At 42.8% G+C, this 144,179-nt stretch overlaps 3 protein-coding genes across 3 annotated transcripts; all 3 read left to right on the forward strand.

The window, feature by feature from the left end:
• Positions 1–30,435: 30,435 nt before the first annotated feature.
• ARMC3 (armadillo repeat containing 3) lies at positions 30,436–78,682 on the forward strand (the record flags this gene model as incomplete). The annotated part of the gene is given in 17 exon segments (XM_080611195.1): positions 30,436–30,483; positions 36,039–36,156; positions 38,120–38,245; positions 40,031–40,099; positions 40,423–40,598; positions 41,915–42,109; positions 42,910–43,093; positions 48,330–48,482; positions 48,607–48,712; positions 61,720–61,969; positions 63,161–63,297; positions 66,709–66,877; positions 67,763–67,891; positions 68,948–69,030; positions 74,114–74,311; positions 76,804–76,966; positions 78,473–78,682. Coding segments are annotated over 17 exon segments (2,514 nt in total).
• A 12,973-nt stretch (positions 78,683–91,655) lies between these two features.
• MSRB2 (methionine sulfoxide reductase B2) lies at positions 91,656–100,922 on the forward strand (the record flags this gene model as incomplete). Its single annotated transcript, XM_080610487.1, has 5 exons — positions 91,656–91,755; positions 92,879–92,991; positions 93,942–94,018; positions 98,278–98,425; positions 99,952–100,922. The coding sequence occupies 5 exons, from the start codon at positions 91,656–91,658 to the stop codon at positions 100,057–100,059; spliced, it is 546 nt and encodes a 181-aa protein (XP_080466613.1). The 3' UTR covers positions 100,060–100,922.
• Positions 100,923–123,261: 22,339 nt separating this feature from the next.
• Positions 123,262–124,210, forward strand: PTF1A (pancreas associated transcription factor 1a; the record flags this gene model as incomplete). The annotated part of the gene is made up of 2 exons (XM_080611471.1): positions 123,262–123,886; positions 124,008–124,210. 2 exons carry the CDS (start codon positions 123,262–123,264, stop codon positions 124,208–124,210), a joined length of 828 nt encoding a protein of 275 aa, XP_080467597.1.
• Between the last annotated feature and the right edge of the window lie 19,969 nt (positions 124,211–144,179).

Here is a 144,179-nt window from a genome sequence, read left to right on the forward strand (position 1 = left end):
AATAAAAACTACAAATAATGACATCCCCTTTTGTACTGCCTCTGTCCATTTTGAACTGACAATCAGCTGTCTAAAACCTGAGATTCGGTTTATCTTATCCCAAATAAGAAAGCAATTTAGGATCGCTACATAAACAGGAAAAAAATCCTCATTTTCAAAGTGGTCTGACAAACGGTAGCTCCAATAAGGGAAGATTAGCAATATAGCTAATAAATTAGCTTTGTACTGCACTCTCTGCATAATGAGGAGTTAGAAAGATTTGTGAATGGGCCTCAAACTCCACAGTCAACAGAACACAAAGCCATTGACTGAAACTGAGATGTGGATTTGATTCTCATTTCAAAGGAAGTGAGCACTGATCACTTCCTATATCTTCTGTCACTTTTTTTTTGTGCTTGAAACACTTTACTGGAAGGAGGTGAGGAATATGAATACAAACTTAGTGCATGGGAAAAAAAATGAATGTATTGTTGATGAAACTTATATAAAGCCTTGTCCACCAGATGACTATGAGTTAATAACACTGTCTATATCAGTCAAAACATTTGTGTACTGAACTCACCAGAATACCCTCAAATGCATCCACATGATCATTATTCAGCACAATATATTAATTACAGGTTGAACTTGACAGCTATGACCAGCTTCTTAAAAGCACTCTGACATAAAGTTTAACCTGTGATTGCACTTACTGTAAAGGATTCTTTCCTGCTTTTAGATGACTTATTATAACAGTCTATCAGGTGTTTGGTGGGGTTTTTTTTTTGGCTATTATTACTATTTTCTGTCTTCCCTTAGTAGAGAATTTGAAAATATACAATGGTGTTCAGGTAATTTTCTTGCTGTATGTTGCTTCTGTCATAGTAAGCACAATGTGTTTATAGCCTTCTATCTCTTCCATCCAAAAGATGTGAGTGATTGTGCAAGATGCTAGTCTGTGGCAATCACATCCCCTGTGTCATTGAATTTAGACTTCAGACCTGCCAAACATTTCACACTGCTTGCAGGGTTCATGCAGTTGGCTCCTGCCTGGAATTTGCTTGCAGCTGGGGATCCAACACACGCATTTATTCATCATGTACACAGATCCTTTGATTTGGTGCATGAGATCATGAAGCAGGAATGAAGCTGTTGCAAGTTCATGCCATCCTAATGGAGCTGCCTGCACACAGAGGTCCTGCTAGGAGATATGCTCTCTGGATGCGGCCCAGTTCCCCAGCTTCATGTTAGCCCATCACTCAGTGTGTCCTCTGGCCTAGCACAACATTCTCACAGGTACTGAAATAAATGGAACCTGAGAGCACTGATATCTGATACCATACAATGCACAGAACTTGCAGTTTATTATAAAGCAGGCAGTGCAATAAATCCTTCTATATTATATTTAGTAATGGTATCAGTTGTGTCATTCAGGAAACTGATCTTGATAGTTTTGTAAAACCTCACAGCTTTGAATATATCACTTCCATAGGGGAGAAATACTGATGAGGCAGTCCTACAATGAGAAAATTATTAGGCTGGGAAGATGACAGGTTCAGATCACGAAAAACAATAAGCCATAGAGAAGTCGGAAAGAACAACATGTACAAAAGACCAAAGGGCAATTGTCACTGTCCCTGAGTAATGACCATAACAACAGGTGCTAAAACATACAATACAACTGTATAGTTCCAGCCAATTTCTAAACAAGCAGAAAGCTCAATAGCCAAGTGAAACCCTTTATAAGCAAGAGAGTCTCATTAGCACAATGAAAGAGACAAATAAAAATGGGTAGGTTTTGTTTACAATAGCCATTACAGTCTCCTGCAATGTGAAAGAGCTTACTGTTTTCTGTTTCCATTTGATCTCTCTTTGCCACAGCTAATATAATGGTTGCCAAGTGAAAAATAAGTAGAATCTTTGCTTAAAACTGTCTGTGGTCTTGAAACTGTTAGAGTGTCTTTCTTTGTTGTTTTTTCCATCAAAATCCCTGTCTTACCAACTACAATATATAATTATTCCAATTTTTCCTCATGAAGATGTTTATCCTTTCTTATCTAGCCTGCCTGTCATATCTTGTTATAACTTACAGAAATCTGAAATATGCTGTTCTGATAAACCTGCCAGAATCATAACAGAAATACATAGTTAATCTTTGTGATAGGCCTTCCACATTATTCTGAGAAAGATAGAAGTGAATATTATGAATAACACTCTAAATGTAATTTATATGAATATATAAATCCTTACCAGTGGTTTCTATTCTCTAATAATCTTGAAATCTTATCAGATATTAATTGCTAATAAGCATGATTCATTATGACTTACTGTGCACAGATTTACTGATCATGTCAGTGAAGTAAGCAAACAGACACTGGCAAGGAATATTCTTGAAAATGCATAGAAAGAGTTTTAGTTATCAATATGCCTGTCAAGTATGAAATAATACTTGTTATAAAGAATGTCAGTATGCCTGTGTTGGTGTTCAGTATTCGTGTTACTCTGAGCCCTTTTTTTTAGTATATATTTACAGAATAGAGCAACTCTATTGTAACACTGCAGCAGAGCTGAGTTAGCTAGAGATAAGAAGTATCAAGCTGTCATTTGGGGAAATGTTGCATCCAGGTTCTTTAGGTCCACTCAGGAAGACCTGAAGGGAGATTTATCTTCTCCTACGTAATTGCTAGTGACTTCAATGTTGAATTCAGGAGTTCTGAGAACAGAAAACATAAACCCCAGGGAATGACTTTTTGTTTGAAAGGCACATTAGCTTTAATCCTAAGTGTATGTCCCTGCCTCCCGCACAAACATAGGAAAATCCAACAGAATAAGCAATACCATCCTTTGATTTATTTCTCTGGCTGCCCATGATTCAGCTTTGTCATCAAGCAATCCATTTCAGGCTCCCCCCTGCACCTCGCATCTCAGGCACAGGCCTTTGAAAATTATACAGCTAATTTTTTTTAATTTGTTTTTGTCTAGTTGATGGCTTGCAGCACCAAACCAAATAGAATCATTAAATGGTTCAGTGGACTAAGATCAAAGACAGACACCTGTGAGCAGAATCCTCCATTATCCTTTCACTGTCAAAAGTAATTGTTGCTAATTGAACAAGTTTGTTTAATTCTAATATAGCTCAAGAGACCATATCCTGAGCTGCTGAAAATAGACTTGGTTCTGCTGAAGTCAGCTCTGCTAATCTATAGCAACAGAGAAACTGTCACAAGGAGAGAAGGAAGTTAACCCATTGCTTAACTGCATAGGCTGCATGACTAGCTATTGCAACTGAAATACATGTCTCAAAACTTGAGCTGAGCCAGAAGAAAAATGACCACAGTTATCTTTGCCTAATTTTACGAGAAGCTATTAAATACACACTTTGATATTAGTAGACTAGAAGATATCCAAGAGAAATTGATGAAGGTAGAAATTAAAATATGCTGGAAGTTCTGCAAGGTTTAACACACAACTGCAATCAACCAGCAAGCAAGAAAAAGCAGAGCAAATGTATGGATTTAAATGTTTAGAAAGTAAATAACCACAAATCCATCACATCTTCAATCAGGCATCTTTATAAAAAGAGCTCAGAGTAAAGTGTAGGTCTATCTGCCACATCTTCATTCCTGGCACAGTAAATGCTAAAAAAAAAAACCCCAAACCCAAGCAATTACCCTATTTACTTCCTGTGAGAGCAAATTAGGTAGAGCTGTAAGATACGTGTCTGTTACACACATCACACCAACCTGATTATCAATAGTAAAACCATATGCAAGCAAAGTTTTCTGAGATAGCTGTGCACATTAAAAATGAAGGAATGTAATTTAGAGAAAGATCTAAAGTAATTGCAATCATAAACACAATACGTATTTCAGAATTGGTGCTGGCTCCTTCACTCAGCTAAGTTAGACGAACCTACAAGTAACTACTGTAAAACCCCAACTTATCCTGTTTCTCTGTCTGGTGCTTCATGTGCTCCTGTTTTACTAGGGCTTGCAGCAGTTCACAGCTACAATGGAATGCCAGTGCAACACAGAACTGCTGTGCAGATCATCAAGCAAATCCCAGTATTTAGGACTCCATATTATCAAGACTGATGCAGGTACAGTCTGTAGAGAGACAGATTGGTGCGACTAAACGTGTATCACAAGCAGCACAGCATGCTGCATCATGGATGCTAAGGGTAGGCAAATTCCACTTAGTCCCCTTGCTAACTCCAGTGCTATTTACTCACTATGCTTATTTTAGTACTATTGTTTTTTATTGTTGTTGCTTATCACTTACTTTCTACCCTTTTGCTTGAGCTACTCAAAAGTCCCCAAGCGTTACCTTTAGCTCTTAGTATCTTGCAGTTACATTGTTAAAAAAGTAGCCTATATATCACTAAAGAAGCTGACACATAAGGAGAGCTTGTTAAAACTCAGTCATGCATGGGCATAACAGATGCCATAAATTCAGCACACATGCAATAAGTCACCAACTCCCTTTTTTTGAGCAAGAGACTCTCCAAAACCAAGAAACGTTAAGAGTTACCAAAATTTAGGGAACAGCTAGATCTTACAACAACTGAGCTACATGCCTACCAGGCTCTGGGACGTAGATGTAGGTGCCAATACTAGGAATTGTCATACTAAGGATATGGATTGAGGATCCAAAGCAGGCACACAAAGTAGCAGATAAAACAACATGTCAAATAGTAAATAGTAATATAAATAGTAAATAGTAATGTAGCCCAGGGATGAAAGGTTTTTGGGAGAGAGCTGTCTGGGTGGAGGCTTGGAACTACCAGCAAAGAAACTTCTGCTGTTGTTGAAAGAGGAAATGTCTTGAAACACAGGAGATTTTAGAAGTATGTGTCTGCATACAGAACCTGAATGTTAACCAATTGCATATGTCACAGGGAAGACAATATAGAAAATATATAAACAATATACAGACCAAGGGTATTTAGACATTGGCTAGTAATTCTACATTGGCTAGATGTAGATGTGATGGCACCTCTTACTTCAGGTAACCACAGGGGAAAAGGAGACCAGTGGCCTAAAAATAGCTTTTCAGTACAGAACTGTTCATTTGCTGGTGACTTCCTGGACTGGCTAATGAAGACGTGAGGTGCATACTATGGAAATATAAAATTGCTGCATTTATCTTTTTAGTTCATATCAGACGACTTGCAAGACTTTAAAGGTTGAGATTCTATGCTGTGATATTGTGTGGTGTCCCACAACACATTTTCTGCAAAAACTGATCTATTAGAGGACCATAGGAAAAGCAGAAGGCAAAGAAAGGCTGTGTTGCATAACATGTTAGTTAGCATCTTATTTAGCATCCTAAGCTAAACACAGCTCTGTGCAGATGCCCCACCAATCACTCCTGAATGCACTCTGCCAAACACCCAAAGTGGCTAGGCTGATGACCAGTTTCTTAATATCCAGAAATAGGTATCAGTTTGGTAGGCTGACAATATGCCAAGGTAATTTTCAACACAAATAATGCCAAACAAGAACTGGATAATGATCAAGCTAGGAAACATGTGAAATTCAAAATAATTTCAAGATAAAACAAGAGCCCCATTTATTGCCATGGGATTTCAAGGTCACTGACCTAAAGCACAGCTCATCTCACGTTTTGTGCTCCTCTTTCCTAGCTTTTATAGGAACAAAAATATAAGAAGAGCTTGTCTGATAGATCTACATCTATATCTAGGTCTAATTCAAGCTGTGAATTACACCATTCTAACAGTAAGGCCTAGCACCACAAACAGGTTTCAGAGACACCAGCACTGGCATCTTTTAAGTTACCCACAGGCTCATTAAGTGGTTGGCCAGCAAGATGATGGATTCTCATATCTAGCCTGAGTCTGGCAAAAGCACCCCAAAACAAGTGTTTCCTTAAAAATTAGTAGGGTATGGGAAAAAACAGGTGCTCTGAGTTTTACAAAAATTCCCCTGACTATGAGGGGAAAGAGAAGAAAACAGTTTGAAGATACTTAGGTATCCCTAAATACACATATCTTACTTCAAAGTATTCCAGTAATAATGTACTGTTTACATACTCTCACAGCTTAACAAAGCACAAGACAGAGGTAGCCCAATTAAGTTAAGGAATGTGATAAATAGTATTTAAAAGCAATATATAGACTGGTAGTTTGAATAGATTTTAAATACAATTTATAATCTCTGAACTTATTTTCTAGACATAAAAGGGTGTTTTCAGTTAAAAAGAAATCACAGCAAAAAAGGGACTTTCATCCAAACAGTATGATTCTCAGGGAAATTTATTTGCATGCCTTAAGTGCATAACTTCAAGCTTTATAATGTTTCAATTTTTTCTAATTCCCAAACTAAAAATGTAAAAAATATCTCTACATGGAGGATTTCTTCTTTCTCTCTCAGCTGCAGACCTATTTTGCCTCAAGTTTTTAATAGTTACACAGTAAGCAAAAGGAAAATGAAACTGTAATTCTGTACTCTGTATTGTTTTCTGAGTTGAGAGAGTTGTGTAAATTACAAAGTAAATGAATGAGGAGGAACTGAAGAAAAGTGAAAAAATTGCTCAGTTTCCCCTCCAAACCAGAAAGAAGCAGAAAGAGGAAAAGAAAGGGACTGAAACTTCAGATTCTGAGAAATCTGAATCTATCATTAAAGAGCAAAAACTTTGACTGAGAAAAAATTCCATTTTGAATACTACAATACTGAAGCAACTTAAAAATATTCATTAAACTACCTTCTATATTTTGTGACATTAGCCTTGAAATCCAAGATGAGCACAGTGTTGTCATTCCTTGCTGAAATACAGCCTTTGGCAAGGCTTTGGAAGGTTGGTTATAGGAATGGAAACACTATAGCACAATTTGTCCTGATGACACGCAACAGAATGTTTCAGCTTTGAAGACAGAAGTTGTAAATTGAAATTTGGGCAAGAAAAATCTTGGGGTTTTGAAACACAATCTAGGTATTCCTTCACCAGCACCAGAGATTATGGCCTCTGAGAACAGCCAATACCAAACTTAGCATTTCTGGGATGCAACTTAAAGGTATCCCAGAGAATTAATTCTGTTTAACCTTGAAAAGGATCTATGTCTTGGGAAAACAAGTGATGTTTTAAAATACATTTGGTAAGAAACTGGGAAGATATTTAGGCAGAATTATGTGATCTGTGTTAGCTGCAAGGTCAAAAAGGTGATTCCTTAGTTATCCCTTCCTTACAGACATCCCATAGTGTCCCTACATCTACAATTTTCAAATACCACTTCAGATAACAACCACGCTTGTACATGTTTGTTTATGAAATGATAGTCATGGTGACTTAAAACACAGTCTCATTTTCTTGGGATACATATGCCCTAAGAAACAAGTGTGCCACCTATTGATTTACCAGCTACCACTTAAGCACACCCTTCCTCCTTTTGTTATGTTTACATGTTCCAGCAACAACATTTGAGGGCCTTAATGAATTTCAGCTCAAAACACTGTGTCTGATGACTTCAGAAGTTTCATAGGGAAAAATTCAAGTAGATAAATACTAAGGTATTTGGTCATTCCAGTTAAACAATCAGATTGGTTTCATTTCATGCAGTTTATTCGGGATTATACAGGAAGTCTATGGTCTCAAGTACTGGCTTAAAACTTTCACTGCTGAACCACCTGTCCTCTTCTGAGTGTTTTTGAAGAAATTAAGTATATATTCACACCTGCACTGATGTTTTATACCACTACCAGCAGTCAGAGATCTAGGCTGTAGATCTAGGTATAAGCTGTGGCTGCAAGTCATCAGTTTCTAAATGATAGTGCTATACGATTCGCCATTTGCAATGTATAATTAATGCATTTGCTAAAAATAATCACATATTAATTTAATGTTGTCTAGAAGAAAAACTGACTAGAGAATACAACTACACTGGGAGGGCATACTCCCACACTGTACACTTGGTGCAGGCAGGGTGCCTGTGAAAAATAAAGACTTGCAAATCTCACTCACAAGCCGAAAGAATGAAAGGCTTGTTCTTTGTTGATTCCCATTTTACTGGGTTCTTTGGTTTGGCTTTTTTTTTTTTTTTTTTCCTAGAGAAAGAGGTCCATTTACATTGATATTGAGGACCTTAATGTGTGAAATAATGTAGCAAACTGAAATGCCAAGATGATACGTTGTAAATTCATCCCTCCCTAAGCCAGCTGCTTCTTGTCAGAAAAGGAAAGTTCCTTTCAAGTGTCTTTTGAGACTGATATAAAACAAGTTATATGATGTCGTGGTTTAACCCCAGGCCGTAAATCGGAACCACGAAGTCCACTTCCCCCCCCCCCACCTTTCTTCCCTCCGCTCCTGGAGGGACGGGGAGGAGAATCAAAAGAATGCAGCTCCCACGGGTTGAGATAAGAACAGTTTAATAACTAAGATATAACACAAATCACCCCTGCCGCCACCAACAATAACAACGACAAGAAAAATAACAAGGGAAGAGAATACGATACCGCCCGCCGGAAAAGACAGCCCGCCCGACCAGGGGACGTGCCCTTCCGGGTAGCTCCCAGTTCCATCCCCTGGCATGACGTGCTGTGGTATGGAACACCTCCTTGGCCAGTCTGGGTCAGGTGTCCTGTCCCCGCTTCCTCCCGGCCCCTCCTCCTCCCTGGCAGAGCATGAGACTCACAAAATCCTTGGTCAGTCTAAACATTGGTGTTATCAGTTTTTTTTGTTCCCAAGCCAAAAGTCAAAAACACAGTACTGCAACAGCTACTAAGAAGGAAAAAAAAAAAACAAAAAACTGACTGCCACTGCTGAACCCAGGACAGTATCCACCCCTTGTTCCATACCATTCACGTCATGCTCAGATCCCACATTTTCCATATACCCTCACTCTCATCTCGGTGCACTGTTATCTTAGTGCACGGACCAATTCCTATAAAGCTACTGAGTCCATTCGGTTCATGATGTTGGGCTCCATCTCTTGGAACAGTCTTTCAGGGCAGAAGAAGCTGTATGCAGTGTTGGATCGTTGCCTGCTGATGCTGATCATTCCTTTACTGTAGAACTCATCCGGTTCTATCAAAGTTCATTCTCTGTTGGGATGATGGTCGGAGGGAAGTCAGAGCCAGTCGCTGGTGCCCTGCAGACTTCTAGTTGATGGACTATAGCAGGCAATAGCGTACAATTGAGTTCATTGTCTGTTTTCCCCTAAAATCAAATCCCCTTGAGGTACGCATCGGACTTCCCCATCTTCCCGCATTACCCACCAAGTATATCCAGGTCCCTGAGCAAAAACAATCCCACGAGTGGGTTTGCCTTTACCTGAAGCAGGAATAACCCAGACTGTCTTCCCCAGCAAATTCTTCATGTGCACCACAGGAACTTTGTCCCCCTCTACAATATGTAAAAGTTCTGACTGTGCTGGGCCAGCCCTGTTGGCAGATCCTCTGGTGTTGACCAACCAGGTGGCCTTTGGTAAGTGTGTATCCCAATGCTTGAAAGTTCCCCCACCCATTGCTCTCAGTGTAGTTTTTAACAGCCCATTATACCGTTCGATTTTCCCAGAGGCTGGTGCATGGTAGGGGATGTGATATACCCACTCAATGCCATGCTCTTTGGCCCAAGTGTCTATAAGGTTATTCCGGAAATGAGTCCCATTGTCTGATTCAATTCTTTCTGGGGTGCCATGTCGCCACAAAATCTGGTTCTCAAGGCCCAGGATAGTGTTCCGGGCAGTGGCGTGGGGCACAGCGTATGTTTCCAGCCATCCGGTGGTTGCTTCCACCATGGTAAGCACATGGCGCTTGCCTTGGCGGGTTGGTGGGAGTGTGATATAATCAATTTGCCAGGCCTCCCCATATTTATACTTCAGCCATCGTCCTCCATACCAAAGAGGCTTTAACCGTTTGGCTTGTTTAATTGCAGCACATGTTTCACACTCGTGAATAACCCGGGCAATAGTGTCCATTGTTAAGTCCACCCCTCGATCACGGGCCCATCTGTATGTTGCATCTCTGCCCTGATGACCTGAAGTGTCATGGGCCCACCGGGCCAAAAATAATTCACCTTTATGTTGCCAATCTAAGTCCATCTGAGCCACTTCAATCTTAGCAGCTTTGTCCACTTGTTGGTTGTTCTGGTGTTCCTCAGTGGCCCGACTCTTGGGTACATGGGCGTCTACATGACGTACCTTCACCACCAGGTTCTGCACCCGGGCAGCGATATCTTGCCACAGTGCAGCAGCCCAGATGGGTTTACCTCTGCGTTGCCAGTTGCTCTGCTTCCATTGCTGCAACCACCCCCACAGGGCATTTGCCACCATCCATGAGTCAGTATAGAGATAAAGTACTGGCCACTTTTCTCGTTCAGCAATGTCCAGGGCCAGCTGGATGGCTTTCACCTCGGCAAACTGACTCGATTCACCCTCTCCTTCAGCAGTTTCTGCAACTTGTCGTTGAGGATTCCATACAGCTGCCTTCCATCTCCGATGTTTTCCCACAATACGGCAGGACCCATCAGTAAACAAGGCATACTGCTTTTCACTTTCTGATAGTTTATTATATGGTGGGGCCTCTTCAGCACGCATCACCTCCTCCTCTGGTGACATTCCAAAATCTTTGCCCTCTGGCCAGTCCATGATGACTTCTAGAATGCCTGGACGACTGGGATTTCCTATTCGAGCTCGTTGTGTAATTAGTGCAGCCCATTTACTCCATGTCGCATCGGTTGCATGATGTGTAGAGGAGACCCTGCCTTTGAACATCCAGCCCAGAACGGGCAACCTGGGTGCCAGGAGGAGCTGTGCTTCAGTGCCAATCACCTCCAAAGCAGCTCGAACCCCTTCATAGGCTGCCAGTATCTCTTTCTCAGTTGGGGTATAGCTGGCCTCAGATCCTTTGTATCCCCGACTCCAAAAGCCGAGGGGTCGACCTCGAGTCTCCCCTGGAGCTTTCTGCCAGAGGCTCCAGGTAGGACCATTCTCCCCAGCTGCGGTGTACAGTACATTTTTTACATCTGGCCCATTCCGGACTGGTCCAAGGGCTACTGCATGAACTATCTCACGTTTAATTTGCTCAAAGGCTTGTTGTTGCTCAGGGCCCCATTTAAAATCGTTCTTCTTCCGGGTTACATGATAGAGAGGGCTTACAATCGAACTGTAATTCGGGATGTGCATTCTCCAGAACCCCACAGCACCCAAGAAAGCTTGTGTTTCTTTCTTATTAGTTGGTGGAGACATTGCTATTATTTTGTTGATCACATCTGTAGGGATCTGGCGACGTCCATCTTGCCATTTTATTCCCAAAAATTGAATCTCCTGTGCAGGTCCCTTGACCTTACTCCGTTTTATGGCAAAACCAGCTTTCAGCAGGATTTGGATTATTTTCCTCCCTTTCTCAAAGACTTCTTCCGCTGTATCACCCCACACAATAATGTCATCAATGTACTGCAGGTGTTCTGGAGCTTGCCCCTGTTCCAGTGCATTCTGGATCAGTCCATGGCAGATGGTAGGGCTGTGTTTCCACCCCTGGGGCAGTCGGTTCCAAGTGTACTGGACGCCCCTCCAAGTAAAAGCAAACTGTGGCCTGCATTCTGCTGCCAAAGGAATTGAGAAGAATGCATTGGCAATATCAATCGTGGCATACCACTTGGCTGCCTTTGACTCCAGTTCATACTGAAGTTCTAGCATGTCCGGTACAGCAGCACTCAATGGTGGTGTGACTTCATTCAGGCCACGATAGTCTACTGTTAGTCTCCACTCTCCATTAGACTTTCGCACTGGCCATATGGGGCTATTAAAGGGTGAGCGGGTCCTGCTGATCACTCCCTGACTCTCCAGACTACGGATCAGTTTATGGATGGGAATCAGGGAGTCTCGGTTGGTGCGATACTGCCGCCGGTGCACTGTTGTGGTTGCGATTGGCACTTGTTGTTCTTCGACCTTCAGCAACCCCACAACAGAGGGATCCTCTGAGAGACCAGGCAAGGTGGACAGCTGCTCATTTTCCTCAGTCTCCAAAGCAGCAATACCAAAAGCCCATCGGTACCCTTTTGGGTCTTTGAAGTACCCTCTCCTGAGGTAATCTATGCCGAGGATGCATGGAGCCTCTGGACCAGTCACAATGGGGTGCTTTTGCCATTTCCTTCCAGTCAGGCTGATCTCAGCCTCCAGTACAGTCAACTCTTGGGATCCTCCTGTCACTCCAGAGATATAGATGGGTTCCACCCCTTGACAGCTTGACGGCATCAGGGTACACTGTGCACCGGTATCTACGAGAGCTTTATACTTCTGCGGGACTGATGTGCCAGGCCATCTGACCCACACAGTCCAGTAAATCCGATTATCCCCTACCTCCACCTGGCTGGAGGCAGGGTCCCTCTAACAGTCATCACAACGTTGGACACCTAAGTCGTGTTGAAAGGGATTATTCTTCGTTATCACAGGAGCTGGAGTAAAATCAGCTCTTCCGCTCCATCTGGGAACCTGCTCACCAGAGACTGAAGCCACAGCTCTCATGGGATGATTAGTCTTGACCCTTGTTCCTATTTTCAATTCATGCACCCGTTCCTCCAAAGCTGAAGTAGGTTTTCCATCCCACTTCGTCATGTCTTCTCCATGATCCCGCAGGTAAAACCATAGGGTGGCCCGTGGTGTTTGCCTTCTATATCTTCTGTCTTGAACAATAGGACGTCTTTTGTTAACAGCTGAGACGTATGTTGGTACACGTGAGGAGCTGGATAAATCAGATAGATCGTCCCTCAATTGTTTGACATCCTGGGACAGTTTTTCCACAGCTGAGATGATGGAAGGGGTGAGATTGTCTTCGAACTCTCGGAGTTTGTGAATCATTTCATCCACTGTTGGTGTTACTATGTCACCCCAGGTTACCGTTGCCAATGAATGGGCATATGATGACGGTGCATTCCGTGTAAGTTTTCGCCACATGGGTCGTGTACATTCGACTTCATCTGGGTCTATGGGTATATCTCCGTTATTCGGTTTGGTGTGATAGATCATCTCTACGATGGCTGATTCCCTCAGAGACTGGATGCCTTTGTCTAAAGTAGTCCACTTGGCCGAACGACTCGTAACATCATCCTTGTATGGAAACCTTTCTTTCACAGCTGCCAAGAGCCGCCTCCAAAGACTGAGGGACTTTTTCTCTCTTGCAATTGCTTTGTCAATTCCCCCTTCTCTAGCAAGTGATCCCAGCTGCTTGGCTTCCGTACCTCCTAGTTTGTGACCATCGGCCCCATTGTCCCATCATCGGAGCAACCAGGTGATGATGTGCTCCCCTGGTTGACGGGTAAAATCTTTTCGCATATTCCGTAGCTCGGTTGAGGTCCGAGGTCGAGAAGTCACCTCTTCTTCTTCTTCTTCATCATGGGATGATGACTCCTGATCAGGTGGTGGCCTGGGTGGTGAATACATTGTTTCTTCATCTTGCTTCACCCTTCTTGCCTCTTTTCTGCTTTTTCTCTTGCTTATGGGGGCAATCGATATTGGTACGAATTGGTCCTCTGGTTTAGCTGCAGTCATTATCACTGTGCTTTGAGTAGCAACAGTACTTGTCGCGGGGGGTGGTGTAGCTGCTGTGGTTGGGGCTGGGGTAGCTTCGCTATCTGTTGCAGTTGAAGTTTGAGTAGTGGCTGTACTTGTCGCTGGGAGTGGTGTAGCTGCTGTGGTTGGAGCTGGGGTAGCTTCGCTGTCTGTTGCAGTTGAAGTTTGAGTAGTGGCTGTACTTGTCGCTGGGGTAGCTGCACTGTCTGTTGCAGTCGAAGTTTGAGTAGTGGCTGTACTTGTCGCTAGGGGTGGTGTAGCTGCTGTGCTCGGAGCTGGAGTAGCTGCGCTGTCTGTTGCTTCGCCCTCAGATCCAAGGACATTTCCTTCCTTTTGAAGGTGCTGGATAGTGTTGAACAAGGCCCGGTAAGCATAGGCCAAGCCCCAGCACGTTGACATGATTTGTCCCTCTCTGGTATGACCAGGATGACAGCACACCTCATTTAAGTGTTTTACTAATTCTTCTGGATTTTGCACTTGTTCGGTGGTGAAGTTCCAAAACACTGGAGGGGCCCACTGACCTAGATACTTGCCCATACTATCCCACACACCCTGCCACTCATGGCTGTCCAGCCTCGGGGAAAATCTCTCGGTCCCCCTATTTTGTCGTCTAACCCCAGACAAGGCCCAAACCCGACTCTGCTTAACTCTTGAGATCAGACGTAATGGTTGTGGACAAAACACACTCTGTATGCATGCCAACATGGTGACCCCCATCACAATCAGCAAACAGGTCTCAACAATATTAAAAGGCCACTCAAAAACTTCAAAACTCTCAAACGATGCTGTAAACGGTCTGGAAGGGGCACTGGGAGGGTAAAAGAATGTCTCCTTCATAGGTTGACCACCCAGGAAGGAGAAAAAAGATGTATAGTTGCTAAGCATTTGTATTATATACCTCCCAAAGTATAAAGGTGGTGACCACACTGGGAACATAAGCCAGATCAGTTTCATGATCAATTTTTCTATTGTATTACAAGTCATTACCATAAAATATAATGAGACAATAACCTTAGCCCAAGCCCCACACTTGAAAAACACTAACACAGCAAATACCGGCTCTAAGTAACCTACGGCATATTGAGACTGTGAGATCAAAAACAACAACTTTGAGAGCCAATAAATCAGCATTGTGACAAGTGACTATCAATCCAAAACACTGAATGCTTATCACAAATACGATTAGACACACTCCGGTCAGATCTGTCGTTATCTCAACCCTTCGTGCCCCACGTTGGGCACCAAAAAGAACTGTCGTGGTTTAACCCCAGGCCGTAAATCGGAACCACGAAGTCCACTTCCCCCCGCCCCCACCTTTCTTCCCTCCGCTCCTGGAGGGACGGGGAGGAGAATCAAAAGAATGCAGCTCCCACGGGTTGAGATAAGAACAGTTTAATAACTAAGATATAACACAAATCACCCCTGCCGCCACCAACAATAACAACGACAAGAGAAATAACAAGGGAAGAGAATACGATACCGCCCGCCGGAAAAGACAGCCCGCTCGACCAGGGGACGTGCCCTTCCGAGTAGCTCCCAGTTCCATCCCCTGGCATGACGTGCTGTGGTATGGAACACCTCCTTGGCCAGTCTGGGTCAGGTGTCCTGTCCCCGCTTCCTCCCGGCCCCTCCTCCTCCCTGGCAGAGCATGAGACTCACAAAATCCTTGGTCAGTCTAAACATCGGTGTTATCAGTTTTTTTTGTTCCCAAGCCAAAAGTCAAAAACACAGTACTGCAACAGCTACTAAGAAGGAAAAAAAAAACAAAAAAACTGACTGCCACTGCTGAACCCAGGACATATGACAAGACTGTTTGTACTGTATGTCATCAGGTATTTCATAAAGCATAAATTATGACTGATTTTCTGGTTTTTTTTAATGGAAAAAAGAATTATTTCAGACAAGCAATCCAGCAAATAGTAATTCCACTTCTGATGTTTCAGGAAATGAGATATGACTCCCCCAGTGGTGCTTTCAGAATCACTAGAAAGATAATTTCAAACACCTCAACATGCAAATTTCCAACACTTAAATTCAACAAGTACTTTGATTTAGCAGTAGCATATGCATTTAAATCCCTTTTGAAATTAAATATTTAAAATGTTGTTTCGCAATATTCTTACAAATATGTTTTTAATCCATGTTTGATTTATTTTTGAAAAAGCCTTAATTTAATCAAATTGATGGGATATTTGGCCTTGTTCCTTCATAGGAAAATACACAAATTCTGTAGTGGCTTCATCAAAAGCTAAGTAATGAAATTTCATTAAAATTTGTAGTTAATAAAGTTCTTATTCACTTTATTAGGTATTTAGTCTCTAGAAAGCTCTTTAATTTCATAATCTTCTATCTTTAATACAATTTGCATTATGCTGTATTTTTACTGTTAGAACAAATTATATTTCAATAAAATATTTCTGTCATTTGTGACTATTTGTCAGTTGCGAATTCTCATGACATTTTGTAACTGTACTCCTCATTGCTCCTCTTCCTTTGCTTCCTTATTAGTATTTTGTTGCTTAATGACACCCTCAGAGTTTTTTCACAAAATTAATTTTTTTTCTTGATATATTTGCATGATTGTGCCAAAACATAACAAAAATACTGCAATTATATGGCTGTCACACAGTGCTTGATCGCCTCTACTCATGGCAAACACAGATAAATGAAGACAGAAAGGATAATCTCTGCAGAATGCATTTCCACAGAATGGTAAGACCACATTTATTTAGACTATGGACGAGGCAGGTGCCCACGGTGTGCTCATAGTCCTTAACTCTCAAGACACATGACTGAACAGAAGATAATACTGAACTAAGGAACAAAGAGATGTGCTCAAATCCCACCTGTCGTGGAGTCAAAATGCCACAAAAGTACACACCTGGAGGTGCTTCTGGGTCCCGAAGGTTAGAGATGAAAACATGGCACTAGTAACAGTGCTGGGAAGGGAAGAGTATGCTCATCTTTCTCGTGGTCATCTGCTGTTGTCCTTCCCTTCTGTCTGTCTGCCTGCTTCACAATACAGATGCATACTCATCACAGAATTTGTGAGAAGGTACTGGTTGTGAATTTGAGACTACCCTCTAATTTTCCATCTGTGCAAGGCACGTTAGCCTTCAAGGATAACTGAGCCCCTTTCTCCAGGAGTGTATTGAAACACGGTGATCATGCATCTAGTTACCATGTCCCTCTTCTTTCATATAGATTCTGCATTTTCATAGGTCTTTCATGTGACAATTCATATGAAATAAATCATAGAACCATAGAATAGTTAGGATTGGAAAGGACCTTTAAGATCATCTGGGTCGGAAAGGATCTTAAGATCATAGAATCATAGAATCATAGATCATCTAGTTCCAACCCCCCTGCCATGGGCAGAGATGCCTCACAGTACACCATGTCACCCAAGTCTCTTCAACCTTGAACAGTGCCAGGGATGGAGCATTTACCACCTCTCTGGGCATCCTGTTCCAGTGCCTCACTACCCTCACAGTAAAGAACTTCTTCCTTATATCTAATCTAAACTTCCCCTGTTTAAGTTTGAACCTATTACCCCTTGACCTATCACTATTGTCCCTGATGAAGAGTCCCTCTCCAGCACCCTTGCAGGACCCCTTCAGATATCGGAAGCCTACTATGAGGTCACCACACAGCCTCCTCCAGCTGAACAGCCCCAACTTTCTCAGCCTTTCTAAGAAAGACATAACCAATGAAATTTTGCCAGAATTATGTTTGAAATAGCCATAAGAACTACCATTATTGAAAAGAAGAAAAAGAAAAGCTTTCCCAGATATGGAAATCATTGGGTTTGGGGTGAGCAGATCCCAACTAGCAACTAATCACCTGTCAGCTGCTCGCTCACTCACTCACTACCCCCAGTCTCCCACAGGATGGGGGAAAGAACTAAAAAAGCAAAAGTGAGAAAAAAATGTGGGTCAAGATAAAGACTGTTTAACAAATGAAGGAAGAAAAAGTTATAAAAACCTCAACCGACAAAGGCAGTCACTCACCGCCTCCCACAAGAAGACCAATACCTAGCCAGTCTCTAGGCAACAGCTACCTTGGGAAGATCATCCCCCAGCTTTATTGCTGAGCCTGATGTTATATGGCATAAAACAGCTCTTTGATCAGCTGGGGTTAGACCCTTGCCCACCCCCAGGCTACTCCCTGGCACAGTAGGGTGAGAAACAGAGAAGTCTTGACACTGTGCAAATCACACTTAACAACAGCTAAAACATTGCCGTGTTATCAACACTGTTTTGATAACATCTACAACACAGCAACGCATAAGCTGCTACAAAGAAAAGTTACTCCATCCAAATCAGACCGAGCACAGAGTTAAAACCAAATCTTTGCCTTCACTATTTAAATTTATTTCTTACATTTCTATCACCTGCCCACCATTGCAGTTTAGAGAAATAAAGATCTGTGAAGTTGTTTGTGAAGCAGGTGACTCGCCTCTACCAACCTACTGCAAAATTTTTACCTTTCTTCCCTGCCAATGTTAGTAGTCACCTCTACTAACCATTGTAATCCTGACAGATCTATCGGCCAGACTTCATGAAATGTCAGTCAGTCATAAACTGGCCTTCAAAGTTCAGTGCGATTTCTCTGTCTGCTGATATACTGGTCAGTATAAATTGTTCTTGACTTGTCATCGCAGTTGCTTTCCAGTGGCAGTGGGCCTTGAACTGGAAGATCTTTAAGGCCCCTTCCAAGGTGATTAGAAATCTATAAATTTTCTGTGGAGGGGTGATGTTAAAAATGAAATGAGACAGCTTCTTGGGGCTTGCTTACACCTAAAAATGACCCACCAAGTCTTCTGTTACAACAGTACACATTTGTCGTACTGTAAGGCCAGTATCTGTTTGTGCTATGATCTCAGCAGATTGATATGGCTTATAAAAATAGAATGAAATTTATACTTGCTGTGCAGCATTATAAGAAATCTGGGGAGAAAGCAATGAGATTTGTGACTAAAAGGAATCACAGGAGAGAGCTCAGAGCAGCTGTAATTTCTTTACCTATAATTACCTGACTTTGAGGCCACAAAATTATTATATTTGTCTGTTTCCTGTTACTTCTGCAGTTGTTGATAGCAATTAAGCCGCATTTCAAGATAGAAAATGTTATTTAATTTCAGAGTTTGGTTTAGTATTTCTTCCAAAATAGCCCTGGCTGGCAAAAAAGAATACTACAATGAATTATAACTCTGAAAATAGCACAATTATCTGTACAGCATGGCTTTCTCCATCAACCCAGAGCTGATAACAGAAAGGAGACAAGTCTTTTGGCCTTCTGACAAAGCTCTGTGCTGGTGTCTTACAGCAGGGCCACAGCCGGTGATGCTCTGACAGATTTGCCTGCACCTTGCTCTAAGTCATGTAACTGTTTTATCCATTTCTTCCAAGAACAGATGGCTTTTTCAACGTTTCTTTTTCTTTTTTTTCTTTTTTTTTGCCAATGAATGCACCAAAGATAGAGAGTGAAACAGGAATGAGAGGAAAAAAAAAAAAGAAAACACCAAAAAACAAAAAAGGAAGGCGTGAACGTGGCAACTTTTAGACAGACATCCAGACTAGTCAAGGCCAGGTGGGACGGAGCTTTGAGCAACCTGTTCTAGTGAAAGGTGACCCTGCTTGTAGCAGGGGGCCTTGAACTAGAAGATCTTTAAGGTCCCTTCCAACCCAAACCGTTCTATGATTCTATGTTTATTAGTTCTGGTCTACAAGAAACTGAAGCTGGCAGTGTGCTCTCACAGCCCAGAGAGCCAGCCGTATCCTGGGCTGCATCAAAAGCAGCGTGACCAGCAGGTCGAAGGAGGTGGTCCTGCCCCTCTACTCTGCTCTCATGAGACCTCACTTGGAGTATTGTGTGCAGTTCTGCTGTCCTCAACATAAAAAGGACATGGAACTGTTGGAACAAGTGCAGAGGAGGGCCACGAGGATGATCAGGGGACTGGAGCACCTCCTGTATGGAGAGAGGCTGAGAAAGTTGGGGCTGTTCAGCCTGGAGAAGAGAAGGCTGCGTGGACACCTCATAGCAGCCTTCCAGTATCTGAAGGGGGCCTACAAGGAAGCCAGAGAGGGGCTCTTCATCAGGGACTGTAGCAATAGGACAAGAGGTAATGAGTGCAAACAGGGGAAGTTCAGGTTAGATATAAGGAAGCAATTCTTTACTGTGAGGGTGGTGAGGCACTGGAATGGGTTGCCCAGGGAGGTTGTGAATGCTCCATCCTTGGCGGTGTTCAAGGCCAGGCTGGACAGAGCCTTGGGTGACACAGTTTAGCAGGAGGTGTTCCTGCCCATGGCACAGTGGTTGGAACTGGATGATCTTAAGGTCCTTTACAATCTGAACCAGTCTATGATTCTATGATTCTATGTTTATTAGTTTTCAGACATAGCTTTCTTTGGGTGAGAAAGTAGCCTTTTCCTTTAGCTTTGAGAAATAACTGCCTTATTTTTTCATCACTACCCCTGCCCGTCGGGTATTGATGACTTAATGCTTCCCTCGAAGATTCATTACCAGCACTCTGGAGTTGGGACAAATTGTGAAGAAACGGAGTAATGCAGGTATGGTGAAATCACTCTCAGAAGGACTGTGGAAATCCATGTCAAACGAACTCGCTTGAAGCCGCTGCCCTGGGACAAACGGGAAAGCGGGAAGCAGGAAAGAGCGCCAGCGGCGAGATCAAGCTCCCCCATGGCTCCCCTCAGGCGGGCGCGGCGCTCCCCGCGCATGCGCCACAGGCGTCTCCTAGCAACCGGCGAAACAACGGCGCTGGCCGCTGCTGCGTGTCGCCCCCGGGTGGTACGTCGTGTCCGGCCCGTCCGCGGTGGGTGAGCGGGGGCTGCTCCCGATTCTGCTGCCCGGGTTCGGACGCTTGCGGACAGCCCCGGCGCGGGCGAGAAGAAGGCGGCGGTGGGTCAGGAGGAATCTCCGCGGCAAGCTTGTGGCGGAGAGCAGCAGCGGCGCCCAAAGGGGGCAAGTGCCGCGTGGGATTGGTCGCTGTCAGCTCCAAGTAAGCAGAAATAATCTGTTTGGTGTCGCCGGTTAGAACCCTAACGTACAAACGCGGTGGCGGGGTGCCGGCAGTGCCGGTGCGGCGTTAAGCAGGGGGTCAGCGCTTCGTGTCTCGCCTCCGGCGGGTTTGGCTCCTTAGCGCTCAGAGAACTGGGATCCCCGTGCCTGTAGAAGTTCAAAATTCATGACCCAAAGTTAAAGCAGAATCATTGCTTTTTATAATTCATATTTAAAAAGTGCACGTTGAAGTTTCCTCCAACCACAACCAGAAAAACCTAAAAACTTATTGTCCTTTTGGCAGTGGCATCTAGACCTTTTGAACAGCAGTGACAATTCCAAGATTTATAATAAAATTGTAAGATTTAATAACAGCTGAAGTATATCAGAATGATGATAAATGGAATTTTAAACCAGGCAGAGCAAATCCTGCACTTAGGAGATCCCGACAATATTCCCTATGAGAAACTGGGAGCCTGGGAGCTGGTGTCAGCGAAGGTAGGGAAAGGCATGGGGTGGGCTAGTTCAGCAGAGTATAACTGTGACTAGTGGTTTTCGATGTGAGCTGGGAAGCAAGAAACTTCAGTGGAAGTGCCTTAAGGAAATTTATATAGTAGAGAAAAAGAATTTTATTAAAAAATTTAGATAGGGAATATGAATAAAGAAAGAACAGTGCACTACAGATAAGATATGTAGAATTTTTGTGTGACTGTAACATGAAAAATATGAAACCTAACATTGTATGGATAATAGATAAAAAGAAGGAAAAAAAAAGAGAAAAATAATAACATTTTAAAAACAGAAGTTTTATCCTAAAGAACACTAACAGGGGATTAGGCTATTAGGGAGGAATCTCACCTGATTTATTGATATTTCAAAGGTTTTGGGGCATCTGCAGACAGGAATTTCAAAACAAAGTATGGATTTGCTGGGAGAGGAGCATAATCTGTAGAACAGAACCTTTTATAATCTTACTGGTAATCTCAAATTATCATCTATATTTAAGATAGTCCAATATTGTATTATCTTAACTTATACATAATTAATAGTATAAATATTTAGTATAAATAATATATTTTGATAACATGCAAGCAAAGAAAGTAATTGACAAATGTTTGAATATGACACAAATATAGTCATGAATAACGACAGAAAAACTGGTCATGAATAAATGTAGAATAAAAATTGAAAAAGGTCCCTGGCTGCTGAGCAATTGGCCAGTGGAACAGCTTTTTAAAGAGAGAAGTGGGAGCAAAATACCTAGTGGTTTTCAAGATACATCAGAATAGGTATTTGGTGGGATTAATGTGATGCAGTGGCTGTGACAGCGGAGGGGAATGAATTTGATCATTCGCAATGTCCCTTTCACCTGGTGTCCGTATAAAACTGACAGAAGGAGCATCCCTTTTAAGATGTAGATTGGCACAGCTGGCTAAAATTTAGGAGTGTCTTTAATTTTTACTAATCTTTAAAGCACCTTTTTTTCCTAAGGCAGACCATCTTTGACTTCTGTATTAAAAGTGTTCTCTATTATTGCTCAGGCAGTGGTTGTGTAATTGCTCTCTCTCATTTGTTTTAGATTAAGTAAATTTTTCTTTAGTCTCTTTCTCATGGGATGAGGGATTCCATTGTGCTTCTTAGTGAGTCATTTAAAATCACACACATAATTTCTAAAAACCTCCTTCTTTCAGGCTGTCTCAGCTTAGATTCTCCAAGGATAGCACCTAGGTCTAATGCTATTTATTATGTTCATTATAATTTGGAAATGAGCAATAACACAGAGAAATCAAAATTTTCTGGTGAGATAAAATAACTTACATTATGACTAAAGAAGACTGCTAGAAACTTCTGAGAGTTCTTCTGCAGTTAGGTGAACTGGTAACACTAAGACAGATAAAATTCATTGTTGATGAAAGCAATGTAATTTACACTTTGGAACAATATACTCTTCAGTAGTGAACCTAAATTAATTGTGATCAACTGGGAAAATGACCTATTTACCACATACATATATAGCTTAGTGAAAATCTTCACTGAGGAAATTGAGTAAAAATTAATACTCAGAAAGTTATAACATTACTGGAATAAATCAGTAGTGTTCAAGAATTGATTATGGTATTTCAGGTTAGGTTCATCATATCTGAGAAAGATTTAATGGTCACAGAGGGACTCTGAAACAAGAAACATATATGTCTGGAAAAGCTATATGGAAAAAATAATTAAGGCAGCTTAGAAAAGTGATAAATCAGAATGTACTGGGAGTTATAAAAGAAAGTAGAAAAGATCAAGTCGGCATCTTTTAACTGAAGTTGTAACACAAGAACGAGGGAATGTTGTGTTGAATTAAATAACACATTTAAACTGTTTACACATTTTTTAAATCTAAGGAGTAGTTCCTTATACAGTACACTTGACAATTGGACCTATGCTGTAGCATGTCAGACTAAGAATGAAGAGTAAAAGGATTAAGCATTTATGTGGACAGTAAAAATAGCTACTATTGTTAGGAAGAACATAAAAAAAATCAGGAGATCTAAACCTTTGTACTTTAGGGAAATAAAAACTTTGTAACAGATGGAGGAAATCTGACTTTTGGGATTGGTTTCATGCACTTACTAGAAGCGTTTGGCTCTTACCATTCTGGAGGCAGAATACTGATCTAGCTTGAAGACTGTTCTTATTCACTGAAAGAGGTTTCTTGTGCTGAGATATCTTAGTCATTCTATGATTTGAAAAGACTGCTACCATGTTCTTTAATTCCTGTTACTTCTTTTTATTAATGTTCGTACATCATCTTTTACACTGCACTAATTGGAAAATGCATTCTGCCTCTGCAGCTTAGGATCTCAAAATGACTGAAACACTCCTGACTTTGTGTACTTCTTACTAGGTGTACCAAGCTCTTCAGCTGCAGAAAACAATGAAGTATCATCCTTGGGCAGTATGAAAAAGGTGCTACTATCAATCAGAGCCTGTACATGAGTCAAAATTTTATTGCACATCTTGCATATTTTCACACCATCAGACTGTGGGATCAAATACCTGAGAATCTTGGCTTTTCTTAAATCTAAGCCTCTACCCTTGGGCTTTTGAAAGTAACACTCAGCTGAATGTTAATGTGATATCAGAATGTGAATAAAAACTACCAATGTATTCAATGTATCTTATAACTTCTGAGATGTTAAATAAATTATTATATTATTTTTTAGCTCACCTAAAATCCCCATCTTTTCTCTGTTATAGCTATTTCCTCAACCTGGCATCTAACTAAAAACTCATCTTGGTTTTAAGGGTTTGTCTCCAGAGTACTCCACTCTGCATGTCTCTTTTTCTTCTTTTTTTAAAATAGAATTATTTTGTTTTGTGTGTGTATAATTAATAAATGCATAATTTAAAAAAAAATTACTATTTAAATGAACTCTCAGAATGATCAAAATATATTTAGTCTTTTTGGGTTTTGTCTTGTATCTAGAAGCAGATTCTCATTAAGTTTGGTTAGCTAACATCTGTATGGTAGCTAATTCTTGACTTGATAATTTTTTACATAATATACATATGGACACAGAAAAAAGAGTGAGCAGATTCAAAGGTCTTTACTTAATTGATCTCTCATATAACGTATTAATTTCATACAGCACATAGCTTCAGAAACTGAATATTAAGTTGGACCTGGTATCTCTTTTTAACTCTCTTCTTGTATGAACCCAGGTTTTTATAGTGTATTAATGCTTGCATTGGCATTACAGCACTGGGCAAATTCATATATAAGGAGTAGGACAGAAGAAAGCCAGAGGAAGAATTTAGGAGAAAGAAAGAAGGAAGTTTCAAGATTATTACACATTATTCTCTTAATCATTACAAGGCTACCAGAGAATGATGAGGAAGATGTTTAAGCTGGCATACAAAGGACAGACTAGTTTATGGACTCAAGAAAGCTTGAGTGAGATTGTCTTCTAATGCTTTTATTAGAATTCTAGTATCTTCCTTCTGATTGCACTGGAAGGCAGCAGAACTAGACTGTCCATACAGAGATCAATTGAAATAATATGATGAATTTATAAACAATTTTCACTGTTATAACAGAAAAAAATATTTTAATTTGTGAGATAAGAGAAATAGCAAAACTTCACTGAAACTAGCTGAACTAAATTGGGATTACATGATTATCACTTGCAAGGCAAGAAGAATCTCACTTGTGCATCACTTTCGTGAGGAAACTGAAAATCATGACTAGGTTGTAGTAACACAGCTTCAGGCTGACTTAAAGTGTGGGAGAGTTAATTTGTCGGGTGGATCATACCGTAAATAACTGGTTGGAAGTTATTCTTACATACTTGTCTTTGCATTGCTTTTCCATAGGAGTAATTTCTCTCGGAAGAGACCTTTAATTCCTTGACTAAGAGGTAAGTTACACAGCTGGCCTGTGTTTTTGACTTATGCCTGCTCTTTTTCTCATGTCTTGCTAATATTCAGTACATGCAGGGTCTTAGGTTGTTGTGTCAGTTATTCAAGGTTTTGGAAAACATAAGATGCAGATGCAGCAAGCAGTGTTTTCTAAATGCATTGTCTGACTTAAAGACATGAAATATTATGGTCTTTAAATGTATGCAACAGGACTCTGACACTACAGGTATATATTCCATCCTGTAAAGGAAGTGTTTATGAGATTTCAGTATTTTGAACAGAAAAACTGCAATAAGACTTTCCTCATATTTCAAAGTATAATTTATAGATATTTTTTTTGTTAACATTCACTTGCTAGCCATCATCTTGCATGTAAAAAAAAAAAAGTATAGTGACTAGAAATAAATGAGTATCTCAGATTTGCAATCTAAGAAATTATTCACACTGAGAGAGGTTCCTAGTGCAAGACAATAAAATGAAGTAATTACAGGGAATGTGTCTATCGTTATCTTATGATCTAGTATTTGGAATCTGCTCCTATGGGCAGGCATCTGCAACAACTCTTTCAAAAACTAAATAAATTTTTGCATGCTTTATTTGACATGGCAGAGATGACAGGTCATGATATAATAGCCAAGAGGTTAGAGGGTTCCATTTTTGGACTAAAAAGTCCACATTTGTGACCTTCCTCAAAATCATTTTCCCTTTATGAGCAAAACGTTCTAGTCACAGAGATGTTACTGGGAATGGGCCTATTCCTTCAGCCACTTCTAAAAAGACGAAGTAGCTGTGTTTTGTCATATATTGAGTTCTGCTAACATTCAGTCTACTGTGATAGTATCTGCCAGACCTAGCCTGTCATGTAGATTCATGTGGAGAATCAGAGTAATAAGTATATCTTGCTAACTTTAGATGTTAATGTAAGTGTCAATACACAAGCTAACAGCTCTAGGCTCTGCTTTTGGTCTGAGGAAAAAGTAGCTAGTTTTAATGTGCAGTTCAGTTTTAGCTACCTACTTTAGGCTGAATCTGCCTTAAGGGCTATTGAATATGTTGACTTGATCTCCATCAGTTATCAAGGAGAGTGACTAACTGAAGTACTGATGCCTAATTTAGTTTAGGGGATGCTACTCACAGTTTCTGGATACTTGTTCAACTTAAGATACTGATACTGGGGTAGTCCTGGTCCTATGGGAAAGCTGGAGCTCCTAGTGAAGGTCAGAGTAAAACAGCTCAGCTCCTGCTGAGCTTAGGCACCAGGAACAGCCAGAGCTGAGGGAGAGTGATGGGGACTGTAGTTTTGGAATGAGGATTTAGTTAGATGCAATGACTGTCCTGGCTGAGAGGCAACACTTGATTAGACCACTGCACTGAAACTGGGTGGAAGCAAAGCAAAGCAGGCTAATTTGTCTACCACTGAAAGCAATAAATTCCAGGTGAAGGACAGGAAGTAGCATAGAATGATAACTTCATAGATAGCTTAACTACACATTGGCTACATCTGCTAAGTCCTTTATTATACTATCTCTGCATGATTTAAAACCATCAGCCCTTTAATCCCAAAAGACATGTGGAAAAGGTATGCTTCTATGATTCTAGAAACCTACAGAAAATGAAGTAAAGAGTATTACCCAAATGAGAATTTTCTTTATTTTGTCTTTAAGATTTAGAATCATAGAATCATTTAGGTTAGAAAAGACCTTAAGGTCAATGAGTCCAACTGTTAACCTAACACTACCAAGTCTCACTAAACCATGTCCCTAAGCATCACATTTATATGTCTTCTAAGTACCTCTAGGGATGGTGACTCCACCACTGCCCTGGGCAGCCTGTCCTAGTGCTTGACAACCCTTTCAGTGAAGAAATTTTTGTTAATATCCAATCCAAACCTGCCCTGGTGCAACAGGACGCCATTTCCTCTTGTTCTATCTCTTGTTGCTTAGAAGCAACTGACACTCACCTCACTACACTCTCATTTTGGGTAGTTCTACAGAGTGATAAGATCTCCTCTGAGCCTTCTTTTCTCCAGGCTGAACAACCCCAGTTTCCTCATCAGACTTGTGCTCCAGACCCTTCAGCAGCTTTGTTGCCCTTCTTTGGACCTGCTCCAGCACTTCAATGTCTTTCTTGTAGTGAGGGGCCCAGAACTGAACACAGAAATTGAGATGCAGCCTCACCAGTGCTGAGTACAGGGGAATGATCACTGTTCTGGCCCTGGTGGTTACACTATTTACAGGCCAGGATGACATTTGCATTCTTGGCCACCTAGGCACAAGCTGGCTCGTGTTCAGCCGTCAACCAGCACCCACAAGTCCTTTTCCACGGAGCAGCTTTCTAGCCACTCTTTCCCATGCCTGTAGTGTTGCATGGGGTTGTTGTGACTGAAGAGCAGGACGTAGCATGGAGCCTTGTTGAAGCTCATATGGTTGACCTTGGCCCTGACTCATGGATCCAGCCTGTCCAGATTCCTCTGCAGAGCTTTCCTGCCTTCAAGTAGATCAACACTCCCACCCAGCTTAGTGTAGTTCGCAAATTTACTGAGCATGCACCCAATCCCCTCTTGCAGATCATTGGTAAAAGGTATTAAACAGAACTGGCCCCAGTACTGAGCCCTGGGGAACACCCCTTGTGACCAGCCACCACCTGGATTTAACTCCAGTCATCACCACTCTTTGGGCTCAAACATCCTGACAATTTTTTACCCAGCAAAGAGTACATCCACGTCACACTGTGATTAGCCGGTTTCTCTGGGAATTAATTCATTAACTACACTTAATTGCAAATTAATAGAGTTTTAATTTTCAAAATAAATTTACTGTTAACTTAGACCCAGCACTTATTCACATTTTAAAATCTAAATTCTGCTACAAATTTTTTCTGAATTCTAAATATTCTGAATAGTAAACTGATAATCAAAGATATGTGTACTGTAAACCTACTGAAAAAAAGACAACATGCAGTTATCATGGTGAGAAAGGGATTTGAATAAGGAGTTCTTTTATGGGTCAGTAGTCTTTCAATACCTGTACACATCGATTGTCTGCGATAATTAAAATTCAATGTAGAAGACATATTTTTAATTGTCAGCAAGACAAAGAATTCAACGTTCATCATTGCCTCAAGTCACGGAACGACCACTGAATACAGAGAGCTTTATGGGAACAAAACTAACAATAACAATTGGTGGCAGAATGCATTGAAATCCAGAACAGTAACTGCAGCAAAGAAACAGACTGAGGAGCATAATCCACAATAAAGTAATTGTCATGTTCTCTGTACCTGTTGCTTTTTTAATATTACTAAGGAACCAAGTATTTCTGAACATGTAGAAAAATGTATAAGTTTCTTGAAAACATTCTCAGAAGTTGGATGTATTTATATAGAATGAATAAATATTTATAATTTAAGGCTTCAGTTATTCACTGTCTTGTAATATGTATAATTATTTAATCTGTGAACATTAATGGTACAATATTATAAATGCTTTTACATGAATTAGCTTTTTTTAATTCTTTGATTTAAACCTAATTAAACTCATTGAGAATTAAAATTGCTTTTTAGAACTTTAGCTTGATTTATATCTGAAATTATTTGAGCTGAAGTGAATAATTCTCAATGTGACCATATCTGTACTCCAAGATTTAACATAATTTAAATAACCCAGATTTCCTGAATGTCTTTATAAATCTGATTCTTATATGTGTATGGTGCTTATTTTCTATAGTGACTGCATAAATCAGAAGGTAGTATGTCCATCATTTTTTTGTCAGTAATTTGTTCTTATGCTTTCTCTTACATGTTAATTTGTCTCTATCCAAAGCTTCACTTTCTGAAACACTGAATTCTAGTGTCTGTGTATGTGTGCATCTGTGTGTGCATATGTATATATCATAGAATCATAGAATGGTTTGAATTGGGAGGGACCTTAAAGATCATCCAGTTCCACAAACAGGGACACCTTCCACTAGACCAGGTTGCTCAAAGCCCCATCCAGGCTCGCCTTGAACACTGCCAGGGATGAGGCAGCCACAGCTTCCTTGGGAAACCTGTTTCTCATAGTGAAGATTTTTTTCCTAATGTCTACTCTAAATCTCCCATTTGTCAGCATTCCCCCTTGTGCTATACCTACATGACCTTGTAAAAAGTTCCTCTCCAGATTTCTTGTAGGCCACCCTTAGGTATTGGAAGACAGTTATAAGGTCTTCCCTGAGCGGCCTTCTCTTCTCAAGGCTGAACATATGCACTAGGGTAAAGCAGATTGGAGCTCAAAAATCTTTGTATGGGTCTTCCTCAAAAACTGTAATTAGTGACCTGCCTATAAAGTTTTAAGTTTTAGACCTGTTTTTAGGATGTGCTTATTCAATTGGTTTCAGTACTGCCATGTTGCAGTTTCTTTGAGAAGTTGGTAGAGGAATAATACCTGAAAAATTTCAGAGGATTCAAGAAGAGCTCCAGATTTTTGTTGAACACAACAAACAATGGCCTTGACTTTAGTAACCAGCCAGGCTACAGCTCATGTTGCACTAGAAAATAATCTCTTATATCACAGAGGGACTGTCAGAGTGGTCCCGGCTGAGGGTGGATATGTGTTTCCCTTTGAGAATTAACCAAGGAGTTAGTAAGGCATACTGACAGTGTGCATTTTGTTTTTACACAGTGTAAAATAAACCAAAGTTTGGCATAAACGTAGGTTATGTTGTATGCATAGCTATTGCTAATGGGTCATGTAGCTCTTTTCTTTTGCCTGTAGCTCAGCTAGAAGGCTCTGTTGAAGTTTTGCAAGCCACATAAAATTAGGTCCACATGGGGTATTACATCCATATGCTTCAGAAGCTGCTATTAGATGCAGCTGAGAAGGTCTTCCTGGTTCACATGAATATGTGCTAATACAAAAAAGGCAGAAGACAGAAGCTGGACTTCTTGTAAATTGGTATAACTTTTTTAAATCGGTGGAATTTGAACTGTGCGGAACTGTTTCTTAGTACCTGCAGACCTGATTTTTGTCTCCTGTGAAATATGAACAGAGAATTCAAATCGAATTTGAACCACATTTTCAAGGTAGAACTTATTTGTACATTCTGTAGTTGTATAGAATGTGTGCCAACATAGAATGTATAGATATGGGGAAATATCCTAATAAGACCTTTAAGTTCAAATATGATTTATACATGCAGATTAAAATAACTTACAGAAATACATGGTATTTGTATCACATCAAAACTTGAGCCTGTGATGTCTCAGATTTTTCTTTTTAGTTATGTATTTTGTACACATATGTATTTATGTTGGCAGATGTACTTCGCCAAATGTGTATCAATGTTAGTTTGTTTCTGCATAGAAATTACTGTCAGAGAAATCTTCAAACTGATTAGATGGGTCAAATAAATGAGAAAGTCAAGCTTTACATACTTTACTAAATCACTGGTATGATAATTCCTAGAACACAGAAGAGAGTTTGTTTGTCTGCTGCTTTTTTATGTTTGTTTGTTTTATTTTTGGGTTTTTTTAGAATGGGTAAAAAAGTAAAGAAGGAAGGAGAGCCTCCACCCAAGGATGCGGTAAGTTTATAAACTGATATGTGCTATAAAATAAATATTACACAACTATAGGCCCAGTTCAACCATTCTTACATAGTTCCTTACTCTCCTAGCTTACCCACATTATCCTAAAAATGGCTTTTAAATATGACTCTGTTTATGCTTTTCTTGGACGGCATACAAACCAGAGTGACTGGGCATGTGTAGCTCTTTGTGGAGATTGTTGTCTTTGGCAAGCTTTGCAAATAGTAATGTATGAAACAATCCAGGCTTCTTTTTATTTGAAGAACAGTATTAGCTTTCCATTTGTAAAAATCAAAGGAGAAAGGAGAAGAGCAACCTGACATCTGCCTGTCTTTTCAACTGTGGAGACATGCCCTTTCTTTAAGAATGAAAGAGTTAAGAGCCTAGACGGATCTGCAGAGTTTTCCTGAATACAAAATTTTACGTTTTGAATGACAGTACTACATATTCTGGCTCTTCTGCAAAGATAGAATCTTTAGAAGCAGTTCAGGTTTTTCTGGTATAATTGGAAGTGCCATAGTGAGTACTACAAGAGCTGAAGCCAAATAAAGAATAATGGTGGTGTAATGGTTTAAACCCAGCCGGTAATGAAGTACCCCCCAGCTGCTCACTCACCCCACGCTTTCCCCCACCCCAGGTCGGATGAGGAGGAGAATCGGAAGAATGTAAACCCCACGGGTTGAGATAAGAAGTTTAATAACTAAAGATAACTAAAGTACAGTATAATACTACTACTAATAATAAAAGGGAAATAACAAGGAGAGAAAGATAAAAACTCTAAGGGGAAAGGGGAAAAAAAAACCAAACCAAACAAAATAAACCCAAAACAATAAACACAAGTGATGCACAATGCAACTGCTCACCACCTGCTGACCAATACCGAGCCCGACTCAAGCAGTAGTCTGCCCTTCCAAGTAAACTACCAGTTAGAGGTGAGTACTTCCAGTTTATATACTGGGCATGACATGCTGTGGTATGCAATAACCCTTTGGCTAGTTTGGATCGGGTGTCCTGTCTCTGCTTCCTCCCAGCTTCTTGTGCCCTTCCTCACTGGCAGAGCATGAGAGATTGAAAAGTCCTTGATCAGGGTAAGGGCTACCTGGCAGCAACTAAAACATCGGTGTGTTATCAGCATTGTTCTCACACTAAATCCAAAACAGAGCACTGCGCCAGCTACTAGGAAGAAAATTAACTCTATCCGAGCCGAAACCAGGACAGGTGGCAATGTGAGATTTAAGGGTCTAACACTAGCATGCTTTTCAAGAGTTTCTAAAAATTCACAAGCTACAAAGACACTCCCCAAAAGATAGAGGTTCAAAATGTAGGTATCACAGTATCACAGTAGGTTAGAGATTGGAAGGGACCTCAAAAGATCATCTAGTCCAATCCCCCTGCCAGAGCAGGAACACCTAGATAAGGTTACATAGGAATGTATCCAGGCGGGTTTTGAATGTCTCCAGAGAAGGAGACTCCACAACCTCCCTGGGCAGCCTGTTCCAGTGTTCTGTTACCCTCACTGAGAAGTTTCTTCTCAAGTTTAAGTGGAACCTCTTGTGTTCCAGTTTGTACCCATTACCCCTTGTCCTATCATTGTTTGCCATTGAGAAGAGCCTGGCTCCATCCTCATGACACTCCCCCTTTATATATTTATATACACTAATAAGGTCCCCCCCCAGTCTCCTCTTCTCCAAACTATAGAGACCCAGCTCCCTCAGCCTTTCCTCATAAGGGAGATGCTCCACTCCCTTAATCATCTTAGTTGCCCTGCACTGGACTCTCTCCAGCAGGTCCCTGTCCTTCTTGAACTGAGGGGCCCAGAACTGGACACAATATTCCAGATGCGGTCTCACCAGGGCAGAGTAGAGGGGAAGGAGGACCTCTCTCGACCTACTGACCACCCCCCTTCTAATACACCCCAGGATGCCATTGGCCTTCTGGGCCACAAGGGCACAGTGTTGGCTCATGGTCATCCTGCCGTCCACTAGGACCCCCAGGTCCCTCTCCCCTACACTACTCTCTAACAGGTCGTTCCCCAACCTATATTGGAACCTGGGGTTGTTCCTGCCCAGATGCAGGATTCTACACTTTCCCTTGTTATATTTCATCAAGTTTCTCCCTGCCCAACTCTCCAGCCTGTCCAGGTCTCGCTGGAATTTTTAAAGTTTTTGGTATTTTTAAAGTTTAGTTGCCTTATTCGGAAAGAAGCATAAGAAATAAGACAGAAACATTGAAGAGTAGAATGTAAATTCTGTGCTAGGTAATAACTAAGTTAATGCAAATCAGGATTTCAACGAGTCCCATAGAGGAGCATGAAGCTAAATACAAAGTTCAGTGCATTGTTTTAAAAAAAACAATGGGTTTGTCTGTAAAGAGTGATGGTACTGCAAGAGCTTTTTCAAAGGTCATAGAAAAGTTGACCAGCAAAACCTATGTCACATTTTCAATATTAAATAAGCATAAATAGTTTTGACTATGTAATATCCAATAGCCATGATGTCACTGAAGCATAGCAATTGATACCAGGTTTTTCCCAACTGTTCTGTGGGAAAAGGAATTACAAATATAATTCATAAGCTTCAATCAATAATAAGTCCTTACAAAGCAAAACTTGACTTCAGCATGACAGGATAAATACATCTAATGCCATTTCTGTATAGAAGGTGTAGGTGGATGGGACTAATTAAAATAGCATGAAAAATTAAAACCAAGTATCTTTGCAGTCTAAGAAAAAAAAAAAAAGGCATAAGAAGTAGATTTAAGGCATACAGATGAGCCATCGCCCTCCCAAGTAATAAAAGTTAACTTTCCAGTAAATACCTAGAAAGTCAGTAGAAGCAGCAACACAATTTCCATATCCAAAAGACAACATTAAAGTTTCTGGAGGCTGTAGCCTACTAACTGCAGCAATAAAAGATCAATAATGCTAGAAAATATATTCAACAACTGAAAAAACTAAACTTGCAGAAAAGGTCAGTAAAACATTAAAAAGGGAAGAATTGGAAAGAGTGAAGTCCAGATGGCATCTGAATTTTTTTGGCTTAGCTCTTACCTTTATTGTACTTTGGGCTAGCATCAATTCTAGTGGTCCTATCAGGAGGAAAAATCCTGAATTTTGCATAGCAAAACAGTATTAAACATGAAAATAAATCATTGATTAGTTGTAACATCAACCAAGAAAATCTTCTAGCTATGAGAATATTGTTAATAGTCATCATGTAAAATCAAATCTCAAAACTTTAAATTTCACCTGGATGTTTCAGATGGCAGGAAATGAGATGCAGGCAAAATAAAAGATATATTAGCTATTATCTTGTGATTGATAATCTGCTTATGAAAATGTCAAGTCCAAGAAAAGAAGCCTTGAGATAATGTGGACAGGCTTATAAAAGAGAGCCTTTGTGCATGTGGAATGCTCTGAGAATATATGGTACTGCAGACGACCACTAATTTTTATAGATTTCTAGGAACAGGTGGGAAACACATCTCTTAGCTTAACTACTGCTTAAGTTTCAGAAAGTATTCGTAAGGACTCTGTTTTCCCTGCCTTTCATGATTTGTCTTTTGCTATTATCTGTTCTGAGAATTGGGCTTCTCCAGGAAAAATATTGCTTTCAGCCTCTGTCTATATATGGATGACCTTAGCCAATAAAATATGCTAGCTTTGACAGAGATTGATAGGAACTTTTCACATCATATCTTCATTAAATTTGGTGTTGACAATATTACTATTTGACCATCAGCTAGGGCATAGACTTTAAAAGGGAAGCCTAACACCAGCACTAGAGAAAATACTGAGACATTGTCACTGAAAGTCAGTCAGAGATACCCTAGTATTTTTGAAAATGGCCTCAGTCGTAACACTGATGTTAAAAAGGTGGAATATATGGAGCGGCACTGTCAACTCCTGAAATTCATTCTCCACAGAAACACCTTCTTTGAGCAATTAATGCCGAAACATTAATTTGACTTTAGTAATGCTTTCAACACTGTCTCCCATAACATCTTCATAGACAAACTGATTAAGTTCTTGTTGCTGAGTTATTATTAAACTAAATGACTTATGGTACAGTAAGCTGATTACATTTTCTTTAAAAAGGACCTTTGTTCTGCGACTTATCCTGTGCCTCTAGCTTGTCACAGCAAGCATGGAGTTGGACAGTGTTTTCAGGTTTTCACACATGCTTGAAGATAGTAAGACCAAGCATATCAGCCAGGCAACCTTTTAACTGTTAATGTAGCTTGTATCTTGATCTTGCAGACTGTTAAATTGTGTGATATGCCTTATGGAAGGTGATGAAATTGCTTCATTTAAAAACCTAACAAAATAAGAATTTAGAAGTCTGGGTACTAGTATCACATTTTGCCTTATTTTTTAACAAGTCAGAGGAGGGAGAGGGAAAAAAGCCTCCTCTTTATTCTTTTTCCTTCTAGGACACTCATAACTTGCTTGAAGAATTGCTCCAAATAATTTCCTTGCTTAACAACTGACTTGTATTGTTCAGCAACATGTGACTCTAATGTAGCTCATAGAGAGTTTTTAAATGAAGTAAAACAAATAATAGACATTTAAAAATACATATGCTATAAATATACATTGTAGTAATATTTTAAAATAATTTTTATTTTCGAGGTTAATACATTGGCACTGAGAGACTACATGACTCCAGTATCGAGTAGTTTATGTATGTAACACAGATATTCTCTAGGCCTGAAGTGTGAGGAGGGAATACAGTATTTCCATGTTAAAAAATTTATTTTAAATCCAAACAAGCTTAAAACATTTCAATAGGTGAAATTTTCAGAAATCCTTGAGTCTTGTTAAAGAAGAAAACACTTTTTTAGAAGATTCCCTTGCTTAAGTGGTGTTAGTCCTAAAGAATCTATTAAGAGGGTGAAAACTGCCAGACTTCTTGGAAGATTTCTTTCTGTACGAGAGGTCAGAAATGGAAATTAACACTATATCATTTCTAACTGGATGAGCAGGGATTATATCATGGAAATACTTCAGCTAATCAAGATCATGGTGAGCTACTGAACTGAGTTGACAAAGGCGCAGGAAGGGTCCTTTTTACTTTTTTAAAAGCAACAACAAAGTGTTAATGCCTCAGAGTAACCAAATCCTCTTCCTCATACCATGCCTAAGTTCATAGGCTCTGTGCACAGCTGCTCAAAATAAACTTCTCATGTTCATTTCCAAAGCCACAGGATGCTCTTATATGTGTAACAGAATTACATAGTTCATTGTCCTCAAGACTTCCTAGATATACAGTGAAGTGTCATGGTTTCCCCAAAATTTTCATATGCGATGAAATCATTATTATATCTGAAAGTCAATAATTCTTTTTCATTTTTCAACAGTGTTTCCAATTGTTATTGAGAAAATAATTTCTCCAAGTAGATAGCAACTCATGTTCATATTTCTAATCCAGTGTAGATATCAAACTAGATTTAATTATTTTTAGGGAAATGTGAAAGTCTACTGCAGCACACAGGAATGTTTATAAGCAGTAGTTTGATATAAATCAAACTGTCCTTTTTGTTTTTATTTGTAGTTTGATCCTTTATTGATTGAAAGCAAAACAGCAGCAACAGTTGTGTTAATGCTTAGTTCTCCTGAAGAGGAAGTTTTGGCCAAAGCATGTGATTCTCTCTATAAATTTGCATCAAAAGGTTAGTTTTTTTGCAATGAGCTTTCCTTTGTGTTGTTTGGATTTTGATAGTAATTCACAATTTTTTAGTTTCCTAGCACTGAAACTTTCATTTCATCTCAAAGGTGTCTGTCAAGGTTTTGGTGGGTTTCTGAAATATCTACCAAACCTGAATTTGCAGTAATAAAGAAATCCTGTAGTTTGTGTGAAGGAAAATTTTATCGTTTTGTTGTAGAATTTTATATTCTCTGTTTAATCAAAACTTGTTTTAAATATGACCTAGATTTGTTTTGTTATGAGCAACAGACCTCCATCTGCGAAAGAATTCTCTTTTTTTATGTTACAGTTTGAAACTTCTGTACAGTTATAGTTATTTCAAGGTTCAGTTTTCAGTAAAAATTACTTTTTAGCCAGTTTCAGTTATTTTTGCATATAGCTCTTGTGTCAGTACTTTTGTTACAGATGATAAAGGAGGCTGAGCAGTCTCCAATAAATCAAACTTATTTCTGTATGTGTTGGGAATCTAGCAAGTCACCAGGATTCCAAATCTTATAAAGGTCCCTATATTATCTATACCTAAGTGTCATGTTCCAGGCACCCAGGAGACAATTGTGTAACAAAGGCTCAAGATTATGTAGCACATAATTTCCTAAGTTTCATCCTAGTCATTCCATACCAGCCACTCAAATTGGTATACACTGGTAGCATTCTTGGTATAATTAAACTGTTCTAACATAAATTTCCATTTATTTTATATTTTCTTTAAAAATTAGAGGGTTATATGCTGATTGTTGTACTGATGACAATTACCAACACTGCTGAATGAGAGGAGAGCTAAAGCCTTTGACAGTTGGCTAGGGATCATAGGGCTCAGAAAGATCTCTAGGTTCAGCTTAATATGGCAAGTTAGGCTGAGGACATGCAACCAGATTTTGAACATGTGAAGGGAGAATTTGTACTGTTGGGAAACAGTTAGGAATCACACACCATAAACTCTTTCTGGGTTCTTCCCTGCTCTCCACAGGAAGATGTGGCACATTGCAAGAGGGCAGATATTTAATTTTTCTGTTTCTATTAATAAACAATCCTGTAAGTTGTTCATGTAGATATTGCTGCAATCTTCTGGAAGATGAGACCGTACTTTGCTGTGTGGCACAAGAGAAGTTATTGTTTTCACTTTACAGTTAATTAATTTCTTGAATGTTGCTAGTAAGTTAAGTCCCATCCCCCAGTAAAAAAATAGTTCTTGTATTTTAATTGTGTTTTGGCCTGAGAGTGAGCACAGTTCTCCCGTTTCTCCTCATATTTCTCACTTGCAGCTGGAAAAGAAAGGCATGGTTTATTAGAAAATGAATTATAATTATGTTGTGGGAACTGAGAATAGAAGTAGGTTTCGGATTTTGTTTCTTGAGTTTTGGGTGGGTTTTTTGAGTAAGCAGGCGCAGAAGGCTATAATCATACAAAACACTTCTGTTCTTTGCGTGGCCAGAGCTTATTCAGCTACAAAGAGCTCCATTCTCAGGTGGTAGAAATCTCAGGTGGCATTTAATGATCCAAATCCTGGTAGTTGCTTCAGTTGAGGGGTCCTCAGAATGAATTAACTGTTATTTTGAGGAAAATAAAATTGGGAGGCAAGAAAAGAAGAAAATAAAATTAGGTTCTTAATGATACCCTTCACCTGTACTTCACTAAATAGAAAGCTGCCTTTTGTACTACCACTTCAGTCTCCAACAAATGAGTTGGGTGTCCAATAAACAAAGGCATCCTTTGCTTTACAAATGTGATTTAATCCTAGACATTATTAATCCTTGATACTATTTGACAGATGCTTATGTTATTTGGGGTATAGATTAGACCAAATCCCAGGATCCTGTCCAGGCCTTTGTTTTTTGTCCAATAGAAGATTGGTAGCTGCTTTACTTTGTGACATTATAACTGTGAGTATTTTTCATTTTTATAGAACTTTTAACCTAATTACTCTTCAGGTGATGAAAACAAAGCAACACTTCTTGGTCTTGGTGCAGTGGAACAGCTGTATAAACTCATCTCACATGAAGATCCAACTGTACGTAGAAATGCCATCATGATACTTGGCATCATGGCTTCTAATGGTAAGATTCTCAATTTTTTAATATTTTCTGCTGTGTATGAGTGTGGTCATCAAAGCAATAGGTGGCTCATGTGAAAAAAACCTATATAATGGCCCAGAACAAATGAACAAATTGAGCTAGAATGAGCTCCACTGATTTTGAAAAGAAAAGTACAAATTTTCCTCCAACCCTTACTTTTGTTTTCATGTGGCCAAATTGAAAGAGTTTAATACTGGAGCTATGTCTGTCAAGGAAAGCCTGACTGCATGAGATGCCCACCAATGTGGACGTGACACAGTATTTTACAAAAGTTGGAGGAGAAGGATAAAGTAGTATTTATCATCTACATAAAATGCTCTGACTTAATCAGTTGTTACTTGAGGCATTAGTGTAACTACAGTGATAAGGGAGAAAATGTATTAAATTTAAAGTAGCTAACTCAAGTACTGAGGGCAAAAAAAAACCCTGAGCTATCAAACATTGGCATACATATTTACCCAGCTTCTTTGGCAGGTCAGTGCTATTGCAAATATTTTGTTATCTGTATCTGAACTAGTGAAATTAAAGTAGTCTTGAATCTTTCACATTAAGACAATATGACATTGCCATTCACGTCAAGGTAGTATATCTACTGTAAGCATACCATTATTAAATGATTTAACTACTCTATATACAAATTTTCTTGTACCTTTTTATAAAGTAAGAATGGATGTATTGCGTCCATGCTGGGTGGCTGAGTGCCAAATAATCAGGCTGTAGTGAGTGGTAGGTAGACATATCTGAAGATGAAACAATAAGTGATGTAAGGTTGAGGTTTAGTGGCTATTATTTTTACTTTGCTTTTATAAATCTAATATCTAATCTAATGAATATAATTAATAAGGTCTTATTTTGGTAGATGTTCTACCCAGTTGGTAGAACATACCCAGTTCCATGGTGTATTTAAGTCTTCTCATCAATTGCTACTTGCTTTTCATGTTGCACTGGACCTTGTGCTCTTTACCTTTCTTTCAACTTGGCACTTGCGTATCATCATTCCCTTCAGAACTTAGCTTTCAATGCTGCTGCACCAACATGGATTGGAATGACTGAAGATATTCCTTTATATCCATAGGTTGTTTTTTTTTAAAAAAAAGTAAATTCAACTTAACAACTTTCTTCTTTTATTTCAACATATTGATAGTGACAACTTGCACTGTAAGATCACATAAAGCCTGTCCCAAAGAATGTTTTTTGGTTATTCTATCCAGTGATTGTGGTTTTGCTAGTTTGCCATTGACAACAATAAAAATGCATTCTGAAAGTCTTTACTATAATTTTAATAAAACCTATATAACTCATGTTTTCAATTTTCAGTGTGGGTTGTGTTAGCATAAAATTAGGAAGTGATGGCTTGAAAATTAAATGACAGAAAGATTGCTTTTAATTTGATAATCTTAACCACAAATAATTTTAACTAGTTGGGTTATGACTTCTTTGACAACTAAAACTGTGCAATATTTGATCAAAGCCTGCTAAATGCATATATTTTGAATCAAGTTTCAATGAAGTATTGAGGAACTTCATATATATCAAATGTCAATGAGAGTCATCTGGTACTTCCTTAATTTTTTCCAGGCCCATTATGATCTTCGTATATTTTCAGTTGCGTGTCATTCCCAGTCAGATCTTTTTGTCACTTGGAGAGTAACCATAAGTACGTTTTCCTTGGAGTAGAATCTGGTTTTTTGCTCGAGATTGGAGTAAGGATTTACAAGCCAAGATTGTCAAATTAATGACTTCATATTTGTATTTATTTCATTGTAGATGATGTCAAGAAGTTACTGAGGGAACTGGATGTCACAAATTCACTTATATCACATTTGGTGCCAGAAGGTAGCTTGCGGTGTTCATTCCTTGTGCAGAAATACACTCAGAAATAATTTATGATTGCCATTTGATTATGCAATTTTATAAAATATTCCTTGTAATATTTTATTTGTCATACTACATGTTAAATAGGTAATTACTTTTATAGAAGTAGCTCTGTTATTCACTGAGCAGTGGTTTTCGTTGTACAGATGTATCAACATGTTTATGGAGATGTCAGGTGTGGTTAACAGCTATTGTTTATGGGCTTCAAATAATATTTTAAACCATAGGATTTGTGAACATATGCTGTGCTGAATTAAACTTGATAATTTTTTTTTTCCCCATAGAAGATGTAGTTATTCATGAATTTGCTACTCTCTGTCTTGCATATATGGCTGTTGAATATACTACTAAGGTACAAATATTTGAGCAAGGTGGATTAGAACCACTTATCAGGCTGCTAGGTAGTCCTGATCCTGATGTTCAGAAGAATTCGGTTGAATGTATCTACCTCCTGGTGCAGGTAAAGTTTGTTGTTGTTTTAAATGAGAGAGTTAGATAAGCACTTATCCCCCTTGGCCACCCTCTACAGGGTAAATAACTTTTTACTATTTGGTTCCTTTACTCCTCAGTGTTCATCAATGTCTTTGAAAACATTATGTCCAAGTCCTTGATTGTAACATTAGTTATAAATATAGCTGATTTGACCCATTTTGTTGAACTTAATGCAATTATCTGTGCTTTACAGCAAAGTAAGTGAGATCAGAATCAGATTCAGATTTCTTTAATTAAATATGAATTTGTTTTCTTAGTTGGAAAATGTTAATCTTGGTAATTAGAGTTATAACCTGTCTATCCAAAGGTTGGAATAATGCTATGAATTAAAGAACTAACGATTGCATTGTGCCTTGTTTTGGCCAGCCAGTCCACAGTCCCAGTTTTGAACATCTTTTTAATCAGAGGTGAATGCTGTCAACAGCTACTTTCCATACTGGGAGGAACAGATTTGTTATTGGCTACTTTCACACTCAGCACTAATGTCATCCATATGCTGCTTAGCAAAAGAATGGTGCATTTGTATGGCAGTTCTTTTCCACAGCTTAAGCGAATCAATTCAATAATGAATTCAGTTTATAACTCTATCTCTTTTGGGGCATCAGAGCATGTCTATTCAGAATCACATTTTACTCTTTCTCCTTTTTTACTATCTCGCTGTCTTTGTTGCAGGGTATATCTGGATAACTGCACCTGGTGCTTGCTTATATTGATAAGGATAATTGCATGCTGCACATGTGCAATAAGCTATTTAAAAGCAAATTGTAATTTATTTATTTTTTTCCTATTTTAATACATCTACTACTGTCTTTTTATTAAGCCACATATACACTGTTTAAAGTTGAAATTTTAAATTGTCAGTTTGTAATTACTAAAACAAAGGAAGTTATAACAAAGCACCCACAGTAAAGTGCAAAAACTGTTTTCCCCTCACTGAGGTAAATCAAAATGATAAAACTAAATTTAAAAAACTTTCTCAAAGAAACATGTATGTTGAGACAAACATGGCAAAACCAATAGTAAATAGGCTTCCTTAGGACAAGATTCTGTAGCGTGTACTTCAGTCATGCAAAAAAATTGGAATTTAAGATTGGTTGGGCTTGACTATATTCAGTTTGATTCTTAGCTGAAAAGAAAGAAATCTTCAGAACTGGAAATTCTGGAATATGGACTTTTTTGTGTGTGTTTAAAACCAGATTTTTTATGTTCTTTCTGTAAAGTCAGGAACTGATGTACTGCTATATTCCCTGTCACTAACATTCTTTGTTGAATATTTTACTGCAGGATTTTCAAAGCCGTGCTGCAGTTCGTGAACTGAACATAATTCCACCCTTGCTGGAACTACTGAAATCTGAATACCCAGTTATTCAGTTGCTAGCCCTTAAAACCTTAGAAGTAATTAGCAAAGACGGAGAAACCAGGATAATGCTGGGAGAAAATAAAGGATTAGATTGTCTTCTGATGATACTGGAAACTGATGTACAGTTCACTTGCCTTAAAAGTTTTTTGTTCTTGCTGCTAATGTTTGTATGACTAATGAGAAATATTATTCATGTTATGAGAGAGTGATAAAAGAAGAAAATGCTCCTTACTTGGAACTAACTATTATAGAAATAGGATAAACTAGGATTAAGAAAGGGAGCAAAAGGGTTCACTGTAGTTTGTATTTGTTTTCTTGCTTTTTTGCAATTAGTAATACTATTTTGCATTTACTATCCATGTCTCAAACTATTGTACATATCAGAAAAATCCACCATATAGCTTTTTATGTGATGTTTTCTCAGAGTTTTTGATTATATGTTGAACTCTGGTGCTGACTCCTAGTTTGAACATTGCTGTTTTTTCCCCTGAATTTACGTTGTTATCAATGGCCTGAAATATAATTTCCTGCATTAGAAATTCTATTGTTTATGCTATTATGAAACTCATTTTAGTGCTTCTTGAGTTCAGCTGTCACCATGGGAAATCCAATGTGTAGAGAAATTTGTGAAGTATTTGAAATTCTCGGATGACAGATCTTTTCTGATCCTACCTGCCTACCCCACTTTGATGTAAATGAGAAAATTCTGGGTTTTTTACTGATTTTGGCAAATTGTGTTGCATCCCAAGGCACATCACAGAAATTATGCAAAAAAAAATAATGAGTATGAAAATATGTGCTTTGCAGTATGAATAAACTGTCCAAAAGACAGTTATGACAATTATACTACAAAGTTAACTGATGAAGATATTTTAATCCTGATTTGAAGGTTATTTGTTTGGGGATTTTTCTTTATTAGGAATTCAGTGATCTACATGTGGAAGCTCTTGCTGTGCTGGGAAATTGTCTTGAAGATGTGCATACTCTGCAACTGATTCAGCAGTCAGGAGGCCTTAAAAAGCTACTTTCATTTGTAAGAGACTCTACCATCCCCGATATTCAGAAGAATGCAGCAAAAGCCATTACCAAAGCAGCTTATGACTGTATGTGACTTTTTAAAAACCTATTGGCATGGATTTGTTTATGAAGTAAATTTTTATCTAGAATGAGGCCGTCTCATCTGGTTGAGGGTAGTACTTGTGCTGAGGAAAACACTGGCAAGAATGAATTACAGTGATGAATCTTGCCAATCAGAGCAGCAATTGGACGCTAGGATATGTATGTGTATATATATGAAAATCTTAAGATTTTGCCTCAGTTTATTTTTAAATGTAATATATTCTTTCAAAATGCCCTCAGAAAGGAAAATAGAGCGTTCTTTACCTTTTGTTTAATGATGCCAGGTAACTGCCATCTTAAGCCACCTTTGGTGGCACTATTTCTCATCCCTATCAGTTAAGACTTAATAGCAAGCTTACTTTCTTTTTCATTCAACTGTCTCTCTAAATGTCAGGCAATTTCAAATACAGATTCCTTTAACCAGGACATGAAAAACAAGCCTTTCAAATGGATTGCAGATTAATATTCCCAGTGGAGTTAAATAGTTTCATTGTCATCTTTTTATAATTATTCATCCTATAGTCTTTCTTTATACACTTTTCTTTAATTCACCAAGGAATTCTGAATTAGGCAGAACATGCTCATCATTTTGCCCACATGGATGCTCTTTAAATAAATCTACATTTGAAATTCCTTCCATGCATTGGCTTCTGAGTTACAACATATGCCTAGTAGTGCTGCGTAACAAAATGTAATGTAAGAAATAACATACTTCTGTCTATAGAAGATTTTAATGCAGCCAAGGGATTTTGATGAATATAACAGTAGAGCTTAAATATTTCATTCATATTTTTATCATCTCATTGTTGAATCATGGCTTTAATTTATGTGTATTTTGCAAATATGTTCTCTAATTTAATACATGGCTAAAATAATCTCTCCTTTCTGCAGTATTCAGACCTCCTTTCTTCTTACCCCATCCTATCTTTCCAGTTCTTTTCTCACCTTGCTTAGTTTGACATCCTGAATATTTGTAATTATTTGGATTGCAAATGTTACATGAAAAGAGTATTTCTGGTATTTCTTAGTATTCTGTGGGTTTCTGTATGCTTTTATCATTATCTATTGGAAGCTTTGTAAGTCATTGAAAGTTATTTTCATTAATCTTTAGGTATCAAAGATAGGAAGGGACTTTATTATGCCAGTATTTTCTTTGTGTATTTTTCTGTATTGTCATTTTATTATGCTACTTAGGACTGTCAGTATCATTTTTATAGTCCTGTGACAGGCTTGTAAGCAGTATGCTAAGCAGATTTATATTTGCTCCTGCTACTTTCTACTGCATCTTACTCTTTTTCATATTTATTTTCAAATATGCATAGCCTTCTTTTCCTCTTTCACATGTTTTTCAGTTTTTGTGGCCTAATATTTTAGCAGCTGTTAGTAGAAGCATGTCTGAACACAACATTTTTAAAGCATGGTGGCAAGAACTACATATAATATATTACAGTGCTAGCTATGATCTTATATCATAGGATGTTACTGTCAGTGAAGATGCATCTTCTTGTCATACTTCTTTACAAATGGAGTCCATGTGGTTTCATTATAAAGGTTTGCTTTCTTCTTCAGCCTGTGACAGTTAGCATGAATGCAGCAAGATGGGAAAGTAGATCCAAAGAAGATGTAAAATATTTGCTTCCAGCTGTAGAATTTTAGAGACAACAAGTTACACAAAGGGCAATATGTTGTACTGGTGCAGTGGAAAACCCAGTCCAGTAAACTTGCTGCTGAACATGCTCAACTTGCTTCTGCCACAGTAGTACTGAATTTATTGCAGATACATACAGCTACTGCTCTAAAGTCAACCTTCCAGTGAAAAGAAAAGTGTCATTGGGGCCATTCTAAGAAACAGTCCAAGTGCAGAAAGAAAACAGAAATGTTTGCAGTTCGTTTTCGTTTGTTTGGATTCTGGTTGTAAATATACTAAACAGCCTATCCAAACTGTAACACTAATGTATACTATACTAATACTTGCCTTGATGTAAATCCAGTATAATACAGTGCAGCTTCAAGTTCTTTTATGACTTTTTCACTAAATTTACAATAGCCATACAGTAGCCCACATTCCTCAGGTTTGATAATTGTGGTTGCAATTTACCAACATTTCTGCATACTCGGGAGAAAAATAAAGAAATTAAAAACTTTCTTCTGCTGTGATGGAACATAAATCTAGCTGGTTTTTTTAATTCTGACAGCTGAGTACACAGCAATGTCTGGTTTTGAAACCATTATTATTGACAGATGGGATTTAGTTTGGGTTTTTTTTTCTGATAGACATGATTATAGCAAACAGTTTTGGTTTATACCCCTTTCAGCCCTTTGGAAAGGGATTCCTGTAACTTTGTTGTTGTTACTGTTATGTATCCCTTAAGAGCTGTTCTCAATATCAGTATAAATTACATGGTACTATCACTATATTCCATTTTAAACAGCATCTTTAGGATGCTGTTCTGTTTAAATAAAGTAAAAATGATCATATTTCTAGATACAATCATCTGTTTGCCCCTGAAAATTTGTTTTGTTCTGTAACATGATTTTGAATTAATTATTAATTAATATATTAACTTATTAATGGTTTTATTTTCTATGCTTAGAATTACAGTGATGAATTTTACTGTGATTCCCTCCTTGCTCAGTAAATAATGCAGTCATATAAGAATTCGAAATATAATGCTATAAATTGATTATCTGTGATGGATTATCTGGACTGTTGATTAAGGAGGACCTGAGTTTCCCCTGACAGCTCCAGACACACCAGCAACAACAAAATGCTACGGAGTGTGTATGAAGAAAGTGATGATCATGCTAACTTGAGTTTCGCCTCACTCTGCTAAACCTGGTTTGAAGCTCTGCCTGTTCTTTACATGTATTTAAATGCAAATCCTTTCAAAGGGGAGCATACTAGCCGTGCTCTGTAGCCTGATTAACACATGCTTTTTCATAATGCAGGGGTTTATTTATCCGGGTTATCTCAACTCAAGATCAGTGAGAGGTCATGATATTATTTAACATTAACTTTTTCATTTGAAATTGGTATAAATAATTCCATAGGGTGGTGACAATGAGATGAATAAGTAATCAGTAGAACCTCTGGAATAAGAAGAGGAAATAGGAAAATACATTGAAAAACATAGGTTGGCTCATGATGGGATCAGTGCATGAAAATACGGACAGAAGTGTTCATACTGCAGACTCTTTTAGTAGGATGTGCCTGAGTATTTCACTTTGTGTTAAAGCAGAGTATTCAAATTACTTAGGGGTCAGAAAATTCATCACTGTAAATACAGTGTTGGCACTGACATGGGAAGTGCTTAAGTACAAACTGTGCTTTTCAATTGTACGTTCTTTCTTTTCTATAGTAAAGGAAACAACTCACACAAACAGAGAGAGGTTCAGCAGAAAATATACATCCTTCAAATAGAATAGGGACCTGGATCTTAAAATATTAATTTTCATCTGCCCAGCTAGCTAAATATAGGTACATTCTCTTTGCCATAAATTGAAAACCAAAATCTCTTCACATTGTTGAAAAAATTTTATTCTGTGTAAAATATTTTAAATAGATATTTTCACTAATTCAAATAAATTACTCATATTAGTATTTCATATAGGCATAAATTATCTTTAAAATGAAATGCTTACCCATCATCATAACTGCCTTTAGAAGCAAGAATAATTTTTGAGAAAATCTGTATTGTAATAAGTAACTTGCTGTACAAGAACCAAGTTACTGAGGCATAAAGAGATCTAGAGATCATTATTAGGGATTATGGACTACTTTGGAAAGCAACAGGCCAGCGGCATACTTGAGAACTTGTCAAAATGGTCTGTAATCCCAGTTACGGCCTTCTCTTGAGAGCTGGCTGATACTCATCAAGGCTGTGGCCAAGGTTCTGCTGACATTGAAAATCTTTTCTCTTTCATATATTGCATCTTCTGCTTTGTGATTTCAGCTGTGTGTCTCTGATGATTCTAGAAATATTTAAAATGGAGCTGGGTAGGAGAAAGCAGCTAACTGTCTCGTGTATGTGCATTGAGACCTTTCTGCTGTAACCAAGTTTTCGTTCAAACTTCCTTGACTTGTCTGTTTACTTTTATTCTCTACATATTCGGTTTTATTTAAAAGAATGCTTACTGTGTTTTTCTTTCCTTTTCAAACTTTCTGATCCTAAAACAACAGTTCAAAGAAGGGAGTTTTCTCTCAAAGCATTAGTAAGCACTGATAAAGTTTCCAAATGTATTGAACTCCTACCGACGTCTCAGATCCTGAATTTCTTTGAAACACTCAACGATTTTACCATGTAGATATAACTTCCGGCATGTAATTAATCCACTTTAAATTATGCATATGGTTAAATGCTTATTGACCCTCGTAACTGTAGGGCTTCTATGCCATCCTGTGCCTTTCTGGCTGAGAAGGTTACCCTCAGGGCTCTTTCTAACAAACACCTGCACTTATGATCTCACCCATTTTGGGATGAGTGAGTTCATTAGTGTAATTATCAGATGTCTGTAGATACTTTGTAGACACTGTATGTTTTTACTTGTGTAGAGGAAGGGAACATCTATGTCCTTCATTAGCTGCTGCCAATCATTGCAGTGTAGGTCAGCAGTGAACCCTATGTCACTAGGCTAAAATACAAAATTGAGATTCTCTGCAAAGTCTGCATTAATCAAGAGCTGCAAGCTGTGCAGAATTTAAAACTCAATTTTAACACCCGTTGCATTTTGGGGTTTGTGGGTTTTTTTGCTATTGTGGTATGTTAACTGGTACTCTGCCAAGTTCAATCGTACATTTACTGCTATGTTCTTCAATTTTATGCATTTGGCTTTGTTAGCATAAACCTAAGTTAAGCATGATCCTGAGCAAGTATGATCTGTTGAATTGGAAAAGCTGTTTTCATCAAGCCTGTATGCATTCTGTGGTTTTAAGTCTTACAGAGAACAAATTTCGCATTCTGTTGGGCTATGTGTTTTTAAAGCTGTATTTAATAGTCATCTTTTGGGCTTGATTCAGAGTTCACTGAAAGTCTAATGGGTTTTGGATCAGGCCTTTTTGTACATTTCTTAATTGCTGGTGCCTCTATAACTAATATGTTTTGATTTCCATGGGATCAAAAGGAAGTGTTATGTTGGAAACAACTATATGAAATCAAAATCACTTTTCACTGCTCTGGAAAATTAATGCAGGTTAATGCTATTGTTCTTTTTCATGTAAAGTGGAAAATAGAAACATCTTAAATGAGGAAGAGGTTGAGAAGTGTCTCATAAACCTTTTGGAAACTGATAATGATGGAGTTAAAGTTGCTGCTTCCCAAGCAATTTCTGCCATGTGTGCGAATTCAGCTAGCAAACGTGCATTTGGACTCCAAGGTAAGTAAGGTGGGAAGGAACGAACTGAGAATCTGTGCTTTTCCTTTTATAAGGAGCATGTTATAATTTCACAGACTGCCATGGTTTATTTAAAGGTTCATGTATACAATTATTTCTTTCAAAGGGATTCCCCAGCTAGTACAGTTGCTAAGCAGTGACAACGAAGAGGTAAAAGAAGCTGCAGTGACAGTATTAGTTAATTTGACAGCCGCCAGTCCTAGTAATGCAAGGTGAGTCTGCAATAATTAAATTATTATTTAGAACACTGACCTGAACACAAGTAATATTTTGATTTTTAAAGAATACTTTACCTAGTCCTTACCCTACAAGGCAGGTCTGTTTGAATTTGACTAGAAAGCACTTCTTGGTGCTTATGTGTCATCTGGAATAGGTTGGTTCTCATCAGCGTTACAAGACTTACGCAATCGCCATTAGTGTTTGCTTTATCAAGGAAAGGTATGAGGCAGATGCAATAAAAGCAGAGATATACGTCATGTTTTTAAGGGAACATATGAGGAAAATACGCCTTGTAGTCTAAGGCATTCGATGTAGGATATTTTTTGAAAATTCAAAATCAGTAAGGTATCCTTTAAAATTTGATGGTTCATGCAGCTTTTTTGATAAATTTAAACCCAGTCTTCGATGGAGATAGCACTCAGATATTCTGAATATTGACATTGTCTTTCTCTTCCCTTTTTTACTGTTTCCCAAGTAATAGAGAATGCTCATAGTGCATGCTCTAAAAGAAAAGTGTAACTTCAGTATCCAAAATAACTAACAAAGGATGGTTAGCTGACTATACGTTCCAAAATAATTGTATCAGCTAAATTCTACTGTCAGTTGCAAAGTTCTGTTATCTGAACTCTATTAAAAGTTCTGTTTGGAGAGAAGAAGCAGAGCAGTCTCATGTATATGAGCAATCACATGTAACTAACAAACCATAAAATAAAATTCCTTAAAAGTTTCCTGGAATATACTTAAGGAAGTTGTAATCCATTCACAGGCATTCTTTGAAGTGAAAAAGTAAAATAACTCACCAAATAAATTGTTTCAATTTATTGATTCAGCTCTTACAGTCACCAGTATTCACTTAATGTTACCAGATGGAGCCATAATTTGACACAAGAGAATAAAACTCTGTTCTCAGATTCACATAGTAGATTTTTTTTGTCTGATATTCTGCTCTTCTCATGTGCATGACTCTTCAGTTGGTGTCAGTGGGAGTCATGCACACATAAAAAGAGCACAGTACTGGAGTTTAGGGGTCAAACTTTCAGCTCTGCTACAGCTGTTTTTCGTAGTGCAGCCCTTTGAGGCTTCACATTGTGAAAAGGAAATCTCTGGAGAGTTTTGAGTTGGTATAGCAGTTTATGCCAACTCATTCAGTTTCTTTTGCCAAGGAGATAGTCAGGACATTGTTTAGCTCAACTGCTAGAACAATTCTCTGAGACCTCAGGCAGGGAAATAGCTGTCTCTGTTCCTCTGCATTATAATGAAGTCCGTATTTGTTTCTTGCTGGGCAGAGTCAAGAAATTGTAAAGGTGGCTTACATATACAGCTCTCTCTTTGCAATCCAGCTCCAAGTACAATATGGAAGAACCAGATAATCTAATCATGGGTCTTCTGTGAAAATCAGGAAGCAATAATTTACATAAATATGTATATTGGATGAATGCCATGTGACTATATAATTACTTCAAAGCTTCATTTCTAAATCAAAACCATTAATAAGTCATAGAAGGGTCCAAGTGTGACTAGGATCTATGAATGAATATATGGAGTTGAACCCTCGGCTGATACAAATTGGTATAGTTCCAGCTCACTGACTATCTGGCCTATATTTATTTTACATTCGCATAATAGGAAAAAAAACAGTTCGGAGAAAATGGATTCCAGATTGAGTTACCATAATCATATTTCATCCTGGAATATTTTCTCTGAGTGTCTTGTAAACCACTGAAAATAAGTGTATATATAATGAAGATGCTGATATGCTTTTACAATAACGTGACTTTGCTGTGTAATTATGTTAACAGTACTCTAGTCCCAAATGAGACCAATGAGACTAGTGTCCTTTTATTGGTTATATATTAGATTCTTGTTATAAACCTTCCAAGAATATTAAATCATAAAGCTAGTAGTAGCAGGTAGAACTTATTTGGCAAGAACAAAAATGACTACAGTAAAGAGGAAGACTATTTACTATAAATGTTTTTACTTTTTACCACCCAAAAATTCAATCTTGTTGAACTCATCTACGTGTCTTCTGCCATATTTCATTTCATGAGCATTTTTGCATGTATTATATCAATTGAAGAATGTGTACCTCGCCCTTTCATTTTGTACAGTATTTATAACAGAATGTAAGGAGAGTACAAAACATTGCTATTTTTGCTGGTGGTTTGTCGTTCTTGTTAGGAATATTTGGTCAAGAAGTGTTGTCTGTTTTTCCTGTAACATGGAAAAAAAAAGTTAAACCACACTGTGTCATTAAGGCTCCCACAATAGCTAGCTCCTAAGGATAAAGTCTTCCATTGATTAATAACACAAGAACAGCATAGGCAATGGGCAATACTACCCCCCACTAATGTATATTAACCTTGACCTTTAGGTGCTTCCCCACAGCAATGAAAGGCTAGTTCTATACCTCTACCCAATCAATCCTTTGTTTCTCAACTGAGACAGCTAATAAAGGTGTCAAATATGGTGGAGGTTTTGTAATTAGAACACCTGTTCACGACCAACGGGACGGAGCCCAGCTTGTCATTTCACACAAGTCCCCAAGCAACTGTGATTTGGCAAAAATAAATAAATTCATGAATGACTCTGACCCCCATGGTATTTTAGGCAAAGATCTAGAGCAGAAGAGAACATGGGTCCTATGCAAAGTGTTTGAGTTTTCAGGTTTACTGGAAAACACAGATTTTCAATATGTTATCTACTGGAACACATAGAATTACTATAGATAACTTCTAAAATATTTCAGCATTCAAATTTTTGCTGCAGAGCTGGTGGTGTGTCATACTTCAGTAGCACACAGAAGAAAGTATGGTGGTCAAAAGGCTCATTAGTTTACAGACTGACACCACAGATGATGCTTTTTTCAGGATTGTATTTGAAAGTAACGACAGAATTTTTTTAATGATAAATTATTCATAAGCTTGTTAATAATTAGGCTAAACAAAAATAAAATTGCAGAGCATATTGCAGTTTAAAACCCCATGTACTTATTCTAACATACAACAAAGAAATTATTTGGTTATGTTACTCTTGTATAACTCCAACACCATCCTTGATATATGTCAGAATTTGTTTCTGTGAGCTGCTTCTGAGAAGAAGAGAATTATGTTCAGCTAGGGTTTTGCATCCTTTTCCCATTTTTTAATCCAGAACACTAACTTGCTTTATTGAAAACTGTATACAGTTATTTGGACAGCAGAATGCCATTTTAAAGAATCTCTGAAATCTGTCTAGTTTTGATGTGTCCAAGCACCGGGAAATGTAGGCACAGTCACTTCAATAACGTACATTATGCGCGAATTGAAAAATTACACGCAAACAAAGAAACAGCAGTGCCATCTATTGGTCAGAAAAACAAATTCTTCTGTGCTACCCAACTCGCTACAGAGCAAACGTTTTACTTCACACTCTGCCTATTTTTTCCCATTTAAAGTATAATCAATTATTTTTGCTTTTCCTGTATTTAGGATAAGCTAATCATGTTAAATATAAATATTATATTGGTTAGAAGTAACACACAGAAATAAGCTCTTAAGTGTACCAGTTAGACATTAATTTGACTAGCTCTTTTCTTCAGTATTGTCATAGCACAAATGCTATTTCTAATAGCTGCCTTCATAAATCTGGCAATGTCTGAATTCTAGGCACCTAATGGACTTACCACTAAAGAAAAACATATGCTCTGAAATTTAGAGCTTTGTACTGGACATGAAAACTAATCAACAGTTTCAATAATATTTGTCTTACATTGTTTACTTTAAGTGCAAAATTTATAGCATTCAGTTAGAGTTTGGTCTGGGGGAAGAAGGAAAGGGATGTTTTTGGTTCAGCTGCATTAAGGGCTGCAGGAAATTGTGGTACATGACAGACTTATGATCTGGCAGAATATTTCTCCCAGGGTTTATCACTAGTGTCACATTACCTATTTCTAAATATTATATCTGGATTCCAGATAGTAAAGTATCATCCCAAAAATTGCAAAGTCAAGGCAGGCTTGATTTATTTATATATTAAATATTATATATTTAAATAGTTGTTTAATTTTCTAATTCTTTACTTCTTTCCAGGAATCAGTGGACCTATTTACGTAAGCAAAATTATGTCTATATAGGCAGTTACAGGCATTATTGCAGCATCAGAATACATACTTTCTTAAATATGTCAAAATTTCCAAGATTTGGGAGTAGGCTGGGGATAGGAAGATAGGTTGGGAACTCACTGGTTGTGAGCAGTGCCCAGTAATAAGAAAGTGAGTCAGTGCCTTGACTTCAATGGGTGTTGCATCTATTCCAAACTGAAATTCAGATACGGATCTTATGACTCAAAATAACATATCCTCAGTCTATTTCATGTGGATAATGCTCATGTGTAGTGAGAGTCTTTCACCTTCTTAAATGGAGTTTTTCAGTATCCACAACAGATTTTTATTGTTTTTAAGACAGATGTAGCTGTCAAAGAATAAATTTAAAGAATGTCCAGTTTTCTTACATTTCAAATTTTGTTATTGTCGTTAGGAAGTAATGATTGTTACCATTAGGTAATAATATCACTAGGTAGTAATCTTCCCTATTAGAAAATGGGAAACTTAATCACAGCTTTTCTCTTTTGAGACTGTAGATGGAACCTAATTCGCATAAATGGATCAATATTGAAGCGTCGGTATTACATAAGATAATACATTTGCGTGAATATATGTGTTAAATTATGAGAACAGGAACCAAAATTTCTAGTACATGAAAGCTACATTTAAGAACGGAAATAGGAAATAATCCATTGTATGGGGTTTGTCCTTTTTATGGTTTAATAGTTGTTCTTTATAACGTTAAGTTTGCGTGAGGGAATCAACAATAGAATGCCGCCAGCTGTATTGTGTAAAGGTAATATGCTTTAATACTGACCCCTAGTGACAGAATCATGTTTTTGAGCCACTGTGCTGCAAGGTAAAGAGATTTTGTGGGTTTTGTGGTTTGTATTGTTATTTTTTACATTAGCACCCATTCTGTTGAGACCTCCGCAAATACATGTAACTCATGCCATGAACAGATTCCTCCTTTGACTGTCTCTGACTGTATATCCACAGTGCAACGGTGCTTTCCAAAGAAAAAAAGCTAATGCAGTCATTACCCAAGAGCTCACAAGCTTTTCCTTACAAATTACATATTGACTTCCATTGAAAACTGTTTTATGGTAAATTTCTTCCTTGGCAGAAAAGCTGAATCAAGGCCTGCTGCTGGGATGTCATTCAGAAATGGGTTCCCACTGTGACATTAACATCACATCAGATGACTGATGCGCAACCCATGGACAGGACCCAAAATCATGCCTCGCTGGCAGCTGCAAAATGTTCCACTCAGCCAACTGTGGGTTTTCTCTTGGATTTGTGACAGTGTGGCTATATAGAAAAGTCCTGCTGTGGACTCACTGTAACTGCATTTTGTTCCCATTACAACCCTTATTTCACAAAAAACAAAACAAAACAAACAAAAAAACCAACAAAACAAACCAAAAAAAAAACCCACAAAAGTTATGCATTTTCCTGTTTTATATTGAAGGCACAGACAAGCTTAGAACATTCAGCTCTAGCTAACACAAATCTCATTTCACAGCATCCTGAAGTCCATGAGAACCTAAGAAGAAGTTCTACCCCTTACTGATACAGCAAAATCTGTCAGACTGTTTGCACTGTCCTACCTCCAAAGCCTTGGAGTATGATCACTATCTTAGCTGTGGAAGGCTGGAATTTCACTTGGCGCATGTGTATTGTCACCTGTAACTTCCTATGGTAGATTTCAGTGGGATGAGGTGAAACTTCTCTCTTCCTGGATGGGGACTTCCTAAGCCTGGTGGAGAAAAGTGTGTTTAAGGGAGTGGCACAAGTACAATGATTTCTTTTGAGTGTGTATCCCTACAACAACATTCTTTTGTCATTCATTCATTTAAGGTTATATGCACTGAGATTAATTATACTTCTTATGAATTAAAAGTAACAAGGATTATTTTACATTTGAGTAAATTTCAGACAAATCTATTGGTGCTTTTACATGCATATTTACTTTGTAGCATATTTCTAAATTACATGTAAATTATTTAAGTATATGCTTTAACTTACTTAAGTGTAGTGTGAAGTTATTTAAGTGTATATAAGGGAATTGCAGGTTTATAGCTGATCATGCAAACTTAATTCTGTCCTGCTGTGAATTTAACCTGTGCACTGACTGTGGCATGCTAATTGGACTGTTATACACACAAGGGGGTAAAAATAAACTTTCACAAGTAACTTTAACCCTTTTGACTTGCAACCTCAGTAATTTTACCTTAACATAGTAGTATACTATATAGTCTACTACGTTAGAGGTTTCTAAAAGCGTGAGTTTCTCCGCCTGAATCCTTGTTGAGCCTTTAGCAAAGCAAAGCAGATTGCTGCCACTGGAGATATGTTCACAGTTGTCCAGAAAAGACTTATCCAGAAGTGAAAGATGGAGTCAAGTTTCACAGTCCGAGCGCTATGTTTAGAGAGACTGACTTGACACAGCTCTTTTGTACTTCCAAAAATGAAGAGAAGCCACTGTCTCCTCAGTCCCTGTGTTTAAATGAGTCGTTGGGAGGATCCTGCTTCAGCTTTTTCTTTCCTTCCCTTACACCTCCATGAAGGCTGCTCTGGCAGCTCCTGGATGTTGCCTATGATTTTGCTTTTGTCACAATGTGGGTTACAGACTCTCAACATTTGTTGGATTGGTAAAAAAAAGAGAGGGGGATGGGATCTTTTTCATGAGCTTATCCTGGTAGAAGCTATGTGGGATCTTTAAAGGGAAAAAAGAGTTTCTGTTGCTGAACTTCAAGCCTTTCTCATTATAGCAGAAGTGTCAAAGATTTTCAATAAATGTTGCAAATAACATTATAATTTAAAGGCTCAGATATCACAAATAGACAGTTCATTACCAATGCCACTGTAATATTTTAAATGAAGCATACTCCACTTTTAGAACTGAGTTCTGCGTTACTTTGTCAGATGGGTTCAGTGACAGAAGATCTCTGTAGTGCTAAATGAGAGTCAGGTGTTACAGGCTCTCCTAATCCAGATAGTTTAAGGTTTTATTGCTTCCAGACTGTGGAGTTTATTGAGTTTGGGGTTTGTTGATGTTTTAACAAGATACTTCTCATTAAAAAATAGGAATAGAGGGTTCAGTTCCTGAAATTAAAAATTAATATGGTTTGTTGATATCATCACTATTTTTATTGTAGCACAAAGGGGCCCTAAATTGTAGATCAGAGTCTCCTGTGCTAGATTCCCTTACTCAGAAAAAACATACTGACATTAATTTCCTTGGTATAGTGAAGAAAACGGAAGCAATATTAATCTTTAAATAAAATACAAGGGACTGCATACCCTATAAACAGTCAATTGCTTTTGAAATAATTAAATCACAAAGTGAAATTTTTGGTAAATGCAGAAGACATTTGTTGGATGTGATTATTCTGATGGCATAACAAGGCAAGTGAAGAATATTAATACATCTAAGGAGTGAAAAGGAAGCTATTTCTTGATTTTTTTTTTTCCCCAAACTTCTGGTTATGATATTCTTTCTGTCAGAAATTATATGATAGAGTTGGATCAAAAATGCCTTGTGTGAAAAAGAAGTCGTGCGATTTAAGAGCTGACTTTAAAAAAATGTGTGTGGAATTAGATGCATAATTCCTATGCATAATTTACATGCAATTATGCATGAAAATGAGATATGCACAGGCATAAATGACTAGCTAAGCACTCACACACAATCACAGTAATTCTGCACAGAAATTAAACATGCGGTTGCAAATACATTTGGAAACTGAAGTCCACGAGGAGTCCAACAGTCTTTGTGAGGAGGAGAAATCTGATTTTTTTCTGAGCAGAAATTGTGTTAAATCCTCAGTCAGAAGGGAGGACGTAGCTTAGGTTAAGGGCTTGGGGGTGGTCTCGGTGGTTTCTGTCAGTGCTTTGGACAGGGATAACTGCTTTCTCCATTAGGCTAGACCTTCTCTTCAGGAGGAAAAGCTAGCAGGTCCATTCTCTATGCACTAAGTAATCCGTTGTCTTTCTTGCCATGGCTGGGAGGGCTGGTTGGTGACAGAATTATTATGCTCAATGTGATGCCAACAAAGACGTGGTTCTTGCCTCAGAAAGCCTACAGTCCTAAAAATAAAATAAAACCCCATGGAGTTTTGGATCAATTTTTACCGATGATTGTTTTCACAATGCTCTGCCAATGTCTGAGCTTTCCTGTTGCACTCCAGACAACTAAAGAAACAACATATTCAATTCAGTGAAATTCAGATGCATCTCCAAAGTAACTGTTTAAAAATATCTGCATTGTGAAACTTTTGGTAATTATTTTATTGTCAACTTTTAATTTATTTTTGTAGTGAAACCAGTAAAGAAAACACTTGTCTCAAACTCTCAGCATTTGTTCTTTGAGTCTTGAGTGATCTTTAGATCTTTCAAGAAAATCTCTTAGCTTGTTACAATGTATACTTAAAATTAATAATTTAGATTAAATATTCATTATCTGACCTTTTAATATTTGTCTTTTCAATGGCACTTGAGAAAAATAATTTAGCTGTTCCTGAATACAGTAATTTGAATTCAGGTATAATCAGAATTTTACTGTTTCACTACAGGGCATGGTTAAGATCATTAGGGTACCTGAACCATGTATACCCTGGCTAAGGTAAATGCCTAATCCTATTAGGTTAGACACTCTCACAATCATAACCATGTGCTTATTAGTCATAACATTTGAATTATTTTAATTCCAGCTCTGCAATTTCTACACCTATCTTGTCTGGTTTTTCTTGTTTGCTTGTTTGTAACTCAAATAGCTTCCAATTTTCAAAAAACCATAGTGATACTGCAAATGGATCTTTTCTTTTTTTTTTTTCCCTTGTCATTATCTTCTTTCCTTTTCCCTAATCTTTTCTCTTCATTAGGGTACTTGATGTATTTTGAATCTTTACACAACATGGAGGAAAAAAACCTGTGTATTTATATAATTTATTCCTTTTTCACATCAAATAGTGTAATTTTTTTTCAGCTAATCCGATGTAGTCCTGTAGTGGGAGCACTGACAAAGTGCACCCTCTCAAGTAGGATGTGTTCTGCAGGCAGGGAGAGGCAAGCGCTCATCTACATTAGGCAAAGACAGTGATGGTAAAAGCTTCTTCCTCTGGCTTTTATTTCTTTGTAATAAGAATCTACACAACGTGTATCTCTGCCCAAGATGGAAGGGAATGAGGATCTGCATGATGAGATCTTAATGTTGTAGTATTTCAGCACCTTAAAAGCTTAAGCATATTCATTCTTTCAGCTCCATTCTGTTGGCCGGTACTGCTGTTTCTTCAGCAGCTGGAGCCCTGTGGCCCAGGGTGACAGTGCTATGGAGGCCTTCTCTGGAGGGCTAAGGAGTAGCAGTGAGTTGAACTATGGATTCCCCATTCTTCCCTCATAACCTCTTCTGTATGTATCTCTGTTACCAGGATGCAGCATTGCTCTCAGGTGTTTATGCCCCCTTAAAATCTTATTCTCAAAGGTACTGGTTACCTTCAGCTCTTATTACCCGCTTTCGTCACTTCTAACATGAATTCTTTTTGCTTTGTAATTGTGCTCTTGATTAAACTAAACCATCACTAAACTGTGATTCAAAATGAATCTGCACAGAAGTAGAAGGCTGGATTGAAATAAATATGTATGATCTTCTAAATCAGTGGTTCTCAACCTTTTTGAAGTTGAGTGGCACTTGAGAAAATTGGCTGTGCTCTGTACCTCGCTGAGGTCAACTCCGAACACACGAGAAGCTGTCACCTTGCTCTTTTTTTAAGTACTTGTGTACTTGGTGGCTTTATGGAAATTACAGTGAATCTGCTTCTAATGTGATTGGCTACATCATTCAGTTCCACGTATCATCCTGGAATCAGTCTGTTAGGGACTATATGTTTGTTAGGATTTCCTATGGGAGAAATCATGTGTTATTAGGTGTAGTATAGGAAGAGTAAGTCCCGTACTTACTGCAGAAGTATTGGATATACTACACCTGTGAAATGCAGCCATGCATCTCGTGTAGTGTATCTATCTGTCCTGTAAATCCTGGAATTTTGATGTATCCATTGTACAGGAAAAGCTTTGATTTTCATTTTTTTCTTTTGTTTTTTTCTTTTTTTTCTTTTTGTCCCTGGATACGGTATGTGTGTATATACTGTATAATGCTATAATCTGGGGGGAAAAAAGCTTATGGATATGCCTCAATGTGCATGTATGGTAAGTCTCTCCCCACATTTTGCCAGCAGGTACATCATGTCATTGTTACATGTGCTATGCATGTGATGCTTTCTGGTAAACCTGTGATATATGCGGTGTATAGCTGATCCTTAACATGTGCAATTGACATGTTCAGGATTTCTTCATATACAGCAGCCTGGATAAAGCTACAGCACTCCTGAAGCTGGATGTCTGGACAAAATTTTTATGGGGAAGAGAAGGCAATTATTAACCAGAGAAATTCAGTGGCCTTACCTAAGTAAAATAAAAAAACCACCAACCAAAACAAACAAAACGTTTTCAGCTCTTCTTTATCTGGTCGCCCAGATAAAAGGCTAATGGAAGACAGTCTGAGGAGTGTAGTGCAGGACATCTGAAAACATGGGATTCACTTCTACACAGAGATTGAAGTGCTCGTATCAAAATTACTGGTGCTCCAGGAGCAATCAACACCAAACGAACCCTATACCTTTATGCTGCACCCAAGCTAATAATCCTATTCACCTTCAGTCCCTGGATTGCTGTTTTTTCTCTGGTTTTGCAAACTGGGAACTGCTGCCTGACTGCCAGACTTCCTTATACCCATGCTCCAGCGCTACAGCTGCCATTGCCTTGTAGCTGAGGCAGAGATCAGGCTAACAAACCCCATTAGCCTCTACTGATTCATTGCAGGTAGGCTCAGGAGTAAAAAAATCTGGTTTGGAGATACTTGTGCTAAGATGAGTTCACAGTGAGATCAACATTGTGTTGCTCATGAAATGGGATTATATGGCATGCGTTACCATGTATTGTGCTTTCTAACCTGCTTGTGTAAGAGCGTGACTGCTGGCTTTCCTGAGGTTTTTTGTTTTTATCAATGCCTTGAGAGTCTTTGATAGCTTAACTCTTCCTTGTATATGTAATACTTGTAAGCTTGTGTTTATTTTGCAGCTGTGAAAGTTATCAAAAGCCAGTTAGATTTTGGTAAAACACTGTTACAGTAAATGTAAGATTTTTCACATCCAGATTTCTCTTATTAAGGTGCTGACAGAAATTTAGCAAAACTTATAAAAAACATACACTCTTCTCTTGCTCAAGTGCTTAGGTATGCTTGTATAGAGGTGGGAGAGTTTTTATATTATATTGTTTTTGATATATACAAAGTGTATAAAAGAAGGTATAAAAAGCAGTTGCAAAGAAAATTCAAATTGCTATCTGCGCATTTCCGTTGCTAACAATAATGCCAACTTTTGTTTAACAAACAGACGAGCCTAATGTAAAATTGCTACACACAGATATTAAATTTGACATATGCCTCAAATCATTTGATCAAATTTTATGTACGAGCTCAGCAGAAAGACAATTCAATTTTTACAGTGTGCTGGTTTCTAATGACTTTGGGAAAAGCACCACTGAAGTGAATGTAAGATGGTATAGGCAAAGAAGTAAGCAAAGGTTTGGCAAGAAGGTGAACAAAAATCTCAAGTTATAGAATATTTTACAGCATTCAAAGAATGTAAACTGCATTGCTATCAGTAGTTTCTTTTGCCTGTGGGAAAGAAACCAAAAATATACACAATGAGGTGGTAACTCAGAAATATATACCTGAAGTTGACTTTGTTATTTTTCCTTTAAGAGGCACTATCCCAGTGGGTGCCAGAAGCAGAACAGCAGTGTTGAGATGAAGTACTCATAGGCCAGTTCCTTCTGCTATGACTGAGCTGTAGGCCCACATGATTATTAGTTCTGCAACACATCAGATTTAAGTAATTTGCAAATGTGTCCTCTAACAGCGCAGCTGCCTGCACCTTCTACTGTCTCCTGCCTGAAGTTACTATTTCCTTAGTAGTGCTTCATAAACTATTGTTTGGGGTTTTTTTTCCTTGGCTGCTCTCTAACCTAAATCTGTGGAATGATCTTTAAAAAAACCCCAGCAATCCTCCCCAATTTTATTTGCAAGCAGGTTGTTGCACATCTAGCTTAGAACTTGGCCACACCAGCATTTGCCCCAGCACTGTCGAGAGGCAGCACCCTTCAGCTACAGCTGCAATATCAACTGGGAGCAGAGGGGATATTTAAACTGGATCTGCTGCTGATAGACCTCTTAACGTGGAGCCAGTCATAGCCAGCCACGAACTCTGTGCTGATGTGTCCATTGTACTCCTGCTGTCTAAATCAGCTTGTATAAAGCCAGCTCAGTATTTTCTGTGTTGCACTGAACTGCACCATGTACACCTACTCTTTAAGAATGGCAGAAACTTGGTGTACTATATTCATGCCACCTAGATATCTGATCACAGAAATTTATGGAGACGGCACAAAGAACAATGGCATGAAATTCCATGCACTGTAATCCTTATTAGACGTAGTGCTAGAATGGTTATGGGGAGAGGTGGTAAGAGTCTGCAGAGGCATTTTTCTGCAACTAGAGATACAGAAATTTTGCATCTTTGAAAAGATGCAAGATTTAATTCACTTGTTCAAAACCTCAGAAAGAATCTATGTGCTAATAAGCCAAAGAACCCAGAAGTTTGTGACTTTGTCTGCTTAGGCTGTGCCTCTTAAACCTCACACAATGCGTCTTATATAAATTACATGTATATACACACACATACATATATATAAAAATACTGAAATGTAATACTAATTTAGTTGATACATATAGAACACTAAGAAGAAAAAATGGTCCTAAAATGACAAGATTTTTTTTCTCCTTCATTTTGCTAGTGCTGTTGCTGAGGCTGAAGGAATTGAGCCATTATTAAATACCTTGTATGCTCAGCGAGATGGAGCCATTGCTAATGCTGCTACAGTTCTAACAAATCTGGCCATGCAAGAGCCATTACGTGTAAATATCCAGAACCATGGTATTATGAGTGTGCTTGCAGAACCGTTGCGCTCGACCAACAGCCAGGTGCAAAGCAAAGCAGCATTTGCTGTGGCTACGTTTGGTTGTGATGCTGATGCAAGGACTGAGGTAAAGCTGCTCTTCTGGGCTGTGGTTATTTTATGACATTTCTAGGTCCTGAGATTGCTATTATACTTACCTAGAATCTTTGTATTTTGTGTCTGTCCTGAAAGTCCCAGGCTTTCTAGATAGTAACTCATTTTTCACTTTTATCCTAGGTTTGTTCAGCTGAATTTAGCTCAGTTTGTCATGAGAACTTGGAAAGGGTTTTCTTTAATTTCTATGTTTACTGTTGTATTTGCTTGCATCAAATTAATGTTTTACAGCTTTTCACTGGCTTTGATGAGCTTGCACAAAGGCTGTATCTTAATCCTCATGTTTATGAGCATTAAACATCATGGCTTTTCAGCTGCAACTCTCATCTGAACTTTGAAGATGAGAAGTTCTGCCCTCTTTACTCTCCCTCACTGTTGTTCTATTGCCCATTTTTAAGGCCTGAATGGCAGTGCCTGACCTTGATTGATAAGATACTGCATGTACATGGAGTAAATGTAATTCAGGCAAAACTCAAAATATAATTAATCCCTTGATCAGTGGCATCCAGCAAGTTGAACTTCTCACCGTTTATCAATGGTCACACTATTTTCTTTTCATAAATAAGGATGATCCTATGTGCATTCATAGATCTTAAGCTGGGGTTTTCTCATGGGTCAAGACTGTTAATTAGGACATGAATAAGGGGCATAGATAATTAATCTACCTCTTTCAGTGTCCTTAAAATATCTTTCTCTTCAAAAATCCAAATGAGCAATATTTCCTCCAGCGTGTATAGGAAAGATACTGTAGTACACAAGAGAATAGGATGTTAATAAGATTGTCATATATACAATACAATACAAATTCAAATAAATTATCATGTAAATTAGTTGCTAGGAGGCAACAGAACACAGAAAAAGCTGTGTAATTCTCTGTGGCAGTCTGGAGTTGCATAGTCTCTTCAGTTTCCATACCACAATCTAATAACTGAAAAGCAAGGCAGAGCCAGAAGGGATGTGTGCCTTGTACTACTCCTGAATCTTGCTTCAGCTCTAGCCTATGCCGAGTTCACACAAGCACAGAATCCCCATAAATGGTCTTTCTAGCAGCCCAGCATAGCTTGCCTACAAGGCTCGAATGTTTCAGAAGGTGAATTTCACAGGCAATTCTTCTGGGATAAATGAAATATGTAAGAGGCAACATCATCTCTTTTTTTTTTTGTAGTTAAGAAAGGCAGGTGGACTGGGGCCACTCGTTGAATTGCTGCATTCTAAAAATGAAGAAGTCAGAAGAAATGCCTGTTGGGCTGTTATGATCTGTGCAAGTGATGAACTAACTGCTGTTGAGCTATGCAGGCTAGGGTGAGTAGAAATAGTATCAAGGGGCAGAGGGAAGATTTTGATGCAGTAATTCTATTAAGTTGATCTTTACACGTTTATATCAGAATAACAAAGTTAAGCTATACGTTTTGGTAAGCAGAAACTACTTATGCACTACTGGTGTTATAGATTACATAGTATTGATTTTAAGTAACAGAGGGCTTAAGAAAAAATGTAAGCCTGAAAAGAGACTTTGGAGTTATAAAAATGTTTATTGTTTTTGTGACTGAGTTGGGCTTTATATTGAAGGTGTGCTTATATCGGTCAAAATTAGGGACTGCAGTGCCTCATACATATGAAACTGAAATTAAAGTTTTGGCCTAAGTTCAAGATACAGTAACTTGTGTTTAATATGCACAGGCTAAATTTGATTTAAAGCTCTGGTTAACTGCAGGTGTGCTAAAGTATCACATAAAAAAGCCTCTGTTTTATTCCTTCTTAGAGAGTCCAGGTTCCATATATTAATATCTGAATTAAAAAAGCTGTTTTAAGTTGTAAGAATTATGGCACAAGCCTCCTTATACAGGGCGACTCTTAGTTAAAATATACGTAATTGCCCTGCTCCCTCTGCTGGACACTTCTCTGATTACTGCACAGACACTAGAAATCCATCTACGAGGAAATTCTGCAGAGTGAGAATCTCAGAAACTTAGGTCAGGAGGGGACGTCAAAGGAGATGTTATACATCTGCTCACTGTAAGACTGGATCAGGTACACTGACATATTTTTGCTTGTTCAGTGTAAATACCAATTCCAAGGGGGGGTTCACAACTTCCCAAAGTAACCTGTTCCAGTGCAGGAGTGTCCTTACAATTAGAAAGAGTTTCTGAGTTCTAAATATCCCCTACAGCACATCAGTTCAGCTACATGTCGTCCTGCTTTCAGTGGGATTGAACAACCACCTTTTTATAGCAATTTGAGTTTAACTTGCTGAATTTTCTAATGTTCCGTGTCCCTCTCTCAGTTTCCTTTTCATGACAAAGTAAAAATGTTAAACTTCTTTTTTGGTTTGAAATCTTGTATAATTTTGTCACACATCCCTGAATCTCTCTCATTCAATTTATGCCATTTTGAAGGGCTGTCTCCCAGCCAGGATGAGGTACTTCAGCTGAGGTTATACCACCTTCAAATAAAGCTCAGGAATTATTTTCTATATCCTGTATATAGCACTGTTCTTATTTAAGCCCTTCTGTCTGACAGTATCGGAGTAGGACTCTAATTTGTGTCCTTCTAGTCTGACAGCATATTATTGATAATAATACATTAAGCATAGTTTTTCAACCCATCAAGCACTACTTCATGTTATTTTCATGTAGATCGTATTTCCCTGACTTGCTTACGAGTATTCAAGTAGGAATATGTGAAAAGACTTATTAAAGTCAAAACATATCTCAAAGTCAACTCATATCTCATGTCTTCTACTTCTGCCTGTATGCTGTCAGTTACTGTATCACAGAAAGGATTAGATTGGCTTTACATGATTTATTCTTGACAAATGCAAAATGGCTATTTCTTATCTCTTGTTGCTTGCAAACTGATTGTTTAATAATTTGATATGGTGTTCCTCGGACACTGAAATTTGGCTGAATTATCTCCATTGTAACTTCCTTGTTCTCCATTTTTCAAATGTAGATACAATCTTTGCCCTTCTCCACTGCTCTGGCACCTAGCCTGTCCTCACTAAATTTTCAAATACAATTGCAAACAGTTCAGAAGTTGCTTTTGCCAATTCATAGAGCAGCGTGAGGTAGATATCCCCAGGGGCTGCTAACTTTGCCTCCTCAAAATTATTCTAGACATACTAAGCCTACTGTTTCTACCTTCTTTGTTAGTATTACTGCCAGGCATCTGCTTGCAACCTTTTTTGTGAAAACTGAAGCAAAAAAGGCATCAGACACTCCAGTCTTTTCTGTGCCATCTGTTACGAGTTTTCTTCCCACATTGAGTAATAGGTCTACATTTTCCTCTCTGACTTGCAGCATATGAAATGTTTATTTTTGTTTCAGTCCCTGAATAGTTGTGTCTCACTTTGCCTGTGGGTCTTTTGGGTTTATCCCTAACTTTTTCTTTTCAAAAGTGTCAGTGTTTTCAGTTCTGTATGAGTCTTTTTTTTTCTGTTTTCAGGTCTTCACAGAATTTTTGGTGCAGCTTTATTTGTCCATTTATGTCTCTCCTCCATATGAGGGTAATGTGTCATTGTTCCTGTAATGTCATCTGGTTTAGACACTGCTGTACACACTAGCTTTTCCATATTCATTTTTCCCCTTTAAAATTCTCTGCATCACTTGCTGGTTACCTGACTTTGTTGCAGTATGCTGTATGACAGATAGCCTGTACTGCTCTTCCACTATTTTCTCCCATTGTTCTCTTCTAAAAGAGAGGGTTGTTATTTGCCTTGCCTGAAAACTTTATTCTCTGGAATTCATCTGACATACCTTCAGAAGTCTACATGGTAAATGTCCACAGCTGAGGCTTCCTGTGTAGTTCACAGAGCAGTCTAAACGTGGAGTTCATTATATTTATATATACATATATATATATTAAATTGACTCCTTAGGATGTGAAGTATGTCTGCATGTGTGTATATACACACAGATATAAACTTGAATATGTACACACACATATAAATATATTGCCCTATTTCTTCCTGGGTTTTTTCATTCCTAAACAGTTTCAAAACTGCAATGTGCTATGTTCTCATTGAGCTTCCTTTATTTTCTTAGTGAGCTTTTTCTCAGTTTTTAAGGTTAGAAGTTATCAGTATGTGCATTTCAGCCCCCAAAACCGCTGAATAAATGAATTCCTGTACTCTGGTGTCCTCACATGACTCTTTGTTTCTACCTTCATTCTGAAAAAATCCTGCCATCCTGGCAGCGCTGACATAAGGGCTTGTGTTTCCATGCTCAACTGCGTTTAGCAAATCTCTGCCAACTGTGCCTCCCCAAACACAGTAATAGTCCTAAACCAGAAGGATTCACTCATTGAGTATTGCACAGCTGGAATCTGCAAATTGCATTGCAACATTTCAGGTTGGAGGGAGAGACATTCCCTGATTTGTATCTTATCATCAGCTTTGCACATTATTCCTTCTACTGTACTTTTACATCCTTCTTTTTCTCAGGTTCTCTGTAGTGTTTAACATCCTTCTGGTGTAAGGTTGTGGCATCCTGTCCACATTTCTTTGTGTAAGTTTAACTGCCTAAAGGAATTGCTTTTGACCACTGCAGGATTCTGTGCAGCACAGCCAGCTCTTTGCTGGCTCAGGGGGCACAAGGCTGCCACTTGGAAATGAATCTGTCTTGGCCTTGGTAATGCTGAAAACAAACTCTGGACTGTATAATAACAATTAATTGGCATTTAATGATGAATTAGCCTTTGTATTTTGTTTAACAGTGCTTTAGATATCCTAGAAGAAATTAATCTATCAATAAGCCGCAAAAATAACTTTAGTGAAGCTGCTCTGGAAAAGCTACTTGATAACAATCTTTCCCAAAAGTACAGCCAGATGGGATATTTATCATCAAATAATATCATTACTGATGGATTCTACGATTGTGGTCAGGTAAGCTACTATAAATAAATTACTCTTCTTAGAAAGAGTGAAATTTTCTTACTGATTTAGAAAGAGTACTACAGCAAAAGCCAGAATCTAGCTATGGAAAATACTTTCTTTTCTTGTTCTGAAGCTTCCCAGCTTTTAGACGAATTTCTTTTGATTATCTTTCTTCATGGATGAAATCTCACCATCTTCATGTTATGTCCCAGTTGTGATCTTCTTCCCAATCCTATGTAAGCTGTGCAGACATAGTTACTTTCCAGATCCTTTCTCAGACTTCAGTTCTTCTGGTCTCTTTCCCTAATATCTCTTTTCTAAATACTAACCTTACACTGAATGACCTATGGGCTTTTTGTTTATTTTTACATAAAGAAGTAAAGAGTTCATATTTTCACTTGGTCGTGACCCTTTCTCTCACAAAGCAGTGTTTATATATAAAGAATGACTCCAGTATCACTTGTTAGTGCTGTGTTCAGTTTAAATCCAAGAAGGACTTTTCAAAATGCCCAGATTAATTAGAAATACCAGTCTGACTGAAAATCAGTGAAATAACTGCTCCTAAAGCACTTGGTTGCATTTGAAAAATCCGTCCTATATTGTAAAGCCTTCAGAGGCAGGAACTTTTCACCATCCTAGAACATCCATTTGAAAAGTAACAATAGTAACAATAACTACAAGTTAAATTATTTACAAGCAATCTTTTCTAAGAAAATTGACAAAGAAAATGCAAATGAAGAACAATTTTACTTATTTTGAATGACTTTATAAAGTCTCATGTAAGCCCCCTGTGCAAGATTATGAATTTTAAATTACTCTATAAAGATCTTCTAAACACTTTTTTTCTCTTTAACTGAACAGAACACCTTTTCTTCTATGCTAATTTTCTTGTAGATAAAACCTGGGATGAAATTTTCATCTCTGGAGGAACTGAGTATGCAAGCTCTTACTGACCGTCGGGCCATAATCTTCATTAATGCTAAACCACAAGAAGAGCAAGCCAGGTCTGATCTACTAAGTTACTGTGGTAGCGCATCTTTTGCATCATTTCCACTGATTCCAGTACAAACTACATAGTCTATATATGTATACACATATATAAAATAGATCTATTTTAATCTCTAGCTTCACATCCAAGAAGGCAAGATATTTCTTTTTTGGAAAATAAGAATTTAGAAAATAACTTTTTTTCCCTCTAGACAGGAAAGATTTATTCAGTTGAGTTGCTTTTTTTCACTTAGCCATTAAGACTTATTCATTTAACACCCTTTGATTCCTGATGGTGGTATACCCAGTGTTGTATTAGTTATTACAAAGCTTGTCATCTGCCATAATAATTATGTCATCTAAGCTGAATGTCAATATGCAGCAATGGAACCTATGATTTGATGATCCTCTTGTACAGACAAATGCATGGAATTTTAAGTACAACATCCCAAGCGGCAGGACAAAGCCAGGCATCATGCTTTCATACTTGATATAGAACCTGTGTCTGTTCCTTCTCTGTTTAAGTTGAAGCCAGCCTAACAAATCTTCCTAGATTCGAATGCAGGAAGTTGGTATTTGGCTTGTTTAACTGGGAGTCACTTCCTGTAAACAGTCTCACAGATCAAAGAATGCTCTACCAATATTTTGCAAGTCCAAAACCTTCTTCTCTGTCAACACATCACATATTTGGTTAACAGTATCATTAGCTTCCCTTTTAAGCTTGTATATGACACCATAAAGATGTCTGAGAATATCTATAACAAATTAAACTTTCATGCTCTTTGTTGATCCCTAGAGTTGTCTTTAACTATCAGGTTTTCTTTCTTCGACTTTGATACAGCTTCTTGCCTTTGTGCTACAGCAGCAGTCTTACTTTCCAGTTACTTTTATGTCCATCATTTGGTATTTGGTATTTCATTTTTGATCCCTGAATCAATATCTAGTTTATTACTGGTTATGTTATTTCTTCCACTTATATCTTCCTATGAATATATTTACTGTCCTTTAAAATCAGAACTTCATTTTCACAGCTTAATATGCAAACACTAATTGACATGCAAAAATATCTTGTTCCATTTCAGCCTTCCAGGACAGGAGAAGGCACACGATTCATCTCTTGACCAAACTATCTTGTCACCTTCTATTTCAAGAAAAAGCAGTAGAGAGAAAACAAGGTATGGTTTTAAAATTTACTACTTTTCAATATTCTGTTATTGCTCTAACATTAGAAATAGAATTCTGATTGAAAATACTGATAGACAGTTTTCAAATGGAGTACAAATGCTCAAATACAATGTTATATATGCTTTTGGAGTCTTTCTTTCACCTCCTAATTGCTGTAGTCTTCCCTTTTCTATCTTAGTAATGATTTGTCCTCCCTCTCCATGCCTTCTTAGAACATCTCCTGTTTATTTGGCTGGTTTTCCTTTCAATATCCCTTAGAGGCAGCGAAATTATGTTACTTTACAGCTTAACAACCAAGACACAGGGAAACTAGGGTAGAAGTTCCTTCTCAATTTAGAACCTAGACACACAAGAAGTTCCTACACTGCCTACATGCATCTTTCTTTCTAGATTAGATTTCTTCCAGTGAAATTTCATACATGACTGAAAGCTGAGAAGGGTGTGCTTAGAACTGTCTCAGTTTTGACAGCACCAAGCCTAAAACTGCCTCGCTCTTGCAGAGCTCCCACTGACCCATACAATACCCTAGGTACAATCCTGCAGTGCTCTCTGTGGAACTGATCTGGTACGCATGTCTGCTCATAACAAATAGGTCAGAGCCTCTAGCCTTGTGGAAGGAAATTAATTTCTTTCCTTTACAGAAAGAGGGTTTGATCCTGTCCTTCCCACCTGCAGGCAGCTGACCACAAGATATTTGGGGTTTAGCAGTCTCTTTCTGGTTTGTTGTAGCTATTCACTAACAATGAGGTGGAATGAACAGAGCTTTCTACTTCAGCTGTTAGGGTACTTAGCTGAGAGAGTAGAGACCAATGACTAGTCATTGTTTTGATGACTTTTAATATAAGGTACTTACCCCTTAGTTTGCTCCTGTGAAAGAAAATTGAACCATGATCTCCTGTGCTTTATATAAAACAGCAGCACAATCATGACCACAACGGTGTCTTTCAGAAAAGGCAGGTGCAAATGCCTAATTCCAGAGAAATTTTCAGGATTTCCAAACTGGTCCAAATACAGCTTCCTTGACATTGATGGGGTGATACCTAGCCCTTGATAGGAATGTGATATAACCTACAACTCTCCTTGGTTTTTCTGTTAGCTAACTTAATGAGCTGACCATTTATCATGCTCGTTTCTGTGGGTCTCAGTCCTGTATTCCTAATTTGTCTTGGTTCATGGTCTAGGGAGCCTTGGCTCTGCTTCAGGGCTGTGAATGTGATGTCAGCGGTGGCATTACAAAATCCTAAGTGCTACAGGATCATAAAAAAAAGCCCACAGGAGAGATGGTATGCCTGTTGTAGGAACTGAAGTGCTACATTTGCAATGTTTAGCTTGGAACTCACCCATGAACTGTGATATGTCTGTACAGGCATTTTATTGATATCGTTGATTTCTCGGACTGCTTCTATATTTCTGTGTATGTATGTATGTATGTATCTGTGCTAACACGAAATCTGCAGCAGGAAAGACAAGAGAAAATTCAAACCTTCTTGTGATCTCAATAGTTCAATGGTATCTCCAGTGGAGGAAAAGCGAGAGTTATCTGGACAATGGTGTTCACTCAGCAAAACCAGCACTAGAGAAAAGGCTTGATGTATTATTCTTTGAATTATACGTCTATCAGCTTGTTTAGAACTGACATGCAAACTGTTGACAGATAACAGCTGCTGACTGCGAAGGGTTGAGGTTCTGACTTAAATCAGGACCCGAATGGTGAGATAAGTCTATCCACTTGACTTGTGGATCTATCTATTGACTTACAAGGCAGACATTTACATTTGACTAGTTATTTGGACTGCAAGCACTTCTGGAATTCAGTTTACATAATTTCATAGTAGATAACTGAAATGGATCATGTCAATTGCATTGTGGAAGGTTCCCATTTCAGGATGCAAAAGAGTAGATATTGCATCTTGAGTGCCTTACCAGGCATGTTCTAGCTTCTGCTCGTTTAGCAGGTCCTCCTGAAGCCCAGCACGCTCTGGTCGTGACCCACTATGCAATGTCAGTTTACTCAAAAGGAGCAGAAGGCAAGGGGAGATATTGAGCCCCCTGGTGCTCTGCATCTGTGGGGTATTCCTTCATCTCAGAAGATGCTCTAGAGTCGTAGACCATTTTGCATAGTCTCAAGCAGCTGCACAAAGCTTAGAGATCTGTTCTGACAAGATGTTTGTTTATTACAATGTGAGATGAGGATACCCTTGGATAGTTGCTTTTTAATCTATTTAATGTCAATTACACAGTAAATGACTGCTGAGTTAGCAACAGTAACTCTTTTGGAAAGCAAAAAATTTCTTTATGAAAAAGACCCCAAATACCTGTTTCAATTTCCCATAGCAAACTTGCAGGGATACAAAGACTTCTTTCTTCAAGTATGAAATAATTGCTTTTGAATGTCATGATCAAGTTGTATGATTTATAACCCCATTGTCATTCATTTTGGATCCATAATTCATACATCATTATTATTATTAATTTGTGAGATATATGGGAGTTACTTGAAGGTCAGTAGCTGACTCCAAGTCTCAAATATGCTTAGACCTTTTCCAACTTATTTTTTTCCTTTGATCATACATTTCTGTTCATCAATATTTTGCAAAGTACTACTGAACACAGCTTAAAGCTATTGTTTTGAAAAAGTAAATCTACTTTATATAAACCACACTTGAAAGCTAAAAGAAAGGGCAGTTGTAATTGTCTGCTGGAAGTGTCTGAATTAGATGTAGGGGAAGTGCATAGTACATAGGTTGACATATATTTTCATGGACAGATAGCAACCTTTTTAATCAAACAGTTGCATATCTGATATACACATTCACTGGGCTAAAATACTATGTTTAACGTAGACTGACAAATTTACATTTATTCTATGCTATGTTCCAGTACAGCATTTAAGGAGGTGCTTTCCAGTGTTCATTTACTCCTTTTCTAAAGACAGCCAAAGGATTAAGCTATGTGAAAAAAGGAAAGAAAATAGGTGTCATGGCTTTGTTTTAGTGGTAGGATATTTTATTGGCTACCTTCCTCCTCACACTGATTCTCTGGTGACCCACTGGACTTTTTTGCAGCAGAAATCAGAAACATCTTGGACACTGCTTACTGCCATGAGTTCTTCTTTGCATGTTCTTCTACATTCATGGCAAGTATGTGTCATGAGTAGTAAGACAGCTCTGGGAAAGGGGAGTGATTTTTTTTTTTTTCAGATGTCATAATTCCCACTGGTAAATAAAAAGCGAATAATAAAAGAGGACAGGAAAAAGATAGTAGAAGTCTAGCATAATGGTTACTGGTTATTTTATGGCACTGTGCTATGAGACAGCACCTCCACAGCTCCTTAGGAGGTAAGTATTAGACATGATGAACTGAAGAGTTGAGGAGTAAGGTAGAGACAGGTGTGGAAGACAACCTTAAAGCAGCCATTCCACCAAGGAACCACAGTCATACCTGAGAGAAATAGGCAGCAGCAAAAAACCCAAACAAATCACTGCTCAAACCCATCCCTCTCACGTATTTTCTTCCTGAAAACTGGAAAGAAGGACAGTAAGAGTGATTCAAGAGTCATCTGAGTAGACAGGAATAGGAAACAGTTTTCTTTAAATAAATTATTCTTAAACATTATGCATTATGTCTAAGTGCATAAATGGAGAAGTAGGTAGCTGTTTAATCTACCATTATGAAGTTCCCTGGCTATAGTTAGATAGAGTCAAATTAGACAAAGAAAACTGTTTGTCTGCTTTTTTCAAGTACAAGTGCCATTAATAACTGGAACGGTTTACTTAAAAGGGTGGTGAATTTTCTATAATTTTAAGATTAAATCTTAATTGGGTATCCTGCTAAAATAATGTGCTTTAGGAAACCTATGAAAAGGCCTTTTTGTGAATATGGTAAATCTCAGTAGGTAAAAGAAAAGTTTGCAAAGCATTCTGAAGACAAATGGCTTGAATTAGACTACTGATAATGGTGTATGCCCTTCTGCTTTGTCCGTTGCCTTCCTTCTTAAGACAGCTGTTCATTGTCAAAATTTCAAGAATAATTTGAAGAGCATAAGATAATGATAGTGTGCCCTGGAGCCATGTACTCTAGTGATCCATCCTTCCTTTTTTTCCCCCTTTTTCCTTCCAAGAATGCCGGCAGTCTTATGGATTTCAACAAATAAGCCAGAATTGTTAAATAAAGGAAAGCAATTCTGTCATGTTTCACAGTAGAATTATTCAACACCTATGCTGAAAAAAGATATAATGCTTATGAAACACAAGTTCCACATGTTTCCACAAATGAAAAATCCTAAACTGATTGTATAGATCTTAATGATATCTCTGTTAAGATTCTGGTTTTGTAGTTGCTACATAACTTGTGAAATGCACAGTATTCAATCTAAGCAGAACAAGCATTTCATTTATTCTTCTGCTAGGTGCTTATGATGCCTGTTCAGGATCACAGTCATTTTTCCAGTCCTGAGCATTAGTGGTGTATGTAGCATGTACAGTGAAAAAAGAGAGAGCAAAGCCACAGACTTCTTATAAAATCTTCATCTGACCAGCAGTGTCGTAGTTTGTATAATGCTTGAAGTACATGGACTTACAACTACAGACACTGCTGCCTGGTATGTCCTGGCAAAAATTTTGGCCATGCTTTTGATACCACTTGTTCCTTTATTTGAAATCCAGATTTCTATCAAGTAAAAACTCATTGGAGTCCATGATTTTTAGTTCGTGTCGATATGGAACCAAACTGTAACTGTCTAAAAGTGTTTCTTATACGGGTGTATGTCTTTTCTCCTCTAGATATATGTGAAAGGCATATCAGAGCTATAGACAAAAATAAAATGAGAATTAACAGCAATATTAATATGACGCTAGTGACACTTGGTTCATAAATATCTCCTGAGGGCATGTTCCACAAGTGTTCTCTACAACTTTGTAGATTTTAGAGTATTCATTATCAAGAGAAAAAATTTTTCCTATATCCCCCTGCAATCTATTTGTCTAAAATGTCCTGTTGGAGAACTGCTGTATTTGAATTTGGACTTTAGAGATTACAGTATTCTAAATAATTGTATATTGTTTTCTATGTAAGAAAAGGGAAGGGGAAAAAAGAAGAGGAAAAATCAAAAGAAGTTATTCAGATTCCATCTGCAGCCCATGATGAAATAAATCTACAAAATACACAGTGGCTACCACCACCTGACCTCATTTTACTAGATTACATTAATGATGCTTCCAAAACAATTTTACCACTAACTACTACGAGGGAACAGGTTGTGGCTCTTGCACAGTGAGTATCAAACCACATTTCCATAAATAATACAAATAAGTTCAATTGGTAAAATAACCGTTCTCTCATCTGAGGACAACTTTTCCAAGTTTGTTATTTTTCCCATCCTAACTGGAACCCAAATCAGGTCTGGTCTAGAATTCTAACATAATTTTAGAGTTTAAGCTTCTTGTTCCTAATTTTGTTGTAATTAGTTGGATTGGGGTTGTTTTGAAGAAAAAATCACTTGCCACAAAAGGGTATAAATTTCCCATTTTGAAAATATTCATATTTAAAATTTCCTTTTCTTTTTCTTTTTTTTTCCCCCTACATTTATGTGTCTGTATTGATCCTTTCCAATGAACACCTCAGCTGCATATGGTATCATTAAGGAGCCAGAGAGACCTAGGAGCTGCAGTGACTAACTCCACAACCTAAACTCCTAACTTACTAGTTGAGACTATTTTAACTTGCATGTAGCATGTCTGTTCCTTCTTTTATGATCTTTCTTGCCTACTTGGTTTGGAAACCCCTCGGGACAGGATCTGTCTCATATTTTGTCTTCCTATACAGCCAAAAACATGAGACATTTTTCTAACGTAGTTTTTAGGTACTACTGTAATTAATAACATGATGATTTAATAGTGCCAGAATATTGCAATGGTGCGTGTACAGACTGTTGTTATCAATGTGTGATTCATTAGTTACACTGACTACTCGGCCTTGGCACCAATCACTGTCATCTCCAGGCAGTGTGTCTGCTTTCATCTTCTCCTTAGTTTAACCTTTACTATCTTAGCAGTTTCCTGGCTACCTCCTGAATCCGGAGAGTTTGGCGTCAGATCCCACTGAGTCTCACAAAATCCGTTTCTTCTACTAACTCTCATTTTTAATGAAGTGGTCTAATGTGATAGGAGGAATGACTTTTCTGTTGGTTGCAAAATGTGACAGGACAGATATTCATCCTTTACTATCCAGCTGTGTATAAATCATGCTGCCATCCTCAAGGTGGAATCCATAAAATGCTCTTTCAAATCTGCTCTTCAAACACACCAATGAAATTCTTGCAGACACACAACCCAGCAAAGCAATCATGGGAAATTTAAGTAGAATGTTTTCTGTGGGGATTTTTATGTGCATGTTCCATTTTAAGCGGCTGCCTGAATAGTGTGTCTTGAATAGGAAGGGGAGGAGGAGGCAGCTGCAGCAGCCCTCGGCAGCCTGGCAGCTTGAGCAGGGTTCCTGCTGTGCTCACCAGGGAGGGAGCCAGGGTAGATGAAGGAACATGCAGTAGTGCTGGCTGTCTCCTTTTAAACAGACAGAGCACATCTTTGTGCACACATGGGAGCAGTGTGCCCGTAGAATCAAGCAGCTTTGCTCTCTTTACTGAGGGTTGGCTGTAGGCACAAGCAGCACAAGTGACTGCCTGGAGATCCCCACTTCTTCACATTCAGCCAGTAATTCCCAACTTCAAGATACCATGTCTAGCCAGCTTGGTGATAACTCCCTGTGCCCATGCTGTTGCAACCAGTACCACCTCAGGCCCTAGGGTTTGAGAAATAAGGCCTTCAGGGTTGCCTTGCACATATTACATGGACAGAACCTACACAGTTACTGCAAAGGAGGGTATTGCAGATCTTAGTCCACTGTCTGAAGTACTGGCTTGTGATTCTGTTGTGGTTTAAAGCCACAACAGCTCTGCAACACCTTGTCCAGAGTGAGGGCCCTCAATAACACTTGTAGCTCTGGCTGAGGACTCTGAGAGGAACAAAGGTCTTTACACACAGGGACCATGCATAGAAAAGGTAAAGGTGTCTTACAGACTTATAGATGGGCCCTGGTCCTGTGTGTGCACAGCTGCCCAAAAGACATGCTTCTGGCAGCGTCTGCACAGATTGTGAGTTTTGATCTTCTGTTTCCATGACTAAGCCAATTCTTTTTCATGGATAAATACACACCTCTCACCACCCAAATACCAGCTTCACTATAAGAAAGCATATGTAGAAGCTGAAGTATCCTTTATGGATATAGTTGCTTTCCTATGTTGGGATCATTACCTGTGGCTTAAATTTTACCCTGTATATTCTCATGCCTTAATGACTATTTCAAACAAATGGCAGGTCTGTGGATTGTAATATGTAGCTCACATAATCTGTTAGCTGTAAAGGTACACACTAGCTTCTGAGCTACTTCCTTGGTAATTACACAGTTACTGATGCTTTTCTCTGAGGACTTTGTGCCTATACCAGAGCTCTCCAGAATCTCTACTGACAGCAGCTGCACCTTGGTTTAGGTCTGTGACAAATGAGAATGACCTGAGTTACAGTTATTCCTATTTAACAGTTAGCATATATAAAATACAAGTTACTGAATTAATACAGCAAGCATAGCAAAAATATTAAAGTCTTACATGTCATTCACTTAGTGCTTGTATACATTTCATTTTGTTACATTTTTGTGGTAAATACGAGAGGAATTACAGACACAGCTGATACTGGTATACACTGGAACAGGTTTGTTGCAGACAAGATGGGTGGCCCGATTGAAAGAGACAAACTACATGACTTCAGCTGGGAACTTCACATAAGCGAAATAGAATTTGAATTGAAATGCAACGTTGTGCCTATCGGGAAAGTCAAAAAAGGGACATTCTACCACAGGGCTTTACTTTTCAAGGTACATTAACATTTATTTTACAACATAACATATTAATGTTAAATGGATATTATAAACTAAAGCATACTTGCATCAGTACAATATAATATTTATATTCATGTAAAATCTTTTGTATACACTTAAGTCATTTTTCACTGGCAAAGTTGATTTCCCAGTGAATGAAAGCCAGCATCGCTGCTTTCTCTAAACATCCTTGTTGTCATTAAATTGTCTTAAGTGATATCTGCAGAATACTTGATAAATGGCAAAAAGCCAAAATATTTGATTGGGAGTCAAAACATTTTACATTTCCTGTAAACTGTAAAATACTGAATTATGCAGCTTCCTTTTTTTTTCCATGTTGCAAATATAAACTTGTTGGGACAATTTTTATTTGGTATCTATCCAGTATTCTGTAATAGTATATAACAGCTTTTATGTTCTAGTTTCTGAAATTGGAACGACTAATTTCTTCTGTCTTCATGTGAAGATGTACTAGTGCAGCCTGCATATCTGTTCTATCCTTTTTCCTTGGCTGTTGGGTAGCTGGACTTTTCTTCTTCTTGGATGGAAAAGACAAGAGAAGCAAGAGCCTAGCATGTTAAGTGTGAAAGACCCAGGAAACAGTACACAGGAGAAAAAGCACAATCCTAAATTTATGGTATCCATGGGGAGAGAAAGTTCCTGATATATTTTATGGAGGTCTGAGGACACTAATTGTGCTGAAGCGGCACAGATGTTCGCTTATCCTGCACTGTCCTAAGAAACCTTTGCAGGGACGGATCATCTCTCTTAAAGCCACAGCAGTCTAAGCATTGATTAGCCTTGTCCATTCATAACAAGTTAAAAATCTTCCAGGATCTCATTCCCTCACAGCAGATGCATTCTGAGAAAGCAGTTTTTCAGCTGGAAACCATTATAGGTCTGTCAGTGATAGCACAGCACAGAGGAAAGGCAGGTGTTTCATCTAGCAGATGCTTCCCTCGCATTTCATTGCTTCCCATACTTGCAGAGCTGAAAAGCAAGGAGTGTGCTCTGGAGTGAAGCAGCAGTCATAAACTTACACTGATAGAAATGTTGCATTTTTACACCTAATATTTCATAGTAGCTGTATGTATGCAATACCTACACCTCATTGCCTGAATAGACAGTTCTTCAAAATGTTATTCACAAGTAAGTCTTACAAATAAAAAAAGAACATTCCTGGTCACTGTGGTTATTGCACTTGATTTGAGATCTGAAGGACTGGCTGATAAGCAACAGTCAGAATTAGTATTTTTCATGTTGTGCATAGAATATGGTACAAACAACATTGTTAAAGGCCACACTTTCTAAGCAGAACCAACAATAAGGATTCACAGTTTGGAACACTTTAGAGATTTACAAAGCGTATTTCAAGAAAGCTCTTGGCCTTTCAGGTATTTGTTTTCTTTTTTCTTTTTAAGCATCTCTTTTAAGCATCTCTTGGCCTTATCACAGAAGCTACATGTATTAACTGTGATTAACTCCTTTTTCTTTCCTTTTTAGGCAATAGCAGACAGAATTGGCATTGGCTGTAGTTTAGTTCGTGGCAAGTACAACAGAGCTTGGAATGAAGTTAAATTGGTTGATGACTCTCCTCAAGGAATAACTCGGCTTCTGCTTCCCCCTCGCGAGTATATTGTAGATCTAATGTTTGAGCCAGGCCGTTTGATAAAAGAGGGCAGTGTAGAGGCAGATCAGTACAAACATATTTAATCATTTTGACAAATTTCACCAAAATAGCTATTTTAAAGATGTTTGCAGTTCTAATATTTATGAAACCTGAGGGGTTTCAGGTCCAGCTATCAAAAAGAAACATAACTAGTATGTTGTCCTAAATGTTTAATTAAACATATTTTAGGTATCCAACTTCGATGCTTAGAAATGTTATTAATTTTTCTGGTACTATTTTAAGACTAAGCTAAAATGACAGATTAAAATTCGGTAGCTCAAGAATATTTGGTACGTGCTAACATTATAATGCTTATTCAATAGGTTTAAGTTATTTCCAAAAGACAGTACCTTCTTTTTTTCTTATGTCCCTTCAAAGTCTATGCACATTAGGAGTTATATGTCCTTGAAGCAAGAAAATGTGAGGGCTTGGTGAAGTAACAAGTCACCTATAAACAACTGGACAGTTTTTTGTGTGAAATAACCCAAGAACTGAGAATTAGAAGAACTAAGATAACAGTGTACTTTCAGCCTTGTAGAAGACATCCCATTCATATTTCTTGGAACTTGGCAGAGTTAATAATTACAGGTAATAGCATACTCTGGATAAATACTGTTTGTCCTGGCACAGGGAAGACAGATGATTGATAACCTACTGCTTGCAATCTCCATTTGAATTTTTTATCTTTCACTTGAAGATAAAACGGACTCTGAGAAGGCAGCTGTTTTAGACAGGGGGTCTGTATTTCTTGCAGCCTTGGGTAACGCAATGTGGCTGCAGTGTGGTGGTGCATCTAAGAGGTGAAACACTGCCTAGAACACTCTGGAAACACTTTCTGGTGAAATTGGAAGGGAGGTACTGGAGTATTTCAGGGAGCACCACTACCAAGTGAGTTTACTGTGGGCCACAAAAAAGACCTGTACAGAAGTTGGGCCAATGGACATTGTCACATTGCAAATCTGCATTTCAGAAGACCAGAACACCATCAATAAAGCATTTACTTCCTGCCCACCAAAAATGTGATAAAAAAGTCTGGGGTCTGTGTTCTTTTAGTTTTTTAATGTTTGTGTAAGCACAGTCACTTGTATAGTCTGCTCTGGTTTGAAGAGGTTATATCTGTTGTATTCATTACTGCTTATGAGCATGATTCCACCACTCCCCCTCCTTCCTCCTCTGACATGCAGCATGATTTTCTGGTAGCCCTTTGGGGAACAGTCTATCTTTCTGTTGTAAATTCAATTATATGGCCTCATGTTCAGTTTTTACCTTATGTTCAGCACTGCTCCAGCCATCAGAATAAAAAAAGAACTCTGGAAACAAAATACGTGATATGCTAGCAGAAGCCAGTGGAAGGTGAGGATGTGCTTCTTATCATTGCTATGTAGCAAGTAGAGGCCTGATGAAAAGTCATATGCTCTTACTGACAGGCATGATTTAGTATAGAAACCTACAACTTCAAAAGTGCAGTAAGTGCAAGTAAAATAAGAATTAATTTCCTACTACCTATCATTTTGCATGGTTTTCCTACATTGGAATTTCATTATTTTGTATTGGACCCGTAATGTTAATGAGTGACTTATTCATTTGAGGAGGTCTTGAAAAACAGAGCAATTTCTGTTGTTTCTAATAAAAACTTCTGTTCTAGACATATAAAATGGCTTTACATAAAATGATAACCGAAGCAAATAAAAAAAAAATACTACACAACCTTGTATAATGCAGAATTTGATGATCCAAAAATGTTGGATAAGGATTGGTTTATGTCTTTCACAATTTTTAGCTTTGTATTACCTGAATTCTGTCACTTCAAAATTGTAATGCATTTGGGTGTCAGAAATAAGATCTAGGTAGAACATAATCATAGAATCATAGAATAGTTAGGGTTGGAAAGGACCTTAAGATCATCTAGTTCCAACCCCCTGCCATGGGCAGGGACACCCCACACTAAACCATGCCACCCAAGGCTCTGTCCAATCTGGCCTTGAACACCACCAGGGATGGAGCATTCACAACCTCCCTGGGCAACCCATTCCAGTGCCTCACCACCCTTACAGTAAAGAACTTCCTCCTTATATCTAATCTAAACTTCCCCTGTTTAAGTTTGAACCCATTACCCCTTGTCCTGTCACTACAGTCCCTGATGAAGAGTCCCCCTTCCTTCCCTCAGCCTTCTCTTCTCCAGGCTGAATAGCCCCAACTTTCTCAGCCTATCTTCATATGGGAGGTGCTCCAGTCCCCTGATCCCGAATTGTTACTTTGAAAACTGTAGTTTAGTTGTCAAGTGAGTCAAGAGATGCCACATGTTTTTATTTGATGATTCCCATGGATCTGTAGCTGTGGCCATGCCCTGATGAACTCCCCCAGCCTTCACAAGAGCTGCCCAGCTCACACTCATTCCACACCTGCACCAGGAAACAAAATGTTTCCGCAGGGCTCAGCTGGGTGAATATTTCATGGACATGCCCAACATAACGCTGTTTGTTTGGCTTGGGCCATGCCTGAGTGATCACCTACCATCTTCTAAGGAGCAGACGGGGAAGGGTCTCATACCTCGTTTTACATAATAGTTCAGTAGGCAGATTAGTCACTCAGCGCATAGAAGGAGTCAGGCCTTGATGCCTTCCTAAGCATGAACAAAACAGTCTGCAGCTACCCAATTGCCATGATATATTCTAGCCTCTGAGCACTACACCCCTCTGTTTGAAGTTCTGCTGTCGTGTAGAAAAGAGAGTCTGGGTCTCCAGTGCCCAACAATATAAGAAATATTCTTATAGTTTCCTGTGTCTACTGTAAGATGTAGAAACTGTACCCTGCCTAAAATAATACCCTCCTAGTCAGGTGCTCTCCTAGGTGAAAAGCTGTCTAAAGCCAAGATAGGAATTGAAAAAAGGTTCATTCCTCCATAGCTGTAACCACTGGGCAGCCACACAAAAGCAGGCATTATGGCCAGCAGCTGCGCAGGATGAAAACTTAGTGAGACACGCTCAGCTTCTTGAAAGAGGGGGTATGTAGGCGATTATCCCAGGACAGTGACGTGGACTGTAGCTCCTGATTTGGAAGGTGCACCTCTAAATCATCCTTACCATGATGTCTGTGCTTCTGAGAGAAGACAGCATGAAAACACTGCTCCTCCTGTTCACTGGAACTACCCAACTTCATACTGACTGTGCTGAACCTACTCTGCTGCTTACTGCAGGGTCTGTTCCAAGGCGCCTGGAACTGATGCACCGCACCTGCACACACCCTGCCATTTTCATAAAAAAAGAATCTTAGGTTTGATTTGGCACTTAGAAGCACAATGCTTAATATACAGCAATCTGCATATCAAGATATACAAAACTGGCTGTGTTGACAAAAGGTCAGGCACAATTTCTAGCTTTCTAATGAACGTGGACCAGCAAAGCAGCAGACCAAAACTGCTGGTGGTGTCAATGAGATTTCAAGTTGCAGCAGAAGTTTTGGTATGAGAAAGTCTAATGCTTTGATCCTGCACATTTCTCTGCCTTTTTCTCTGTGTGCCAGGACCATTGTGGCTAAGGGGATTCTAGGCGGATAATTCCAGGCTCTCCAGACCAGTTTTTGGCTGAGACCTGTTTCAGAGGGCTGCTCCTCATGAACGCCTCCCTGCCAAAGTGGCTGCTCCTGTTTTTCCCCAAGCAGATGCAGAGGCAGTAACACTGCTGGCAGCAGCAATACCAGCGCTTCCATGCTTTCTTTCTCTTGCTCTTGATCCCTGAGTAGTAGGAGCACTGAGGTTAACCTACACTTGTTTTATCTTTATTCTAGCTGGGAACAACTGCTGTGTAATTTATAGAATTAACATATTTCAAATAGTTTCTGATTACCCACCGCTAAACTACAGCAATGGCAGAATGTCACTGCCTCAAACTGTGCATGATAGAAACTGAAATGAACTCTTCCTCCAGTAAATATCCATTGTTGATTAGCTCTGCATCCTGAGAAGAATCCAAGACTCTTAGAGCAAAACAGGTGTTTCTTTTAAGATCCAAGAAGAACTTTTGTTGTTATTTTTGTCATCAAACTTGGCTTTGGGAAAAACAAAAAAGTCTTTTATTACTAAATATGAGTTTCGAATGGTGCCATATTATTTCATCCATGGATGAATCTGAACCTCTTCTACTACGTGATTCATTTCTCCATAAATCCAGAATTCAGCTCAATGCAGAGCATCAAAACGGAGACTGTGTAAAGGCAATAGACATTTACAGACTAGCATGTCATTTTAGTTAAGATAGAAAAGTACATTAATACATTGTTATAGCTCTCTTGCTGGTTCATACAAGAGTCTTCTCAACAACTTATTTGCAGCACCTGTTTCCTTCAGAACACTGAAAATAAGCAAAAAAAAAATAATTCAAAGCCTGAAGATAGCATATGCCATCGCAGCAAAGTAGAGGACGGCATAGGAATGGACATAGAGGCTCAAGCCAAGAGTCTGCCCAACCCCGGCAGTGGCTGGTATAGAAAAGGTTAAGAACAGAGCACAAACACATTTATACATTTCAAGAGTACTGTGATAGGTGACCCACCACCAGCACTGGGATAGTGTGTGGGGCACATGGGCATTCCTCAAGGCAAGCAAGGCTGAGTTCAGACCTATCTCCTGCTGCCCAGGCCCAGCGCTGTGGAGGGGAGGCCTTGGGACTGCTTCACAGGGAAAGCATCGGCACTGCCCCTTCCTGGTACTCAGCTGCACTGGAGCAGAACAAAGTCAGTTACAAGGTGGTTTCATCTTTCCACCACAGGGAGGAAAGCGCACTGATAAACGTGTTTGTCTGTGGGCTGGGATGGTTATGGACCACAGGCATTGCTTTGCACAGAAATATCCCCAACCAGTCTCTCCTCAGCATCTTTGCTGATAGTGCAGCAATGGCGAAACCCTTACCTTGACAAAAAGTGAAAAACCCTCACCTTGGTGAAACCTTGACAAAAGACCTCTTTTTCACCAGTATAATCTGTTTCCCTGAACTGCAGAAGCTAAAAAAGAGCTCTTTGAATGCCATACGTGATCTATGTGATGCACTGGATATTTGCAGCCCTAAAAGCCAGACAGATGCCACCCAAACGCTGAGAAGCGGGGCTGGCAATGCAGTGAGCTCTGGGAGGCAGGACTGAGCAGGGGTGGGAATCGGAGGTCAGCTAAAGCGCGTAAACTGCTGAGTGCTCATCAACACATCCAAACCACAGTGAAGCACTATGCAGCAACGAGAACACATAACACAGCACAGACAGACATGTACAGCCATCTCCTGGCACATCCAGAAAGCCAACCTTCTCCCGCTGCAGCTCTGCCAAGGTGTCTATTACCAGGCAGCTGAACATCTCCCAAAAGGTGAGGGGAGCAACCAAAGGACTCTGTGCAGCTTTTTGTCTCGTGTTTGCTTTGCAATACAGCTATATGGATGGGGGGCATGATTTTTTTCACACTCTTTACCAACAAAGCTATTACAGCAGATAAATTAACAGCTCTTTAGCCCTCTTAATGACCTATTACTTTTTCTATTATACAAACACTTACTCTGACACTGAAAGATATTAGAGATATTGGGATAACCTGATCTGGCCTTCCTTGCTCACTGTCACAGAATTCAGAGTTCAGGTACAGGTAGAGTATGTGCAGAAATGGCAGCAATACAGAGGAAGACACACACACATACATGTCTTTGACCTATAAAAATGTTATTTGTAGGACATAGAAGGTATTAGTGTACTGGAGACACAATGAGGTAGTAAAAGCTTTTCTCTCATTAAAGAGTGAGCTTATTTGCATGCTAATGAACCAGCTAGTTCTTCCAGCTCATTGATGTTTCACTGACACGCTGAGATGCCATCTACGGAAATCATGTGCAAAGCATAATTGAAGCCAGTTCTTGCTTGGGGTTGATAAAGGTTGGGGAAAATACAGCAAGATGAGAAAAACAATCATACCAAAGTAGGCAGCAGATTCTGTCGTTCACGCAGCCCTTTGCCCAGGCTATACCCACCTTCTCAAACACTGCATACAACCAGCTCTCCTTGTTCTATCCTGACCTTGCGAACACAGCAGAGGGTTTCTTTGACCCTGTCTTCCAGCAGTCCTAACACTTGGTGTATGCGGGATCGCCTTGCCTATTTTAGAATAGAGACAAAAGAGGCTCTTCAACAAAAGACTCTTCTAGTAAGTGCAGTGACATTAGGTTTCACATGATATCTACCTGTGAACAAACCTCTTCCAGTCCACCTAAAGCTTTAGAGCTGTCCACTGCTGTTTCTCACTCCCTCATCCATGCTGCATAAAACTGCCAAAAGTAACAGACTCCTCTGTGAACTCCATGGTGGGTAACATCTTTCCCTTTTGTGATGCCAGCGTTGTGAAAGTTCGCTTTAAAACATGGTGCTAAGTTCTTGTGGAACAGAAACTGCTCCAAAGCCAGTTCACCCTTCTGTTGCAAGACAGGTTGACCACCCCACCAGACATCTCAGTGCACGCTGGTCCCACATGTAAATAACAGCTCATAGCTGAAGTGTTCCTTGTTTACTCATTATTGCACTCTCTTGCTGTTTCCAGGAGATGTCCCTACATTGTCTTACTGTTGCTGATACTAATCTCTTGTGTTTTCTAACCTACATCCTGTAGTGGTTTAACCCCAGTCGGCAGATAAGCACCATGCAGCCGCTTGTTCACTCTCTCCCTGCAGGATGGGGGAAGAGAATCAGAAGAGTAAAAGTGAGCAAACTCATGGGCAGAGATAAAGACAGTTTAACAGGCAAAGCAAAAGCCACATGCACAGGCAAAGCAAAAGCCACATGCACAAGCAAAGCAAAACAAGGAATCCACCACTTCCCATGGGCAGGCAGGTGTTCAGCCATCTCCAGGAAAGCACGTAACGGTTATTTGGGAAGACAAACACCATCACTCCAAACAACCCCCACTTCCTTCTTCTTCCCCCCAGCTTCATATAGTAAGCCTGGTGCCATACAGTACGGAATATTCCTGTGGTCAGCTGGGGTCAGCCATCCTGACTGTGTCCCCTCCCAGCCTCCTGTGAACCCCCAACCTCCTCGTTGGTGGGGTGGTGTGAGGAGCAGAAAAGGCCTACTGTGAGTGAGTTTAATCCTAGCTCCACCTGGTATTAACAGGAGCTGCACTACCAAAAAGAGAGCTAAATGATCAAGGGCTGGTCCTTAGGTATGCATAAATATATGAAAAAACAAAAAAAGCCAGGGGCCTTAAGACCAAACACTGGACATGCTTAGAGCTGTTCAGGTACTAAATTCCTTCAGGAATTCCCAATGACCAGACAGCCTAGTGTCAGGAATTAACAGGGAAAAAGAGCTTTGCAGCACTGGGCCACATGTCACATTGGAAATGGCAGTTTCCACAAGCCAAGTGCTGTGTAGCATGTGGTATGCTTCTAAAATACAGACAACACGAAATGCAGGGAGAGTTCAGGATGTGGTGTTATGTGTGCCAAGGAGGACACTGCTCTGATGGTCAGGGAGCCTTCTCCAGGGCAAAACCTCTGGCCAGAAATCTGCAGTTATTTACACAGGGATTAGTCTGTCACTTTTGCTAGCATGGAGTAGGGGAAGGATAAGAAAGGACCACCACCAGTTCAGTGTGTTGTTGCTACTTGCAGTGTATTCACTGACCACAGAAATCCAGGAGCAGACAGGAGTGCAAACTTCAGTCAGGTCTGTGCTCAGTTTTGGTACTGAAATCCCACTGAACATTAGGTATTGGGAAGGTGTCTTTGCTTGCCACTAGAGAATTAAAGCAGTGCATGCTAATAAACAAGCTAACAATACCTGATCTACTATTGTTTCTCCCTGCTAGATGAATGGCAGTATGGTGTGGAAACAAGAGGTCTGTGCGAAACGCAGAGCCTGCTTTGATCCTTTCTATGCTCCTCCTACATAGCAAATAGGGACTAGAACACTTACAGCAGCAGCTTCAACTTGGTACACTCTGTCTTTTAAAAGGCTCCTAAACCCAGAGCTGCCACAGAGGTAGCTGTCCCTGCAGATCTGGCCAGCCTTACGTGACATGAAGCTGGAGCAGGAGTTTTTGCTCACCCAGAGTTGCTCAGATGGCCTCTGAAAAGAAAACCCCATCTCCCATTGTTGCAGGAGTGGGGATTGCTGGGCCAGGGTACCACCAGGCACTCCATCGTCATGAAATGGAAAACCAGCTCATGCCCTGACAGCAGCATGCCAGTTTCTCCCACAGACACCTGGGGAGCATGCTGGAGACCAAGGATTATAACCAAATCCTGAAGTGCTGCTAAAAGAATGAGTTAGAGGCAGGCAAATCACACTAGGCAAAGCAGAACTGCACACTGTTCACATGCAAAACCCTCGGGCAGCTTTCTGAGTGGTGTTTTGTACTGCTTCCACTTTACTACATGTTTCCTATTTTTCAAATAACATATGCATTTGAGAAAGTCACAGTCTGGTTTTAGGTTGCAACTGAAACACTAAAAAGCCTCCAGAAACCCAGATGCCAAATGCATTTTGAGACATTTCCCCATCCGTCCCCTATACATCTACTTCACCAACAGTCCTGTTCATTCCTCCATAATGCTTACCCAAGTGAAATCAAGAGGCAAATGCAGCCTCCCTGTCCAGCCATGAGGCAGGTCATTCATAAGAAGCAGGGCATGCACTCAGCCCCATACTTTTCTCCTCTCTTCTAAACCAAAAGCACCTCAGTGAAGATGAGTTACCAGCAGGAAATCAGTGGGTGACTGCCATCATGCCTGTATCACAGCAAAAGGGATATGGAGGAAACGCAGAATTTGGGGGGGATTTTTAAGGAACATGATTTTGTGCTTTTCCTGATAGAAAATGCATTAAAAATAAATCTGGGGGGGGTCATCTAAGAGAGAAGGCAAGAAGGTTCATAACTGCATTTATGTGAATCCCAAATTTAAAAATACATCTCAGATGAATGAGAGGGAATAAAACCTGTCCTGGTGAGCCCTGCTCCTCAGGAACTGCCATTTGCTGGGAAGGAGGCAAACTCTGTTATCAGGGAAGTCTGCTGAAGGGAGAGCAATTTCCCCCAGTCAGAGTGAAGCATGACATACCCCACTCTTAAATCATTTATATTTTACTTTTTTATGATGCAATCGTGAATTAGCTTTTTCTGCATTTGTAATTAGAGGCTAGAACAGATGGTCAGGGCTTAGTTCAGGGTGATAAATCCATTAAGATAACCTACAGAAAGCTGCTGCTACTGCAGTTGCTGCCAAATAACTGTTCATTCAAAGTTTTTTTCAGGCTCTGGGTACTGAGTGGAAGAAGAACCAGCCCAGTTCTTCACTACCTTGAGGTACAAGGGATAAAAATTGCACACAAGTTTGGGGAATGTATTATTACTGTCTATGTGGCTGAAGAAACTTCACGGTATGATACAGGGAATGCATGGGGCAATCCAGGGGAGAAGCCTGGAGATATTGCTTCCCAGCAGCTGCCCCTGCAGATACGCTCACTCCATCCCAGAGCGTGTGTGTCTGCTTTTCCAAGTGGATGAAATTTAGCTGAACAGGCAGCCTGGTTGCAGAATAGAGTTTTCTATCAAGGAGTGATTGCAAAATATCCATTTGATTTTGAATTCATGTCTTCACCCATTTTGCAATAAATTTCTCAAAGCATTAGAATCCTATAATAGTTTATGCTCGACAGGACCTATGGACAGCATTTGGTCAATCAAACTCAAAGCATTTGTCACAGTGGACCAAACCTGTAGGTCCCTTCCAACGGAAACTAATTTCTCTCTTCTCCCCTCCTCTCCTTTTCTTTCCTCTCCGCTCCTCCTCTCCCCTTTCCTCTCCTCTCCATCTCTCCCCTCCCCTCCCCTCTCCATCTCTTTTCCTACCATATTATATTCAAATCCTAACCTTAGGCTCCAGCAGAAGGTTCCTACTTAAGCTAGTCCTCAATTATGACCTATTTTTTTTGCTATCTTTGGATAGCACTGCCATATGGAAACAGTATCTCCATACTCAAGAGTTTCATCACATCTGGGCAGCTAGAAACTAGCTGTGGAGTTGTATCAGGTCTGTTAGAGGAAAGACTCTGCTGTGGAAGGATGTGGAGTTCCTGTCATCATCTCTTGTCATCAGCAGTGAAGATTCCTGTGGGGAAAACAGAGCCTGCCACAGATACAACCTACCCACCAAAGTACGTGCTCATGCTGGTCCCCTTTCCTTCATTCTCCAGGGACTTGGGCACACAGTGCCACTACACAGGACAGGTCTGAGCTAAATTCTTGTACTCTGAGCTCCCATATGTTTCAGTGGAACATTCCATAGGAGGGGACATACATTACATATGACAAAATGAGCAGAGGAAACCTGACTGCATACAAGCACATATAAAATACGAACACCACTATTTCAGTGTTTCTTCTGCATGTAGTAAGGTTGAGGGGCTTTATTAACAAAGGCTGCTTAAGCAGAGGTTTGCATTTGAACAAGGGTTCATTTGATTTCTGCTCCTCACTGTTTCCTGGCTGACTGCTCAGTATCTGCCAGTGAACGCATTATGTGATGCTCTGCTTGTCCCCAAAGCTGTCAGTCAGCACAGAGCCTGGGCTAGGACATGGTTGGAGCCCGAATAAATATTAGCAGGATAGCCTGGACCGTGACCGCTCCCCTCCTCTTCTTGCCTTCACACACCAACACACATGATGCTGCTGCTGCCTCGGCACAAAGTAATGCTACAAGAGGAACTGGGGAGCTTCTCCCCCATCTACACACCTCTAATATGACACTGCGATTTTGATGAGTGACCCTTCCCTGGATGCAGCTTGTGCCTGTGCTGGATGGAGCCAGGTGATGTTTTTAACAATAAACCCACTGAATTACTATTCAGAGAGAATCTACTTGGAAATTTACATAATGTAGCTAGGGGAGACTTTTGAACTGCTTCCCCTCGTGCATGAGGGAAGGAAAAAGGAGGAAAATTAAGTAACAGCCTAATTGGCTTTTATAACAGTCTATGGGGAGAGATGCAGGACGGTTCTCTGCCTAGCTACGAGGCTTGATATGTGCTGTAACCATGGGAAGCGACATTAGAGGCATGACAGGACAATGATTTGGTTTTTCAGCACTGAAGATGTGAAAAATGAAATACATCCAGCCAGGGGTTGTTTTCTGCTTGAGGAAGACCTGTCATGCAGGTTCAGGGGACTGCAGGTCAGGCTTCTGTTGGAGGGAAGAATGGAGGATTCACTCTGCTGGTGTACCACCTCCAATGTGGATCACAGCTGCTGGGGTGAACAGGATCTGCCTCTTCCACCACTGTGCTCATTTTAATCAAGGAGCGCCTTGCAATAAACTGGGTAACAGAGAGGACCACCAGCCTAATGCCTTCTGCTCCTTCTGCGCCTGCTGCTCCCCTGTGTGCACAGTCCAGGTGCCAGCCCCCTCCTCCAGAGCCCAAAGAAGATGGCACAGCAGCAGACCTCAGTTCAGCTCCCACTGCCTCGAAACCACTGCATTTTGGGATACAGCAGTAACAGGGAGCTTGCAAGGAAGATATTGATGGTTCATTTTTCATTTGATTTTGTCTTCAAAAAAGCACCCATTAAATCAATGTCAATTACATTAAAACATGCAAGTTTCAGGACTAATCACTTTCTCTCACCCGCCTCCATTTCCCAGATCCTTCAGGGAGAACTCCATTGATTACCTGCCCTCGTCAGCAGCAACCACTGCCTGAGATCAAGGCCAGGAGGAACAGGAGGAAAATGCCACTCTTCCACAGCTGAACCAGAGACAATGGCAGTGAGCACTGGGAGTGACACCATCTCCTGCCAGCACTTTGAGGCCTAAGCCATTTGCCAGAACTGGGGAGTGTCCGATTGGGTCTCCTCAAAAAAGGCTCCCTAACATGTTCCAATTCCCTCCTAAACCATGGCTAAATCATTGATAGAAGCCCTCTGCCAGCACTGTGAGCTCAGGCAAAACCATCTCCTCCCTGCCCAGCAGCACTGCTCTCCTACCACTCTGAACCATGGTCCTGAGGACCCACAGGCACCATCACATCCCCAGGGGATTTATCAAGGTACTCTGGCTTCACTCCACCACGCCTGTTTATATATAGGACAAAGCCACTAATCAGCTGTGTGTCCCACTCTCCTCCGCCACTGCAGGCAGTGAATGCAATCACCTACAAGCTTTGCTGCTGTCTTCTGGTGCATGAGGATCCAAGCAGAGGATTTGATTACAGCCATGGTACTGATCATATGCTGTGCTGGATGTCCTCAGCTGCCACTGAACTCACAGTCTTAGGCATGAGAATGGTTCAATAAGGGTGTGTATACACAGGACTGATCACACAACACTATTTTTTTGCTTTGATTTTAAAATTAGGCTAGAAGAATTAGACCAAAAAGAAAGTATTTTTGTTTTAAACACCATTCATTATCCAGTGCAACCAAAACAGTTCCTTCCACACCATTCAGTGATGACCTAATTCCAAATCAGAAATGGAGCTATCAGGGAAAAAAAGGCCAGACAACAGCATTAATTAAGGCTTAACCTGGAAAACTGCCTTGTGTTTAGGTCTACCTTTTAAGGCCAGGAGCCCAAACTAAACCACGTGTCCTATTACAGCTATATTTATAGACCAAGCCAAAGCAGCTGTGACTGCAAATCACACCACGTTCTCAATCAATACAACTAAGAGTAATGCCTGCAAGATTCATTTTAAGAGCACTTTCGCGTGTAAACACCAGACTTGTTCTCCTTAAAAACAACTTAAAAACAGCTGCAAGCAAATGCCGCGGCAGGATTGTGCTGCATTTTAAGCTGAGCTCTTAAAGAAAGGATCGAAACCTTTACCTGCAAATGCTGCATTGGTGTTTAAGGGGGTGCTTTACTCATAAGGTGCAGTTATTCAGGTTGAACGCATGGATTAGATACAGAACGCAACGGGGCGGGACCGGGAGAGACGCCGGACGCGGCCCTGGGCCGCGTCCGGCGTCTCTCCCGGTCCCGCCCCGTCGCTATGCCGTTTCCTGTACTCCGGAGGGTGTTCGGGAGCTGCCGCCTCCTCCTCCTCCTCCACAGAGGAAGCTCCAGCAGCAGCAGCAGCCGCAGTGGCACAGGTACTCTCTGCCTGGAGCATAGGGAGATGGGGGGAAAGGGCAAGGAGCTGCCCTGCGTTGGGAGGGTATTCCGGACCCTGGTGTCCTCTAGCTGATCAGAAAGGGCTATATCAGCCTGTTGTAGGTATTTCTCTTGAATTGGCAGGCTAAATTATAGGTGTTTATAGTTAAACTGTGATTTTAAGTTTTACTTTTTCCCCCCGTATCACCTCTGCATTGCAAAAGATGAGTCCAGACAAGCATTTATCACTCGGACTGATTTTTTTCCAAGGATCCTATGCTGATGAGCAGTAAGTGTGGAGGTAGTTCCCCATGTCACACTTTTGATTAGGAAGGAATGAAACTGTTCTATTCATTGTTTTTCAGACAATCTATTAATTCTTTTCCAATCCCATACCACCATAAATGTTCTGTATGGTGTGTACAGACTCATGCCTGGAGAAGAGAAGGCTGTGTGGAGACCTCATAGCAGCCTTCCAGTATCTAAAGGGGGCCTACAAGGGTGCCAGAGAGGAATTCTTCATCAGGGACTAGCGACAGGACAAGGGGTAATAGGTTTAAACTTAAACAGGGGAAGTTCAGGTTAGATATAAGGAAGAAGTGCTTTACTGTGAGGTGGTGAGACACTGGAACAGGTTGCCCAAAGAAGTGGTAAATGCTCCATCCCTGGAAGTGTTCAAGGCCAGGCTGAACAGAGCCTTGGGCAACCCAGTCTAGGGTGAGACGTCGCTGCCCATGGCAGGGGGGTTTGGAACTACATGATCTTATGGTCCTTTCCCACCCTAACTATTCTATTCTATAAGGAAGGAGCACCAGCATACCAGCAGTTGTCCCAAGCCAGCACAGAGGGCTGTGCTGGCCAGGTGGATGGTACCTTGGGTGCCCATTTCCAATCAGAGCCTTCTCAGGAGGTGTGCTAGAGCTGCTCTCCCTATGTTGCACACAGAATGGAAAGCAGATGCAAAGTCCTGCTCTCGCCCCTGCTCTTTTGTCTCTCAACTGCCTTCCTGTGCTCTGTCTGTACCCATAGAAACTTTGAGAGAATTGAGGTGATGATGGAAAGCATGGACAGTCTAAGCTGAAATGGTTTTAAAATTAATGTAAATTATCTTTCTGTATACAGCTGAAGGCTCAGGCTCTCTGACTAAACAAGCTGAAGCAACTGCTGCTACAGACTGGAAAAAGAAATTGACTCCAGAGCAATTCTATGTTACAAGACAAAAAGGAACTGAACCGGTAAGCAAAAGCATTAATCCTGTCCAAGGTTAAGCCCCCTTCTCTGCCTGCTAGGCAGAGAAAAACCTGCTCTGGGGAGCTGTCACCACTCAGTTGCTTCCTCTGCCTTCCTATGGATGAAAGGTAGACTCAGCGTACTGAATTGGGTGGATTCTGTTCTGATCCAGACTGGTTTGAGGATAAAAAAAAACATTCTACATCATTTTCATATTTGGTGTTTTTTTTTCCTCTGAGATACTCTACTGCCAGCTCAGCCATCTGTGTGACAGTAATGGAGACCTCTCCAAAGGGGAGGGAGAAGATCACACTTTGGTCCTATAGTCCCCTTTTTTAGACCATATGTAGATTAGCCATGGAAATCTTATACATAGCACTCCATTCAGGAGCTGGGTTATCCCTTGTGTGCCAGGTCACCACCCACCTTGTCCCCGTGCCTTGCTTCTTTCTGTGATAGAGGCCAAGCAGAATTGTGGGTGTCCCCAGCCCAAAGCCAAGGCTTCTGCATGCGTGGAGCATGTACCATGAGATTAAACCATGTGAGCCATGCCAAAATCCTTATCTATAAAATAAGGGTCCCAATTCCAGAGAGTCCCTTTGTAGAGCCACTTTGAAGTCGTGGCACTCCACAGCAGAGCCCTGGTCTTTGCGATGCTGCACATTTCACAAGTTCCTTAGAGGTCACGACTCCAGCCCTGGTACCTGGATGATTTATGCATCTGACTGCTCTCGAAGTTTCTGGGGGCAGGGGATAGTCTTCACTATTAATCCAAAGGCATCCTGCCCTTCATTTCTTTAGGCTCCTAATGTTTGTTCTTCAAAGCCCCCCTGTGAAGCCTTCTTTTTATGGTTTTTCTCCTGTTTTGAATCTGATTCCTACATGCTTGTTCCAGATGGTGAGCTTTAAAGACCTACATTATTAACTTCCATTTTTTTTCTTCCTTTTTTAAAAGCCATTTAGTGGGATCTATCTGAATAACACAGAATCAGGAATATACTGCTGCGTGTGCTGCAATGCCCCGCTGTTCAGGTAACACCCTTTAGATTTCACCGCATCCTTAAAATGTCCAAGCTATGACAGGAGGAGAAGTATCTTTTCATGAGAGGAATGGGAAGCTTAGGTCAGAAGAACAATTCTTTGATGCCAGAGTGCTATGTACAGGATTTCCAGCATACCTGTGGTGGTACAGGTACGAGATAGGCCCTTTTCTCGAGCATATGAGGGTCTCCAGTGGCCAGCAGGCAATAGCTGATACTTTAAGGTCTGCCTTTGTCTCCTGCCACACACACTGTCCTTCTTGATTGATTATAATCCTCTGTTTAAGAGGTCCCTAAGCCACAAGCTGCCACAAAATACATGTATTTATGTGTGAGTATCACTGTATGTTTGCTCTGTTCTTGTGCTCTTCCACAGCTGTCTTCTGCCACTTGTGCTGCTGGGCTAGAGAGACTTTTGGTCTGCTTTTGTCTAGATGTTGTTATGTTCTTACTGCTGGGTCCCTCGTACTGGAGCTGAAGTCTTCTCTTCACCTCCACCCCTTTCTTGCTCCCTAAAGGAAATTCCACTATTTTTGCTTTTTTGGTTACATTTACTTTTTAAAACCTGTTTGTAAACAACTGTGCTGTTAACCTCTGTGCTCTTTACAATACTATATATTTTGCAACTTCATTAAAGTCTAAGTAAAAGGAAATAGAATGCCTCGGAGTAGGATATTCAGAAGGTGTTCTGTTCTCTGTAACTGCACCAGAAAAGACAGTTCCTCATATTTTTGATCTAGAAAATAGCCCTTATTTATCCCCAACTGAGAGTTCAATGGAATATGGCTGATATGCCCATTTTTATGAAAAGATGCATCACAGATCAGAACTTCAATGGGAAGCTGAGGAACAAGAGATCTGGACAGTAAGAAAGGGGGGAAAAGGTAATGACTGTATTAGAAATAAACCTAAACTAAGCAATTAAGGGGTAAAATTTGAGTCTGATAACTGGGAACTGTTAGTTATCCTTTGGCCACGTACAGAAAGCTATTGTTATGCAAATGAACATTTGCTTAAATGTGTCTTTTTCTGTAGAGGTTTGATAATAAACACTTTTAAGTACATTTACTTCAGAAATTAGAACACATTGCGGAATATTCTGAAGACAAATACAAAATCTAAAAATACCTCTGAAAAATTCAGATAAATGAGAGAAATTTTAAATTATTAAAATATTATTTAAAAAATATTAAAAGTATTAAATTATTAAAGTATTTTAAATTAAGCTGTGCAAGAGCTCCTTCAGTTCCCTCAAATATTCCTTCAATTTAGGTTTCCCTTATATTAGACAATAGATATTGACAGGCCAACATGAAGAGAGATGAGCACTGGAGGGAATTGCTTCTGCTGCTAAACTAATAACGAAACAACAATATCGCCAAACAGTCATGCTGCTTTTTGCGGTATCCACTCTCGGAGAATATAGGCACTTCTGTTTAAAGCATAAAATAATGCTGAGTGATACAGAGAAATTAAACCTCCCACAAACTTACAGAAAAATAAATAATAAAAAAAGCCTGTTAAGAAAATTGAAAATTACTAAATGTGCAAAATGGTCTGAAAATATATTTTCCATGAGTGCATTATGTTGTGGAGGACACTAAATATGAGGGGGAAATGGTATTTGATAAGAGATTCATTCATTATGTTTATTTCCTAGTGCATTTAAAAATGCCCTTTCTTTTCCAAATGCATTAGATCATTAGCTACAGGTAAACATGAAGCATTTCCTCCTTTCTTTCACAGTATACATGTGTGTATGCATTTATACCAGAATTTATTACCTTCTGCTACCAAATACTCATTTGAAAGAGTTAGAAATACATGGAACAAACCCCTAACCTTTATAGATAGCAAATTGCAGTGCTTTAATGAAAACTCAATCCTTCAGCGAACCATAAACCTACAGCTGAGATTCATACAGCAAAAAGCACTTTTTAGAATTATCTGGATTCCATCCAGGACGACTGAAATAGGGATCAAAGTAAATGACATGTGTTGGAGGAATGGTGTGTCGAAGGGTAATCTAATGCATATGTTTAGGGAAAGTCCATTTATCCATAAATTAAGTGGTGAAATACTTCAAAGGACAAATATGATCTTGAACAGCAATATTTTGGGGTACTAAAATGTTTCTGTTAGGGAATCTAAGTGATATTACTGTTAGTAAAACCACACAGAGACCATTTCTGTTGAGAGCTAGTTTAACAGTTCACAAGATTGATCCTTTAGCAGTGGAAAATATCTACAATAAACTGAAGCATTGTCAGTGGCATGTAAGGGACGGAATCAGTCAGGGTCATATGCAAAACCCACATAGCATTAAAGACCTTCCTTGACTCTACAGGGTTTCAGAGAGGATCCTTGTACCTGTATATGAATAAGCAGAAGGGTCCCTGTGTCAAAAGAGTTCTGATTGAAATATTGTGAAAATAAGAAAGAACCTGATACGTGGGTAGACTCCACAACTTGTTAAAGTTGTAAAGTAGGTATGCTTTATTCAGCGCCGAGACACATGGGGGATCGCTCCTCCAAAGGCATGCGTGCGTCAGCATTGTTCTCCTTCATATTTATACATGTTCATGAGGTTACACAACACACTTATACGTATTCATGACCTATCCCCTCTCATATTATGATGAGGTAAAAGGTCCTTGCTTGCATAGTGTCTCCTGGTGGTCGTGGGCGAGGGTCTCAAGGTGAAGTAAAGAGTCTTCCTTGAACTTTTCACCTCTAGTCATTGCGCATGTTCCCTGGTGATTTAGTCACTATCCAAACGCAAAATTGATTTCAGCCGGTTTGGGGGTCCAGAGAACAGGAACCGAGTTACTGTTCCTTCCTCTTATCAATAGCTTTGGTCCTCTCACCCTGTTCCGGCAAGCACGATAAGTGTTGAGCACGCATTTGTTGAGTAAGCATGAATAAACAGTAACATTGTTACGCAAGCGGCTTAGCCCTAACCCTCCTGTACCTCGGTTAACCCTTCACATCAAACCAGTGCAGGTACATGCCCAGGAAACTCAGGAGCCATGTGCAGACATTTGTGTTCCGCCAGGTTATTCTTTGGGACTCTGGCTGGTAGGCAGTGTTGGCGTGGTTTTGTAGCAAGGGGAGGCAGGAAGCCTTTTTTAGCTAGAATGAAATAGGCCTGGAGCCCTAAAATCTTCTTACACAAACACAGTCTGCAAACTGCATTTTCTCCAGTGCTGCCTGCTTCTGTGCTGTGTCCTATTTCTCCTCAGTTTTAAGGAAGGGAGGAGATGGAAGAGCATTTCTCATGGGTCTTTATGGAGTGATGTAAACGACTGAGCAACAGCCCCCACAAAAATTAGCCTTCTGTTCTGTATTTGCAAGTTCTCCTTTATTTCCACAGTTGCATTGCTCAAAGACAGCCCCGTACAGTTAATTATAAAACACATGCTCAAGCATGCCCTGTTGTTTGGGTTGGATTTTTTAAGCTTTTTGCCCAGCTTGTTTGTCTTTTCTTTCTAAAAGGCACTGCAAGTAAGATTTTTCTGCACTGTATTAACATCCCACCAAAATATACATGATCTGTACTAGATATTTTGCTTTAAATTCTGTGTTAACTAATGGACTCATGCCGATCACAGAGCTGCTGCTGGTGTTGGTGGCTCCATCCACCACTAGATGCCAGTAAGAGCACTGGGTTTGTGAAATGGGATAAACCATGGAAAATGGGAAGGAAACAGTCATGCGGGGTCTCCAGACCACTTACTCCAGAGTCTGTTTTCGTTTCTCACTCTTAACTCACACTAGGTCCCTCCTCGCTAGGAGAAAGTACCTATTGCTGGCGAAGCTTGCACAGCCTTAAACAGGATGGATTATCTCATTTCTGTGTGCTAGATCCCAAAAATATTTTCTGATCGTATTTTCCAACATACTCTAGGTTTTGATATGCAACTAAACAGGCCTGGTAATCCTGGATGTTAACAGGAGGCACCCACAAGTGCCTCAGTTGTTGGAAAAAGCTTTTTTCAAGCTTTATAGAATGCCAGTCTGTCAGTGAAGCAAAAGCTCATGTTGTAAACTGATTGAGAATTCTCTTTGGAAAAGAGCTTCCAGCACAGTTTGATGCCAGTGAGAAAATATTATTAATATTTTCTGTGCCAAATATTATTAATAGCAGTACAAGACAGGGATGAGGGAAAAAATCCAATGTTCTTATGAAAATCAGATTTTTTTGTAATATGTCTGTTATTTATTAAGAAGAAAATCTGATTTCCCCTATAGCTCAGAAAAGAAGTTCAATTCTGGGACTGGATGGCCATCATTTTCTGAGGCTTATGGTACCTGTGGCAGAGATGAAAGCAATGCTAATATTATGAGACGACCAGATAACTCATTGGGATCAACTAGAACTGAAGTTGTCTGCAAACAGGTATGTTTATTTTGGAGGTGATACCCAAAGACCCACATCTTAACAAATACATTTTCTTTGTGCCCATGAATGAATCTACCTAAATACAATAGTGAGAATTACTCTTAGTAATAGTGCTTATCACTGCAACTGTTCGGACACATGAGTAGTTTGAAGTATCAAGTATAGGCAGTTGGTCTGGGTTGAAGAAATTATGTGACTAGGGAAAGCAGTTGTTTAAGTATAGCCAAGGGCTGGAGTTTAGGCAGAAAGCATATTCAGATGACCACAGGTGAACTGCAGGACGGAAAACACACGGTAGAAGGGACTCTGAGATTTAGCCCATTTTGCTCCATCACAGGGGCAGTTCTTCCTGATTCAGTCCTCCTAAATGTTAGCTGAAGATGTTCTTAAAATACGCAGTGATGGAGACACCACAGCCATTGAAACTTACTACTGTTTGCCCTGCACAGCAGTGGTTGTGCCATACGTCTTCACAGCTATCTTCTATGGTTTCTCTTATTCCACAGAAGCCACCCTTCTATTTTGAGTAGCTATTTTGACTCCTTGAATCATCTCTTTTCTAGACTAGAAAGGCCTGGTTCTTTTTATGCAGTGTTTTTTAGTGTTAGTCATCTTGTTGCTGTATTTTGCACTCCTTCCAGTTGATCCTTTTCCTTCTTGAGTACAGTGCAGACCTAGACATAGCACTGCAGGTGTGCCTAGCCTGCATCAGAGGCTGTGTAGGTGTGTTATAGTGTTCCTGATCTTACACCTTTACCTTTCCACAGCCCATGACCCATACTTCTTTTAGGACTTGCTGTAATACCCAGGTTGTCTTCCAAAGAACTGCTACCCATGACCATCTATTTCCAGCCCTAAACCTGTGCTATTTATTACTTTTGTTAAGGTATAAAAGTATGCAATTGAGTGGAATGAATTGCGTCTTAGGCTTTTGGGTTTGGGGGTTTTTTGCTTGTTTTCCCAAACTGTTAATATTGCTAACACTGCCCTCCAGTGTGCTTGCAGCCCATTCTAACAGGATCAGGTATTATGTGCAAATGTAACAAGCATTTATTGCAGCGTTCATGTTTGCAGGAATATCCAGCAATCAGCTTTCAAGAACCCCAGCTGAAGATAACCTTTCAATTATATAATGAGCCACTGATAGCTGTTCTGAGTCCTATTTCTTCCCGTCAGCAACTTTAGGAAGGAAATCGTAGCTGACCTGTGAGAAGGCCCTACAGTGACTGCCTCAATTAACTTGACATTTTCATTATATATTGAGATGTCTGAATCCTCCCATTTATTTCCTATCCTTTCTGTCATTAGTACCTTTCAACTTCCTCTTCTGCGCTCTGCTTGTTTGGGGGCAGTTATTCGCCCGCTGACAAGAGGTGTCTTACTCCAGGATGTATTTCTAGTCTCTCCCCAAGACTTCCCCACCAACATAACAGTGAATTCATCATACAAGTTTTTTAATTCGAGTTAGTACCAAGTCGATCCATAATTGCAGTGGTAATAATGGTACATGATTTCTGTTGCAGTGTGATGCCCATCTAGGCCATGTGTTTGATGATGGTCCCCCACCTTCTGGGCAGAGGTTCTGTATCAACAGTGTTTCCTTAAACTTCAGACCAGGCTCTGGTCAATGAGAAGTGGATCTCTGTGGCTTATAGAACATCATTTTACTGCTTATACAACAGGCTTGTGAATAATTCATGCTTTTAGTATAGAACTCAAATTTTTATGCCACTGCAGCTTTGCTTTCCAGCTGAGTGTTGATAAAATACATATTTTTGTGTTAAATCTTTGGCAGTCTGCTTTTTCATGATTAGTGTGATGTAAATGTTGATCTGTTTATTGTATTTTTTTAATTAAAAATATCTATGCAATAGTTCACATTCATAATTATTAATATGAACTGCACTGAGGCTGCTGAAATGAAGTACTCTCCTGAACTTGACTTTGCTAACGCTGAACAGTAGTTGTGGCACCCAGGAATACAGATGTACAAAAGCCAAAGCTTTTACTTCTGTAAAATCATTGTATCCTTCTAAAGGGATGTAAAAATAACATGAAGCTCCAAACAAGGTTTGAGGCGGGTTTTTTTTTGCTGATGTGAGAGTTCTTTAACCAAGCCAAGTGACTTTTCCATGAACCAATAAAAGCAGAAGGAGAGCCTAATTAAAACTATTCCAGGCCACAGAACCAGTGAAGACACAGAGTCTTTCTTCTTTAAAATCAATGGCTTTGATTCTGTGTCCAATAGCTGAAGTAGGGTTTGCTTCAGGAACTTCCTCTTACAGAATTAATATGATAATAATGTAACAATCTGTGTAATATCTCCACATTTCTGTTATCATTTGTGTATTTCAGAATCCCAAAATAAAAATGAATGTGAAATTGACTGTACGGGGAGGGGGGCAAGAATCAGCATCAAAAAATGTGTTCAGTAAAGTGATGCTTTTGTTAAAAACATACCTTGTCTGTTCTTATTTGTGCAAGTTTGTAAATAATTCTGTATTCTCCCAAGCATTGTTACCATGGTTTGCTGTAACAGGAAGATAAATTGTATGTTTGTTATTGAGCTTTCCCGCTTTCAGGTTTTTTCCAGAGAAAATAATCTCTGAGTCAGAACATCAGCTTCACTAAACTGGCTGGATTTAAATGCTTCCCTGCTGAGAGTTACTAGGCAACATCTCATTTGGCTTTACCTATAACAGGCTGTTTCCATTCTCCCCACTTTGGTTGCCTCAGTAATAAAAAGGGTGTGTTCATTTACTAGTGTAGTCTTAAAACTGTTTAAATGTCTTCAGAAAATGGACCTCTGTTCCACTGAATTTACCTTTGCTCCTTCTGTTTTGGAGCTCTGTAGCTTTTCATTCTCCTGTACTTTCTACAGGAGAGCTCTACAATTTCATAACTTCAAAAAACAACATATGAGGGCAATGATCCCTATAGCCAACCTAAACCAGAACAGCACAAGGGCCACCAGAGGCATGAAGCAGACACTTGCTGCTACTGGTTTTATGTAGTGTCATAAATGGTGATGGTCACACTGTCATGAGAGGTGTCTGTTAATGGCACTCACATGCTGCCTCCTGTGCCTGCGCTGCATCATGCTCTGCTATACAGAGATGCCCTTGCATTACCTATAGCTATCGCCTGCCTGTTCTGACCAGGATGTATGTGCCCAACCTGTTCAGGTCCCTGCACCCAAGAGTCTTCACAGGCTGTACAGAAATTACTGTTCTCACATGCTCTGAATTCACGTATCCCCCATATCCTAATGTACCTTCATTCACTGGCAAAACAAGTATCCACACACAGATGCTGCAAACCACACTCAGTTTAGTATCTTGGATGTACCTGGTTGGTGAAACCAGCTCTTAGTGAACTGGCAAGTTAGTAACTATTACTGACAGAGGAAGCTTGCCTGAGCAGAAAACACATTTATACCTATAAACATCACTTTATGCAACTGGAGACCTTTGATCTAAGCGGCAGCTAGTGCCTCTTCACTCATACATCAGGAAGATGACCTGAGGAAAGAGTCCTGTTAAGGCCCCAGTTTCGCTTGTGCACTGTTAATTAGAGATATGTAATCATATGAACAGACATATCTCCAGGGACAGCACCTGAATTGCACTACACTGATATGTCACCAAGCAAACTGCATAAAGCACAACTCCACTGCCCCAGAGAAACCAGACACTGAGCTAAGCAACCTTGTTCTGCTTATTCAAAAGAAAACTGGGGAAAGAGGAGGGTTTGGCTTTCACCACATCACCTTTCAGTGTGGTGGTGTATCCCACAGTTTGGAGTAGCTCTACTGAGAGGTATTTGAATATCCTGCCACTTACACCTCACTGTAAATCTGAAAGTGTTTAGGTGTCTGTACATACCCATGTGTATATATTGGTAGAGGAACATGGGAAATAATTTCCTTTGCAAGCATGGCCAGTAATCAATTTGGAATAAAAGCCAAAATCAACAGGAGCTCTCTTACCACTCCCAGCCCTCTCCATTGCAGGCAGCTTGCACCTCTTCTATTAAAACACAAACATACAAATGAATGATGCAGGACTCAGCAGAGGAAAAGGGAGGGGTGAGTAGGTAAGAGAAGAATGTGTGAAGGAAATGGTATGACCGTCTTGAATTAGCTCTTGTGATGCTTTTTTTTCAATGTCTGACTCTCACATTCTCTGCTGTATCAGACAGTGCCTGGAACTGCTTTCACAGCAATCTTGAGTACTGTGGTGGGGATAAGGCAGAGGTTTCTTAATGGATCCATCTTTTTATTACGTTATCATTTGTGAAAAATTACATGGATCAAATGGGTTACTCTTCAGTAGTCCTTTATAAAATGGCATCTTTGACAGCCTTGTTTTCTATTGTTTGTCTTACAGTGCAAGACGGGGGGAAGCGCCATGCTCATTTGAGTTCAAGTAAATCATCTGTGGAACTGAGCATTACTATTCTTAGGCTAACAAGTAATTCTGAGGATGTGCCAAGATCTGCATGTATAAAACTGCAGGCTGTCCATGTCTTTGGTTTTACCATTCCCTCTGCTGGCTTTTTATTCTCTATATATCAACTTGAACTTCTCTATTTCACTCATAAGATACATCACAACTTGGTCCTACCTTGTGTTTTGTCTCAGATATGCTGATGGTACTGGCGTGTGCTCTGCCAGTAATCTCTGCCTTGGTAAAATTAAGGTCAAATTTTCTTCAAATATATTTGTGCTTCGTCTAGGGCTACCAAAACCAAAGAGGAGATCCATCTAAAACTGTGCAAGGCCGCTTAGTTACCCCGCCTCTTCCTGGCCTCCTCCCTGAAATTTGCATCTCTCAGTATGCACATAGAGCACATCTGATGTACTCTGACAGTTACACCAGCCTTAATGATGCTGCTGTTACCTTGTGGTTCATGCCAGGGGAATCCCCATGACATTTCTCATCATGTATTTGAGCTTATCTCCCATGATGATTCATTTATGGACGCTAGTTTTACATCTATAAACAGAGTTGTTCACATTCATGGTTTCATCCTTGTGTGATGTAAACTGCTAGACGTTCAGGACCTCTGACTGTAAGCTCTTTGGGGCAGGGAATTTCATTATCTTCTGTGTCTGTGGTACCAACCACACCAGGACAGACCCCAACTAAAGGCTCAAAGTGTTATAAAGAATAATAAAGATCAGTAATAATGGAAGACACTACTAAAGAGTATCATAGGCTACAAGACTTTCCACATGTAACTGCACTGATTTTGTTTCACCATAGCAAATGCTCAGAAGAGCCGTTGCTTCTCTGAGCTGACTGTAGTCTGCCAGATAACTGCAGCTTTATGTTCCATTGTTCACATCAGAGAAGTTTTTCAACACTGTTATTTCATTAATTAGTTCCAATGATGATACTTTTTTATCCCATTGTGGTTTTAAATAACCTTTTTAGAAATCTTAATTGAGGTTTCTACATAATTCTTCAGAGGCTTTAACATCTTAAATAAATTATTTAAAGACTTGCTTAGTTTTCGCAGCATCTCTACAAGACAAGTAATTATTCTGGATTTTACTGAGGGAAGATTTGATGAAAAGGATTTAATTGACTTGCACAAGACCACAAATTAAATTTGCAGCCAAGCCAGAATTAGACTCTGCATGGCTCCTAACAGTGTTCCTATCTTCACACTCTGACTTTTCTAAAACTTGTTTTGGTACTTGATTGCTTGGTAGGGGGGTGACTTATCAAAACAAAGGAGGTAAAATTAGCATAAGTTTTTTTACAGCTATGGTACTAAAAACAAAGCTAAGCCAACTAGGGCAACTTTGGCACATAAAGAGCAATACTTGACCTCTTTCTCAGAGCAAAGTTGTATGGGCTTGGTTGGGAATTAGGCCACAGTATTCTCCAACTGTGTTGCATGTTGCCATGCAGCCTAAAGTGAACCTATGTTCTTCCCATTCCAAACCAGCTTCATGTAGAAGTGATGCAAGGCAGCTTGCTAACAGTAACTTCTTCTCCTGGAAGACAGCATGGGGTTTTTTTGGGAGCACAGAGAGAAGATAGGGAAGAAGGAGCAGGTTACTCTTACCTTACTAGCAGCTTCACGTTCCTTTCACCAGAAACTGTGATGCCCATTATTTTAGCCACAAATCCACAGAACTGTAGTGATGCCCTTTTCTGTTGCACCATGTTGTAAATCATTTGGATTCTCCTGTAAGTCTGTTGACAACCTGATTCTGGTCAGAACAAGAGAAGAAAAGAGATGTTTCTCAGACCGAAAATAAGATTTTGCCAGCCCAGAACACCTCCAGTATGAGGTGGCTCAGGAGGCAGCCTGCATGAGAAGGAACTGACAAAGTCTTTCTTTGGGTTTTGTTTTTTCCTGGCTTTGAATAAGATGGCTAGTACTCCTAAGCATGTTTGTATTTTCTAGTGTTCAACCTCAGACCTACTGTGTAGAAGAAATGAGCGCTGTCACTATAGGACTGAACTGCCTCCTATTCCATTCACTTAATGACTTTTCGCTCTTGGCAGTGAAATGCTTTAAACCATACTCCTGTGCCTGTCCCACCTCCTGCTATATACAAGTGATGAGCTGTGGTAACACTACCCTCACAGTGTGTGGTGTAATGCTCAGCACCCCATCAACCTCATGGATTTCACAGCTCTTTACACATAAATGATGCCTAACCCCAGCCCTTTGACGTAGTGGTGAGCCACATGTCACAGAATAGGAAGCTGAGGGACAGCTGTGGGAAGTGACTCGCCCACAGTCCCCTGGGGCAGGGGAATCTGATTACAGAAAAGGGTTCTCAAAAGCTCTCCAAGTGCGAGCTGCTGCCAAAATTCACAAAGGCAGAGTAGTTTAAAAGCAAAGCTCTTTATTGAAGAAGTGCCCAGATTTTTTCAAGACTAAAAGAATTTGTCTCAAGGCAGGTGTGTCCATGGGGACTGGTTTCAGCAGCGCTGAGGAATGTGTATGGAAGGGATTGGCAGCTTGCCATGGGGCAGAAGAAAGAGAAATTCATGCCCATTATTAGACTCCCTTTTACTGTCTTCTCTTTTGTTGTTTTTCTGGGTTTTTCTTTGCTCTGTAGTATCCTTTCCCGCTCCTCCTCAGAAATCCCTTTGTAATATCCCCCAGGCTCTAGCTTTCTTTATTGCATTCTCCCTCACCTTGTGCCTGAACTCTCCTAATTCCACACACCCAATGCACTTCTCTGTGCCAGAGAGATGACCAAACACACAGTCCTGTGCCCACATCTGAGTCAGCAGCTACCTGCACTGCTAGAGGTGGCTGTGAGGAACTGTCCTGCAGGGTCTGCAGAGTCGGCATCATCTGTACTCATCCAGCTCACCTCCTTTGTGTACACGGTTTGACATCATTTACAAAGTGACTTCCAGAAGAACATATCAGGGACAGAGAAGCTGCCACAGAAATCAGGAAAAAGAAAATAGAAAAGTCATCATGATGCTCGAGTAACCTGCTTGGTTCTGGAAACAAAGACTGTGATGCCCTGCCACATTTTGGATGTGGCAGGGCATATGGGATGTAGAAATGCAGACCACAGCCAGGTCATCTTTGCTCGGGTGTCATTTCTGGAAGATCGGAAGACGGATCCGGGCATCTTGTCATAGGAGGAAGGAACAGGAAAGAATAGCAAAGTATTTCGCACAACTGTTAGGAAAGAGGCAACACAAGGTGCTGGAGGAAGGTGCTGGAGTCAAAGATGGACGAGAATTTGTGTTTTCCTTTGAGAAGGAGTCAGCACTGAAGGATGGGGACACAGAAGCATGTAGGATTGAAAGCATGCAGAGGACAGTAGCAGAAGAGCTGACTGTGAACTCTCAGAGATGAGAGAGCTGAGATCAATCCTCCCTGGTGTGACAGTCTCTTGGGGACAGTTCTAACAGAGCCATGGGATGCCTATGCATTTTCTTGGATTACTGAAGGAAAAAGCCGTGTGAAGGGCTAGGATCTGAGCAGAGCTAGAAGCAGGTGTTCATGTTTGGGAAGTTCAGGAGATTGACCTCACTGTTAATCAGAATACCAGGTGCAAAATGAACCCTCACACATTCACTGCCCCAGGAATGACCCTATTCCCAATCCAGAAAATGTTCCCTCCCTATTTCAGGCTTTCCATTACCTTTTAGTCCTGGGCCTCTCCCCAGTGCACTTGGGTATTCATGCTTGGGCCCATTATGAACAAAGGTCATTAAACCTTGTCATGTACACTATGTCTAGCTGGAGTTTCCTTAGGCCCCCAGAGAAGGAAAAAAAGGGCCTCCAAGACACTTCTCCTTGGCAATAGCCCCAATAGCCTCTGCCTCTGCGCTTGGTCTGTAAGAAGGGCATTTTCCAAAACCGGATCACATGTAACTTTCTATGACCTTGTAGCCTTCTCTTTACTTTTATGAATGAATCTCTATTAAAAGCGGGGGGTAAATGTTTTTCCTTTGTCCCTCTTTCAGTTTACAAATTTGTCTTCTCCTATAGCCAGCTGTTAAAAGATTGGTTCTGCCCCTGCTTTCACCTTTCCTGTTTTATCAGCTGAGACATCAAACTGAGGGCCTGACCACTTGGTGTTAAAGATCCATGGCTCTTTTTGTAAGGCAGTGGCCTGGCCAACTCTAGACTCTAAATGCTGCCTTGTCTTACCGTTTGAGTTAGCCCCTCACACCCTAAATTGCAAGGCGTCATTGCCTTGAGCAATGAACAGCTTCTCTGTCCTAATTCAGGGGTGACAGCAGTTAAGCAATAGGTGAAAGAAACTGCGTATTTCTGATGTATGAGCACTGCTGAGAGAACTTTTTTAGCTCTTGCAAATTGTTTGACATCCACAGATGAAAAGGGCTGTGGAAATGCTCGCAATGGCTTATTATTTTGGGCCTGTTGATATTCTTACTTCTATTACCCCTGTGCCGATTACCTTTTCTGTAAGACTTCACCTTCTTACTCTACATCTCCCTCAAGAATAGGCAGAAATTGCAAACAAACAAAAAAAAAAGCCTAAACCCGATGAACTGCTCCAAGAGACACAGTGTAACTCCTCCACTGTGCCCATGCCAAGCCTTCAACTAAGCCCACTAAGCACCTCTCCACAGATAACTACAGTGAGCAGAGGTTTTAAGCTGTACTTGTAAGGACTTCCCAGCCTGCGGAAAACACAGCAGTGGCTGTGTACAGTTTTGGGACCTTGCTCTGTAGAGATATGGCATATGGCTGGATAGTTTTGGAGAGGGACGGACTACTCAGAGTGGGAGTACCACTACTAGTAGTAGAGTCACACTGCTGAGTGACCACTCAGAGTCACCTCAAAACACATTTTTTAAAAAATATTTAATTTTCCAGAGTATTTTGACAATTCTCCCCACAACACAGAGCAGCTCAACTGGCTGCTCTGCAGTGACCTCTAGGGTACGTTTGCTTTCAATCCTGTTGCAACCTTAAATCACCTACAAAAAATAGCTTCTCCCAAATAGATTACTCGGTCCTACTTTCTCTTCTAAGGCTGGCTTGTGCCATTGCCAGTCTCAAAGTCTTTTTCCACACAATGCCTTAGGTAGGAAATGTATGGAGAAGAGAGCCTTGTTATCTCCAGTTTGCTGATGCATCAAAGGAAGTTGCAGATGCTCCACATGGATCTGATCCAGTACCCTTTGAAGTCCATCAAAACCCTTCCCTCGACCTCTCATTCAATTTCCCTCTCTCAGTAGCTCCTTATGCAAATCGTAGTCTATTTTGTCTGTCTCTCTAGCAAAATCAACATGTTTCTCTCAAGCATATCCCTTTGTGGAACCTGATGGAAAACCTTTCAAATTTCTTGGTGTTCTCTTTTTCTGAAGATGTGTGAATTGAAAGCAGATTAGTGCTATCCTAAGGGGGGAAGAAGCAAGCCCTGACCCTGCAAACCTGTGGAAGTACCGATTACTGACAGCTATTATCACTCTGAGTGCAGCAGGAATGCTCACCTGGGTAACAGCCAGGAAGAACAGGCCTCAGATAGGGGCCTACTGAAAATCAGACACAATGCAAATGAATGCAGGGCACTTGACAGCAGAAGGTTGTCAGGAAGCCAAACTGGGACGAGCTGGCTAAGCCTAAAATTAAATTGTCTGAATTTGCTAAAATAAACAAACAAAATTATGAATAAAATGATGGATGGAAGTTCAGAAGTCCTAGAAAGCTCAGGACTAAACTGTTCAAAAATGAGACCAAAATTCACAGTAGAGGCTAAAACTAAAAAATGGGCACCCCTACTCGTGATGACTGGGATGCAATCCTAATGCTTTGTGTCTTTTAAGATAATCCTTACGTATTCATGTGCCAACTAGCCCCCCTACTCCCCCTTAACAATTAAAAATCTGGGATACGGATTAAAGCGATAGCAGGTGGCAATCTAATTGCTATCAATCCTACATCTGAACCTCTCATTTGTCATATAAACTCAACAACAGCTGGCTCTCAACCCTGGTTATCCTCACGGCTATTACAACAGGTTCAAAGAAAGTATGGGAGTGCAGGGTCCTCTTCTGCATGCTGCCAAGGACCAAGGGGAGGAGAGGGTTGTACAGGTGCTGTGCTCTGCAGCAGTAAGATGAAGGCGGCAGCAGCTTAGCCCCCTTTTCATTCTCTTCACAGGAGCTATTCATGGAGAGGACTCAGCATCCATTATCTGGTACCCACTTCAGCCTTCACACTGAGTCAAGGTGGGCTGAGGAACATTCACCATGGTGGTTCACAGCCAGAAACCCGCAAGCCACCAAGGCAGCGGCACAGCAAATGGGATGTACTGTTATGAACAAGAATAAGCAAGAAAGCACTTTTCTGCCATTTTCAGGGCTGTTTTAGTCATACTGCAACATTTCAGGCATTGCTGTAGCTTGGCGAGCCTGGTTTTTGGAGGGGTTAGTTTAACCCGCATTGGTGCGCTGTGGAAAGGGACGGGGTGGCCGCGGCAGGTCGTAACACCTGGTCAGCACCAATGGGGGCTCACCAAACGGCCCGGCCGCTGCCCGACCGGCCTCGGGGGCAGGCTGTTCGGGGACTCAGGGCCGGGCCCTGTCAGTGCCGTTCCGCGCGGCGTCACAAGATGGCGGCAGAGCCCCGAGGCCGGGCCCTAACGGCTCGCGCGGCCGGCTGACTTTTCGCGAGAGGAATCACCAAAACTGGTAAGAGCTGGAGAGCGGGCCCGGGAAAAGATGGAACAAACTGTGGTATTGTGGGTTTGGGGGACGTCTGTGTTCACGCTTACAGAAGCCTGGTCGATTTTGGCATGCAGGTACACCATAGCAACCAGATCTAGTTGAAGATGTCTCATTGCAGGGGGGCTGGACTAGATGATCTTTAAAGGTCCCTTCCAACCTAAACTATTCTATGATTCTGTAGTTTCCTTATGAACAAATCACACTTCAGCCTAGGCATGCGAGGTGTAGGCACAAATTTGTCTGTGGTCTTGAGAGGTCTCTGTGGCATTGGCCTCTCAAGTTAAAAGGTGTAGGCCAGCTGTGTTATCTGTGTCTTCTCTGATGGCATTTTGGTGGGGGACAGTAACACTTGACTGGGAATTAAGAGAGGCAAAGCTTGGGTAAGGAGGGAGAAGAGGAGCAAGAGATTATGACATCCAGGAAATGAGGTGTCAAGGGCAGAGGAGAGTCTAGGGTAGGGGAGGGAGGGAATGAGGCACTTGCTGAATGGAATGGACTTCTGCAAGAAGGGAAGAGATTGGGGTCTCATCACCTCTGAGGATTCAGTGGAATGTGTTGTATAACCCTTGGCTCAAGCTATCGTTACTAACACGACATTTCAAATCAATAGGGATATGTTCACCAAGTAAACTAGGTTTGCATTTGATAACAGGAAAGAACTGATGATTCTATAACCAAAAGTACACATTAAAATGTATTATTGTCCCTCAAGTGCTATTCTTAAGCAACTGCAAGCCCCAATAATCCAAAATACAGGGAGACAGCATCTCTGCCCTGCAATGAAAGGACAATCCAGTGTGTGAGATACCAGGCAGAAGCCCTGGGAATGCAGGAACTGAGCCGTGAAGACCTGTGGAGGATTTGCAGTGAACACTGGCATGGCATAAAGAGGGCACCGCATTCACATGTGTTCCCCTAAGCCTTTGTGTGCCGGTGTGCAGGGCCTTGCTGCCCAGCCCCGCAGCCGCAATTAAGGGATTCCCGCTCGCCGTGAACAGGTGCAGCCCCACCCAAACAACAAGGCAGCAGACAAAAGGCTACAAATAAGGGCTAAATCCCTCTACTGCACATTGCAGTGGTGAGCAGGGACAGGTGGCCTATAGTGATTCAGGTTCTGTCCTCACGCTGGGGCGGGAAACTGCAGCACTCATTTGGATGTGAACTATTATATGGTAACTCCCCGTGGGCTCGGTTGACGGGGAAGCCGATGGGTGCATGGATTAAATCAAACAGCCTGTAAGCTACTGGCAGTGGAACGATTTCTACGTATTTCTGACAGCTTGCAAATCAAGGCACAGATGAAGGAGAAGCTGCTTTCTCAAGCTATCCCTTCTCCAGCAGTACCTTATGTAATTCATTTGTTCACCTACAATTTATCATCAAGATCTTGTACATGAATATCCCACATGAATAGCCTATGAGGAAGCTCCAGCTGAGCTTCCGGAAACGTGGAGGACTCCTGTGGGTCTTGTCTCATAACTGCAAGTCCCAAGAAATGTATATGATACTATATAGTACTTAGCATGATACTAAACTGTGTGTCATACTCCTGTGTGTAAGAAACTGAATCCCCTTCTAATTAATGTGCAGCTTTTAACTGGCTAAAGTTAGAGGCAATGACAACTCACTTGTGAGTGACTTGCTTGAGGACATTGATTCCAGAGGCATGTGTTTACAAGTCAAAAAAAAAAAAAAAAAAAAAAAAAGGCAAAGAAGAGGATCCTGGGAAGTATAAATCCATCAGAGTAACCATGATAATGAGAGTCAATTATTAATCAATTTGTAAGCACATAAGCGATAAGAAAGCAGTAGAACATATCAACATGGATTAATCAAGAACATATCACTTCAAATTAATTCTGTGTCCTTATTTGAAGGACTAACTAGCCAAGTGTATAAAGAGATAGAGGTGATATATCTCAACTTTGTTAGTATCAAAAGCCTTACTCTTCTTATAAACCAAACTGTGTGATGAGATCTAAATGAAATCAGGGTTAGAGCGAGCACATAATGTTTGAACCATACTAAAGCTCTCGTCTGCTGTTCACTGTCAAAGTTGGATGTGCCAAGTGGGGTCTTGCAGGCATCTGTTGTGGCCCCAACGTTTTCAACAATAAATAGGCTGCTGGAAAAGAGAGTACTTAATTCAACTCCAGAGAGCACTGGCTGAGAGAGGTTGATTTGGAGAACAAGATCAGGACTCGCATTGGTTTTCACAAATTGGAGAGCTTGCCTGAAATCAATAAGCTACACTGTAATAAAAACAAGCAAAAAATGCAGTCTTGGGACAAAAGACAGATCAAATGTGTGGTTGGTGAAGTGAGGAATATCTGATATGGCAGCAATAGTGCAGGAATGGATCAACTGGCTGTTGTGAACTATGCACTGGGTAAAGTGGGATAAAACCTATGCAGAAGAAAACAAACATCATTTGGGGATATATTAGCACCAGTGTCTTGGGTAAAACTCTGAGGTAATTATTCTGCTCTACTTGGCACTGGTGAGGCTTAGCCTAAGTACACTGCCCAGTTTTGGACAGTACACTTGAAGAAAAGCTACAGGGAAATTAACAGCAAACAACAAAAAATGTTATATTTAAAAAGGGATATGGATTTTCTTCATCTCAGGAAGAACTCATTGACAGGAGGCATGAAAACAATCCTCACCGTGAGAAAGGTTCTCATACAGTGGAATGAACAGTGTTCTCCCATGCCTATTTAAGGTGAGCTTAGGAGAAGATCTATCAGGCTAGGTAAAACAGTACTTTCCATGTGTGGACAACTTCCAAAGAACATGCAGCATCTCCTTGCGTAGATGTTTTTCATGTCCCTGACTTGGTTAATAATTTGCCACAAAGATAAAAGCCTCAGGGCTAAACGGATGGAGAGAATGCCTAAATTGTAGGTGCTGGGCACCCAGCCTCAAGGCTTCAGGTACGGTGAGAGGCGGGTGATCAACAAAGAACGCAAGAGTTAGCCAGCGGGCTCAGCAAGGAGCCAAAACATGTAAGATGTCTAACTCTGGGCTGGAGAAAAACCTAACAGCACTTAGAAGTGGGGGTTGAGGGATCTCCACTGGAACAACTGAACAACTATGGCAGGTCAGCTCTTCCTAGTTAAAAATCATTGAGATAGTTTTCACATCGTATTACAGCCAAAACTATTCAACAAAACACCAACAATGTAGGGTGTCTCCTCAGGAGAGACGTTTGTGGGGTTACATGGTAGCTGAGGAATGATTCTTGAGGAATGTGGACCCCTAGCATGCTTTTAAGCCTCTGATTTTACCTGTATATCCAAATCTTGCAACTTCTTCCAAGACAGGAATCATTAATTTAAAACTTAGCTCTACTAAATAGTATCTAATAGTTTTAATACATCAACTTGCTGCTTTAGTTCTAAAAGCCATTAGGCAAATTCATGAAAGAGAGAGAAATGCATCAAGAGCTCTTAGATACACAGAAGCAATCTCTGGCAAAAGAAGTCCCTGAGCTCTTACCACTGGCATATGTGGATGAAGAAATTGGATGGACTTATGCCATGGCCCAGGATAGTAATCTCTTTGCTCTTACAGACTCAATGGAAAATTTTCAGTGACAGTTTTAGAATAAAAGAAGGACTCTGCTAACAGCATCTGACACAGTCATGGAGGAGGGTGGACATCTCAGCATGGAGAAGGCTTGAAAAGTCATCAGGAGGAAGCCTAGGACTGCGAGTGCCACAGTGGCAAGCAAGGAATGTAATCCAGCAATAGGAGGTCATATACTTGGGACACATAGTAAGAACTTATGCTGTGGCCTTGGAAGTCCTTGCCAGGTAGAGGAGGAAAAACACCTTGGGGCAGTAGTTAATGACAAAGTGGTCATGAGCCACGGAAGGAACATGGCCATGAAAAAGGTAAATACAACCCATGAAGTACAACATGAGGAGTTTTGGCAGAAAGGCAAATACCGACGGCATTCTCCAAGGAAAGGCATTTTCCACAGTCATCCATCTCCTGGATGACTATGTATATAAGCCTAAGGGAAAATCCTGTGGAGATTGACACTTTTTGTGGGAGCCTGCACTCACAAGAGCAAATGGGCATAAACCAGGGAGGAGGAAATCAAGGGAGGACAGAAAATAGAAGGAGCTTCTAACACCCCCAAAAAAGAGCAATGACTAGAAAAATCTTATTTCTATTTAATCTAGAGCTGTATATATTTATGTAAGAGATGATGTAGCACGGTTGCTTACTGAAATAAAAAAGTGCCCTGTTATCCATTGGGATGGGCCTCTTAGTCGTAGGAAGTTGTCCAGAGTAAAAACCATTCAAACCGAGTGGCAGTGCCTCCTGCCCGCTGATGCTAAGAAGTCTTGTGGCCCTTTTTAAGCTGTTCGGCGTGTGGGTAGAGCCTCATGAGCTTTGCCTGGTTCCAGCCAGCCCTCCCGCAGTTACCGTGACGTGCGAGTTTTCAATTGAGCGATGCTCTGGATCAGGACCTGGTCTCAAGGAACGATTCCCCCTCCCCATGAATGATTTTATGCATTGGAAAGTAAGGGACTCCTTACCAAACTTGCTTTTCACACACTGCTCCCCTCCAGAGGCCTGGCATACCAGTCCCCCAAGGGAGAGCACTCAGGGACACCCTGCAGCCGGTGCCGCGGCGGACGGGAGGGCGGCCCCCGGCAGGGCTCGCCCGGGATGCCACCGAGGAATCCGGGCAGCCCGCACCTTCTGCGGTGGTTGCTGCCCGTTTAGGAGACTGTTCCCGATCGGGGCCGATCAGGTTTGTTGCCAGTTTACTCGGCTGCGATGCCCTATAGGAGCTCCTGCGTCCTCCCCGTCCAGGACAACCAGCACTTGCCCGGCATCCCTCACCCCGCACTGTGGCTGCCTTTTCCTCCGAGCTCCCCAGCCCGGGCCTGGCAGGGCCGGGCGGCCCCGGCTAGCCCAGCAGGCACGGCACGGTCGTCCCGCTCGCACCTGAACCGCTCCTGCCAGAGAAGCCGGGCGGCATCCGCGGCCCTGCCGCTTGTGCAGCCTGCGGAGCCACAAACCCGGTCGTCTCTGTTGATTTCAATGATACTAGCTTCGAGCCCTTCTGTTGTGGAGCAATTTAGAAGCTGATGAAACAGTAAATTCTTCGTGGAAACGTAAGCAGCTTTGTGCTTTGCCAAGCAGGTGCCTGGCGGTTTTAGTCAAGGATTGGTAAATTTACAAGAGTGCAGTGGACGTGCCCTCCCCGGGCTATTGTGAAATTCAGGGACGAACAAAGGAGAACGTGAATATTCACACAGCCGCCTTTCAGCGTGTGGCATTGCTCCGCAATGTTTAAAGAGCTGCGCTTTCTTTTTCTTCTTGTTTGGGAAAAAAACCCACCAACGCCCTCCCCCCCCCCCAAATCAGAAAGTACCTGTTTGCTTTTTAAAGCACATGGAAATCATCCGTGAGCAACCATATAATTTGATTTGCTAGACAATCTGCGAGGCGATTGCACATCATTTATAATGTTCATTGAACATTTTGCTTAATTGTGTCTCTTTTTGTAAAGGAAGCACAGCCCCCTCCCGGCTGCGCCCGGCGCAAGTGGCCAGATTCCCATGGACCGCAGGCAACCGCCGCCCTTGCGCGGGGGTTCCCAAGCGGAGCCGTGCCCCGCGCAGGGCTGACGGAGAGAAAGTGTTCGGGTACGAGACCCCTGCTCGCACACAGCCTACGGCTCCGGCAGGTGCTGCCAGGCCGGGCTGCCGGGTGCCTGAGCGAGCCCGGGGTTGCGCATGTGAGGGGCAAGCCCGGCGGCACCGATGCCGTGACAGGGTTGCTTCCCCTCGCCAGCCGCAGGCCCGGGAAAGGAGCTCGGGGAGGAGAGCTGAAAGCGGCACCAGAAGGGGACGAAAGATCTTTAATCTTTGCTGGAGTCCCCCCAGGTGCTTTGCCATAGCTGGTCGCGCTTCCGCAAGCCACGCAACCTGCGCGCAGGCCGGCAGCGAGACCGGAAGGTCGTGGGGTGCCTCGGGTGATGGACCGGCTGGCAGAGCCGTGTTCAGCGAGACCGGGGCGAGCCAGAGACTTCCCATCTCGGCCACGGAGCCGCGGAGAAGCCGAGCAGACCCTGGCTGGGTAGAAGCGAAGCTGAGGCTGGGCTAGGCTGGGCTGGGCTGGGCTGGCAGCCCGTCCACTCCGCGCCAAGCGCTGCGGCGGAGGGAAGCCGGCAGTTCGCCTGCCGCTCTCCGCACCTTTTGCCAACCGCGGCCGCCCAGCCGCACCATATAATTTGATTTTCCCCCGTGCCCGCAGATCGATTGCAGCTCGTTTGTTACATTCAGCGGCTCCTCGGGGCGGGGGAGGGGTGGAAGGGCGGGCCGGGGGAGCCGGCGGCACAAGTGTTGGGATTCCCATGGGCTGTGCCTGCTTTCCAGCTTGCCGGGCTGGCACCCCGGCCCGAGCGGCCGACAGAGGGGGATTTGTAGACATGGTGACCTCCGCGATCTCGGCTTGAAAGAGCCTGAAAGGAGGGGTTTTATGGTGCATTACCAGCCCAGCGCCCAGGTACCAGCGCGGAGGGGAGGGCGTGCAGCCGGGCCGACCCCGGCTGCAGGTGCCTCCTCGTCGGCCGGGCGTGCGAGGGCCCAGGGCCGCCACACTGTCTTTGTGGAGCTGCCTCCCCGCCGCGCCGCGCTCGCTCCGGTAGCAGTGCCGGGGGGGGGGGGGAAGGCCTTCTCCTCGCCTTATTTATGGGCCTCACGTGGCGGCTGAGGAAGGGGTGGGATCGCTGCGGCCGGGCCTCGGCGACTGGTCTCGGTCCCTCCGCACCCCTGGGCTAGGCCCTGCTGCGGGACTTCCGCAGGGGTCCAGGGCACCAGCCTCTGAGGACCGGGGGATGCTGTGAGGCACAGGTGGTGAGAGTTGGTGAGGCTTTGGTGGCCCTCGGGGAGCAGAAGAGCTCCCGCAGACGTCTCTGCACAGCGGTTTCCATCCTGCAGGATCTGGCACAGCGCAGACTTGCCCTCTGTCAAGTGTGCGGTGGGACACCCTGACACCCAAGTGAGGTGTTGAGGGTCTCCTCCCTTTCCTGCAGAGCAGAAAAGTTGTCGAAAGTTTATTACCAGGAAACACACGGTCCCCCAAGGTTCCACTGGGCAAAGCTTAGGCTAAATTATGTTTTCAGTGGTAAAAAGACGTGAAACGAGCTCTGGTCCAGTCTTTCAAAAGCCTCCTGCTTCTTTTCTGCATCAAACATTGCATCTCTGAGTGAGTGCAGTACACCGAGGAATTCTTACAGGTGAGCTGCTGAGTTTTATAATCTTGAGAAAAAACTAGCCATACTCAGTATTTGCCCCACTGTGGCTTTATGGACCTGAGTTCTCCTCTTTAACCGAACGCTGACAGATGAAGATTTGAGAAGAATATCGGGTCCATGGAGGAAGGAGGGTCTCTCCCAGCTTGTATTTCCATTCCTGTGGCTTCATGGTATTGGATCAATAGGACCTAGGAAATATATGCTGGTAACATAAGAGAGCTGGATTATAGACCTGGATAGGAAACCCAACACACCTGGGGACCTTCTGGGACCCGGGGTGTTACCTTAGGTGTAGCTAGCAGGTTTCATTATTCTGGATTATCACAGAATTTGGAGCTACTTCTCGAGGTTCTGTACTGAAAGGCGGCTTGCAAGGTGGGGGCCTGTGGCTCCTCTCCACCTCGAGCCTCGCTGTTGCTCACTTAACTCCACTTTTTATCCGGTTCCTGCCTCTGTTCAGGGCAAAACGTAGTCGAAAGTGGAAGCCGGGGACGGGAAGCGGCGGGAGTGGGAGCTCAGGAGGGTCGGAGGGACCCACTGCCTCGTCCCGCTAGGGGCCAGCGCGGGGCCGCGCTCCCCACGCAGCACCCCCGGGGGCTCCGCGGTCGCGGAAAGGTACGGAGGACGAGCGCTGCCGCTTCTCACCGCGGGGCTTGTACCCCGGCGGAGGGGCTGGGGAGCAGCGCTCTGTCGCTTGTTCCTGCGGGGTGCCCGGAGGGAGCCGCTCGACGGCCCGCCCGCCGCTAAGACATCCCGGCCGGCCATGGGTGTGCGGGTAAAAAAAGGGATTTGTGGGAATCGGGGCAGACCCAAGGGGCTGCGAAGCCGCTGGGGCCCGATCCCTCGAGTATGGGCCTCCGCGCTCAGCCCCGCGAGTGTTGAGAGTTCAGAGACAATATTCTTCCACGACCCACGCAGAGCATCGCCGGGTGTCGTGCGCGCTTTGCAGTCTCGCCGGGGCGAGGGACTGCTCCTGCTGCCCGCCTGTGCTCCGACACCGGAAGACCCCGAGATGAAACCTGTCAGAGGGAAGGGATGGGCACCGGCCGGGCGGGAGCTCTTCCTGCCCTAGAACGGCAGAGCCGCTGTGGCTTCCCAGCTGTACTGCGGGATCCCTTGCCCAGGGAGATCTTTGCCGCCTTCTCGACCCAGGGTCGGGCTCCAGCCCTCACTGAAGTCTCATTCGTCTCGGGCCACGCACGTACAGAACTGAGCATTGCGGCTGAGGCACGGCCAGAGAGCCTGTCAAGCCCGGGTGCTCCGGGTCCACTCGGTGAGCCACTAAATTTCGGTACGCGCACTCTCTCCCCGTCCCCATGTCCCGCTCCATCTATGGACCTTCAGCGATTCCCCGTGAAGCTGGCTGCCAGCGGAACTTTTGTATGATCATTGGCTGTGGAGGAAGGCGGTATGACACTTGTCGTCTCCCCTACTGGTTCCTGCCCTCGAGGAATGAAAATAACGAGGTGTCAGGCGCTGGTCACGCATTTTTTGTGCTGGAAAGTGGCTCAGGGAGGTGCCGTTCCTGTGAGCACACCGGTAGACAAGAGGGACAGGACAAATTGAAAGAAGGGCTTTTGCAACACAGGTGATGCTGGTCCAAGTGCGTTGCCGTGGCCCGGGCTGCGCAGGTACCGGCTCTTGGTTTTCGCGTTTCTTTTTCGTAACCTCTTAGGCAACCCGGGAGGAGCCTTTCCGCTCCTCGGACAGTTCCTTCGGGGACGGTCATTGCTCGTTGCTCACAGGCAGATGTACAAAACTGGAACTGTTCGTTTTTAAAGCCGTCATTGTCTCAGGAGCGAGGGCTGAGGTCAGCACAGTGAGGGAAACGCTTCTTCTGCTACAGAGCCGAGCGTCGCAGCGGGCACTGCGCGCCGGGGAGCCGCGCAGCGTTATTCCATTCATTGCCTTCGCAGCCCTGTGCACACGCGGAGAGCCAGCGCGCACGGCGAGGGGGAGAGCTGTCCGAGACCAGCTCCATGCATCGCTCACCTCCCCCGGGGCGCTGTTCGCCAACTCACCAAAGATCTGCTAGGTCTGAACCGTTCCAAGACAGGCTCCGAGTCTCCAACAGTTTGGACACAGTAGGTTGTCAAAGTACTCCTCAGCTTCCCCCAGGCAGTGCGTTCCCATCATTTGGAGCTGCCGGGCGACGCAGGGAAACCTGCTAGCGCAACGGCGCCGCGAAATGTCTGTCGGTCCTGACGGAGCTGCCTCGCAGGGATGGACAGACCGCACAGACCAGCTGCCCAGGTAACCTGCCTTTGTTTTGTGGGCCGCTGTTGTCGTGCCACCTCCATGGTGTGACATTCACTGCGAAGCGCTGCGGGGCTCATCCCACCTGTGCGCCAGAGCAAAGCGGGACCCCCGGCCCTGGGGAAGTGAGACAGGCTCCGGGCATTGAAAATGCGCTGGGCACCCCAGCGTCTCTGGGCACCTGTTGTCCTTAGATCAACAGCAGAGAGCCTGCTTCTCTTTCCTCATCACCCCTTGCTTGCAGGCCAGAAAGCCAGCGATATACTGGGGGGCATCAAAAAGAGCATGGCCAGCAGGTCGAGGTAGGTGGTTCTGCTCCTCTATTCCTCTTTCGTGAGACCTCATCTAGAATACTGTGTCCGGCTCTTGGGCTCCAGCGCAACAGAGATATGGACCTGCTCAAGCGAGTCCAGAGGAGGCCACCAACAGAATCAGAGTTCAGAGGAGGCCACGAACACCAGGAGGGCTGGAGCACCTTTGCTGTGAAGACAGGCTGAGAGAGGTGGGCTTGTTCAGCCTGGAGAAGAGAAGGCTCTGAAGAGACCTATAAGGTCTGCTATAAGCAGCCTTCCAGTACCTAAAGGGACTACAAGGAATCTGGATAGGGACTTTTTACAAGGGCGTGTAGTGACAGGACAAGGGGGAATGGCTTGAAGCTGACAGAGGAGAGATTTAGATTAGATATGAGGAAGAATTTTTTTACTGTGAGGGTGATAAGGCACTGGCACAGGTTGCTCAGAGAAGCTGTGTCTGCCCCATTCCGGGCAGTGTTCAAGGCCAGCTTGGACGGGGCTTTGAGCAACCTGTTTTAGCAGAAGGTGTCCCTGCCCATGGCAGGGGAGGTGGAACTATATAATATTTAAGGTCCCTTCCAACCAAACCATTCTATGATTCTATGAATCTAAAGCCTTCAGATGGCCACCGGGAAGGTGCCTCACCACCATATTAAAGACAGAGTCCCTGACACCTGCCTCACTCTTAGGGACAAGGACAGACCAGAGTCAAGAAGCTGCGCTAGGGAAAAGGCTGGTAGCAGAGGCCATGGGGGAGAAAAGCCTTTTTCCGGGGGTGTTCCCCGCTGGATCTGATCGTGCTTGGCCTGTCTGACCCAGGGGAAGTGCTTCAAGGCAGGCCGTGAGTCAGTGTAGGTGTGTTTGTGTGTGTGTGGATCTCGAGTGGATGTGATGGTGACTGAGGCCACTCGAAGTGGTTTGCTTATCGGCTTTGAATTCCCCATCTCCAGACGGAGTGTGGCAGGAGCAAGAACTCACAATCCCGTGGGTGATGACTCCTTGGGCATGCAGGAGAGAGAACAGAGACAGCTCTGTGGCCAGGAAATGCCCCAAAAATCACCTCAGCGTTGTTAGGATTTCAGGTTTTGCTTTCTTCTTTCCCGTGTGTTTTGGGTTAGGAATTACATGGATCCGAGAGGATTTCGTGCTAGGTTTACGCCTGTGCTCCTCTCTAGGATGCCATAGCGTTCATCCGCTCGCTGCGCTTGCCTTGGAGAGGGTCGTGCCAGGTGGGGAGGGAAGGAGCTGGCTCTTTTCTTTTGGGAAAAGGAGGCTCTCCAGCTTCAGGCGTGCCCTGGCGTGCCCGCTCCTCCCGGCCACGGTGCGCGGGAAGCGCTGGGGAAGGGCCGGGCCGTCATGCGGGTGTGCCACAGCTGAGCCAGCAGTCACGGGAGGAACGTGGGTAGGGCTCCTGTCCCCCCGTCCCTGGCTCTGCACAGGACCGGGGACAGGCTGCCGGCGGGTGGCACGGATTAGGGGCTGCGCAGCGCGGCTGCGGGACAGACTGGGGCTAGGCTGACGGCTCCCGGGAACTCCGGGACTCGCCGGACTCAGAGGCCGCGCGCAGCGATGCCTCTGCCAGACTACGAGGGCTTCGCGGCGCTCGGAGCTGTCCATAGCGAGCGCCGCTGGAAGCGCTGGGAGTGCCGGTGGGCAGCGGGCTGGGCGGGAGCCAGCCGTGTGCCCTGGCCGCCCGAAATGCTGGCAGCACCTCTTGTCTGCGGGAACACGATCACCGCCCAGGGGACCGAGGGAAGGGATTATTCCCTGTGTTCTATGGCACTCATGAGACTGTGGGGCAGAGGCGGCCACGGGGACAGCCGCAGCACTGTGGCGGGAGGGGTGTGGAGCATACAGAAGTCGGGCTCTTGCTAGCGGTGCGTGGTGCGAGATTAAGGGACAGCGGGCGTGAACGGAAACAGGAGTCCAGACACACGGAAAACCGTGAGAGGTTCGAACTTTACATACATGGGAGAACACCAGTTCCTTTAATACCGGGGAAGGCGAAGCAGCCGCACAGGTTGCCCTGGGAACTTGTGCAGGCTCCATCCATGGACGTTTTCAGGACCAGACCGGATAAAGCCTGGTCCAGCCTCGCAGCTGCCCCGGTTGGGAACAGGGTATAGCCCTGGAGCCCTCCTAAGGTCTCTAACTGCCTCGGTTCCCACTCGAGGGGAGTGTGCAGCCCAGCGGGACTCCCGGCACGGGTAGGCAGCGGAGCCGTACGCACAGGGTAATAGGAGAGAGGCTCTTCGACCTCGGGCAGCTGTGCCGGACTCTGCCAGCGCCGCGAAGGGTATCGGGCGGTGATGCCCGTAGCAGGCAACTGCGGCTGGTGTTTCCCGGACCGGCAGCCTCCGCCTCTTCCCCTCATCCCCACCTTGGGTCCCCGGTCCCGCTCCCTGGATGTGAACGGTGACCCACTTCGCCGTCGCACCGCCCCTCGATGGGGGGACTCCCTCATTTCCGCCGTCCCGGGACGGTGGCAGCGGTCCCCCAGCAAAGCGTCCTGGCGTCAGGCGAAGGTTTCCTCCCTCCCTTCTCGTTTTTTCGCGTGGTCCGTCTGCAGACAAGACTTCCCAAGAACTGGTTCTTGTAAAGCTCTTTGTTCCCTCCCGTGACTCACGCGTTTCTCCGCCGTTATCACGGCGTTGTCAGCGGCTTTGAAGTCGAGTCATTTATTACATTCCCAGAGCTGGCCCTGTCCTTCTCTGCTGATAGAGCGGGGAGCGTTTCCACTCGGGGTTTGATCTCGGTGTTGCTGGTGGCACACTGAAAAGTCACTTTCGATAAACCCCGACAGCCTCTGCCGGACAAACTACTGGAGCGCTAATGACAGAGATAATCCTCCCCTAATCTGCCGGGTAATCCATTTCACCCCAGTGAGAAATTTTAGGGCTTTAATCAGTGAGAGTCAGTTGGGGAATTATTAACGGAGCCTCCGCCAAACGTGCTCCTCCCGAGAGTGCACTGGGAGTGGGAAAAGCTAAAACGCGGAAGGTCAGCATCGCCGCACGCTCGGCTCAAGGAGCTAACGTGACTTTGCTCGATGTTACTATAGATCTGTTCGCCTTTCAGACCCTGCGCCATCCATCCACTCGATGCCCACTTCGACAGCGGCTTTGCCGACGGCAGGGGCTGGCGGGCCCGGGGAAAGGAGACGATCTGGGGTGGTGACCCCTCCTGGCACCAGGAGCGGGTGCTAATCCTCCTGATGTCAACTCGCGTGGTCAGCCTGTGGCTCGCGGGAAGGGCCGTTGGGCGGACAGTGGCTGCGAGCCTCGACGTGTGGGGAGCGCCAGCCTGAACTGCTTCGCGGGCTCCAGGCGCGTACCCGGGCAGCGGGGCAGGACAGGGCGAGGGGCACCGTCGGGGGTCACCATCAGCACCCGCCTTCCACCCCCCCGCCTCAGTCTCCCCCACGGCGCCGCCCCTCGGCCGGCGGGAGCGCTGCGGGTATCGCCCCGACGGGGGGGCCCGTCCACCCCCCCCCCCCGGCTGGCGCTGATTGGCTGTCGGCGGCGGTCAGCGGCACGCGCCCGGGGATGTTGTTATAAGACTCCTCGCGTGCCGGCCCGCCGCGCCAGCCGGCTCCGGCCTCCTCCCCGGAGAGCGGCGGCAGCGGCCAGGCCTCCCGGCCACCCAGGGGCGGGGAGGGCAGGCCACGGGCAGGGACAGGGGCGGGGGCCCCGCCGGCCCCGGGGCGGCTCGGCGAGCGGGCCGGAGGGAGCGACTACAGGCGCATCCCAGCGGGGCTGGCCGCCCGCCCCGTCGCGGCCCGTCCCCGCCGAGGCCGGCCGCAGCATGGAGACAGTGCTGCTGGAGCACTTCGCCGGGGGGCTGGACTCCTTCTCCTCCCCCCCGTATTTCGACGAGGAGGATTTCTTTCCCGAGCCGCCCTCGCGGGACGGGCTGGCATCCGACGGTCTGCTGGAGCCAGACGTGGACTTCCTCAGCCGGCAGCTGCAGGAGTACTACCGCGACGGCGGCGACCTCGAGGGCGGCTATCACTGCCCGCCGCCTGCAGCCACCTTCCCGCCGTCGCCCGCCTCGTCTGGCTTCGCCTACGAGTGTTGCGGGGCGGCGGGCGCGGCCCTGCTGTCCCCTGGAGGGCGGCTTCAGGCGCTGGGCTCAGCCAAGAGGCGGCGGCGGATGCGCTCCGAGGCGGAGCTGCAGCAGCTCCGGCAGGCCGCCAACGTGCGGGAGCGGCGGCGGATGCAGTCCATCAACGACGCCTTCGAGGGGCTGCGCTCGCATATCCCCACCCTCCCCTACGAGAAGCGGCTCTCCAAGGTGGACACACTCCGCCTGGCCATCGGCTACATCAACTTCCTCAGCGAGCTGGTGCAGTCCGACCTGCCGCTGCGCAGCGCCAGCAGTGAGAGCCCCAGCCAGCCCAAGAAAATCATCATCTGCCACCGCGGCACAAGTAAGTGGCGGCCTGGCACTGCCCCGTACGGCACGGCCCGGCCCGGCTCAGCCCGGCTTGGCGATCCGCAGGAATGCCGTCCCCAGCAATAACCCCCTGCTTTTCTCCCTCTGTCCTCCAGGATCTCCCTCCCCTAGCGACCCCGACTACGGACTCCCCCCTCTGGCCGGTCACTCGCTGTCGTGGACTGATGAAAAGCAACTCAAGGAACAAAACATCATCCGGACAGCCAAAGTATGGACCCCCGAGGACCCGCGGAAGGTGAACAGCAAACCCTCCCTCAACGATATCGAGAATGAGCCTCCCTTTGACTTCGTGGCGTGAGGCACCAGGCGGGTGGCCCCCACCCGCCCTGTACATGCTGTATGTAAAGACTTATATTGTAAATGTAATTTAAGATTCAGACTCTAAGGGCAATCAACTTTATTTATCTATTTATTACGGAGTAGTGATAATGATATAGAATCGTTTGTTTTCAATATATAATTTATATAATTTATCCTGATTTTTTTTCAGATATGCAATAGTTTTATTCCACCAGCACCTTTTTTTTTTTTTTTTTTTTTTTTTTTTTTGGGGGGGGGGTGGAAACAAGAAAATTGCCAGAACTTGTGAAAATAATTTATTGCTGCACGTGGACTGTTCCTGTGTTTGTTAATAATAAACCAGACCGTACCTTGTGGAGCAGTGTGTTTGCGGGAAGCGGCTGCCGGGAGTGCCGCTACATCCCGGGGAAGCCTGTCCGTAAACACCCGTCCCGATACCCGGATAGATGGAGTGAGCCCTGGCTATGCGGGGCCGGGAGGCCGCCCCAGCCGGCCCCGCTCTGCCCCATCGCCGGCTCGGGCTCCTCTTATACAGCTGGGAGGGCCGGGGGCGGGCGGGGGAGACCTATCCCCTCTCTCCACCCCTTTTGACGTCCTCTCCTGAAGTGCTTCCAACTGATGTCTTTGTCTATCTCTAGGAGGTCCCTTCCTTTCAGTGCTTCTGCTCTCTGCTTGTAGCTTCCAGCTGAAAGACCCGAGTCCCCAAACACCAACCTTGTGAGGGTGTGACACTCCTCCTCCCCCGCCGCTGTCTTGTACCCCGGCCCGCCGCCACGGGGATGGGCGCGCAACCGCAGCCGGACAAAGCTCTTCCCAAAAGTGCCGGAGAGAAGGAGTAAAGAGGGGGGGCAGGCTTGGCCTCTGCGCGTGCGAGGTCGGGCTGTCTGCAGCAACTGGTGGCAAAGCTGCTCCTGTAGACACAGCCCCGCGTACCCCGCAGCTGGGGGTGTGTGTGTATGTGTTGGGGGGCTGCACCTGCCCGGCGGCAAGGGAAAGGGGGGGTGGGGACCAAGGCCTGCAAGTGCTACCGGCGGGGCGGGGGGGCAGCCCGGGGCTGGGCGTTGGGCTCGGCCCGGCGCCGCAGGTGCTGATTTTCCCGTGGCACCCGCGGCTCAGGCCCGACGGCTCGGCCCCCGGGAGAGCCGCAGATGCCCGGCCCGGCCGCCGGCCGGAGCAGAGCTGTCCCCGCGGCGTGCCCGGGCGGGTGGGAACGGCCCGGGTGAGCCAAGGCATAATTATTACCCATCATATACTGTACATCTCTCTCTCGCGGTTGGTTGTTTTTTTTTCAAAGCTGCCGCGAAGTGGGAGCAATATGTTGCATGCATGCTAATTGCATTAACCTAGTTAGACACATTTAGTTCCCTAGCGCGGATGGCATGGATCTATTCCAATAGCAATTAGAGGAGCTACTTACCCACAAAAACAGACCGAGGCTCGGCCGGGGAGGGGGCTGGGGGGGAGATTTGCTTATTTCTTTGCCCATTTTCCGTGCGAGCCCTGCTGAAGCCTCGCCCCGTCCTGCGGCGGGCGGGAGGCGGGCGGCACCGGTGTCGTTGAACTTAAACGGAGCTCTTTGAGCGAGAAAAAGAGCCGACCTATAATTCGATCTTGTCCTGTATTAGGACCTCATTAAACACAGAAAGTCGCTTTTGCACAAATGCTTCCATCAGGCATGTAATCTCATTACACTCATTAGAAAGTCAAATGTTAGGCGGACTTCGGCTTAATTATAAGTTATGGAAGTGTTGTACCGTTTCCTTCTGTGTATAGCCCCGTCCGTCTCAATTGGCTCTGGTGATGCGGTCCCCCACAATTAAAACACTACAATCATTGTTATGTGGCACCTTTTCTTCAGCGTGCCACTTTTTTTGTGATTCAATGCTTCAACACATCCTTTAGTATGGTGCAGATGAAGCGGAAGAGCCGGCCTTCGCATGTAAAACACCAGGGTCTCTATCTTGTCACTCTCCCGTCTTGACTTGGCAAGTCCCTTTAAACGCAGTCTTCAAAGAGACTGACAGCTCCTTTTGACCGACTCATCATCCATTCACCCCAACGCCGCGCTCGTCCGACGAGATCCCGCCGCACGGGGCAGGAGGAGGTGCCTGCGCGGGTCCTGGCCCGAGGGATGCGGCGGGACCAGCCACTCCCGCAAGTCCGGCTAGGGGCTTCCGCGGTAGCTTTCTGGGGAGAGCACGGCTCGGTGCGTTGAGGACCAGCGTGGCACAGGCGTGACCAGCAGCCCCGGGGCCCGCCGCCTCTTCCCGCTGCTCCCCGCGGCCGTCATCGCGGCGATGGTGGGGATGGCTGCACCTTCCAGCACTGTTCCCCTCAGCGCGCCCCGGGCAGCCGCTCCCCGCCAACCCCCGGGCCCCTGTCCCGCTCCCGGAGCCCCGGCCTCCCACCTGAAGCTACACACTGGCTCCCGCAGGGGCTGCCCCACTGCCCCGATGGCGCCCCGAGGTGACGAGGGAGGCCCGCCCGGGCCCAGCCCTCTGCTCCTCACTCCCCCGCCTCGCATCCGCGCGGGGGCTGCAAAGCGGGGCTGGAAAGAACAAAAGTGGGAGAGGGAATCCCCAGCCCCGCGTGGTGCGGGGGATGTTGGGGGCGCTCGCAGGCGGCCTGGTTCCCGCAGGCTGCCGGGAGAGTGGTGCGGGCTCTGGCCGTGCGGGATGATGCTGTGCTCCCTTGGCAAGCATCACCCGTGAGGCACCAGGTGAAAAGACATCTTTATTGTGCATACCGGGCAAGCCCCCGTTAAATATATATATACACACATATATATAGAGAGAAATATAAAAAGAGGGCCCTCACCGTACCCCCCCCGGCCGAACCGGGAGGACCGCTTCCTCGGCCCACGGGCCCACACGGGCCCGGGAGTGCGGGCGGGGCCCTTCGGAAAGCCGGGAGCAGGCGGGGGCTGCCCGGCGCTGTGAACCGGTCACGCCTCCGTTCCCAGGGCCGCTCATCTGCCGGCGGCCGGGCGCGGGGCGAGAGGCTGCCCCGTCCCGGGCTCTCACCCCCTCCTTCATTCACGCACCCCTCGCTGGCACCGAGTGCCAGCTGCGAGGTCGAACAAACACCAGTTGAGTGTCCCCCGGTAAAGCTCCCTCCCGCTTTCCACAGCATCCCGCAGCCGGTGGGAACGGCCCTAAATAACTCCGCAGCGAGCCGCGGAGCAGGGACCTGGAAGCGCGGGCGGGAGGCGGTTCCCACGGCGGGGCCGGGGTCTGGGCAACAGGTGCTCGGGTTTGGCGGAGGGCGCCGGGGGAGTCCGGGGCGGCCGAGCCTCCGCCGCCAGCAAGCAGCCTGCCCCGGCGCCTCTGGCTTTACATGGCGTGGAAGCCGCAAACAATCGCAATGATATCTTTATTGCTAGGTTCATGTCCTGGGCTATAACATATCAATCCCTGTCGTGGTTCTCTCGGATGCACCTGGTATTTCAAACTTGTTCTTTTTGTGCTTCTGGGTCCTGGACTGCAGCTGCCTAAAGCGAGCAAAGAGAGAGGCCCTTACAATGTGTCCAAGACGTGTTGGCATGGTTTGCTTGTCTTTAATGTACCATTAACTATTGTCTTTACACAATATGGGAACTGTAAAGCATGACATGTGTTATAATAAAACACATTTTCAACGATACACTTGGACGCGGCGCTGGGATGCAAGCAAACAAACAGGCCCAAATCTTGTTTTGTCTCCCTCGCTAAGCCTACTGGCAATTAAACTTAAGACCACTGCTTTCCCCTGATCAGCCAATTAAATTTTATGTCTCCTAATTTTTCACATAGAAAAAAAGTCTCGGGGCCGGCCCCTAAAGACATTGATTTTCTTGCTATCACCTGGCGCTCAGACCTTAGTTCCATTTATCAAGAAGGGAAACGTCAGGCGTTACATAAAGTGACTCTGTTACCATAAGGCTCTCACCATCCTGCCCCATTGTTTTCCCTTGTTAATAACTCATTACCAGGATTTAACAAATCAACCATTACATATGTTTTGTGTCTCCATATTTTGATCCGTACGATTAAGCAGATGTTACGATTGAAAATTGAAAAGTCCAAGGCTACTCTCGTCTGAAAGAAAGAGGGCAGCCTCAAACAACGAGCTAACAATGAGATTCAGAAGATCTTCAGAAAAACATTTACGACCAATAAACAGACTCCAACCTGCTCCATTTCAACCATTGTGCGCCTTGGGGGAATAATTAAGTTGAATAGGAAGAGGTCCGCGGGGTTTTCAATGCCAAGCCCACAGGTGCGGGGTGGCACGATGAATGATCCGCCTGATTTTTGCCAGGCTCAAGGGCCCTTCTCCTGCCCGGCCGAGCAGATACGAAATATTGTCATTTCTTTTAATTCACAGCGTTACTCTCAGGGCGAACAAAGGGGCGGCGGATGAATGGCTCCGGCTGCAGACCAGGCGCGCCCGGACGCCGCTGCCCTCGCCGAAGACCGCCCGGCGGGGACGAGCGCACCTCCGCCGCCGCCGCCGCTCCCGGGGGCCGCCGCGGCGGGCACTGAGGGGCGTCTGACCACCCCCGCCGCCGCCGCTCACCCCCCGCTCGGACGGCTCCGCGCCCACCCGCGCCTCGGCCCCGCGCCGCTCCCGGGCTCCGCGACGCCGCGCGCCTCGCCGCGGGGACGGCCCCTGCGCGGGAGCGCGTGCGCTCCGCCGCTCCCCGCCGCTCCCCGCGCGGCCGCCGCGGCCGGAAGGAGTCGGGCGGTGCGGCCCCGAGGAGGGGGAGGCTCCCGGCCGCCGATCCCGCCGCCGGCTCGCTGCCGTCGGAGCTCCGGCGAGGGGCAGTGGGGGACGGCGGCGGGGCTCTCCCGTCCCGGCGGTCCGCGTTACGCATGGAGGTCTCCAAGAGGGGGCCCGACTACCGGGCGCCCCCGGGGACGAGGGCGGCGCCGCCCCTGCGCGGCGGCCGCGCCGGGAGAGGCCCCGGGGTGTGCCCCGCGAGGAGCCTCCGCACCGCGTCGCTGGGCCCCGTCTGGCGACGGCCCCGCCGGGAAGAGCAGGGCTCCCTCCCGGAAGGCCCCTGGGGCGGAAGCGCCGGGTTGGAGGCAGCGTTCGGCTCTCCAGTCGCGGGCGCGGATCCCACCCGGACGGCGCAGAGCCGGCCCCCGAGGGGGCCCCCCCCTGGAACGACCGCCCCCCCTCCTTTCCACGGCCCCCCTCCCCCAGCCTCCGCCCGCCGCCACGGCCCCTCGCGGCCCCCCGCTCTCTCTGTGCACCTGCTCTGCGCAACCTGTATCGCCGAGTAGCTTGGAGAGGGCAGGGGAGGCACGGCCCCGCCGCTCCCACCTTGCTCTGGGCTCCCCGCGGGGCAGCGTCGGGGCAGCAAGAGGCTCTGGCCGCCCTGCCCGGCCATGCCCTGCCCCACGCGGACGGTCCGCTGCTGCCCCGGTCTCCCCCGACACTCGCTTTCCCGGCATTCTTGCTTGGAGCGCCGCGGCCCGAGACGCGGCCCCGCTGGCTGGAGGCTGCCCCCCTTGCGCAAGGAGAGTCAGGGCGGAGGGGTCGCACGGGCGGGCGAATGCCGCCATCCCGCACTCCGACTGGGCTCCGAGGGCTCTGCCGCCGCGGGGCGCGGTGAGAGGGCCGGGCGAAGGGCAGGCCTGGACGGCAGAACTCCGCACCAGCTGGGCGAGTGGCGGTGTCTCCTCGTTGTGGGAAATGTCCCTACTGGGCGCCCCGACGGCTACCCTTACCCCGGCGTGCACTGGGGGCCCGGGCCTTTTCGGTGCGGCCGCTTACTGCCCCAGCATCTCCCGCTCTGGCCTCGGGAAAGCGAAGTCCCGGGCGAGAACCTCTGTCCTACCCCGCAGTGGACGGCTCCTCCGTGGATGGCGGAGGGCGACGCCCCCGGGGCAAGGCGGTCACCCCCGACGGCGCCGGTCCCCACCCGTGGGAGGCCACAGGGAGCTGATCCCTGCTGCAGAAGGGAGAAGTAACTTGGGGCGACATGCGGTTGGAAGGGAGAGCTCCGGAGGAGCCTCAGCGTGGCTCGGACAGCACCGCCGATGCCCGCCTGCCGCCGGTGGCTTCGGACTGACGGAGTTTTGGGAAGAGTGGTAAAGCACGGAGCCCTTGGGACATGTTAGGACCGGTCGTGCCTGCCGGCTTGCGGAGAGGAGGGCGCGCCCCGACGATGCGGTCGGTGGCAGAGCGCAGGCCGCAGCCATGACATTCCCGCGGGGGGGACCGGGACCCGCCTGTCGAGGAATTATCCTCACAGGCTTCTCGCTACCACTTTTGTTCCCCGCCACTGCCCGGAGGCACCGCGTCCGCTCCGCTGCCACCCCAGCCCGTCCCGTCCCGTTCTGTCCCACCCCGTCCCGACGGCTCTCCCCGTGCCCTGCCCCGACAATGCCGCGAAATGCATCACTGTCACCGGGCGCGGGTGACAGATGAGGCGAAGGTGCGGAGCCCTCGCCAAGGTCAAGTTGAAGATGCAGGTGGTAGAGCGGCCGCCGCCGGTAGAAGCCTTACAGAGCCCGGCAGGGGCCCTTCCCGACGTTGCATTTTTACCTCCCCCTTTCCCCATTTCCCCTTTGGGCTTTGCCCGGCGCTTCTGCTGGGGCTTACGGGGGCCGGAGAGCGGCCTGAAGGGAAGGGGCGCTGCGCGGTGCTGCGCAGGAGGGCGCGGAGTGACGGCTCTCCGGGCCCTGTGGGGCCGTACCGGGCCGCACCGGGGCGCGGAGCTCCGGCCGCGGACACACGCGCTGTTGCCGGCTTGAAAGCAACTGCAAAAAACGCTCCGGGGTGAGTTTTACCCCGCGTCGAGCAAAAGTTTTGCAAACAGAGCCTGGTGAAAGAAACGCTTCGCCCTTCTGCCGCTCGCCCTCGCTGTGTGATGATTGATATTTTTTATTCAGCCAACTTTTATTTACCTTGCAAAAATGTTGGGGACAAATGTGATAAATTACAGATATGCAAATTTCTTTGAATGGCGTTGCAAGTGTGTCTCGCTGGAGCTGAATAAGTCCTTGCAAGTCGGTCTGCGCGCACTCAGGACCCCAGGGAGCTGATCAAAGCACCCTTTCTCTTTCATCCCCAGTATTCTCCTCCAAACTATTTCGATACAATATGTTTCCATGATGCACTTAATGTGCTAGGGACACAGGACTCATTACACCCTAGCTAGTTCTGCCGACCCCTTTGTTCCGAGGCACGGAGTTAAAAGAGGCGGAGGGGCGGCGGGGGGAGCGCCGCTGGCCGCCGGCTCTCTGAGATGCTAAAGCGTGCGTCATTTTTCACCAGGTCTCGTCTTGATATCCTCAAAAGACAAACTATGGAACCGGCCCCAGCCCTCGCTGGCATTAATTACGCTGCTGTCCAGCCGATCTGTTTTTCCTATTATATGCATTTCTCAGCAGGGATTTTTTTTTTTTTCGCTTTTTTTTTTCCTTTTTTTTTTTTTTTTTCCTTTTTTTTTTTTTGGCAAGGCTAATGCAGCTGCGAGTAGAAGTATGAATGCGGCTTATCGGCGCAGGGAAAGAAAAAAATACGTGGCAAGGCTGAAAAAGATGTCAAAGTCAATGGCGAAGGTTTTCTTCTTTGCCCGGCAGCTTTGGGAAAGAGTTTGGGCTCGTCCCGTCACGTCAATTGGCTTTGCCTCCACTTATCAGCTGTTTAGGGGAGAAAATCATCAGGTTCCATGTTTACTGAACGCCGAAGAGCCCAACAAATCTCTTCGTGCCGGGGAGATGGTTCCAAGCTCTTGGGGTAGCGGCTAGGCCCGGAGGCGCCGGGTTCACTCGGGACGGCGGGGCCGGGGCTCAGCGCAGGACGAGCCCCGGAGTTAGCTCCGTTTGAGCGGATGGCGCGTTTGTTTACGGGGTTGATTGGTTGACGGAAATGGCTGGCAGCCAGTTCTGGGAAAGATTCCAGACCTGACTCCGATTAACCCTCTCTGGTGAAACTCTGCTGGAAACCAACTCACCAGCAATTGCCATTAATCTACTTACTAATTAAGCCAATTCATTTCTAAAGGAGAAAAATTCCTTTCTTTGGCCAAACTGATGGGAGGAAATTTGAAAGAAGCGCCAAACTGTGTAACTGTAATTCAGCCAAGGACTGCTAAAACAAGGTGTTGATATATAGCTGGAGATTTAAAACAAGTTTCTAGGGCAACAATCCTTTGGAGACGGTGGTATATAGTGCATAGTAGATGAAGCTCGAATAATGGTGGACTGCAGTGTGCAATTGTACGGACATTGGTTGGAACCGGGCTGCTTTTCCCAATTAAGCCGCTCAAGGCTTTTACTCCTAATAATTTATCTGCCCCGTTTAAACGTTTCAGCCTCTGGCGACAGCTACAAAGCTCATCTCCGTGGCACCCAGCGAGCGCGGGTCGGGAAATAGCGTCAGACTTTTGCCAGGCAGTTGGCGACGGCATCTCAGCTCCCCTCGCCCCTCTCCAGGGAGAACACACAGACACGCGTGGCCCTCCCAGCCCCCCATGCCTGCGGGACCGGTCCAGGGTCCCCGCGGCAGCGCCGCTCCGGAGGTTCTCGGTGAGGCTTGGGCATAATTTATTGAGGTTTCATCTCTAGCGTTCAGGTCCTCAACACACAGTTCAGGCTAGGGAGGATAGTCACAGGGAGACCCGTACCCTGGCCGAGGCTGCTGAGGGTCTGGGTCACAGGGCAGGGTGCTCTTGCAGACCCAGACCCCATCTTTTTGGCTGCTGGCAGCGGGATACCTGTTTGGTGAGGGGGGAGGTGACGGTGGTGAGCTTCGCCCTCTGCCCGGGCACCTGCAGCAGGAGAAGCAGCCCCGAGCAGCCCGCCCCATCTGCCGACCCTGCCAGCAGCCTCCCTGCTTCCGCTCTGGGCCCGAGCCCAGCCAAGGGCTCCCGCCATCCCGGGCAGATCCGGGACACCTTCGCTCCTGGCTTTTGTCTCTCACACGTCCTCCCCTAACTTTTCCCGCCGCTCTTCTCTCGCCAGCGTTTTTCTCCGTCCCGCACCTCTCCCAGAGTTGCCCCACACCTCGTCCCGTCGGGCCGCTGGCAGGCAGCGGGAGAAGGGGTCCTGGTGCGCACTCAAGGGCCGGGCTTGGCCAGTAAGGGGCGCAGCCCCCCGTGGAAAAGGGGGTGCTAGAGGGGACAAATACAAGGGCGGATAGTTTAACGTAAGTATAACCGTTCCCTCTTGCTTCGGGATTTCTCCCCCCGCTTTTTTTTAAGGGTGCGCGACGGCGGCGGACAATTGCACGAGCAACAAATTAAGCGTTCAGTGCATCCGTCTCCGGACAAGGCGGCGGTGTTCAAAGCGCTCGGCGGGAGGTAGGAGGATGCTGAGACCCGGACATGAACAAACCACCCTCCCGGGAAGCCACAGCCTCATGTCGTTTCGCTAAACCGGCGAGACCTCGTGAAATACCCGGTACCGCCGAGTGATGACAGAAACACGGCCTGGGAGGGAACGGGGAAACGTTTCCTCCAACAGCCGAGGGCAATCCTGCGCACCCGGCCTCAAACAAACACTCAAGTTCTTCGCTTTAAGTCTGCTTAACTCTGAGATCATAAAAATTAGGATGCGCTATCCTAAAAAGACTAATGACATTTCACAGGTAATGCAATTTCGAAAGAAACACTTCCATGTTTTCTTTTCCAACAATGTGCATTTTTGTAAACTGCTATAAATTGCAATTCAAAAGCCCTGATCTCGCCATCCCCAATCATTTTTTATACTGATCAAATGAATGCAGATACTCCCATTTGGGAGGGGCGACATGACATTTCACTCGGCAGTTCTAAACAGGTCACGGACCTTTCACAGACCCTAAGGCAGTGGGAGGGAGCTCTTTACGAAACCGTGTAACCAAATCAAACCAATGGTTACCCCTTTTCAATACCATTGGAATGGTTTGCACAATGCTATTCACATAGCAGCAGAGAAACTGAAAGGATGGTCATCCAATGGAAATTTCTTTTCTTTTGTTTAAACTTGCGGAGCTTTTTTTTTTTTTTTTTAAATAAAATACTGGAAAACAATTCCTTTTTGTATGACAAAAAGAGAAACACTCCGACGCGGAGCCGTCCGTGTACACTGCGGCCCTCGGGTGTTTGTGCACATACAGGCACACATCTGTGTGTGGGGATGTACATTTATTGGGGATGTTGCTTTGTGTGAAACCGTCGGCACAAAGACACAACATGGCTGCCCTGGAGATGACCTATTGCTTTCAAGTTGCTTGAACACATCAGAATTTCTATTGTTGAGGTTGATTAATTGAAACTGATAAGTTACCATGAATAAAGATTGTTTTTCTGTTTAATGTGGTGGGCCTGATTTGGTAAATGCTTCATTCATGTAGCCTTGCAGCGCAGCATATGGGCAAGATTCATTCAGTATCGCAAACATATACAATTTAGTATGCTTGTATGGTCACAACCAAAGGGCCTTTCTATTTTAATGACAAACTTTGAATGAAAAATTCCATTTAAAGAGTCACTAACATTAAACGCGGGTTTGTAATTTATTCCCCTTGCCGGATGCCGGGGAGCGCAGCGCCTCGGGGAAGCAGGAGCTCGGCGGGCAGAGGAGACAGCAACCGACCGGGCCTCCGGGATGCCCGGACGGTCCACGCGTGATGGGGACGGTTCCCCTGCCACACGCCGCAGAGTCGCTTCTCCCGGGAGCACCGCCCCCAGCGTCGCCTCCCCGGGCCTTTGCCCGAGGTGTCGGACACGCGTGTTCTCCTTGGGGTCTCACCCGAGGGCCGCGGTGCCTGGGTGGGCAGAGCACGCGTGGGGAGCCGGGGGTGGGAGTGACGAGGGTCCCCGCAGCCCCACGGCAGGCACCCAGCGCCTCTTGCCTGCTCCCCGGGGGGGCGGGTGTTCTCTCCAATCTCCAAACTCAAGAGTTCAGCACCACTGCGGCCAAAGGGACTTTTGCCTCGATGTTTTAATCCCTAACCCCTCTCCTCCCCATCTCTTTGCTGGCAGTCACTGGTTTGAAAGTTTTCAATGCACACGACTCTCAACCTTGACCTCGTTCCTCCTTAAAAAGCCCGTGTGGCGTTTTCTGCGTCCTCTCTAGTAAAACGGTTCAAAGCAACAACAAAGCCTCACCCAACAGGGGGAAAAAAAAGCTCAAACTTGAAATGAAGATGTGATGGAGACCTGTCAGCAGCTGCCGTGTGGGGCAAATCACTGCGCTCCAGTCCGCGTGTAGGGGGTGATCCTGCTCCTGACTGCTTGAGGGGGGTTGTGAAACAACGTTTCATAAACCCAGCACATTTGACAGGCAAAGTGGAGCGTATGCAGCATCACAAATAAGTAGTTACGTATGGGGTTGAAGTTTATGAAAAATCCCTTGAAAGAGCCCTTTCAAGATTTTTTTAAAAACAGTATGACCTCTTAACCTCTTCTTTCTCGATTGACAGAGTAATTTGAAACAGAAACAATGTAATCTACCCAAATAAGTTGTGTTACTTCTGTAAATCAGATATTCGTGTTTGAGCTTTCTCTTACTGACAAGTTGTAAATGCTCACTGTTATTCCAAGGGTTTATCTCAGAGATCCTTGTCTTTTCTGCTCATTAAGAGTATGTCTACAGATTACAAAGTCAATAGATGCAAACACCGGACTGTGAGAAAACTCTCCCTGAGTACATAAGAACCAGCAGCGGTGGATGCTGTACAATGGCAAGCATAGATATTTGTAGGTGTTCGGTTTTATCAGCTTGAAACAAGTAAGAGAGTAAATATTGTGGCAAAACTTCATCCCTCGGTGTCGCACACTTCCTTCTGCCATTCCCCAAAGGGATCATCCTTCCTTAATGGCAGTTCTAAGTTCAAGTGAAATCTGTTTTACGAATGTTTCGAGTTCTCTAACCCGTAACTAATGGGTAATTATCCGGCTGGCCCTGAGGGGATGGCGTTACAGCTACTTTTATGGGTTGTCCTGTAAAGGGATGACTGATCCCAGTGGAGCTCTGGCACTTCATTAAACGCCTGAAGGATTCTGGGCCCTGGGCAGGTTCCCCCAGCTTTGGGAAATGCCTCAAGGAGCAGGTTTTCACTATTTCCTGCCCTAATGTATCCAAGTTATTATATACCTATTTTTTTTTTAACGAGTCAGTTTATACATTCACCGTATTCCTCTGTGCTCGCACGTTAAACTGAGACTGAAGTGAAGAAAAACACCAGAAAAAAAGACTCAGCTTCAGCCCAATCCACATGAAAAGGCATTTTGGTGTGAGCGAGCTGAAGCGGTGGGGGGTTACCCGGAGGTTCGGCGGTGAGGACGGCTCCTTCTCCCACTGGAGGAGCGAGGCCAGAGAGAAGCAAGGTGTGGGCTTGGAAAGAGCATTCAGAGGGTCCCATTACATGCCCGCAGTACGGCTGTCCATCGGGAGAGCTGGAAAGGGAAGGGTCGCCAAAGCCGTGAGCTACTGTTCCGCTGCCAGCTAACCGGGCAGCCTCCTCAGGAGCTCAGACCGTACCTGGTCACGTCGGGGGTCAGAGCTCTCTCCCTGCCCTGGCTCTGCGGCACCGGGAAGGAGCCTCTCTGGTCCCGCCGGGTGGGACCGGGCGAATCGGGGCGCTGAGCGTGTCCAGGGCTCTGAGAGGCGGCGCGGGGGGCAGCGACCTGAAGCGGGGACCTGCCGAGTCCGTAGGGGTCTCTTCCCCGCGGAACGTCGGAGCCCACTAACGTGTCACCAGTGGTTGCCTTCAGAGGAGGTGCCGGGCGGCTGTAGCCCCTGTGACCCCTGCAGCCCCTGCCTCGTGTATATGAGTTGTACATTCACATTAAGTCGCCAGTCCCCTACCGTTCAGTGCGCACGTTAGAAGAGGAACGGAGTTTCAGACGTAGGTGATCAACACGTTTTTTCCCAGCAGCAGGGTAGACCTGGCATCTTCCCTAACACGCTGCTTCAGTTCTGAAGGGGAGGAGGTAACTGTATAGGAACGGTGTGAAACTGCCTGGTAATTTACAGCTGGCACCTCACTTTATTATCCTGACTGAATTCTCCCTGACTATGCTGTGTATTACTGTTATGCACTATCCATTCAGGTACACAGTGCTTTTCCTCTTCGTGCACAATACCAAGCTATTACTTCCCGGAAACCAGAACCAGTCCCTCTGCAGCAGCGCCTTACACACAGGGATGTGTAACCAGCAGGGCTGGACTTACTGCTTATACTCGAAACTACTCCACAAAGGTAGCAAAGAAATCAAAAAGTTCTATTTGATAAAGAAAAGGCTGTAGGTAAGGTGGGGGCAGATGCATGGGCTGGAACTTGTCCAGGACAAAGAAGTTTAATAGGTCTCCTAAGCACTTATAAAATATTTTCTTTCATGTGATGTTAAACTAGAACATGATTTTCTCATTTACCTTTAAAAAGGCTTAACATTAGACGTCATAAATTTAAAATAAATATATATTTGTGCGGAAATTAGAATCTGTATTGAAACTAATAAAGTGAAAAAATATTTTTACTATAAATTCTAGTGTATTATTAAGCTTCTGTGTGGGGGCAGACAGCTGGAAGAAGTGATGCAACACTTGAATCCCAAATTCAGGAACTTGAAGAATAGAAAAAAGAAACAGCTCACTTCCTAAAATTTCCTTGATTTATATTATCATACATTCCTATGCCCCTGTTTTTTCATGTCTTTGCTTAAATAATTGTCTATCTCATTAAATGCCAGCAAACTTATTAACAGAAAAAACTATGCATTAAAATATTGTGTCATCTTCTTGTTTGAAGAACAATTTCCCAAGCTGAAAAAGTCCCAAACCATGAACTCACCTGAGATATACTGCAATTTATCCTGCCTCAGTATATGCAGTTCACTGGACTTGTCTGTGGGACAGCGGATGTGACCAAGAGATGATTTCAGTGGTGCTTTGATGTGGAGCACCAGCATGGTTCTCACTCCCATACAGTTTGTCAGTGTCCTCAAAATGATGCATTGCACCATTTCACTAAAGCAATTCAAATTCATTTCACTAAGTGAAAATTTATGAACTGATGTCAATAATCTTTCCATAGGTTCATAGCTTGCAATAAAATCATTCAAGGATATTTTAAATAGGAATCACTTACCTGAAGCATTTCTTTCTGTTTGCACCAGTTATAGGGCTTCAGTGTCTTGAAAAAGAAATTGTAGCTTGTTATTCTTGACATAAACCTGATAATTTTAAGATCAATTACATTTGCACCATATAGACAATTCCTTCTTGCACTGTGGTAGCAGTGTTCCAACCACGTTTCCTCAGAAGCATTTTCAGTTTAGAATTTACTGGAGTTTTTCACCCTGAACACCAGAGCAGATGATTTGAAGCAAATCAAGCAAATTCCTCCTATTCTGGGAGGAGTGAATGCTTGCCCAGTTTTGGACAGACTGTCTACTGTGTTTAACAGTTTGAAAATCTTATTTCAATAACCTCTGTGTTCTGACTGGTACTTACTTATTGCTGTTGTTGGTTAAGATTGTCTCTCTCCCCATTTCCGAAGACATACAAACCTATGAACTCAAGCCTGGGAATGTAGGGAAGGCTTTTCTTTCCTCATCCTCAGCTCATGCTTATCCTAAGGTCTGGAAAAAACGTTCTGCTTGTGCTTTTTGTTTTGGTTTGTTTTAAAGTCTTCAGAGGACTGAGAAGGTGAGGTAGGAGGGCAGATTGGATCACAGAGACCTGCATACACACATGAAAGAAAGGCAGTTAACTGATAACTTAATTCTTTTGGTGTGTGCTTATTTATATATATAGATACATATGGGTTGTGACTTCAGGCAGTGCACATCCTAAAAGTCCATACACCCAGAGAAAACTCATGCAGCCAATATCAAATAAGGACTCTCGAATTGTCCTCCCATTAGCAGCATCATGTATCACTACTTCATCAATAACATAGGTGGAAATCAGTCATGTTGCAAAGAAGCCTCTTACACCACTTAAGTATCTGTACATGCTATGACAGCTGCATCTTCAAAATCTTCACAGAAAGCCTGTGGCAATAATACCATGACAGAGGAAAGGTAAAGCATTTTGCAAGTGTGTCTTGCAGTCAAAGCTAGGTAGGTCAATACTCAAATTTGGGAAGAGGCAAGAGAGTTTCTTTTTTCTTCTTTAAAAATTGCTCATTTTCTTAGTTCCTCTTGTCTTGTTCATTCCACCACAGTATCCATGACAAAAGAGGGTGCAGGGGTACAAAGCAGAAAATCCATAAGGCCAAATGGACTGGATACCTTCTAATAATTCACTTGGGTATGGAAGCACACATGAGGTTGGTTTCTATAGAACATTCTACACAGAACATATCAGTTGTCAAGAAGAGACTTTGCAGGTGGAAGAGTCATTGAAAATATCAAGGATTCCTTCAGAATATCACATATCCTTTCTGAGGAGAACCTTTAGGGCAGATATCACCCAGTGGTATGGGTCTGTAACTGGAATGATATTATGTAGCACTGGTAATTAGAACAATTATTACTGTATAGCTTCAATTATGCACGTAAACATTACACTCTACACTCTAATGAACTATTAATGAGAAAGATGTCAAGATCAATGCAGAAGACAAAACACCACTATAGGTTGGGGGAGTCTTCTGTTGAGTCATAGTTTTCAATATAGGGTTAGGTTGCTTTAAAGGAAATTAATCAAGAACTTTGTTTCTAGTAATTTTCTTTAGTTCAGGGAATATTTTCCTTTCAGTAAGATTCATGTTACAGTGAATATTCTTGTTTGGCTAACTAATGCCTTTTTTCTCTTTCTTTCAAAAGTGCTGAAAACATACCACAGTATAAACCTAGTCCTTGGGTTTGTAGAAACTTGAAATTTCTCAGACCATAGAACCATTTTCCAGTGAAAGAATTCAGGTTACAGGAACATTTCCCATTACTACTGGGTATAAAAATAGATTGCTTCTTTAAACAAAAAATCAGAGCAAGGCATACTAACATCCTATGTTCTAGACTGCTATAATGACAGAAGTGGCTCCTATGAACAGTGGGATCAGTTCATCCTCTACCCTAGTTGGTCACCTTGTGTACTCTTAACAGGTTACAGAAGTAACCTATGCCCGCAACTTTGAACCTTGGTACATACAAGGTCTAAAATAGCTTAGAGAAGGCATTTACAAAGTATCTACGGATGATATAAATAGCTTCATACAATATAAACATTAAGCATCATCAGAACAGGATGAGCAGACAAGCAGGTCTTGTTATGGAAACAATTGCTGAAGTATTTCAGAAATAGGAATATGCTCAATCACAGTATTTTCCTTCCCACGCTGCTCCACTGAAGTTAGCATTAATTCTTTTAAACCACCAGCAAGCCCCAATAACCTTGTTGCTCCAAGTGGTTGCTTTCTACTTCAAGAGTTACAATTCAGCTGATTGATTGCCTTTGAGTATCTCAAAAACAATCTACATTTTTTTCTTAATTCAGCCAATATTGACAAACAGTAATAGGTTTGAATAATTAAAGCAACTCCATCTTACTACTCTGTAAGCTGGAATGTGCTTCAGTTTTGTTAAAAGAGAATGGAGAAGATTTTCTGTGAGTTCTTTATCACATTGAAGTGAAACTGCATTTATGTTTTGCTGTGTTATGTTTGAGGCCCCATAGCTTCCCCCTTCCCCTGCAAAAGACTGTGAAGACTGCTAAATAAAATCTGGCACTTAGATATTGGATGGAGTCAGGGATTGCACTTGGTAAACCAAAGAACCACAGGCTCTGCTATGCCTGTTTTTTCTCTGTTCATCATCTGTGAAAAAGTCAGGTGGAAATTACTGTAGTAATGGTGGTAGAAAGAAGGTGTCAAAAAGACTAGCAGTTCACTGTACGTATTAGAGATTCAAGAAAGGAGAAAAGGAAGGAAGACAGTTCAGAAGTCCTTTCACATACGTGAGCTGTCTTTTTAATTTTTATTTTTTGAGAGAAATATTGACACATCTGGCTCAAATTCCCAGAAACACTGGCAATTATCAAGAAATGTTAGTAACAAATTCCTACTTGGTAGTATCTGCAAGGCTTATACAATTGTTAAGAAGTCTTTGTAGAGTAAAGGAAACTAGTTGGAAACCTCCAGTCACTGAAGCATCAGACTTTTATCTGCATATCAAGAACAGTAACCACCTCATTTGCAATCAAACATTCCAAACATCCCTACTTACCTAGTCAAAATAAAATGTTCTCTTAGAGGCTGCCTCCAAACCTCCTGATCCTGTGAGCTGAATTGTGTCTCTGGGACAACCATAGTTTAATTTCAAATTTTGAAAGAAAGAATTCTTTTCCTTGCTCCCCAAAGACTCCTTCACTTGAATTCTGGGTCAGAATAGTCACTGACAGCACGAATGCCACCAAATGTAATAGATTCAAGTCCTTTTGAATGTAACCATGTGTGGTGTTGTTGATTTAATTTCTTTCTTGGCCTTCTGCGTGGGGAAAAAGTTTTCAGAGACTGACATTGAAACCATGCTCCAAACCGATACAGAGCTTGTTTACCTCTTTCTTCATGGCTTCAGCAAACAGCTGACTAGAAGAAGGAAAAAGACAGTTAACCAGAAACGTGAACTACTGTGACATACAACACAGTACCTCTTTCTTTGTGGTTGCACTTACCATTATTATTTACCAATCACAGCATAGCCATTGCTAGCTGAAAAAGCTGAAAACTAGCAAGGATTACTATTTTTTTCCAGGATCAAGACTGTCTCAGAGACCGAGACTGTTGGAACAAACATCATACCCATTCTCTGACTCATTCCAGAAGAAGCTTTTCGAAACAGAATCAGTAAAAGGACTGGAGAAGAGCTATGGAAATAGACCACAAGGAGTTGAGAAATGCCCACGGGAAAGACGTTGGTTAAAGTATGCAACAAACCCAAAGAGAAGTGTTTAAATGATAGCCGTGCTATCATTTACTACATACTACTAGTGTAGTAAAGGTAGCAATTCTTTACATTTATAAAGTTAGTGGCAAATACATACGTGAAGAATTACTTATAACAAAACATTTGAAAGTGCATACTTGGTTTTAGCCATAAGAATAGACACTGGATGAAAAGAGTGCTATACGCACTTTCTTTAACTGTCTTGCTGAAGGAGTCATAAGGTGTGAGTAAAGAAACCTTGACACTGTATGGCAAAACAAACCCCCTGCTAATTAGTATTAAGACAAGTAGTGAAGAGTGAAGAATGCTGTGCTTAATGGTTATTATGCTTTTTATTTTCCAGTAGCAGAGAAATTGAGGAGTGATTAGTATCACAGTTTTGATGCATTGCTGTTGAAATATGGGTTTGATACCTACCGCACAGCAAACAAAATAGAGGTTAAAAGTTCTCATGAAGTTCTTCAAATGCACAATTTCATGGTGATATTATTAGAATTTGGTATTGAAATGGAATTAAGTTCATCTGTGATTTCTTATGGAAAGGGATGACAATACATCAAACCCTTATCTTACAAGAAAGAGATCTGGAGAAACGTAATCATGTTCAACTATATGCTAAGCAGTTAGAAAGAAATACTTAAATTGCAGAGTAGGTTACTATGCATCCCAAATTTCAGACTCACCATCTTCAAATACTGTCCATTGTTGCTGCATTTGGAAAACTAAGAAATTAAACTTTGTCTTCTTTCTACTTTTCTATAGACTGGGAATAAATTGGGGGCTAGAGGAGAAATATTTTATTGTCAAGACTGATTAGAAGCTAAATAACTAAATAACTAGAAAGTCAAGTTACAGTTAAGTTCATCTGAAATTCAGGAAAAAGAAATAAAACTAAAACTGTTCTTAAAGCCAGGAAACACTAAAACACTATAAAGCACAGAAATGAGTACGAGTCTCATGCTTAGATTAGTAATAAGTGTTTGAAGAAACCCCCATGAGAGATATTTCAGCTACCAGCATTTAATTCAAACCTAATATGGCCTTAATTCTTGTAAGACTATTTTAGGCCTTGACTCAATTTTAATTAAAATTAGCAAAAATATTTCCATTGAATATAGAGAACTGTAATTGTTTCATACATGCCCCTTTAGCAGGATAGAACATGAAGATTTTAATTTTTGCATGCATATTTACAGATATATTTATTTATATATTTCAGGCAAATATATACAAGCGAGTCTGTATTTCTGTACATCTTTATCTCTGTGTCTATCTCTACATGTATTTCTGACCAGCAGTTTGCTATGACATCAATATGGCACATTTCTATTGTCTTGCTTAAGATACTAATTTTATTCTTTTCAATAATTTAAAGAATGTAATCATGGATACAGTGAATTTAACTGCTGTTAGAAATAAACACACTATGTATATATATATGTATATGTATATTTTATACATATGTATAAAATACTATGTAGACTATTAATACCCCTAATTTTAAGCACTTAAGCATCTAATATTCCTTTAAAATAATATCACTTTTTAAAAGAATTGCTGAGATATTTTCATGTTTTCTTCTGAGAGAAGCATTTGAAAGCCAATTAATCCTTTGCTATTTGCAGAGACTTGTTTAGAGAGTTGAAATGAGATACTTCAGGATGCTTTTGACTGAAAATTGTTCTTTATTAACTTTATGTGAATTGATGGTTAAAATAGAAAGCTCATTATTTTTGTAACCTTGGTATCTTTTCTGTGATTAGTTATACCAACCTGAACAATACCTTATTCTTCACTAGCCTTTACTTAAATGTATTTTTTCCCCCACCTGTCATTTTGCTTTTGGTGTTTACCTGCTGGCAAGCATTTTTGACTGAACTTATCTCTGCAGCAAGTCTGTTTGTCTCAGGTTGCATTTGTGCATGTAGTGACTGATTCATGCCCCAAGTCAAAGATCTGTGTAATTCATAAAGCAAAATTAGCTATCTTCGCTATTCTATCTGTACACTCCCATGCAGTATGCCAATACAATTTATTTCTTCTTGTTTCTATAAGCATGCGAGATCTTAGTGCTTTTTTGATGTAATTATTTTCA

Source organism: Psittacula echo, assembly GCF_963264785.1.
Source record: "Psittacula echo genome assembly, chromosome: 2".
NCBI lineage: Eukaryota > Metazoa > Chordata > Aves > Psittaciformes > Psittacidae > Psittacula > Psittacula echo.